Source organism: Dreissena polymorpha, chromosome 2, assembly GCF_020536995.1.
Source record: "Dreissena polymorpha isolate Duluth1 chromosome 2, UMN_Dpol_1.0, whole genome shotgun sequence".
Lineage (NCBI taxonomy): Eukaryota > Metazoa > Mollusca > Bivalvia > Myida > Dreissenidae > Dreissena > Dreissena polymorpha.
The window spans coordinates 65,312,959-65,457,137 of NC_068356.1; the positions used below are offsets into that span (position 1 = coordinate 65,312,959).

Sequence of the window (144,179 nt, forward strand, 5' to 3'; positions counted from 1 at the left end):
GGTGCCCTGCAAACACACACACATTTTTTTTCATGACGGTGAAGCGTAAAATCTGCAAGACCCGTAAAAAACACAAGTTCCGGTCTTGTAAATTTTATGCTACGCTCCGTAAAAAATTCATGCCGTCAAAATTGCAAGTCTTATTTTTTATTTTATTTTATATTGATTTAAGTTAATAATGCGGAGAAAATATACAAATAAGGATTTTGAATGGGCTGGTATTCGTATCTTCATTATTGGGAAACAAAACTCCTGTATAGAACTGAAAATTCGGCGGCGACTAATTTTCGGGCATAATTTTTAGGTCGTACCGTTTGAATTGCATATTGGTCCATAGATATTTATTTTAGGAGGTATAAAGGTTTTGTCAAACTGCAGTTTCGTCACACTTAAGTTTCTGTGTAAATTGGGTTGTGGTTTCACAGTAGTAATTTAAAGTGTTCACTGTTTATGTGTGCTATGTTCTTCTTAAAATTGGGATTTTATGCCATGAAATATGCAAATCGAGCTTCTTATGTGCTTTATACTTTCAATATTAATCTTATTTATCAAAGAAAAGCTTAATAACAATGTAATTGGTCACACTCAGGTTGAAAAGGCATACAGTTTATTCTGCATACCGTGGGGTAGAAAATGTTCCATATGGAAGTCAAATCTTTCAATAAGGCCGTTAAAAATGGAAGTAAAGTTTATAATGCACTACATGTTCCCAACGTGTCATATTTTTCAACATATACAACTTGGCTTTTGTGTGATTAGCAAAACAGATCAATACTGTGATTATTCTGCACTTGACTTTGGTGCAAGATTTTTTTTCATTAAAATCTTGCTTTTTTGCTGTAAAATATGAAAGTCAAAATTGTATGTGACAAATGTTTCCTACTGTGCATCCAATCGACAAGATATAATAAATAAAAATAAAGTTATTTTATAAGTAGGCACTGTAATGCAAAAAAAACAACAACAACAAACTCTTTCTTGTATAGTTTTGGTATAAAAATAGTGATTTGCTTGTTCAGATTTGGATACACTGTATAGGTGAAAAATATGCAAGTCAATATTCTAAATTGTTCTTAATTTTCTTACTGTTCATCTTAATTAACAAGTATAGCTTATCCACAACGTTATTGTCTATAAACAGACAATAAAATGCTACAAGCGATAATCTTTGCATACTCTGGCACTGAAAAATAAACTGATTTTCTTATCAACATGTGTTGCTGTTTTTACGCCTTAACTATGCAAATCAATTTTTGTAATGTGCTAAACTTTCCAATTGTGCATAGTGTAAAAAAGACATAGCATCCTTATAATGTCATTGATGACAAAAAGACATTCACAGACTAAAAGCAATTGTTCTTGCCTTTTTTGGATTATACAGCAGTTTTTGGGATATTTTGTGAATTTTTCGCCGTGAAATTTGCAAGTCAGAATTCGTATGTGCTTAATTTTCTAACTGGTCACGCTATTCAACAAATTTAGCTTTCTTGTTATATAATTATTTAGAAACAGGCAATACATGCTAAAAGCATTTTTCTTGCATACTTATGGTTAGAAACTAGTGATTGTTTCGTTCAAATGGGGATTTAAGGCTGTAAAAAAAATATAAGTCAATTGTCTTATGTGCTTTTTTTTATATCTGTTCATCTTATTAAACAAATATAGCTTACTAATAATATAATTGTTAAGAGGCAGTCCTTAAAATGCTTCCCGCTATGTTTTTTGCAGATTTTAGTTCAGAAAATATTATTTGTTTTTGTTAAAATTAACATTTTGTTCTCGTAAAGTATTCTTATGTGCTAAATGTTCCAACTATCCATCTTATTCAACAAACATAGCTCGCTTATTAAATTATTGCTAACGAACTGGAACGCACAGTCTAAAAGCAACGTTTCTCGCATACTTTGAGGTAGAAAGCAGTTATATTTTGTTAATACCTCGTGAGTATTTATGTGTATTTATTATTGCTAAATTGTTATTTTGACGATGAGCTGTATATGCTTTAGTCGTAAATAAACTATCTGTTCTGTTCTGTTTTATATAAAATAAATAATGATTTAAACTGGATCACATTCTTTCTACAGTCGATGCAAGACTTTGAGGATTTACACTGGTTGATAAGTAGCCTAAACTCGATATTTGCTATTAAGGAGTCACATAACACTAAAGTTGTTGTAAGCAATAATCTAATAGCAAAGTAATTCAAACAAAAACGCAATGAAAAAGAAAAAAAAATCAATTTGATTGAAATTAAATTATCAAATTTTTAGAAACGCCATTCTGCGGAATTACACGTTTTGACACAAGATGAAATGACATAAGTAGAAGTATCAAGCAAATCTTTTATTGTTAACAAGAATTCGGAACCTAGAATCTTTAAGCTTTAAGTTAAAATCATAGGCATCTATCTAAGTTACAATACTAATACAGGATGTCAATTGCAAAATTAAGGAGCTTGGCTTGCATAATTCTGATTTTTTTACAATTACAAAAACATCAAGCGTGTATTTTATTTAAACTTAAATAAGATTTTATTGAAAACCAGTAGAAAATTTAAAACGTTAGGTACATATTCGTAGTATAATACGCTCTTGTTATAAAAAATACTGTGAAAGAATCTCTTCTATATCTGCATTGCACGTGCAGCCAGCGCATTGTGGGAATAAATAAATGGGAACAGTCAAACGCCAGAAACATTATGACGTACGGAATACCGTTAGTTCCATCGTGGTTACACATGCAAATCCAGAGGGCGACAATGCGATAGTGCGATGGCGACAATGCGATAGTACGATGGCGACAATGCGATAGTGCGATAACGACAATGCAATAGTGCGACAATACGATGGCGACAGTGCGATATTACGATGGCGACAATGCGATAGTCATATCGTTCATCGTGCATCCCTCCATGGTTAGAACGTAATGCCTTTTCTAAAGAGTTTCTTTACACTTCTTTTACAAAAGCCTTTAGCGGTCGCATATTTGCCTTTTGTTCGTATTTCCTGTATTATTTGTGTTTCTGTAATACTTGTGAGCATTTCAATGCTTTACGAGAATATTTGGGTGCATTTCTGGGGTGACTTGGCCTTTGTCAAAATTTTACAGAAGAAAGCTAGTTATCAGAAGGTGTCTTCATTCCGACATATTCCTTTTTTTAAATAACAAAAGAAATATTTTTCTTCCAGTTTTTGGAAAATAACACATAAATCTTAAAGATGATACCAGACTTGAAAAAAACGGAGAGTCAAGAACAATGCCTTGAAATTGGCACAGTTATAATGAGACCCAAAGGAATTTTAATTACGTTTAATATATCCTAGTAAAGCAAGTTTTATCCACTTACGATTAAGATAATTTGAGTCGTGTTCTGAGAAAACTGGGCAAAATGCATGTGCGTAAAGTGTCGCCTAAATTGGATTTTTGCTAAGAAGAGACATCATTTTAACGAAAAGTGTCATAAAAGCGGAAAGTGTCGTCCCAGATTAGCCTGTGCGGACTCCAGAGGCTAATCTAGGACGACACTTTACGCACATGCATTTAGCCCATTTATCTCAGAATGCGATTCATTTATTCGCATTAGGCTTTAAACGCTAACGAGCTATTTTTTCAATTTATATAAATGATTTCGGGTGATTTTGTATAACGCATATTTAAAGCAGTAATGTTACGTTTCTCGACCATTGCATAATCATCCAGTTGTATTTTCGTTTAAGGCATACATAGAGAGAAATCGGGAAGTAAAGCTTAAGACTAATTATACAAGCTATATTCACGGACTGTTTTATCAGTAAGAAATGCCTTAAGGCAAACGCTATGTAGATTTTGCAGCTTTATGTTAAGGCAATATGTGTTCACATCGCATCATTGATTAAGGAAGTTTATTTTACGATTTTCAGTTAGTTACATTTATTCATAACCTATCCTTGCGCATTGTATTCAAAACAACCGTATTAGGAAAACATATTATCGGGACTAAAAACAAAACGAACCGTAAGTGCTGTAATTATTTTGGGACACATTAAATAATTACTTGACGATGTAGTATTGCAAGTCATATAAAGTCAATTTAAGAACAACAACAAAGCGCTACAGCTTCATCACATGAGAGTATCAAATACTTAACGATCCATTTATTATATCTGCATTTATGTTTTTGACATGCTTTTTAAATAAATTAAATAACAAAATGCTTGTAATTTTCATTCCGTTGATTTTGTAATTTTTATTCGTTGTTTTGCTTAACGAACACTTTTTACAAATCCTACTTCTGATTGTGGCTTATGTAAATTCCGTTTATGGTTTGCTCCTGTCTTTTTCTGTAATTATATTTTTTAGATTTAAAATTCACAATTTGTGATGATTTCGGAAAATGGTCGTTATAATAAAAGTTTTTAATTGGTTGAAATGCAACCAAGTTGACATGCTTTTATTCACCAATATAGACCAATTATTTGCAGATTAAATCTGATATAGTTCATCTGACTGAACAATGAAAATGGCGGACAACAGAGGTAACTAAAACTGATTAGAGTTGACACAGTTGTTATTCATTTATCCCAGAAGTTTCATTACAATTAAAAGCATTATATACAATAATGTTGCTTTTAGTACCATCACACAATATTAAGTTAATGTTTTGGGAGTAAATTATGCAAATCTCAGGTTTGGAGAGCAAGCGCGAGATCGGCTTCGGGCAGTGTCAAAAGCACGACGTAGCTTCCCGAAGCCAATCTCGCGTTCGCTCGTAAATGTTCGGATATCGTCGCGGGAAATTAACATAAAATATATTATCACACATAAAAAGAAAAACGAGCATTTTGTATCTCGTTAAATCTATGTTACCAGAACACATCTAGCGTTGAAATATTGCTATAAGGTACACTGATTCTTTATGGTATATATTTATTTAACAAAATATTTTACGAAATATTCATTGGTTTTGAGCATGTATATGGCTTTAAATTTATTTTCCAGCCATGTAAATTTAATAAATATGTTTATAATTATGATGAGCTTGCAATAGGTATGTTCAATAACTATTATGATTCCATTCTGTTACACAATATTGTATCTGACTGGAAATTTGCATAGCAAAGTTCTATATGTAATTGGTTGTGTTCTTCATAAAGCATACCAATCACATACGGATATATCAAAATATTATGTTGACAATGGAATAGATTATTTGTATCCTACCAGGATATGGAACTATGCCGCCCGGAGCCCCTGGTCCACACCAACCATCCCCAGGGCCATACCCTCCGATCGGGCAGTATATGCCTGTAACACCTAATTGTATGGCATGTCGGGTAGGTACATTGTTATTCATACCCAGCAAAATATTGAAGCGTATTACGGTATAAATACAATATTTATGAGGTTCAATTGTTCCATCATAATGTATAATTGAGTAATTTAACATAATTCGCTTACTTTAAGTATTTTCGGGATACGGCCTTTGCCAAGCGAAGTATAATCGTATAATGATAAAAGTCAATTGATGTCATGTGATGTTAAGCGTTTGTTTTTTACGAAAAAAAAAACACAAATAAAAAAGTGAAATACGATTCTTATCATTGAGTCAGTGTTACTCCAGCTTCCATTGGTTTTATTTTACATATTGTGCTGCATATCATGTATTTAACAGGCAACTGGCCACTCGCTTTAAATAATTTAACCTTGCATATGGTGTTAAAAACACTCTCATAATACTGTAACTTGACTTTCATTGTTCTTATTTTAGAGTAAGAATGGCAAGTGTTGTTCTCATGATATTGTTTTAGTTTCTTGCTATCTTGTTTGTATCTCATAATTGGCTCTTGTAGGTTGGCTTCATGCAAGAGGGGTACTCCATTGTTGGTATTATACTTGCCATCGTCTTTTTCCCTATCGGCATCCTTTGCTGTCTGATGATGAAAGAGAAGAAGTGTTCAAACTGTGGGTCTACCGTTTCCATGTAAAGCCGCAATATCTACGAACTTATAATGAAGAAAGATTGGTGTTGAGGTGCACATATCTTACAATGTGCCTGCATTATTTCTACATGGATCCATAACCCTACTTACATAGCATTATTGGAGACTCTAACCCTAATATAAAAAGGTGCCAAAAAACGTTATTTTGTGTTTTTGAAGGTATAAATACATGTATATTATTTTAATGCTTGTTTGATTTTCATGGAGATGTTTTGTCATTTCCTAGTTTGTTATACTATAAGATGTAAGGGAAATTCTAATTTCATACCTAGTATGAATTGTTATGAACAATGCTTTTCCTAATCTCTCTACATAATAACTTGTAAATTTTAATTCACTTTCTAAGTTTTCTAAATCTTGTTCTATCTCGCTGAATTTATTAAACATATTGTCCATTTATACACAAGATCATTTGCACTTTAAGAAAACCCGTGTCAGGGAAAAATAATCTTGTAACTGAAACCGCACTCAGCGGGATTTGAGTCATATCGACGTTTTTCATTTAAAACTTCCTGTTCAAATAACATCCATATCTATAGAACACGCTTCCGGTTGTGATGTGCCACGTTATGGTGGTATAGATGCTCTGTGGTGTACCGCATTTGCTCTTTAAAACTTAAGTGTATGTTGCAAGTGTGCAACGTAACTCGTACTGTTTTTCGACCAATTGTGTTGACAATAATACAAACAAATTCGTTGCAGTGGTAATTATTATGTTACTATTTTCCGCTATATTAAAACGATATTGTTGATGATGATAATGATAGATATTACTATTATTATTATATAATTAAGAATGAAAAATTGACCGGAAAAGATTTTGAATGGCATAAGTTAAAAAGGCTTCATGTCAACAAACGATTTCAGAAACAAACTACAGCAAACTGTGGACTCTCATAGTTTTTGCTCTATTTATTCGCAGTAAGAAGAAATGATTTGAATCTAAGACATGACTTAGTTGGGACTCTCATAGTTTTTGCTCTATTTATTCGCAGTAAGAAGAAATGATTTGAATCTAAGACATGACTTAGTTGGTCATATGAGTATTCAAAGCGTAAATTGCGTTTCAAATGTAACATTTACAGACGAATTGCACTCAAAGACTATGAGATACATATTACTGTAAAAGCATGTGGATAAAAAATAATGATTACGTCTGTACACAACAACGTCGTTTACTGAACATATACAAACTCAAATTTTAATTTTATCGAGTAAGGTTTCAATGTGTTAGATGTGGAACATGTTTGAAACAAATGCGTTTGATATAGGGTATAGCATACACCAAATGAGCTCTTAAATATTAGACAACGATATAAGACACACAATTTTATGTTGTCATTTTAATCAGCCTTAACATACGACAGTTAATACACAAAATGTTGAAATGAACGCGGTCTCTTTAACAATTATAACGGAAAGACCCAGTATATTAATTTTCTTAAAGATCATAAAATGCTCAAAATTAACGAAAATTTCGTAGCATAAATATATCTCATAAAAAATTACTGTTCCTTAAGGCAATATCCAAAATTTCATCGCTAGATTTGGTCTGGTAATATTGATTTCACGAGATACAACACGCTCGTTTTTATTCTTTTGTAAAACAGTATATTCCCTTTGAATTACCGCCGACGTTATCCGAACATTAACGAGCGAACACGAGAATGGGCTCGGGCAGCGTCGGAAGCAAAACATAGTCCTCGTGATTTATTTATAATTTGTTTTACATTTCAAAGGTAATTCTTTTATAGTTACAATTTGTAGATTATCTTCATAAGTGTGTTAGTTCAAATAGCGTTTACTTTATTGCTTTGTATATTCAATTGAAATGGTGTATATCTGACGCTATAGAATTCTTATAAAACCGTGATAATACTTTCTGGAATAGCTTGCATAAAGAATATGAAAATGAACGCAAACCGAAGTAATCCGATCCTGCCTCGAGATTATCCTCAAAACGAGCAAGATGACATCGTGAAACGATTTTAAGATGCTAACAAGTTGAAGAGTGTTTGTATTTTAACTATTTTATACCAATGTTACGGTCTTCCTATTGTTATTAACCTTCGCTTGGCACTTTTTTGTTGTTGGCAGTTTGTATTAAGCATAATAGTATTGGACAGTGTTTACGGATCTTTAAACGACGAGCTTTTTATTCTTACACAATTTTCAATTTTGACTGATTCAAAGCGATTTCGTTAGAAGAAACACATGAACATCATACATGTTTTTGTATTGTGTGACTGTTCTGTACATTCGGGTCGGAAATGACACATACTATTTATTTTAATTTAATTTGCACCAATAGTGAGTGGGTTTTATGTATAATTCATACTGAATATACTGTGATTCGAACAAATTACAATTTTGATGATTTTTGTGTTTATGCATGTCGACTTTTTGCCGATTTTATTTATATTTCAAATCATAACCTTGTAATAAATAAAGGGATAAAGGCAGAGATGAGTTAATGTTAGCATTTTTATTTTCATAGAAAATTCGTTTTTACTTATGTAATCAAATACATGATGAAGTATATAGAATATTATGGCCATGAAGCATGGACTTTATGTTTGTTATTGGTGTATTAATTGTGTGCATTGCCTGGTAATTGTTTATGTATGTAGAACATTTTGCTGATACCAGAAATGATTTTACAAAACGGATACGTTACTTAACTGCTTGTCTATATATCAAAATAAATATACAACTTCCTTGGTGTGTATTGTATATAAAACCACTTTAAGATTATATGTATAATATTATTTAAATCACCATTCTAACTTGAACGTGGAAGTGATCGTGCTGCTCGTTCTGTCATACCTACTCCAACACATTATGTTTCCGAAGGGACAGTAGGTTAACCTTTTGTCTGGCCGTCCGGCCGTATGTCTGTCCTTTGGCCCAAGGGCCGTTTTACGGCTAGGGCCGCTTATTGACGCCCGACCCAACTCCGCCATATGTGATCGTTTATATTACAAACCACATTTTTTCACTCACTTATATGAATTACCCAACCAGTTGTCCATACTTTCATTCAACTATATTTCCCAATATATGACGTATCTCTTGTCACGTATTTTCTTTGACGAAGCACACAAATTAAATCTATAATTTCTGGATTTTAAGATATAAAATTCGAACATGATTGTTTTTCTTAAGGTAAAATATTTCCTTAAATCATCAGACGGATCCAAAAGATATTTCGGAGTGTGGGTTTGTCTTAAAACTGGAAACTTCAAAACGAATAAAAATGAATAGCTGCGGCCAATCATTCCGTTTCGTACGTCGTGTTCTTGTTCGAATGGTTAGATCTCTAATTTATATACAAACGTTTCCAAAACTAATTGTGGTTTGAATGAATACGATATCTAAGCAGATGATGAAAGGAACGCTCCACGGCAGTCTGGGGGACATACAACAAACTGCTACCTTTAAGCAGAGAGCCTTTGTGTCCATCTGAGTGAACGACATGAAAAAGAACAAATGAGTTCAAATTATTGAAATAATGAACATAAAATGAAAGAGCACATCGTTGTAATATTACTATTATAAGAATTGCAATTAGTTTTTTACTGAGAAAATCGGTTGTTTACTAAATTTTGTTTGAAAAAGTAGCATCCTTACTCTATTCATATGGCTCCTCTTCAGAAAGTGTTGAGTATAGAATGTTTGTAAATTGTAATTACATTTATAAACATTATTAAAGTTTCAGCATTAAATAAATGTTTAGCTTGTTAAAAAGTTTTTGTACAAAGGAAGAGTGTTTTAACAATAAGTTAATAAAGAGTGTTACGAACGTTTCAGTTAAGGTCGATATATTCATCAACCGAAAGTTGTAAACTAGAAAAAAATAAACAAAATAGGTGACCGAAAGTTCGACAAAGAACAATATTTTACTTCATTATTTGTGTTTTTCATGGGTTCGGTTTTGTTTTTTGTTTCTTTTGTTTCGGTTAAAATAAGTGTATTGTAATTTATTTACAAACTTAACTTGAAGATTGTTTTGTTTGACAATTGTATCATATTTGACAATTAAATTGCCTAGATATGCATGGACCGGGCGCGAAACATTAACGACGGAGGGACTACATGCTGATGACGAATGTCGATTCTCAACACAAAACCGCCATATAACTTGAGTCTACAAGAGATTGAAGGGTGGATGTGCGATTATATTAAACTAACATTGTACCATACATAAAGTATATTTTAATTCATCGAATAAGAAATTCTGTCGGAGTTTGATTGTGAGCGGTTTAAGTTAAGGCGTATTTTCTGTACAGTTGTTAGAGTATGTAACTTTATTTTGCTTTGCTTAGTTTGAAGATTGATTTGTCAGTGCGCGAGATGCACGTGCATTTTATGATGGCGGACTATCACTTCACTTCACGCGGTCTGAATCACGTTTCTTTTCAACATACAGTAGGATTCAGTGGATACAATAAAGTTTTGTGTAAATATAACTTGTATACATGTTTAAAGCAATGATAAAGGCCTATTTATTTCTTACTTAAAGTCAATGTTGCACGTGAAATTATTACTTTTCAATCAGAGTACTCAACAACAATGTATCTGCCACCGTGGCCTAATGGATAAGGCACCGGCCTTCTAAGCCGGGGATTGCGGGTTCGATCCCCGCCGGTGGTAACTTTTATTTTCAGCATTGCGAAAAATCGGCTCGGGACTGGCACTGTTCTTTCTATGTATTAAACACACATAACGTCATTAGCAACAACTCTGTTGTGTGATTTGTATGGAAGGGAATTTCCGCCAGTGCATGCATGATGTTAAATAACATTCTTATTTAACAACTGTCATGTGAATTCTGTAACATGGTAGTTGCATTTCGCCTAGTTACATTAGCTGTACAAGCACTTCATATACTTGTGTCATATTGATAAGTTTATATTTACTTCATTTATATCTTTTCTGCGCGTGTGTTATTGACAACTGCAGTTAACCTTTTGGACTTTTTATGAATGCTTATTTTAACGACGTTCTTTGTTTTACTATGTGCATTTGGCTATGTTGCTACTGAATTTAACAAGCTGTTAATATCTTTGTGGATCTATATTTCTTCTTAAGTCGATTGCTAGTGCGTCTCTGATTTAGGATTAGTTTTCGGTTTTGCATACACCCCCATTATAAATAGTTTACGTTGCGTAAAGGAGAACCATAATTCCAGCGCAAATTGCGCGTAAATTACTATTGCCTGGAGATCACTCTAAACATCAAAATCAAAATCTCCGGTATCAATCGTGATATATCGACTATCCCTGGAATACTCCGTAAAAATGCATCATTTAAATACAATGAATATGCATTATGTCGAAATACCGTCTTCCAATAGCCTCATTTACTAAAACGCGGTGAGCGGGTAAAAACATAGCCGTCTGCAACATGCCGATTGCGGCGACACGAATTACCATTAGCAAATTAATGTTGATGTTTTTACTTTCATGACGCATATCGACTGTTTTGTTGAGAATCTCGAACATGTTTAGAGAAAATGATAAGGAAAGATAAGGCATTTTTCGTCGAAAAAAATATAAGACGATGCCTCACCCTCTAATATCATTTTTCTTACTGCGGAATGAAGGGTTGAAGGCGATTTCTTTGTGTAAAAATGACACTTAATTGTTTCGTGTCATCGATCTTTAGTAATATTTTTTCCGGATAAGTTTTGTTCTCGTTCACTAACTACCTCTAATTGTGTATTCATGTTACATGTCTGCTATTTACACTATAACTACCTACTGCCTAACTCACATATACCGATGTACTAATTTAGTAGTTTTAAAGACCTATTCGCTAATAAATAAATAACATCGGAACCACGAGGCTCGACATGACTTTGTGATACAAATGACTTGAGACGTTGATTGTTTTGTATTACTTTGTTACTACGTTAGCCCCGTCACACCGGACTGGCGTTCTTACGGCGACCTAAGATTGTGTTTCTGGAAATTTCTGATTGTCGTAGTAAGGACGCCAATTACTTTTTCGGTAAAAATGCTGTTTTTCGCCTTCCCGTCACACCAGCGTCCTAGTTTATGGCGTTCTGCCCATATCTTTCCCATCACAAGCAACATTCGTATTTGTATATGAGCTTCCGTCTGGGAAAACGTGGCTTAATGCTTGTGCGTAGAGTGTCGTCCTAGATTAGCATGTGCAGTCCGCACTGGCTAATTAGGGACGACCTTTTCCGCCTAGACTTTATTTTCGATTAGAAAAAAAACTAAATGAAATTCGATAGGTACTTTAAACGATACTTAATACATGCATTAATTACATTTGTAATGCACAATAATATCATATATATTATTAAAGTAATAAACATAAATTCCAATAATTACTTAAAAATTGAAAAGGCAACTTTTCATTTATATGACCCAGTGTATTAAAACTATCTCCGAAAGTGGTTACAGCAGGCATTACAAGTATAGTCAATAATAAGCCTATACATGAGTGTCAAGCTGAATAAGTTATATGGCCAATAAAGAGATACTAAATACACATGTTAATATCAACTATAACTGGTTTATCTTTGGTTCAACTCTACTTTGTTAGTTTAATAGTGTATTGGCAGGTTTAACGCATGGAAATTTATGTGCGAAAATATTTTTTTAGGATGCGGTTTCAAAATCATGCTACTTGACCGCATTTAAAATATTTACGGTTTTCCAGGAAAGATTTTCGAATCCGAAAAAAAACGAAACTCGTTATTTGATTGTATCTATTCTTTTTATATTAAATGCTAGGAAAATCTATCGACACGCCCCATTTCTCACAAGCGTTAAAGTGAGCCATATTGTGGAGAAAACTGGGCCGAATTCAAGTTCTTAAAGTGTCATCAGAGACTATGCTCTGAAGTGCGCATAGGCTAATCCGGCACAACACATTCCGCCTTTATGAAAGTGTCATCAGAGACTATGCTCTGAAGTGCGCATAGGCTAATCCGGCACAACACTTTCCGCCTTTATGATATTTTTCCTTTAAAGTAAGTATTTTCAAATCCAAATCCCGTAATGATTCGGCCCCTATAAGCCTGTGCGGAATGCGCCGGCTAGTCTGGGTTGACACTCTATGACATGCACAAGCTAGTCCGGCGCAACATTTTCCGCTTTTATGGCACTGTTCCTTTAAAGGAAGCGAACATCCAGTTTAGGCGTAAAGTTTCGTCCTCTGATTAACCTGTGTTGCCTGAGTCGGCTAGTCTTGAATAATACTCTAGGCATATGCGCTTTTGGAAAACGGGGTTTAATGAATGTGCGTAAGGTGTCGTCCCATATAAGTCTGTGCAGTCCGCATATTCATATGTCCATCCGTACCTTCGGTCGTTCCTTCGTTTGTCCGTGCGCCCGTTCGTCCCTTATTTAGTCCGTCCGTTCGTCCGTCCGTCAATTCGTTCGTCCGTCCGTCAATTCGTTCGTCTTGAACACTATTTAAACTTGCTTTTGGTTGTTTGTTCTGCAGTCGGACGTTTCTGCCGACCGGGTTTCTTGACTGTATTGTGCCGTGGAGTTCATATTGCCTTCGTTCATACGTGCGTCCGTTCGTTGTCTCTTCTTTCGTCCGTCCGTTCGTTCGTCCCTTCTTCCGTTTGTCCGTTTGTTCGTTCGTTCGTTCGTTCGTCCGTCTACAGTTTCCGCTAGCGGACTGACAGTTTGTTCATTTAAAACAGGTTATTGTACTGTTTTCGGCTACTTTTTTGGCTACAGTTTCCGCTAGCGACTGAAAATTTGTCAAATTAATGGAAATAGTTCACCGTGTTCTGTTTCTGGCTACCTTTTGTCTATAGTAGCCGCTTGCGGCTCTGGTAGCCAGTACCGTCTTTAGGTTTTGGATATTCAGCCGCAACCTAGCCGCCACTGGCTGACTTACGCTACCTCCAGGATACCCATTTCGGCTGCCTAGCGGCTAGTTAGCCGCTACCTTTTCATTTCTGTAAGGGTGTCTTTAATGTATCTTATTTATATGTGACAACGTGCTTATTTGTTTCGTTTTAAATGTATCTAATGATTTTACCTGTATTATTTAGCATAGAACGCGTATATTAAATAATATATGGTAATAAAACGGATTAAAAGGTTAATCAGTTCGTATTATTGTATTCAACGGGTTTTTAAGGCAGTAGCCAGGTGCCTGTGTATTGAGATGATAAGATTGGAATCACAACAGCAGGTTGCTTATACACAGTGTAGACTTCACCTATTTTGTGTAGATTTGGAAATATCATTATGTAAGTGGTGTGTAACCTATATTTGTTAACGTAATTTTGTGAGAAAAATTACATATTGTCTCGAGTAAAGATGAAGCATAACACAAAACATTAGTTCCCATCACACAAACATGACCCAAAATAATATTTTTTACAAAGATTTATGAAGATTTGGGTAAGATTTGGGTAGATTTGGGTAGATTTGGGAAGATTTCGGTAATTCGTGTCGCCCCGGAAAACACTACCTCCGGAGAATACTCGCTCAACACGACGTTTGGAACGTAAATGAAAACAAGTTTATAATCAGGGGATCACGCCAATTTACTTCAAACGGGCATTGCTCGAAAGCCAAATGAAAGCCTAGCGCTCGAAATGGAGAATAAAATAGTATGCAATTTACGTAATAAACAATAACACTTGACCTTTTAGAATAGATAAGTGACCACACGTTTAAAATGGCGCGATGGAGAAATGTGTAAGGGTATATATGTAACAACACCGTGCATTAAAATTAACATTTTTACGAACACTACCGATAACTACGGAAAATTAATAGAAAACTCTGGTTCCCCGTCTCTTATATGAATTCAGTAATTACTAATGCGTTCGTCTTTATGCAGTCGGCATTCGGCTTACTTCTTGTGAGCTGCTGCCTTGTGATTAGTCATTTCGCTTAGTAAAACTTACAATAAATATGCATTTTCACGCATAACTTAGTATTAAAATGATGATAGTTCAGCAACAAGAAGATAGGCACATGAACTTTTTAACAGAAATGATTCATTTGTCATTTTTTTGCAAGAATACATGATTTGCATACATCGAGTAAACATTAAAACGAAGTATGCAAGTAATGTAACACTAACTGATACAAAAAAGCTTAAACACGTAAGGAAGACGCAGTTATTTTAAAACAAATAAAGCAAAGCAAAATGCAATTGTCATTTAGCAACATGCATGTAATCGCGGGTATTATCAATTGTAATATATCAACATGGTGTTGTCATGAAGTAAACTACAATAGTCAGTAAGCACAATGAAATTGTAATTTAGCAGCATGCATGCACTGGCGGATATTCCCTTCCATAGATTTGCGACCGACGCATAAATTGTGGCCACATGTGCACAGAGTTTCAAGACAGCCTTGTGTTTCATAAAGCAAGTATACCAATGCAAAATATCTAAAATTTACTAACAAGTATAATTTATGCGCATGTTTGCATTATGTGCATACATGCGTGCTCAGGTTAAATGTACACATTAAATTTTTCGTTAATTTTTTACTGTTTCAAGCAAAAAAATGACGGCTTAAACCGCATTATGATGTGTTCTGAAATAAAAATGAATTTGAATTTGACGTTGTCAAGTAAAAGACCTCGCTAGAACTGATTTCAAACGCTATTTATGTCTATAAAGAGCCATACACAAAAAAAAGTGCAAAACCGGTGTATTTCCTCATGTCCGTCGGGACAAAAGTACTCCGCTATGCGATGTAACGTGGAGTACTAATAAGTCCTAACTATGTTTCTGTTTTATGAGACTTTATTATTATCTTACACAACTTGATTATTAGCGATCAAGTACAGATGATGCGACTAAAAGATAATGAAGAACACAATTATATTGCGATCATGGTCACAATTATTCATCTATTTGCACAAAACAAGCAAACGTTTTGGTTGACGAGATATAATGCCCAACAAAACACATTTGAGTATAAACATACAAAGCAAGTTAGGGAGTTACAATCCTGTGTGACAAAACAAAAGTGCAATAAGGGCTTCTTGCATATAAATCGCCCAATATTTACCAAAATATGACCTGGGATCTGTAATTTTTTCCATGCGCCATTGTCCCACCCATTGATAACTATACTCAACATTAGCATGTAACACTGCTGTAAGGACTTTCGGCTTATGCATGTGTAACTTCTAAGAAAAAGCATCTTCCGTGATGCAGGCATCGACCGAAGCATGAGCTGTGGTAGACCAATTTAGACTAAAACTCAGTAAACGAATTAAACTCGTCCTGCAAGTTCACCATTCAGTCTAATCGTCAATGATAGGCACGCAGCTGTTATAGCCACACACAGAATATAAAAAAACGTTTATGTTATTAGAAAATAGTTTTGATAAAAAACGAAAAGAGGTACTATATAAAAAAGGCACTCCGTACGCAAAAAGGAAGAGCAATTCTTTAGAAATGCACTACGAAAAGATTAGTAGTGGTACATAAACTTGAGATCTCATACACAAGGAGCAGGTCAACAGATAATGGTATACCGGTAACACATTTTAGACAAATACACATAAACACGTTGAGCGAAGATAACATTTTTAATTATTTATAATTTCCTACAGCATGAAATGTTGATGGGTTAAATAATTCGTGCGCCCAAAGTGCGCTCGGACTCGCCCCCCCCCCCCCCCCCCCCTCAAAAAAGGATGGATAAGCGGCTCTTGCATTACCAACATTAAATAAAGCATTTACGCAGCGTTCATGATGCTTCATTCATGGAGCTTATATCGCATTTATTGTTAATGTATTGTTAATGTACCGTATGATACGGTGTGTCAATGTACGTTTGGTGTACATATACCTTTTATGCACTTTAGTCATATTGATTTCTTACTTTAAACAGCATGTATACGCCACCGTGGCCTAATGGATAAGGCACCGGCCTTCTAAGCCGGGGATTGCGGGTTCGATCCCCGCCGGTGGTAAGTTTTACCTCATTTAATTATCAGCATTGCGATCTCAGCATTAAAGCGTTGGAATGGGAATATTATTATATTACTCAGATTGAATATAAACGAATATTTACAAATGATTCGACTTTATAAAGACTTATATTAAGAACACAATTTTGTTTTGATCATGGATTTGCGTCAAATTTAAAGTAGGAAAGAGTGGATCGAAGTAAGTCTGGTTTAAAAATGATTTATTGAATTCTGACTTCAAAGCAATTTAATTTTTTCAGCTATGACTAATAAATCAGTAAAATGTACACTTAAGTACGCCTCCGTGGCCTAATGGATAAGGCAACGGCCTCCTAAGCCGGGGATTGCGGGTTCGAGTCCCGCCGGATGTTGGAATAATTTTATATTCAGTACTGACATCTAGACAGTAAGCGTAAATAATTGAAATATTCATTTATAACACAGCTTGAATATAAACGAATAATTTCCGATTATGCGACTATAAAGCAAGTATATCATAGAATAACACCAACAATTGTGTTGTTGTTGGTACAGGGGTGGGGAAGGGGTGTCTAGCGGTAAGATGCTGGTCTAGGGATCGGAAGGTCCCTGGTTCGAATCCCGCCCGGGGCACAGGATTTTTCTGAGCAAAAAATTAATCCCGCGCTTGCTCCTCTTACAAGCCATGGTAATAGTCAAGTTAGATGCAAATTAGCCTCAATCCGCAACAAATTACAACAGAAGCGAAACTTACTTTTTTGTTATCTATAATGATTGTTTGTACACAGAAAAAACTCAACAATCCAATGAAGGGAAAGTTGCGCATAATTATGTTACATCCCAAAATAATATCTTAAACAATAATTACCACTGGTAATGTATTCATTTGTACAATTAATGTTAATAATTCAACTTATTATGCAATAATATACATGCTGTGTACCTATAATAATTAGTGCAAAAATAAGTGACATTATCAGTGTATGATAATAAAACATCATAATCGATCCGTTAATACTTATAGAAACTGTCAAAAAACGAAATTTAATACAGTATTGAAACAGAAACTAATTGCACTTTATTAATTAATTAATTGCAATTGCAATAAGTGTAATAATAGCACAAACTTAAACGATGCAAAGTTTTGTATTACTGTATGCAGTTACATGAAACATATTATTCCTGCATTGTGTCATCAGATAGTTCATCCCTGTTGCTGCAGCTTAAACCATGGCATTGCCCACATGCTGTTGTACAATGTAGTCCGTATTTTTTGCATGTACATCTACTGGAGTCACAATTTTGCTTACAGCAGCAACGAATAATTTTCAGTAGTCTATCAGGAGCTGCTGGTAAAGCCATTCTTTCTGGAATGAGTTTATTATTGACTTCAATCCAGCCCCATTCAACTGGGGAAAGGTTTCTTCCCAGCCACGCCTGCACTTGAAGATATACTCTATAACTATGATATTTAGCACCACAAGATGTTGGTGGAAGAGACTCTACCAATACAGCAGTCTTCCTAGTTTGGACTTTTTCAAAAACTTCAAGTATCTTAATAATGATCCAAACCTTGATCTGGCATTCCACCATACACACTTGCGATTAACGCTTCACGAGCATGTGCAACATTCTCGTGTAAGGAATCCATCAGAAACACACTACATTGATGTCTGAAAGTTGCATCTATCATGACTTTCTTCAATACACTTCCCCTTTCCAATTCCACGCATTCTAGAAGTGGTATCACAGCCGGTAAATGCGTGCACAAATATTATTAGCTTGCAAACATCACTTCCTATTACTTTCATGGTTTTTATGTCCCATATCTTCATATCTTTCTGTGAAGCTTTAGTATCATAGGTGAAGTAGATGTTGTTTGCATCAATGTTTGCATGCGCACAAAGCAACACTAGCAGATCAGTGTCTTCACCTATGACAACAACATCGGATTCCTCTGCTTCGATGATAGCTATTTTTACAATTTGAACATTTGCGTCCGCCTCAGCATGTGTTATTGTGCAACCAGATGATGAAACCATATCAAGCCAGCAAGTTAATTAAGTTCCGTTTGTTTTTCAGCATTAGAAAGGAACTTTTCTTTGTTTGTTTTGAAAACCGTGCTTTGGTCAAACAATACCTTTGTGCCTTTTATACCTTTTGACCGCCTCTCATGTATTTGATCCTTTGTCGTTGGCGTTGAACTGTACCCATCAAATACTATTTTAGCGCATTTATACTGATTGCGAACCAATTTTCAGTAGCGATCACAAATATTGTGAAATTTGTCTCAGTGTTGCCATGGCAGTCTGTGAATCAAAGACCCCCCTCCCCATCCAAGACGCACGAAATTATGTCCGAAGAAAACTCTCCTCCACAGGGTCCAGATTCCCATATAGAGTTAGCTAGGGAAGGTTTCTGATGCTTCGCGCATTAATCCCGACGAATCAAACAAAGAAGCTGAATGGCTACACAGTTCATATTTGAAAACTTCAGAGGAATTTTCCAATGACATATCTGACACTATCAAGAGCCTTTGAAAAAGAAGCTGTGGATCAACTTGTATTTCGTCTTCACCTATTTTTACCGAATTCTTTGTTCCTAGGGTAACAGATTCGTTTGACTTCTTGAATGAATAGTTTGAAACACTTTTGCTTTTCATTTCTTCAATAACTATCAAACCCAACTCCTTTGCCCTATCAACATTGACACGTTCATCTGCTATAACACCAGTTTCAATATATCTTAGATCAGGCTCAGTTTGTGAAAGGATTTCTATATCGCAAGAAAGAAACAAAGGTATCAACATCTTTGATGTCACGTTCAATCCTTGCATTGTGGGTGTCTTTATGCTGCTCATTGGTCTCGTATGTCTGACCTGTAAATTCTTGCATGGCAGCGTTTATGTCAGTGCATACAGGCATTGAAAGAATCCATTGAGCCCGTTGTGTTTCTGTCATGCCTCGTCCTCTAGTCAGCCCACCCGTGCTTTTAACACTTCGCATGAGTGCCTGTTCTATAACTAAATCGGTTGAAAGTCCACCCCAGAAACGATCAATCCTCCTCACTACATGATAACCACTCTTGAACGAATTGTATACTTCTGGATGTGCGATTGGAAGTGAAACAATATCCTGAAGATAAACATAAGCTTATTTCAGATAAAGATGATGACCAGCAGCTGCGAAATATGGAAGCATTTCTTTCATTGTCTTCAGATGAAGGTCCCAATCGCCCGTTCTCTCAGCTTTAATGAAGGCTTTTAAAATGTCCTATCATGTTCATATACCGAATCCAAAGTTTTGCTGTTCGGTAACATTCGAGAGTAGATTTTAACTATGTACGTCTACTTAGTACTTCATTCAATGCTCCATTTTCATTTACTAATGGCGATTCCATATCATTGGAATGAACACCGTCAAACAAGGCCTTCAATTCTTTCACAATCTTAGTTCGTCTCTGTCTTTAGATGAAATTTCGGTTGAAACAATGTCTTTCGGTTGAAACGCAGCTGGCAGTATTTTTTCTATAATAAGCGTATTGAGTGCATCATCAACCAGAATGTGTGATCTGACTGCCCTGGAAACTTCTTTGCCACTTCACATATGAAGGATGTAAGGGTTTCTCTTCTGGTCCGTTTCTGGAGTTTCATTATTTCTATATCAAAAGCATGATTTAGTTTCATGTATTTTAATACCTCGTTTTATGCTAGCTCTCTTCTGTCCATCGCACCATTTCTGGTTGGTATTTAGCCAGCTGTCTATTTTTGTTGGAGCTCTAACAAATAACACACACATCTTGGCCATCTTCAATGCTGTAACAAATAAATCCATTGTGAAACTTTCCTTAAAGGGACTGTCCAACAGAATCAAACGTCGTTCGACGCGAATCGATATTTTGGGAAACTACGAGGATTGCTTATATAGCTAAAAAATACCTACACATTTAACGTGAGCGTGGATGGTCGAGTGGTAAGTCGGGAGACATTTAACTCCAAGCTTCCAATGACTCTACGGGTCTGTGGTTCGAGCCGTGTGGAGGTTAACGTTTTTTCTCCTTTTTTTAAATTGTATTCTTATTTTTTACTGGAGATTTTTAGTTCAAATGTTTAAATTTATCAATATAAAGATTTTAGAGCAGTTAATGACAAGCTTTAATACATGCCAAAATCTGTTGGACGGCCCCTTTAATAAACTAAATGATAAATAATAATGTTCTTCAGTCATTGTTGCAGTTCTTTAATGATTGACAGATATATTTACATTTGCACACACAGGCAATACTATTGCCAAAAGAATGCAGTCTAATTGCATTTGTTTAAGGACGTGAACTGTTCTACATAGCATAAACATATTAACAAGAAGGAAGAAACGGCCTACCATACTTTTAAAAACTGACAAAAATCTGTTAAGCATGTATATACATTCTCATTATTAAGGCACTGCAAAAATGTTAAAACCAATGCTCTTCATGATAATCGTGATTTCCGTCATTTTATTACCATTGCCCGGTAATATATCCCTCAAAATGTAAGACGTGAATATCGTGAACATGTGTGACTATTTTATAGCATTATGAAAATAATGGCAATTATGATCAAATTAAATACCATTTACGACTAAATACAAGAAAAACACCGTAAAATGTCTTACCTGACAGCAGCAGAACTCGCATCCATGTTTATAGAACAATAATGTTATGTTTTAACCCATTAATGACCAGCGTCCTATATTTGGGACACCTAGGAAATCTGGTCAGTGTTAATAAGTTTAGTGATAAATATACAGTTATATATGTTGTGTGGCTGTGCTATCTGTCCTTTGTATCAGGTAACACCAATTTAAGATGAAACAGAAAGAGATTGCATGCATTCATGAGGCTGCATTTAATACACGTCATCAGCATTCAAGATGTATGGCGTGCTAAGTGGGCACTGCCGATTCAGAATATATGTGGAATTTTAAAAACAATTAAATGAATAAAACATTTTCGAGGCCTTATTTTCCGTAATACAGTATGACTTTATTATAAGGTTTATGTAAAAAAAAAAAAACGTTTCTGTTGTAATTAGTTGTACCTTCAAATTCTATTTTTACTGGCCTAATATTCAGCTCTTAGTTTATCGCAGCATGTATACGCCACCGTATTCGTATTCGTATTCCTTGTCTTAACATCCCTTATGGGCCAACCGTGACAAGCACGTCAAAGTGTTAGTGTAAAAGTTGTGACACCGTTGAGACCTTCCTACTTATATTAGACTTATAAGAAGTGCACCGCGGATGTAGCCTTGTTTTTAATGACGTTTATTATTTGTAAGTGTCTAAATCTTTCAGTATGTAGAGTAAATAAAAGTCTTCTACAATGGAACTCAACACTCTGAAGCCTCAGTATCTCTGTTTTTGTTAATTTACCCCTGTGTCTTAAACCAGAACAGTCTATAATTGTGTGTACTTTCTCGTCTGTGTTGAATGAGTCCCATGTATTTGGCATCAGTCTCTCGATTTCAAAGCGGATGTCGGCTATAATGGGTTTTCGTATTTCTGACATCAATGAACAGTTCAGAATAAAATGGCTTAGCGTTTCTGGAGCTTCGTTACACAGAGGACAGGTTGGATCGACGCTATTTTGGTTGAACGACGCTCGATTACTTTGGAGTATGTAGGTGCCACTCATGAATTTCAGCTTCACTAATAGTCTGTTTGCATCGTAAGATGAACTTGAGGGTAGTTGAAGTAGTGGGTGTGGTTTTCCTGGAGTTACTGCTTTAAAAATTAGGTTTTTAAGACTTTTCATGTGTTGTGCTTGATCTAGAAAGTTGTTATACCACCATAAACTTACCGATTTACTAACTGTTCTTTTCCATTGTTCTTTCTTTACAGGTTTTTTCAGTAGGTCTTCAGCTTCACCAAGTTCATACCACCAAAATAGACGCCTCAATTCAATGAACCAGCTATTACTTTTTCCTGTCTTAATTGTCAATTGTCTCTCTGCCAACCTTCGTTATACAGCATTTTTATTTTGGTGACATACATTATTAAAGAGTACTAATGCTTTTTTATGGATTTGCGCTTCTACGGGTAATAGTCCACTTAACACGTATACAGCAATATCAGAGGTATTTGTAGGTAACATAAATAGTTGTTTCAAGAGTCTCTTTTGAAAAAGTTCAAGTCTGTCCAATAAAGTTTTACGCGGCAGAATAATCTCCAAACCATAGTCCAACACTGGTGATACAAAGGTTTTAAAAACATGTAAAGTAGTAGGAATGTCGAGTACCCCTGCACCGTGCAGTCCAGCTGACATAAAGCTATATGCTGTGCGCCTTGCTTTCTGGATATTATGGTCAACATTGGTTTCCGCTGTTGAGTTCACGGTTTCAGATCTTTTAAGGCCTAGATGAGTGCTGGTTTCTGAGTTTGTGATCTGTTTACCATAGATTTCAAAATATTCATATGTTTTTGATTTACAGTTATTTGGATATACTTTTAAGGCTTCTGTTTTATTTGGTTGAAGTAGGTATCTCTCACAATTGGCGAAATCTTCTGCCATACTTATCAGAGTTGCTGTTTCGTTACTTTTCGTAGAGTTTATAGTCACATCGTCCGCGCAAGCACTTGCATTACAGCGTATATCACCAATACAACAACCGCTGTCTGTGAGTTCCATACGTTTCAGCAAAGGATTGATATACACTTTATACATATCTGTGCTGAGAATACCTCCTTGGCGCACTCCTTGTAGAACACAAAATGGATCAGAGCGTATCCCTGCACACTTCACAACGCTAGTCGCTTCTGAGTGAATACTCTCTATAATTGACCAGATTTTATCTTTTACTCCTGAGTGGTATATTCGACGAAGTAGGTGGTGGTGATCAACTACATCGAAAGCAGCCTTTGCATCTAAAAATATAAGATCTACTGATTCTCCGCTATCCTTGAAGTTTCTCATTATTTCTTCCACGATAAGTGCTGCGTGAAGTGGGGAAGTGTTCGCTGTAAACCCTCTTTGGTAAACGCTTTGATGTTTCTCCAACACTGATACAATTCTGAACTTAATTACGGTTTCTACTAGTTTCTCTATCACTGGTAAGACTGTGATTCCTCTATAGTTTGTTGCTTCTGAGCTGCAACCTTTGTTTTTGAACACCGGCGTTAAAAGTCCAACTTTCAAACATTTGGGTACTTCAGCAATTTTCAGTATAGCATTTAATATTTGAAGATACTTTCAATAGTGAGACCATATATATCGGCTGATTTACCCTTATTCATGTTGTTGACTGCTTTTTCTAATTCTTCAGATGTAATCGGTTCGACATCTTTTTCACGCACTATGTCACTAATATGTTTAAATTCAGTTTCATTATTTTGGTTATGGCCAATATCAAAGTTAATGTTAATCGAGTGTTCCGCAAGTTTCTGGAAATAGGCTTTGAAGCCATTCACTACCTCCTCCTCACCTGAATATTTCTGTCCATCAAAGCACAGATCGTCAACCATAAGAGACTTATTCTTTCTTTGTTTGTTAATTAATTTGTGAAAAAGTTTTGTATCACTGATTCTAGAATTCAATAAATTTTCCCTGTCTTGGGTCAATCTTCTCGCTTGCTCACAACGATAAGAACTGCGAAATGACTTTTTTGCTTGTCTAAGAGACATCAAAAATATATTATAAACTTCTCTGGGCTTCCCCTGTGATGACCACAGCTTAAACGCTGCTCTCATGTTCTTAAGTTCATTGCCAATTTTTTCGGTCCAAACTTTCAATTTAGGTTTAGAGTTCATAGGTTTCACTTTTATTGCCTGGTCTTCCATAGATTGCTTTATTATCGACATTATTTTTAAAGAATAGTTTTCAAACTGTTCCACAGTGTCTAACTCAGTAGGAGCGAGTGATAAAATACGACGTCTAAGTGTTTCAGAGTAGAGATCTGTATCAACCTTGTTCCAATTTGTCTTCAGTATATTTGTTGTAAGATCTTTAATTTGTCGCTTTCGCCTAAGTTGTGTCGCCACAGAAATCTGCACCGGGTGGTGGTCCGAGATGTTAACGTCTATGTTATTTAACACTACTTATTTAGTGTATTTGTCCTTTTCATGGGTTTTTATAAAAAAAATAATCAATCTCCGTACACTCAACATTTTGCGAGTTTGTGAATGTTTTCCCAGAAATGTCATAATGTAGGTCAAAATCAAAGATCAGTTCGTTTAAGTATGCTGTTCTCCCTAACATCGGCGCTTGTGTTGATAAATCTGTATTCATGTCTCCTCCTATGATGATTTCATGCGATACGCTGTATTTAACTATAATTTCTCTAAGCTGGTCCGTACATTCTTGGAATTCTATTTCTGATTGATGAGTGTTTCTTGAGGGCATATATACTGATACTACTAGGAATCTATTATCTTCTGTAGCTATTTCGACACATTGTATTCTCTGGTTACCCTCGTCCAGTTTGGTGACAAGATGATCCATGTCCTTTTTCCACAGGATGGCGACACCTCCATAACCTCTGGGTACTTGTACTGGAGAGATGGGGTTGTATAGATCCACTCCCTTAGCCGCAAAACATAAATTTTGACCTATTTCGCTTAATTTATATGTATTACATTCAAAAAGCCACGTCTCCTGAAGTAGTAAAAAATGTGCATTTTCCAACAGTTTATTTACAGCAAGGACACTAGTTGTTACGTCTTTACAATTAAAAGATACAAAGCTCAGTTTATCAATTTCTTCGTGTTGTTGTACAACTTTGGCTATGTGAGATCTATGCAGCTGGCGCTTCTGTACAAAAAAGAATTTTGCTTGTTCTGGTTGTTACTTGTAGTTGTTTTCATCTTCTCGTCCAATGAAGGTTTTATATTATTTATGAAGCTGTCACTTCTATACATGGTTAGATTCTGATTGATTTGTTGGCAATTAACTATTTGTACTCTGTTTGATTCATAGTCTTTCTTTGTGGAGAGATCCAGTGGTTCACAACTGTTTTCATGTCTATCATTCACAGTGTCCTTAGTGGAATTCTTGTTTCAGGTGCATTTGAGTTATTAAAGTTTTCCTGAGTTGTAATGTCGGGTGCCTTAAGGGTTGCCTTAACACTAGTCTTACTTGACTCCCTTTGCGTCTGTGTCTTACATATGGGTCGACCCTGGGTTGTAGCATACACCTGGTCCCTGGGGACTGCCACGTAACCTTCTGGGAGTATGATGTCGCCATGTAGCCTGTTCTCACTATTCCTTTGATGTTGTGCTCTGTGGTGTCCCTTTTCAGCACGATATACAATACTGTTATTAACATTGTGTGCATATCTACTTCTAATGTTATTAATTTTAAAGATGCGCTCGGAAGAATCTCTATCTTTAAGTGGTTCATTATTCTGTACATGTGATGTTCTTGTTTCGTTATCAGAAGTTACTGTGGGGGACACACCCTTATTCAAATCGAGATTTTCGAATTGCTTATCAATCTGTTTTAGAATAAAGTTGGTGACTTTACTATGAACAGAGTCCATGAGCTTTTCGTTCTCTGTCAAAACTGGGTTAGAACACTTATTTGTACTTGATGATACGGTTGGTGCTGTCTTTTTAAGAGTTTCAATTTGGTTCTCTAAGAATTCAATTGTATCAAGTAATGTTCTGTTAAGTCTATCGAGTTCTTCAGTTCTGGCCTCAAGTTTCTTAATATGATTTTCTAATTTTGGTCTATGCTTTGCTGCTTCGCTTATTTGTTTCTCCCTTATCTTTAAATCGGTTTCTATTTTTTTCAACTTTTGTTCTTTTTGTTTCAAACCTTGAGCTGCCTTCAGTTGATCGCCCTGATTAGCATCTGGAGCTGTTGCCGTTACAGATTGGGTTCTACCATCGTTAACTTGTTCTGCCATATCCTCTTGGGACGCTGCCTCTAGCTGTTCAGTTGTTCCTATACATGTGATACAGGTGACTTTAATATTTAACGAGTCATAATTAACACATTCAAGGTGACATATTGCTTTACATATGTCACAACATGTTTCTTTCGAAAGAATTGTTTTGCTGCATACATAACAGGTTTCAGTTATTTCTGGGGTTTCATTTCGATTTTATTCTTCCAGCACTAGTGCTTTCACACTATCCTCTAATGCAAACCTTTTTCTTGAAGGGATTACTAACAATTGCTGGTATGTTATTGGGTTTGTATCATTACTTGTTTTCTGGGTACCATTAGTATTTGTCTTTGTATTGCTTGTGGAATTAACAGAATTCTCAATGTTTACCTGTGACTCCATATGTTTAATACACACCACACAAGTAAAGGCAGTCTCTTGGGACTGGTTCATAAGGTTTTTCAATTCTTCTTCACTCACACCACCACGTTTCAAACAGTTATAATGAATCCAATGACTTTTCCCTGTATGGTTCTTAGAGCATTCAACACCATTTTTTACATTTATTTTACATTTAATACACGGCCATTTTTCTTTAACTTTGTCTGTTGATACAGTGTTATCTGCACTTTTTTGAATGGATAATCTAGTCTTACTTGTAGTGTTCTGGTTGACACAACCTGCTGGTTTATTGACTCTCATCGCGCTCTCAATGCTTTCCGCCAACTGCTTGTTGATACTGGCAACGTCCACTGGCCTGCCATCTACTCGAACCTGCTGAACCAACCGCTGAATCTGTTTCAAATGATCGTCTATAAACAAAGGTACATTCTGTCCATTTATCAGAAATCTACTACGTGTGTTATAGATGTTCAGAGTATAACTAGTATGCCTTATGTCGTACATGACAATGTTCTTTCCAGATTTATCATATGTTGTATCAATGGTAGTTTCATTTTTGACCCCTGGTTCGTTTCCATAGAAGTATAATGAGACAGTTTTCAAGAGCTCAAAAGTAGTTAAATCGGCTGTTATGACAAAGCCTCCTCCAGTTACTTCACATTCAATACATTGAGTGCGATTCGCAGCCTCTAACTTTTTTGCTAAGTTACCGTTCACCGTGAGGTTGTATTCAGTGGACCTCTGCATGTTGCCCGGTGTCTGACCTCCAGGGGAGTTGCTGGGAGACTGCAGCCTCTTACCAATCGCAGACCTTGAGCCAGTTGTCCTTTTCCTTTGGGCTATATTCACAGTCTGCGCCATGCTTGCCATATCAGCAGGCGAGAACTCCACCACAGAATTATGCACACAATAAGCTAAGAAGAAGCTTAGACAGAGATATAGATAAAAATACGTCATTGAGTGTTGAGCATAAAATTATAAAATACAAGCCTGCCTATCATTAAGTGACTTTCAGGTTTAAAACCCAATAAAACTTTTCTAAAATAACTATTTACAGTAAAAGCTGTTAAGATGACAGCTGTAAAAGTGCACGTACTCCTTTGTTTGCTATGCAAAGTTCTATAAAGTCTAGACAATGTAACAGTTTATGTCCAAGGTTAAAAGTTAAAAATTTCGTAAAAACCGCTAGATTTTTCTTAAAAGTATTGGAATGTTTCTACTTCCCTATAATCAGTCGTTCATTTCAAGGCTACATCCACTTTGCTATTCTCAATGTCTATTTTTGTTTGAAAATTTTCCAGTTTTTCAAGATGGCTGCCAGGCCTCGCCGCCCGCGACAGACCAAGAAAGTCTTATTTCACTCTTTATCACCACATTACCACTCGTTGTTTAATAAGAACACTGAATTAAAAAGTAAAAAAGTTATAAATGATGTTGGCGGCAATAAAAATGGCCTAAAAGTCAATAAAACTTGTTAAAAATTCAATAAAATTTTCTCCTAAATTTTCCACGTCCACTCTCGTCCGTGGCGTCAATTTACTGGCCTAATGGATAAGGCACCGGCCTTCTAAGCCGGGGATTGCGGGTTCGATCCCCGCCGGTGGTAAGTCTGATTTTATTTCATGATTAGTATATCATCAGTTAGAGTTGAAGTGTGATTATTATCTTACAAAGCGTAAAGAATAACGATCGATGATGCGACAAAAAAAGACTGTTCAAAGACACAATTGTGTGGCGATTATGGCCATAATTAGTCATCTATTTGTACCAAACATGCAGAATTCCAGGTAGGGCCGACGAGCATTAATGCCACAAAAACACATTTGAGTATAGAACATGGCAAGGGAGATCGATTGCGTCTTCATCGCTGAAATTCGCACGTACATGATGTAAAACATTAAGGTTTACAATATATTGAGACTTGCTGAAAATAAATGTCAAATATTGTGAGGCTTCAATCTATCGCGACAAAGAACTGGAAAGAAAGGTGTTTGTTGTCTTATTGCTTACATATAAATCGTCCAAATCATACCAAAACATTTGCAGTGAAACTGCATTTGTAAAAATCGTTGGTCCATGCTCCCAACTTTCAGCATGTAACGCTGCTGTCAGGACTTTCCGGTTCACGCATGTGTAATCTTTAAGAAAAATCATCTTCCATGATGGCTGGAAATGGTAGGAAAATCGGTTTCGGCAGCGCAATTTCCACAAAATACACCGGTAAACTCATACTGAACTTTCAACTCGCCAAAGAAATTAACCGAACTATTGGAGACATACATAACACAAAGATAACGTTATTATATGTCTGTGTTATTATAAAATAGTTTTCATATAATGTCTCTGTGCTTGAGCGAGATGTCTGCCTGAATGACAGTCTCTGTATCCGACTATTTCCTGCTGATGTGGGTAACAATGCCTGCTTCTAGAATCTGCTCATCTGAGGGGTATTTAAGTGTGAGTACAAGACAAGCTGTCTTGAATTCTTCCACCAGGGAGGACAGTGGAAGTTGTAGCATGTTGCTATATTCGTACAGTCCAGCCCAGGAGATACTGAGAGGGGTATTCCTAGCCACTTTCTTATGTGACGGCTGGGGATCCTCTCTAAGTCTTCTATTACTAAGCTCGACACCTCATACAGCACCATGGGCAAGATTAATATGTGTTTATTTTTCCTCTTCTTGAAATTTTGATTGTTCAGTACAAAAGCTGTGCCAACAACAACATAATAGTTTGTGTTCTTTTATGACACAATAGCTTTATGGTGGCATAATCTGAGATATTTCTAATATTTAAGCTGTGTAAGTGAATAAATAATATTCCAATCGTTAACTCTTACATGTTGTCGGGATAGCCATACTGAATATAAGAGATTCTAACCTCCGGCGGGACTCGAACCCGCAATCCCCGGCTAAGGAGGCCGGTGCCTTATCCATTAGGCCACGGAGGCGTCATTTAGTGTGCATCTTATTGATTGATGGGTCATAGTTTAAAATATAAATTGCCTTTAAATCAGAATTTAACAAGTTATTTCAACCCCAAATTACTTCAATCCACTGTATCCTTCTATCCGTTTGGAGCAATAATTAAATAATTATGCACATGATCGCATTACAATTGTGTTTTCCACATGACTATTTTTTAAGTTGCCTCATCTGTACATATTCGTTAATATTCAAGTTTTTTAATATCAGTATATTCCCATTCCAACGCTTACTGATGATTTCGCAATGCTGAAAATAAAATAAAACTTACTACCGGCGGGGATCGAACCAGCAATGCCCGGCTTAGAAGGTCGGTGCCTTATCCATTAGGCCACGGTGGCAGTATTGCGTTTAAAAGTGTATACAATGTATATGTACACCAAACGTATCAACTGTATCCTACGGTATATTAACAATAAACGCGATATAGTCTGAGTGAAGGAATCATCATAAACGCTGCGTATAGGCTTAATTTGATGTGGTAAATGTACGAGACTTTTGATCTCGGAGTCTTGGCTTCGTGTCCACGTTTGGCGCATGCATTCTTTTAACCCATAAACATTTTATGTTTTGCGAAGTTATAAATCAGTAAAAAATATATCTTTGCCCAACGTGTTCATGTGTTTTTGTCTTTTAAGTGTTACTAGTATATTATTTTCGGATGTACCTGCTTTTGTTTTAGAGATTTCAAGGTTATGTACTACTAATTCATTGTTTATCTTTTCGTGGTCCATTTCTTAAGGTATGCTATTCTCATTTCGCGCTATAAATGCTTTTTATAGACAGACAGACAGACAGACAGACAGACAGACAGACAGACAGACAGACAGACAGACAGACAGACAGACATTTTATTTGACTTGCACAATGTACATCGTAAACATCACATGCGGTTGGTATGTATATATGTCAACATGTATATGCGCAGAACACAAACGTCTACAAACATGAATATATCAAACAAACGTAATACATATTGAAATACAGTGGATGAACAATTGGTTAATTAAGTTATACGATTTAAAGTACCCGTTCGCGGAGATAAATATTGGCAGAATCGTAAGAAAGCGTGTTTCTATTGAGGATATCACTAAAATCCGGTTGAAAGCGGTTGAAAAGAAACAATATAACGATTTTTTTTTTTGGGGGGGGTCGAGTACGGTAAAGTACGAAAACGACCTAATTAATATTCATGATTCGACACGTTAATTCAAACCTAAACAAACAAAATTGCGGATACGGGCGAATTATGCGGAGAGAAGGTAAGAACAAATGCAATTACATCTGTTTCAGACGAAAACTGAGTTGCAACGCTACGTTTTTGCTAAATCTATGTTTATATCTTCCATAAGCTAATAATTTTTAGCGAAAGCTAAATATAGATATAATTTGCATACCTCGCGATGCTGCAATGATTTTCGCCTATTGCATGTATTTATGATCATTTATATATTATTTTATCGATTCAAAACCAATTTTGACTAGGATTTCGATGTCAACCTCGATAAAAAAAATATTTCAATGAATTGATGTAAAGTGTATTTTTCGCTATACGATGTATATGCAAAACAACGATCTATTCCGCGAACGGGGACTTAAACACAACGATTCCTTGACAAATAAACACAGTTTTATCAGTTCCAGCCTATTTGTTGATTGCACCAATTTGTAATACTTAAAAACGTATGGATGATTTTAGTGATATTGTTGTATGTATTTCTTCCTTATATCAACAAATGTTGAACAAATACATACAAAATGAAATTCGTCCTTTATATTGTACCTGTTCTTGTTTTTGTTATTAAAACTATTTGCAAATGTTCTTTTGTATTATGGGTGTCTCCATCAGTTCGTTGCATATCATTGACGATTAGATTGGATGATGAATGTTCAGAATGAGTTGATTGGTTAACTGAGCTTTAGTGGAAAATGCTCTACCGAAACACATTTTCCTTCCGAAGCCTGCTATCATGGAAGATGCTTTTTCCTAGATGTTACACATGCGCAAACCGGAAGACATAACAGCAGTGTTACATTCTAAAAGCTGATAATTGTGATCGATTGCTTTCAGCATAGGGCATCGAATTTAAGAAAGTACATGTACATATTCCAGGATAGGTTTTGGTATAAATTGGACGATTTACATGTAAGAAATAGGACAATAAGCCTTTTTTCAACTTTTAGTGATATTGGATTGTAGTCTTACATCTTGCTTACCATGTTAATTCCCCAATGTGTTTAGTAGGGCATTATTGCTCGTCAACCTAAACGTTTACTTGTTTTGTGAGAATAGATTTATAATTATGCCCATGATCAAAACATAGTTGTGCTCTTCACTATTTCAGTCGCATAATCTGTATGGTATCGCTAATGATCAAGTTGTAAAAGCTTTTATTAAAGTCTCATAATAAAGAAACATAGTTGGGTCTTATTAGTACGCCGCGTTACATCGTATAGCGGAGTACTTTTGTCCTGACTGACATGAGAAAACAACCTGGTTTTGTAAGTTTGATTATGTATGGCTATTTATATAAATTAAAAGCGTTCGAAATCAGTTCAAGCTAGGTCGTCAACGTGGCAACGTCAAACCAAATTCTTTTTTTATATGAGAACAATATTATATGTATATTGTATACATATGCTGGTTTATTTCACGAACATGCTCGGATAAAGGCCGTAATTCATATATTCTTAAAAATGGATAAAGTCTATTGCTACTGTCACACGTTTCATCCATGGTCGCTTACTCACATCAGAGAAAAAAGGGAGTTGTTCGTATAAGATTTTGTATAAGTGTACTTGCGTTATGAAATGCAAGTTTGTCTTGAAACACTGTGCACATGTGGCCACACAAATCAAATCGCAAATGACACAACACAGTTGTTGCTTATGTGTGTTTTTAACATAATAAGAACAGACCCGCGCTGACTTTCTCCATGCTGAAAATAAAACTTACCATCAGAGGGGATCGAACCCGCAATCCCCGGTTTAGAAGAACGGTGCCTTATCCATTAGGCCACGGTGGCTGATACATCGTTCTTGAGTACACTGGTTGAAAAGGAATAATTTAATGTTTAGCATTGCTTTTAAGTAGGAATCAATAGGCCTATAGCATATCCTTTAAACGTGCATACAAGTTGTATTTACACAAAACTTACTTTATCCACTGAATCCTACTGTTTTGTGAAAATTAACGTGATTCAGAATGCGTGACGGAATCATCGTAAAATGCACGTTCATCTCGCGCACTAACAAATCAATCTACAAACTAGGCAAAGCAAAATAAAATACCACATACTCTTACAACTGTTGTGAAAATACGTCTTAACTTTTACCGTTCACAATCAAACTCCGACAAATTTTCTTATAAGTTGAATTAAAAAATACTTTACTTATGATACCATGTTAGTTGAATACTATCGCACATACACTATAAATCTCCTGTAGAGTCAAGTGCTATGGTGTTTGTGGATTGCGGATCGACATTCATCATCAGCATAGAGTCCCTCCGCCGTCACTGTTTTGCGCCTAATCCATGTACATCTAGGGAGGGTGGGCCACCACAGCTACGGTTTGAATGTCGAAAGCTCTACTTCTTCCAGCTCGTGTATTCTCGCCTGTGTCACAACCTGCTGGACGACCGCTATGGAACTTTGCTCGGTTTCCGGATAATCTGCCGTCTATTCCTGCCAGTACACTCGACTGCTAACATCAGTCGACACACAGATTGTGCACTTAACCTTCTAGCGCCTACTTCTATGGGGAACAACCAGGTGCGCCAATCTCTTTGGTTGCAATCTTCTGGCAGTTCTGTGTACGTGGCCGTTATCCCTCGCATAGGCCTCCTCGCGCCTGGTTTCCCAAGGTTAACTTGATCACGATGAATCATTTCCCCGCCTCTTACCACAGCATGATGTCGAGCCTGAGGTTTTCTGGACGATACTTTGGAAGAACAGCTTCTTGCCAAGGTCAACCTTTGCTTCATTCGGTTTCGCATTCGAGAATTGAGATTTTCTGCGTCGGCTGTCCCTGTGCAGTTCCATCCGGCTTGACGAGGGTTTTTTTCGCGGATAACTACTGCGTACGTGTTTCCATTTTTGTTCAAGCGAGTAAACCAGCTCTTTGAGGACGTTGTCGCATCGACATATGTATATTCATTGTGAGAGCGCTGTAGGACAGCAAGAAAGAACATCTTCTAGAGTGCCGAACGATCACAAAGCTTGCATTTAGGATCTGGTATGAGTCCCTAACGACAGAGGTTGTCGGGGAATGGTAGGAGGTCATGGGATGACCTAAGGAGGAAGAAAAGTCTAAAGGAGTCATACTTCCAGATGTCGTCACAGGTCAATATCCTGTCTTGTGTCTTGTATGTTGCCCATGCTCCCTGTGTTACCACTTAATTCATGCGCAATAAAATTGGTTCTTCGCAGATCTCAATTACCCGCCTTGTAAATACAGAACATCATAATATAACATAACAGTGTTGCTCTAAGCATTGGCTACGACATAGTTTTCATTGTTTGCATATTCATGCGAGAATAAGTTCCTCACTTGACGGTCTAGGCCGAAAAGATGTGTTTACGGAAACAGTAAGGTGTTTTTTCTGAGACCTTTTTTGAAGACATAATATTTGGTATTTATAAACATATTTTAAAATATTGTTATTTTATTTTGTGTTAACAAGACATTCCAAAAAAAGAAAATGAAAATAAACAACAAATATTTACGATCATTCTCGGAAATAAACGAATTAACCGGATATGATATTTCACTGCGCAGATCGAGTGCGCAAATCGAGCAAATCGAGCGCGAAAAGTTCTATGTTTTACAATTTACACAATCTGTACACCGTTTTTTATCAGAGTAAGTGGATTTTCTTTTGTATACACATTACATAGGAAGTATGAGTGTTTTTCGTGATCTGTTAATTATGTAATAAAACGCTCTTTTAGGCTATTGAAAGTGATTTATTTGACGCCAACAAAAACAGTTTTTTGCGGCCATGTTGTTGTTGTTGTATATCTTCACCGCCTATGTAGACGAACCTCTACTTGATCTTTAGAGTTGAACAAAAGGTTATCGTTCCCACCACCAGTATCGTGTAGTCCTCCACCGTCTTTGTACACTGTAATATATACAAAAATATTGTCTTTTCTTACAGTCTCTGAGCTTCTGCACTCAATCGCTAGGGTCAACAATCCGTATACATTCGGACAAAGGGAAAAAATCGGACTATACTTCTTCCCAAGCACACTAAATCTAGCCCGAGGCCTTCAGCGCCTACAGCACTTTGATTTCATAGATGTTATAAATGCGCAAACCGGAAGTCTTGACAGCAGTGTTACATGCTAGATAATAGTCATCAATGGATTTCAGCATAGGGAATCGAATTTTAAAAAGTACAGATTTCAGGATATGTTTTGGTATACATTGGACGATTTATATGTAAGAAATAGGACAATAAGCCTTTTTTAACTGTTTGTGACATTGGATTGTAGTCTCACATCTTGCTTGCCACGTTAATTCCCAAATGTATTTTGTTGGGCATTATTGCTCGTCAACCTAAACTTGTGCTTGTTTTGTGAGAGTAGATTAATAATTATGCCTATGATAACAACATAATTGTGCTCTTCACTATTTTTAGTCGCGTCATCTGTATGGTATATCTAATAATCAAGTTGTGTGATATTTTATTAAAGTCTCAAAATAAAGAAACATATTTAGGACTTATTAGTTCTCAGCATTACATCGTATTGCGGAGTACCTTTGTCCTGACGGGCAAGAGAAAACAATTACACAAGAAAACAATTCGATTACTGAGCTCGATACCTCATGCAGAATCATTGGCTAGATTTTTCTTTGTAGTAAGGCTCGATTGGTCATTGTCGGCTCGGGTAGTACTTAAATGTACCCCTGGTACTTTAAAATATAATTAAATGTACCCCGGGAACGGAACATATACCAACACGTACTCGGCGAATTTCGACTGTACCTGATTTTTTTCCCGCAAAAATTCCGATTATTCCTGCTGGTGTGGGTAACAGTGCCTGTTTCTCGGATCTGCATATCTGCGGAATCTCTTAGTGTGAGTACACGTCTCGTTTTAGATGTCTTGAATTCTTACATCAGTGAGGACGGTAGAAGCTGCAGCCTGTTTCTCTTTCCGTACAGTCCTTCGCTGGAGAAACTGTAGGGTATTCCTAGCCACTTTCTTATGTAAAGGCTGGTGACCTGTTCTCGTTGTTTTATCAAAGCAATTTAATAATGTTCTTTTATATGCTGTGTGTCTCCATCAGTTCGGTGCATATCATTGACGATTTGGTTGGATGATGAATGTTCAGGATGAGTTGATGGGTTTACTGAGTTTCAGTCGAAAATGTTCTACCGAAACACATGTTCCTACCGATGCCTGCAATCATGGCATATGCTTTTTCCTAGGTGTTACACATGCGCACACCGGAAGTCCTGACAGCAGTTTTATATGCTACAAGTTGAGTATAGTCATCAATTCATTTGAGCATTGAGCATCAAATGTTAAATAGTACAGATTCCAGGATATGTTTTGGTATGAATTGGACGATATATATGTAAGAAATATGAGGACAAGTCCTTTTTTCATCTTTTTGTCACATTGAATTGTAGTCTCACATCTTGCTTGCCATGTTTATACTCGAATGTGTTTTGTTGGACATTATCGCTCTTCAACCTAACTTTTTGCTTGTTTTGTGCAAATAGATGAATAATTGTGCCCATGACCGCAACATAATTGTGCTTTCACTATTTTTAGTCGCATCATCTGTATGGTATCGCTAATAATCAAGTTGTGTAAAATTTTACATAAAAAAAGAAACACAGTTAGGACTTATTAGTGCTACGCCTTACATCGGATAGCGGAGTACTTTGGTCCTGACGGACATGAGAAAACAACCCAGTTTTTAAAGTTTGTGTATGGCTATTTATAGAAATAAAAAGCGTTCGCATTTAGTTCTAGCGAGGTCGCCAACGTGGCTACGTCAAATTCAAAAGCCGGAAATTGGGGGTTCGATATCCGCCGATGGTAAACTTATATATTAACGAATATTTACAGATGATGCATCTTAAAAAATAGTTATATTTAAAAACACAATCATGATCATGATAAATAATTATTCAATTATTGGCGCCACAAGGATAGTAGGATGCAGTGGATTAAAGTAATGTTTGGTTTAAATGACTTAAACTCTAACTTAAAAGCAATTTTATATTTAAAACTATGGCCAATCAATCAGTAAGATGAACACTAAAGTACGCATCCGTGCCCTAATGGATAATGTACCGGCCTCCTAAGCCGGGGCTTGCGGGTTCGAGTCCCGCCGGAGGTTAGTATAATTTTATCTCTAAGATAAAAGATAAGACGTATTTTCTCAACAGGTGTAAGAGTATGTGATAAGCATTGCTTTAAAGGTGTATACAAGTTATATTTACACAAAACTTACTTTTATCCACTGAATTCTACTGTATGTTGAAAATTAACGTGATTCAGACTGCGTGAAGGAATCGTCATAAAATGTACGTGTATCTCGCGCACTGATAAATCAATCTACAAACTAAGCAAAGCAAAATAAATTATCACGTACTCGTACAACTGTTGAGAAATACGTCTTAACTTTTACCGTCTACACTCACCTTGAATCGCCTGAAGACTCAACTGCATCATTAGCATGGAGTCCCTCCGTGATGAATGTTTGGCGCCTGATTCATGTACATCTCTGAAGGGTGGGGACACCTTTGCAACAGTGTGAATGTCGATAGCTCTAGTATTCCCATTTCAACGCTTTGTGCTGACATCGCAATTCTGAAAATGATACAAAACTTACCACCGGCGGGGATCGAACCCGCAATCCCCGGCTTAGAAGGCCGGTGCCTTATCCATTAGGCCACGGTGGCAGATAAGGGATGCTTTAAAGTAAAAAAATCAATATGCCAATAGTATTGCTTTTAAAAGTGTAAACATGGTATATGTACACCAAACGTATCCACTGAATCCTATGGTACATTAACAATAAACGCGGAATAGACTCAGTGAAGGAATCATCATAAACGCTGTGTATAGGTTTAATTTGATGTGGCAAATGCACGAGACTTTTATGCACGGTGTCGTGTGTTCGAGCCCACGTTAGGCGCGTACATTATTTGAATCCATAAAGATTTAATGTTTACGAATTATTAAATATTTTAAAAACAAACTACCTTCGCTCAACGTGTTCTGTGTATTTGTCATTAAAGTGTTACTACTATATTATTATCGGGTGACCTGCTTTTTGTGTTTGAGTTTTTAATATTAGGTTCTTCCAATGTCTCTGTGCTTAAGCGAGTTCCCTGCTCGACTGACAGTCTCCGTTGCCAATTAGTTCCTGGTGGTGTAGGTAACAGTGCCTGCTTGGTGGATCTGCTCATCTGTGGAGACTCTTTATGTGAGTACAAGTCTCGTTTTAGTTGTCTTGAATTGCTCCACCAGTGAGGACAGTGCGGGTTGCAGCTTGTTGCTCTTTTAGTAAAGTCCTTCGCTGGAGAAACTTGGGGTATTCCTAGCCACTTGCTTATGTGAAGTCTGGTGATTAACTCTAAGGCTTCTATTTCTGAGCCCAATACCGTATGCAGCATCATTGGCCAGATTACTATGTGTATATTTCTCCTCTTCCTGAAATATTTATTGTTTAGTCTTAAAGCTGTACCAACAACAGCATAACGGTTTATATTCTTCTAGGAAACACTATCTTTATTGTGGCATAATCTGAATATTTTTTTAATATTCAAGCTGTGTAAGGAAATTAATAATATTCCAGCTGTTTACGAATACAAGTAATGTCGGGATCGTCATACTGGAGATAAAATGATACATTATCGATACAATGTACTAACCTCCGGCGGGACTCGAACCCGCAATCTCCGGCTTAGGAGGCCGGTGCCTTATCCATTAGGCCACGGATGCGTAATTAAGTGTTTATTAAACTGATCGATTGATCATAGTTTAAAATTTTAAATTGCTTTAAAGTATCCTACTTTCCGTTCAGCGCAAATAATTGAACAACTTTGTCATTAATCGCAAAACAATTGTGTTTTTCAAAATTACTATATTTTTTAAGTTGCATCATATGTTAATGTTCCTTAATATTCAATCTGCGTAATATAATAACATTCCCAATTCAACGCTTACTGCCGAAAATGAAATAAAACTTACCACCGGCGGGGATCGAACCCGCAATCCCCGGCTTAGAAGGCCGGTGCCTTATCCATTAGGCCACGGTGGCAGATAAATGCTGTTAAAAGGAAAGAAATCAATATTTTAATAGTATTGCTTTTAAACGTGTAAACAAGGTATTTTTATACCAAACGTATCCACTCTATCCTACGGTACATAAGTAGGATACACTGATACACTAGCTTTATAGTGGCATAATCTTCAAGCTGTATAAAGATAAAAAATAATATTCCAATTGACTTGAATCAGACTGCGTGGAGGACCCATCATAAAATGCAAGTACATATCGCACACCGACAAATCATACTAAACACTAAGCAAAGCAAATTAAATAATCACTTACGCTTACAAAATTTGAGAAAATACGCCTTAACTCATATCGATCACAATCAAACTCCGACAAACTTTCTAATTCGATGAATTAAACATATTTTATGTATAGAACAATGTTCGTTTAATACAATGGCACACCCACACTTCAAGCTTTTGTAGACTCAAGTTATATGGTGGTTTTGTATTGAGGATCGGCATTCATCATCAGCATATATACCCTCCGTCGTACATGTTTCGCGCCTGGTGAACGGGAATCTCGGGAGGGTGGTGCCACCGTGCATACGATGTGAATATCGATAGCTGTACTTCCTCCAGATTGTATCTTCTGGCCTCTGTCACAACCTGCTGGGTGACCGCTCTGATGCTTTGCTCTTTTTCCAGATAGTCCGCCTTCTATTCCTGCCAGTAAACCCGACTGCTAACAGTCGGCACACAGATCGTGCACTAATCCCTCTAACGCCTACTTCTTAGGACAACAACCATGTAAGCCAGTCTCCTTGGATGCAATATTCTGGCAGCTCTATGTACGTGGCCCTTACGCTCTCGTAAGCCTCCTCGCATCTGGTTTTCCATGGTACGGTTTACTCGATCACGTTGAGTCGTTTCCCCGCATCTGACTACAGCACGACGTCGAGTCTGAGGTTTGTCTGGGCTATACTTTGGAAGAACAGCTTCTTGTCAAGGTCACCCTTTGCGTCATCCAGTTACGCCTTCGAAATTAAAGATTTTCTACGTCGACTATCCCTGTGCAGTTTCACCCTACTTGACGAGTTTTTTTTCACGGAGTACTACTACATCCCTTTTTCCATTCTTGTTCAAACCAGTTAGCCGGCTCTTTTATGACGTTGTCGTGACGTGTAGCTTCCTTGTGACAGCGATGTAGGGCAGCAATAAAAACATGGTATAGAGTGCTGAACGATCACACAGTTTGCATTTAGGATATGGTATGAGTCACAACGGGAGAGGATGTCTGGGGATAGTAAGATGTCATGGACGTACCTAAGGGGGAAGAAAGGCCTAATGGAGTCATACGTCCAGATGGCAATATCCTCTCGTGTGTATTTCATGTTGCTCATGCCCCCATGTGTTTTCATTTCTACCGCTATAGCGTGTCCACGGGAGGGTACGGGCCACAGTACCTACGATGTTAATATCGATAGCTCTTCTTCCTCCAGTTTGTATCTTCTGGCTTCTGCCACAACCTGCTGGACGACCGCTCTGGAGCTTTGCTCATTTTCCGGATAGTCCGCCTTCTATTCCTGCCAGTAAACCCGACTGCTGACATCAGTCGGCACACATATCATGCACTATTCCCTCTACTTCTATGGGCAAAAACCAAGTAGGCCACCCTTCTTGGTTGCAATCTTCTGGCAGCTCTGTGTACATGACCATTTCCCTCGTGTAAGCCTCCTCGAATCTGGTTTCCAAAGGTATGGTCACCTCGATCACGTATAGTCGTTTCCCCGCCTCTGACTACAGCACGACGTCGAGTATGAGGTTTGTCTGGGCGATACTTTGGAAGAACAGCTTCTTGTCAGTTTGCTTCATCCAGTTGCGCCTTCGACAACGAAACATTTCTATGTCGGCTATCCCTGTGCAGTTTCGACCGATTTGGCGAGTTTTTTTTTTTCGCGGAGTACTACTACATCCCTTTTCCCTTTCTTGTTCAAACCAGTTAGCCTGCTCTTTTATGACGTTGTCGTGACGTGTAGCTTCCTTGTGACAGCGATGTAGGGCAGCAGTAAAAACATTTTCTAGAGTGCCAAACGATCACAAAAATTGCATTTAGGATCTAGTATGAGTCTCAACGGCAGAGGTTGTCGGGGGATGGTAGGATATCATGGACTGACCTTAGGAGGAAAGAAAGTATAATGGTGTCATACGTCCAGATTTCGTCCCAGGTCAATATCCTCTCGTGTGTACTGCATGCTACCCATGCCCCCCATGTGTTCTCATTTCTACCGCTTCAGCGTGCCTTGTTGTAATATGTCCGCCTTACTTCTGTCTGGATCATGGCGCGTCTCTCTCGCTCTCTCGCCTCTCTGCTCGGCTCCACATAAGTGTTTGACCGCGGTCAATTTAACAATAACTGTGTGCTTTAGCGAGTTCTCTGCCTGACTGACAGTCTCTATAGCCGACTATTTGCTGCTGGTGTGGGAAACAATGCCTGCTTCTCGGATCTGCTCATCTGCGGAGTATTTAAGTGTGAGTACAAGTCTGGTTTTAGCTGTCTTGAATTCCCCCACCAGTGTGGGAAGTGGGAGTTGCAGCTTGTTGCTCTTTCCGTACAACCCAAGGCTGAGAAACTGGGGAGATTCATAGCCACTTCCTTATGTGACGGCTGGTGATCCTCTCTAAGGCTTCTATTACTGAGCTCAATACCCCAGACAACATCATTGGCCATATAAGTATGTGTACAGTTTTCCTCTTCTTGAAATTTTGACAGTTTAGTACAAATCTGAACCAACAACACTATAATATTGTGTGTTCTATGATGGACTACACTGAGTAAAGGAACAATCATAAACATAGAAGGCCGGTGCCTTATCCATTAGGCCACGGTGGCAGGTAACAGCTTTTTAAAGTAAGAAAACAATATCCAAATAGTAATGCTTTTAAAAGTGTATAAAAATGTATATGTAAACCAAAAGTATGCACTGTATCCTACGGTACATTACCAATAAACGCGGTATAGACTGAGTAAAGGAATCATCATAAACGCTGTGGATAGGCTTAATTTGATGTGGCAAATGCACGAGACATTTATGCACGGGATCGTGTGTTCGATCCCACTTGGGCGCATGCATTATTTGAACCCATAAAGATTTAATGGTTTACTTATTATTTAATAATTAAAAAAAACACCTTCGCTCAAAGTGTTTAAGTGTATTTATCTTTAAAGTGTTACTAGTATATTAGTATCGGGTGACCTGCTTTTGCTGTTAGAGTCTTTAATGTAAGGTTCCTACAATGTCTCTGTGCTTAAGCGAGTTCCCTGCTCGATTGATAGTCTCCGTGGCCAACTATTTCCTGGTGGTGTGGGTAACAGTGCCTGCTTCGTGGATCTGCTCATCTGCGGAGACTCTTTCTGTGAGTACAAGTCTCATTTTAGCTGTCTTTAATTACTCCACCAGTGAGGTCAGTGCGGGTTGCAGCGGGTTGCTCTTTCCGTACAGTCCTACGCTAAAGACACTTGGGGTATTCCTAGCCACTTCCTTATGTGAAGTCTGGTTATCCTCTCTAAGGCTTCTTTTACTGAGCTCAATAACGTATGCAGCATCATTGGCCAGATTAGTATGACTGTGTATATTTCTCCTCCTCCTGAAATACTTAATGTTTAGTCTTAAAGCTGTACCAACAACAACATAATGGTTTTTGTTCTTCTATGATACACTAGCTTTATAGTGGCATAATCTGAATCTTTTTTTATATATTCAAGCTGTGAAAGGAAATAAATAATATTCCAGTTGTGAACAATGACATGTAACGATGTAATGGCGGGATCGCCATACTGAAAATAAAATGATACTTACCTACGGCGGGACTCGAACCCGCAATCTCCGTCTTAGGAGGCTGATGCCTTATCCATTAGGCCACGGAGGCGTAATTTAGTGTTTATCTCACTGATCGATTGATCATAGATTCTTTACAAAATTAGTATTTTTGTTTAAGTTGCATCATATTGTTCCTTAATATTCAATCTGTGATATATAATACTATTCCCAATTCAACGCTTACTGCTGAAAATGAAATATTACAACCGGCGGGGATCGAACCCGTAATCCCCGGGTTAGAAGGCCGGTGCCTTATCCATTAGGCCACGGTTGCAGTTGATAATTGCGTTAAAGTAAGAAATCGATATCCCAATAGCACTGCTTTTAAGTGCGAATGTCAGAGTTTATTTACAGGTCATTGCTGTGTCTTCACGACTACCTTATGTGCTGCTTTTAAACGTGTATACCATGTAAATGTACACCAAACGTATCCACTGTATCCTACGGTACATTAACAATAAACGCGATATAAACTGATTGAATGAATCATCATAAGCGCTGTGTATAGGCTAAATTTGATGTGGGAAATGCACGAGACCTTAATTCCCGGGGTCGTTGGTTCGAGCCCACGATAGGCGCATGCATTATTTGAACCCATAAAGATTTAATGTTTTACAAATTATTAAATAATTTAAAAACAAAATACCTTCGCTCAAAGTGTTTATGTGTATTTGTCTTTAAAGTGTTACTAGTATATTATCATCGGGTGACCTGCTTTTTGTGTAAGAGTTTGTAATGCTAAGTTCCTACAATATCTCTGTGCTTAAGCGAGTTCCCTGCTCGACTGAGAGTCTCCGTGGCAAATTATTTCCTGTTGGTTTTGTAACAGTGGCTGCTTCGTGGATCTGCTCATCTGCGGAGACTCTCTCTTTGAGTACAAGTCTCGTTTTAGCTGTCTTGAATTGCTCCACCAGTGAGGACAGTACGGGTTGCAACTTGTTGCTTTTTCCGTACAGTCCTACGCTGCAGAAACTTGGGGTATTCCTAGCCGCTTGCTTATGTGACGGCTGGTTATCCACTCAAAGGCTTCTATTACTGAGCTCGATAACTCATACAGCATCATTGGTCAGATAAGTATGTGTATATTTCTCCTCTTTCCGAAATATGTTTGTTTAGTATTTAAGCTGTACCAACAATAACATAATGGTTTGTGTTCTTCTATGATGCACTAGCTTTATAGTGGCATAATCTGAATATTTGCTTAATATTTAAGCTGTGGAAGGATATAAATAATAGTCCAGCTGTTAACAATTACATGTTATGTCGGTTTCGCCATACAGAAAATAAAATAATACTAATCTCCGGCGGGAGTCGAACCCGCAATCCCCAGCTTAGGAGGCCGGTGCCTTATCCATGAGGCCACGGAGGCGTTATTTAGTGTTTATCTAACTGATTGATTGCTCATAGTAAAATTTAAGAATTTAATAAGTTATTAAAACCAATCTTATTTCAATCCACAGTATCCTACTTTCCGTTCAGAGCAAATAATTGAACAATTATGCCCATAATCGCAAAACAATTGTGTTTTTCAAAATTACTTTTTTTTTAAGTTGCATCATATGTTAATGTTCCTTACTAATCAATCTGTGTAATAAAATAATATTCCCAATTCCAACGCTTACTGCTGAAAATGAAATAAGACTTACAACCGGCGGGGATCGAACCCGCAATCCCCGGCTTAGAAGGCCGGTGCCTTATCCATTAGGCCACGGTGGCAGATAAATGATGTCGTCATGTAAGAAATCAATATTTTAATAGTATTGCTTTTAAAAGTGTATGCAAGGTATATTTACACCAAATGTATCCTACGGTACATAAGTAGGATACAGTGATACACCAGCTTTATAGTGGCATACACATGTTATTTTCAAGCTGTATAAGGATAAAAAAAATAATATTCCAATTGACGTGATTCAGAAGGCGTGGAGGACCTATCATAATATGAACGTGCTTCTCGCGCACTGACAAATCAATCTACAAACTAAGCAAAGCAAAATAAAGTTACATACTCTAACAACTGTTGAGAAAATACGTCTTAACTTTAACCGCGCACAATGAAACTCCGACAGAATTTTCTTATTCGATTAATTAAAAAATATTTTATTAAGGGTACCATGTTAGTTGAATGCAATCGCACATACACCTTGAATCTCCTGTAGAGTCAAGTGCTATGGTGTTTGTGGATTGCGGATCGACATTTATAATCAGTATGGAGTCCCTCGCCGTCAATGTTTTGCGTCTGTTCCATGTACATCTAGGGAGGGTGGGCCACCACAGCTAGGGTGTGAATGTCGTTAATTCTTCTTCTTCCAGCTCGTGTATTCTCGCCTGTGTTACAACCTGCTGAACGACCGCTATGGAGCTTTGCTCGGTTTCCGGATAGTCTGTCGTCTATTCCTGTCAGTACACTCGACTGCTAACATCAGTAAACACACAGATTGTGCACTTAACCTTCTAGCGCCTACTTCTATGTGGAACAACCAAGTGCGCCAGTCTCTTTGGTTGCAATTTTCTGGCACTTCTGTGTAAGTGGCCGTTATCCCTCGCATAGGCCTCCTTGCGTCTGGTTTCCCAAGGTTAACTTGATCACGATGAGTCGTTTCCCCGCCTCTTACCACAGCATGATGTCGAGCCTGAGGTTTTCCGGACGATACTTGGGAAGAACAGCTTCTTGTCAAGGTCAACCTTTGTTTCATTCGGTTTCGCATTCGAGAATTGAGATTTTCTGCTTCGGCTGTCCCTGTGCAGTTTCATCCGGCTTGACGAGGGTTTTTTCGCGGAGAACTACTGCGTACGTGTTTCCATTTTTGTTCAAGCGAGTCAACCAGCTGTTTGAGGACGTTGTCGCGACGACATATGTTTATTCCTTGTGACAGCGCTGTAGGACAGCAAGAAAGAACATCTTCTAGAGTGCCGAACGATCACAAAGTTTGCATTTAGGATCTCGTATGAGTCCCTAACGACAGATGTTGTCGGTGGGTGGTAGGAGGTCATGGACTGACCTAAGGTGGAAGAGAAGTCTAATGGAGTCATACTTCCAGATTTCGTCACAGGTCAATATCATGCCTTGTGTATTGTATGTTGTCCATGCTCCCTGTGTTAAACTTTCTACCGCTCGAGCGTGTCTTGGTGTATTATGTCCGCCTAACTTCTGTCTGGATCATGGCGCACCTCTCTTTCTTGTCTGCTCGGCTCCACGGAAGTGTTTGTGTTGCTCCAATCCGTTGACGTTCAAAAACCGTCAATTTCACAATGTCTGTTTGCTTGAGCAAGTTCTCTGCTTGACTGACATTCTCTGTAGCCGATTATATCCTGCTGGTGGGTGTAACAATGCCTGCTACTCGGATCTGCTTAGTATTTAAGTGTGAGTATAAGTCTCGTGTTAGCTGTCTTGAATTCCTCTGCCAGTGAGTTGCAGCTTGTTGCTCTATCCGTACAGTCCAACGCTGGAGAAACTGGGGGGGGGGGGGCGTATTCATAGCCACTTTCCAATGTGACGGCTGGTGATCCTCTCTAATGCTTCTATTTCTGAGCTCGACATGTCATACAGCATCACTGGCTAGATGAATGTGTGTCTATTTTTCCTCTTCTTAAAATTTTGATTGTTTAGTACAAAAGCTGTACCAACAACAACATAGTAATTTGTCTTCTTCTATGATACACTAACTTTATGGTGGCATAATCTGAAATATTTTTAATATTCATGCTGTGTAAGGAAACAAATAACATTTCAGTTGTTAACACTTAATTTCGGGATCATTATATAACGTGATATATAAAATGATACTAACCTCCGGCGGGACTCGAACCCGCAATACCCGGCTTAGGAGGCCGGTGCCTTATCCATTAGGCCACGGAGGCGTAATTTAGTGTTTATCTTACTGATTGATAGTTCATAGTCTAAAATATAAAATTGCTTTTAAGTCAGACGTTAATAAGTAATTTAAACCATCCTTACTTCACGGCCGTTAACCACGCGCGCCACCACTTTTTTGCGATGCATTAATAAATGAGCCAATGCAACTTCCGAGGTGGCGCTCAGGCCCGGATGTTTTGAAATTGTATAGACAATTTTACAGGGTGATTAGGTTTTATATAAGGAACATATACATAATTCGCATTATTTTTTTTTTTAATCGGGCAATGTAGTGCGATTCAGCGAAGACTGATTCGTCCAAAAATGTACAGACATGTACATTCTAAACCCATTTAAAAACGCGAGAACCTTTATAAGTTGTGGCTTGGTGGATTTTAAAAAGCATTTCGATGAGTTTTTCCTGTGTGGCGAGAACATGTCCACCCAATTAAATCGCTAACGGCATCAAACGATTGCGTACAACATAGATTAGATGCTGCATACACATAAATATTGGCTTCTTGCCGACGTAGTAGATAATTTTGCAAGAGATGGAGCCAATGCTTAGGAGGTGGCGCTAATGATAGGAGGTGGCGCAAATGCAGGATGTATCAATAAACAGTCGTATCGCAATGACATTATCACGTGACGTAGATTTGATAGATAATGTTATTTCTATATTAAATTTATTTTTCAACGTACATACGAAGGCCCAAACCTTTACAGAACATAAACACAATCTATAATAAATAAGATGTAGTTTTTTTAAATAAATAAGTGACAACTAATTTAAGATGTCACCAACATGAATAAAACATATTGTACGATGTATACCAAAAATTTGTAATACTCAATCAAACCAATAACTTAATGTTCAACATTACCAAAATAATTCATCGACATCAATATGTGTATACAGTATGATAATTCACGAAATAAGTATAAGATAACACTTCTACTTGTAACTATGATTTGTGGCCGTTAATCCAAATGCTTAATTTACAAATACTTAATTAAGCTCATTTATGTTGTTTTTCCCACCATCAACTCCCAAAAGATAGCTCGGTCTTTTTCCGTTAACATTTTTGTATAATACATGTTAAATGTTGTTATATTACAAAGACGAACGTTTAAATCCATCAATACATTATAGAAAACTACTTTTTCTATTAAATACGCAAGCGACTCAAAATTGCTGAAGTAGTCAACTTACAAAAAATAATGTAAGACCGAAAATAAAATAGAAACCATAACATAAAATATTTCACTGTAAAATAGCTATAAATGTGCATTGGCGCCAAATCCTAATCTTAACGCCACCTCCTTGGCATTGGCTCCATCTCTTTTTGAAAAATGCAAATTTATCTATTAGATGGGCTAGAAGCCGATGTTTTTATTCACGCATTAACTTGTGCAGGTTCAAAGCAATCGTTTTATGTAATTAGCGTTTTATTTGGCGGGGAATTTGCTCGTCACACAGGCAAAATACATCGATTTACGAATTATACCATGCCACAACTTATAAAGGTCCCCACGTTTCCAAATGGGTTGTGATTGTATGTTTATGTACATTTTTAGATGTATTTATAATCCATGAATCGCACTACATTGGCCAATTTTTTTTTAATATTGCGAAATGTGTTGAAAAACATATAACACCTAATCACATTGTAAAATTATCCGTTAAATTTCAAAACATCCGGGCTTGAGCGCAACCTCAGAAGTTCCAATGGCTCATGTATTAATGCATCTCAAAAAAGAGGTGGCGCGCGTGATTAACGGCCGTGTACTTCAATCCACTGTATCCTTCTTTCCGTTTAGCGCAAATAATTGAATCAGTATGCCTATGATTCAAACACAAACGCAAACACACTTGTGTTTTTCAATATTACTATAAGTTGCATCATCTGTAAATATTCGATAATATTCAAGTTTTGTATTATAATATTATTCCCATTCCAACGCTTACTGATCGCCATGCTGGAAATGAAATAAAACAAACCACAGGCGGGGATCGAACCCGCAATCCCCGGCTTAGAAGACCGATGCCTTATCTATTAGGCCACGGTGGCAGATAAAAGCTGTCTTAAAGTAAGAAATGAATATGCCAATAGTATTGCTTTTAAAACACTACCGAAACCCATTATCCTACAGATGCCTTCAATCATAGAAGATGATCCGAATTGGCTGGCTGCCAAATCCAAATTCCCAAAAGTCTGATATACCACTTAATTCATGCGCAATAAAATTGGTTCTTAGCAGATCTCAATAACCCGCTTTGTAAATACAGAACATCACTATATAACATAACAGTGTTGCTCTAAGCATTGGCTACGACATAGTTTTCATTGTTTGCATATTCATGCGAGAATAAGTTCCTCATTTGACGGTCTAGGCCGAAAAGATGTGTTTACGGAAACAGTAAGATTTTTTATTCTGAGACCTTTTTGAAGACATAATATTTGGTATTTATAAACATATTTTAAAATATTGTTATTTTATTTTGTGTTAACAAGACATTCCAGAAAAAAAAAAGAAAATGAAAATAAACAACAAATATTTACGAGCATTCTCGGAAATAGACGAATTAACCGGATATGATATTTCACTGCGCAGATCGAGCGCGTAAATCGAGCAAATCGAGCGCGAAAAGTTCTATGTTTTACAATTTACACAATCTGTACACCGTTTTTTATCAGAGTAAGTGGATTTACTTTTGTATACACATTACATAGCAAGTATGAGTGTTTCTCATGATCTGTTAATGATGTAATAAAACGCTCTTTTAGGCTATTGAAAGTGATTTATTTGACGCCAACAATAACAGTTCTTTGCGGCCATGTTGTTGTTGTTGTATATCTTCACCGCCTATGTAGACGAACCTCTACTTGAGTTGAACAAAAGGTTATCGTTCCCACCACCAGTATCGTGTAGTCCTCCACCGTCTTTGTACACTGTAATATATACAAAAATATTGTCTTTTCTTACTCTCTCTGAGCTTCTGCACTCAACCGCGAGGGTCAACAATCCGTATACATTCGGACAAATAAAAAATTCGGACTATACTTCTTCCCAAGCACACTAAATCTAGCCACAGGCCTTCAGCGCCTACAGCACTTTGATTTCATAGATGTTATAAGTGCGCAAACCGGAAGTCTTGACAGCAGAGTTACCTGCTAAAAGTAGGAAATAGTCATCAATGGATTTCAGCATGGGGCATCGAATTTTAAAAAGTACAGATTTCAGAATATGTTTTGGTATACATTGGACGATTTATATAAAAGAAATAGGACAATAAGCCTTTTTTAACTGTTTGTGACATTGGATTGTTGTCTCACAACTTGCTTGCCACGTTAATTTCCAAATGTATTTTGTTGGGCAATCGTCACATTTTGCTTGTCATGTTTATACTCAAATGTGTTTTGTTGGACATTATTGCTCGTCAACCTAACCTTTTGCTTGTTTTGTGCAAAAAGATGAATAATTGTGCCCATGACCGCAACATAATTGTGCTTTCACTATTTTAGTCGCATCATCTGTATGGTATCGCTAATAATCAAGTAGTGTAAAATTTTACATAATAAAGAAACACAGTTAGGACTTATTAGTGCTACGCCTTACATCGGATAGCGGAGTACTTTTGTCATGACGGACATGAGAAAACAAACCGGTTTTCTAAGTTTGTGAATGGCTATTTATAGAAATAAAGGGGTTCGCAATTAGTTCTACCAAGGTCGCCAACGTGGCAACGTCAAATTCAAAAGCCGGAAATTGGGGGTTCGATACCCGCCGATATTAAACTTGAATATTAACGAATATTTACAGATGATGCATCTTAAAAAATAGTAATATTTAAATACACAATCATGATCATGATAAATAATTATTCAATTATTAGCGCCAAAAGGATAGTAGGATGCAGTGGATTATAGTAATGTTTGGTTTAAATGACTTAAACTCTAACTTAAAAGCAATTTTATATTTAAAACTATGGCCAATCAATCAGTAAGATGAACACTAAAGTACGCATCCGTGGCCTAATGGATAAGGCACCGGCCTCCTAAGCCGGGGATTGCGGGTTCGAGTCCCGCCGGAGGTTAGTATCATTTTATCTCTCAGATAAAAGATAAGACGTATTTTCTCAACAGGTTTAAGAGTATGTGATAAGCATTGCTTTAAAGGTGTATACAAGTTATATTTACACAAAACTTACTTTTATCCACTAAATTCTACTGTATGTTGAAAATTAACATGATTCAGACTGCGTGAAGGAATCATCATAAAATGTACGTCAATCTCGCGCACTGATAAATCAATCTACAAACTAAGCAAAACAAAACAAATTATCACTCGTACAACTGTTGAGAAATTTGTCTTAACTTTTACCGTCTACACTCATCTTGAATCTCCTGAAGACTCAACTGCATCATTAGCATGGAGTCCCTCCGTGATGAATGTTTGGCGCCTGATTCATGTACATCTCTGTAGGGTGGGGACACCTTAGCAACAGTGTGAATGTCGATAGCTCTAGTATTCCCATTTCAACGCTTACTGCTGACATTGCAATTCTGAAAATGAAATAAAACATACCACCGGCGGGGATCGAACCCGCAATCCCCGGCTTAGAAGAACGTTGCCTTATCCATTAGGCCACGGTGGCAGATAAGGGCTGCTTTTAAGTAAAAAATTAATATGCCAATATTATTGCTTTTAAAAGTGTATACATGGTATATGTTCACCAAACGTATCCACTGTATCCTACGGTACATTGACAATAAACGCGGTATAGACTCAGTGAAGGAATCATCATAAACGCTGTGTATAGGCACAATTTGATGTGGCAAATGCACGAGACTTTTATGCACGATGTCGTGTATTCGAGCCCACGTTAGGCGCGTGCATTATTTGAATCCATAAAGATTTAATGTTTTACGAATTATTAAATATTTTAAAAACAAACTACCTTCGCTCAACGTATTTATGTGTATTTGTCATTAAAGTGTTACTACTATATAATTATCGGGTGACCTGCTTTTTGTGTTAGAGTTTTAAATATTAGGTTCCTCCAATGTCTCTGTGCTTAAGCGAGTTCCCTGCTCGACTGACAGTCTCCGTTGCCAATTATTTCCTGGTGGTGTAGGTAACAGTGCCTGCTTGGTGGATCTGCTCATCTGTGGAGACTCTTTATGTGAGTACAAGTCTCGTTTTAGCTGTTTTGAATTGCTCCATCAGTGAGGACATTGCGGGTTGCAGCTTGTTGCTCTTTTAGTAAAGTCCTTCGCTGGAGAAACTTGGGGTATTCCTAGCCACTTGCCTATGTGAAGTCTGGTGATTAGCTCTAAGGCTTCTATTTCTGAGCCCAATACCTTATGCAGCATCATTGGCCAGATTAGTATGTGTATATTTCTCCTCTTCCTGAAATATTTAATGTTTAGTCTTAAAGCTGTACCAACTACAGCATAACGGTTTATATTCTTCTAGAAAACACTATCTTTATTGTGGCATAATCTGAATATTTTTTTAATATTCAAGCTGTGTAAGGAAATTAATATCATTCCAGCTGTTTACGAATACAAGTAATGTCGGGATCGTCATACTGGAGATAAAATGCTACATTATCGATACAATGTACTAACCTCCGGCGGGACTCGAACCCGCAATCTCCGGCTTAGGAGGCCGGTGCCTTATCCATTAGGCCACGGATGCGTAATTAAGTGTTTATTAAACTGATCGATTGATCATAGTTTAAATTTTAAAATTGCTTTAAAGTATCCTACTTTCCGTTCAGCGCAAATAATTGAACAACTTGGCATTGATCGCAAAACAATTGTGTTTTTCAAAATTACTATATTTTTTAAGTTAAATAATATGTTAATGTTCCTTAATATTCAATCTGCGTAATATAATGACATTCCCAAGTCAACGCTTACTGCCGAAAATGAAATAAAACTTACCACCGGCGGGGATCGAACCCGCAATCCCCGGCTTAGAAGGCCGGTGCCTTATCCATTAGGCCACGGTGGCAGATAAATGCTGTTATAAGGAAAGAAATCAATATTTTAATAGTATTGCTTTTAAACGTGTAAACAAGGTATATTTATACCAAACGTATCCACTCTATCCTACGGTACATAAGTAGGATACACTGATACACTAGCTTTATAGTGGCACAATCTTCAAGCTGTATAAAGATAAAAAATAATATTCCAATTTACTTGAATCAGACTGCGTGGAGGACCCATCATAAAATGCACGTACATATTGCACACCGACAAATCAATCTAAAAACTAAGCAAAGCAAATTAAATAATCACTTACGCTTACAAAATTTGAAAACAAATACGCCTCATATCGATCACAATCAAACTCCGACAAACTTTCTAATTCAATGAATTAAACATATTTTATGTATAGTACAATGTTCGTTTAATACAATCGCACAGCCACACTTCAAGCTTTTGTAGACTCAAGTTATATGGTGGTTTTGTATTGAGGATCGGCATTCATCATCAGCATATATACCCTCCGTCGTACATGTTTCGCGCCTGGTCAACGGGAATCTCGGGAGGGTGGTGCCACCGTGCATACGATGTGAATATCGATAGCTCTACTACCTCCAGATTGTATCTTCTGGCCTCTGTCACAACCTGCTGGGCGACCGCTCTGATGCTTTGCTCATTTTCCAGATAGTCCGCCTTCTATTCCTGCCAGTAAACCCGACTGCTAACAGTCGGCACACAGATCGTGCACTAATCCCTCTAACGCCTACTTCTATGGGCAACAACCAAGTAAGCCAGTCTCCTTGGTTGCAATATTCTGGCAGCTCTATGTACGTGGCCCTTTCGCTCTCGTAAGCCTCCTCGCATCTGGTTTTCAATGGTACGGTTAACTCGATCACGTTGAGTCGTTTCCCCGCATCTGACTACAGCACGACGTCGAGTCTGAGGTTTGTCTGGGCTATACTTTGGAAGAACAGCTTCTTGTCAAGGTCACCCTTTGCTTCATCCAGTTGCGCCTTCGAAATTAAAGATTTTCTACGTCGACTATCCTTGTGCAGTTTCACCCGACTTGACGAGTGTTTTTTTTCACGGAGTACTACTACATCCCCTTTTCCTTTCTTGTTCAAACCAGTTAGCCGGCTCTTTTATGACGTTGTCGTGACGTGTAGCTTCCTTGTGACAGCGATGTAGGGCAGCAATAAAAAACATGGTATAGAGTGCTAAACGATCACACAGTTTGCATTTAGGATATGGTATGAGTCACAACGGGAGAGGATGTCTGTGGATAGTAAGATGTCATGGACTTACCTAAGGAGGAAGGAAAGCCTAATGGAGTCATACGTCCAGATGGCAATATCCTCTCGTGTGTATTGCATGTTGCTCATGCCCCCATGTGTTCTCATTTCTACCGCTATAGCGTGTCCACGGGATGGTAAGGGCCACCGTACCTACGATGTTAATATCGATAGCTCTACTTCTTCCAGTTTGTATCTTCTGGCTTCTGCCACAACCTGCTGGACGACCGCTCTGGAGCTTTACTCATTTTCCGGATAGTCCGCCTTCTATTCCTGCCAGTAAACCCGACTGCTGACATCAGTCGGCACAGATATCGTGCACTATTCCCTCTAACGCCTACTTCTATGGGCAAAAACCAAGTAGGCCACCCTTCTTGGTTGCAATCTTCTGGCAGCTCTGTGTACATGACCATTTCCCTCGTGTAAGCCTCCTCGAATCTGGTTTCCAAAGGTATGGTCGCCTCGATCACGTTTAGTCGTTTCCCCGCCTCTGACTACAGCACGACGTCTAGTATGAGGTTTGTCTGGGCGATACTTTGGAAGAACAGCTTCTTGTCAGTTTGCTTCATCCAGTTGCGCCTTCGACAACGAAACATTTCTATGTCGGCTATCCCTGTGCAGTTTCACCCGACTTGACGAGTTTTTTTCGCGGAGTACTACTACATCCCTTTTCCCTTTCTTGTTCAAACCAGTTAGCCTGCTCTTTTATGACGAGCGTGACGTGTAGCTTCCTTGTGACAGCGCTGTAGGGCAGCAATAAAAACATTTTCTAGAGTGCCAAACGATCACAAAAATTGCATTTAGGATCTAGTATGAGTCTCAACGGCAGAGGTTGTCGGGGGATGGTAGGATATCATGGACTGACCTTAGGAGGAAAGAAAGTATAATGGTGTCATACATCCAGATTTCGTCCCAGGTCAATATCCTCTCGTGTGTACTGCACGCTGCCCATGCTCCAATGTGTTCTCATTTCTACCGCTACAGCGTGCCTTGTTGTAATATGTCCGCCTGACTTCTGTCTGGATCATGGCGCGTCTCTCTCGCTTCTCTGTTCGGCTCCACATAAGTGTTTGACCGCGGTCAATTTAACAATAACTGTGTGCTTTAGAGAGTTCTCTGCCTGACTGACAGTCTCTATAGCCGACTATTTGCTGCTGGTGAGGGAAACAATGCCTGCTTCTCGGATCTGCTAATCTGCGGAGTATTTAAGTGTGAGTACAAGTCTGGTTTTAGCTGTCTTGAATTCCTCCACCAGTGTGGAAAGTGGGAGTTGCAGCTTGTTGCTCTTTCCGTACAACCCAAGGCTGGGAAACTGGGGGGGGTATTCATAGCCACTTCCTTATGTGACGGCTGGTGATCCTCTCTAAGGCTTCTTTTACTGAGCTCAATACCTCAGACAACATCATTGGCCATATTAGTATGTGTACAGTTTTCCTCTTCTTGAAAGTTTGAAAGTTTAGTACAAATCTGTACCAACAACACTATAATATTGTGTGTTCTATAATGGACTACACTGAGTAAAGGAACCATCATAAACATAGAAGACCGGTGCCTCATCCATTAGGCCACGGTGGCAGGTAACAGCTTTTTAAAGTAAGAAAACAATATCCAAATAGTATTGCTTTTAAAAGTGTATACAATGTATATGTACACCAAACGTATGCACTGTATCCTACGGTACATTACCTATAAACGCGGTATAGACTGAGTAAAGGAATCATCATAAACGCTGTGGATAGGCTTAATTTGATGTGGCAAATGCACGAGACATTTATGCACGGGTTTGTGTGTTCGAGCCCACGTTGGGCGCATGCATTATTTGAACCCATAAAGATTTAATGTTTTACTTATTATTTAATAATTAAAAAAAAACAAAATACCTTCGCTCAAAGTGTTTATGTGTATTTATCTTTAAAGTGTTACTAGTATATTATTATCGGGTGACCTGCTTTTTGTGTTTAATTGAGTCTTTAATGTAAGGTTCCTACAATGTCTCTGTGCTTAAGCGAGTTCCCTGCTCGACTGATTGTCTCCGTGGCCAATTATTTCCTGTTGATTGGGTAACAGTGCCTGCTTCGTGGATCTGCTCATCTGCGGAGACTCTCTCTGTGAGTACAAGTCTCGTTTTAGCTGTCTTGAATTGCTCCACCAGTGAGGACAGTACGGGTTGCAGCTTGTTCCTTTTTCCGTACAATCCTACGCTGCAGAAACTTGGGGTATTCCTAGCCGCTTGCTTATGTGACAGCTGGATATCCACTCTAAGGCTTCTATTACTGAGCTCGATACCTCATACAGCATCATTGGTCAGATTAGTGTGCGTATATTTCTCCTCTTTCCGAAATATGTATTGTTTATTATTTAAGCTGTACCAACAATAACATAATGGTTTGTGTTCTTCTATGATGCACTAGCTTTATAGTGGCATAATCTGAATATTTGCTTAATATTAAAGCTGTGGAAGGATATAAATAATATTCCAGCTGTTAACAATTACATGTTATGTCGGTATCGCCATACAGATAATAAAATAATACTAACCTCCGGCGGGACTCGAACCCGCAATACCCGGCTTAGGAGGCCGGTGCCTTATCCATTAGGCCACGGAGGCGTAATTTAGTATTTATCTAACTGATTGATTGGTCATAGTTTAAAATTTAAGAATTTAATAATTTATTTAAACCAATCTTATTTCAATCCACAGTAGCCTACTTTCCGTTCAGAGCAAATAAATAAACAATTACGGCTGAAAATGAAAGAAAACTTACCACCGGTGGGGATCGAACCCGCAATCCCCGTTTTAGAAGGCCGGTGCCTTATCCATTAGGCCACGGTGGCAGATAAATGATGCCGTCAGGTAAAAGTGTATGCAAGGTATATTTACACCAAGCGTATCCTACGTTACATAAGTAGGATACAGTGATACACTAGCTTTATAGTGGCATATACATGTTATGTTCAAGCTGTATAAGGATAAAAAATATTATTCCAATTGACGTGATTCAGACGGCGTGAAGGACCTATCATAATATGAACGTGCTTCTCGCGCACTGGCAAATCAATCTACAAACTAAGCAAAGCAAAATAAATTTACATACTCTAACAACTGTTGAGAAAATACGTCTTAACTTTAACCGCTCACAATGAAACTCCGACAGAATTTTCTTATTCGATAAATTAAAAAATATTTTATTTAGGGTACCATGTTAGTTGAACTCAATCTCACATACACCTTAAATCTCCTGTAGAGTCAAATGCTATGGTGTTTGTGGATTGCGGATCGACATTCATCATCAGTATGGAGTCCCTCCGTCAATGTTTTGCGCCTGTTCCATGTACATTTGGGAGGGTGGGCCACCACAGCTAGGGTGTGAATGACGTTAATTCTTTTTCTTATTCTCGCCTGTGTTACAACCTGCTGAACGACCGCTATGAAGCTTTGCTCGGTTTCCGGATAGTCTGTCGTCTATTCCTGTCAGTACACTCGACTGCTAACATCAGTAAACACACAGATTGTGCACTTAACCTTCTAGCGCCTACTTCTATGTGGAACAACCAATTGCGCCAGCCTCTTTGGTTGCAATTTTCTGGCAGTTCTGTGTACGTGGCCGTTATCCCTCGCATAGGCCTCCTTGCGTCTGGTTTCCCAAGGTTAACTTGATCACGATGAGTCGTTTCCCCGCCTCTTACCACAGCATGATGTCGAGCCTGAGGTTTTCCGGACGATACTTGGGAAGAACAGCTTCTTGTCAAGGTCAACCTTTGCTTCATTCGGTTTCGCATTCGAGAATTGAGATTTTCTGCTGCGGCTGTCCCTGTGCAGTTTCATCCGGTTTGACGAGGGTTTTTTCGCGGATAACTACTGCGTACGTGTTTCCTTTTTTGTTAAAGCGAGTCAACCAGCTGTTTGAGGAAGTTGTTGCGACGACATATGTTTATTCCTTGTGACAGCGCTGTAGGACAGCAAGAAAGAACATCTTCTAGAATGCCGAACGATCACAAAGTTTGCATTTAGGATCTGGTATGAGTCCCTAACGACAGATGTTGTCGGGGGATGGTAGGAGGTCATGGACTGACCTAAGGTGGCAGAGAAGTCTGATGGAGTCATACTTCCAGATGTCGTCACAGGTCAATATCATGTCTTTCGATTGAATGTTGTCCATGCTCCTTGTGTTAAACTTTCTACCGCTCGAGCGTGTCTTGGTGTATTATGTCCGCCTAACTTCTGTCTGGATCATTGCGCACCTCTTTTTCTTGTCTGCTCGGCTCCACAGAAGTGTTTGTGTTGCTCCAATCCGCTGACGTTCGACAACCGTCAATTTCACAATGTCTCTTTGCTTGAACGAGTTCTCTGCTTGACTGACATTCTCTGTAGCCGATTATATCCTGCTGGTGGGGGTAAAAATGCCTGCTACTCGGATCTGCTTATCTGTGGAGTATTTAAGTTTGAGTACAAGTCTCATGTTAGCTGTCTTGAATTCCTCTGCCAGTGAGTTGCAGTTGTTGCTCTATCCGTACAGTCCAACGCTGGAGAAACGGGGGGGGGGGGGGGGGGGGGTATTCATAGCCACTTTCCAATGTGACGGCTGGTGATCCTCTCTAATGCTACTATTACTGAGCTCGACATGTCATACAGCATCACTGGCCAGATTAATGTGTGTATATTTTTCCTCTTCTTAAAATTTTGATTGTTTAGTTCAAAAGCTGTACCAACAACAACATAGTAATTTGTCTTCTTCTATGATACACTAACTTTATGGTGGCATAATCTGAAATATTTTCAATATTTAAGATGTGTAAGGAAACAAATAACATTTCAGTTGTTAACACTTAATTTCGGGATCACCATATAACGTGATATATAAAATGATACTAACCTCCGGCGGGACTCGAACCCGCAATACCCGGCTTAGGAGGCCGGTGCCATATCCATTAGGCCACGGAGGCGTAATTTAGTGTTTATCTTACTGATTAATCATAGTCTAAAATATAACATTGCTTTTAAGTCAGAAGTTAATAAGTAATTTAATCCATCCTTACTTCACGGCCGTTAATTACGCGCGCCACCTCTTTTTTGCGATGCATTAATAAAATGAGCCAATGCAACTTCCGAGATGGCGCTCAGGCTCGGATGTTTTCAAATTGTATGGACAATTTTACAGGGTGATTAGGTTTTATAAAATTTTTTAAACATAATTCGCATTATTTTTTTAATCGTGCAATGTAGTGCGATGCAGCGAAGACTGATTCGTCCAAAAATTTACAGACATGTACATTCTAAACCCATTTATAAACGTGAGAACCTTTATAAGGTGTGGCTTGGTGGATTTTAAAAAGAATTCCGATAAGTTTTTCCTGTGTGACGAGAACATGTCCACCCAATTAAATCGCTAACGGCATCAAACGATTGCGTACAACATACATTAGATGCTGCATACACATAAATATTGTCTTCTTGCCGACGTAGTAGATCATTTTGCAAGAGATGGGGCCAATGCTAATGAGGTGGCGCTAATGATAGGAGGTGGCGCCAATGCAGGATGTATCAATAAACAGTCGTATCGCAATGACATTATCACATGACGTAGATTTGATAGAAAATGTTATTTCTATATTAAATTTATTTTTCAACGTACAAACAAAGGCCCAAACCTTTACAGAACATAAACACAATCTATAATAAATAAGATGTAATTTTTTTTAATAAATAAGTGATCAACTAAATTAAGATGTCACCAACATTAATAAAACATATTGTACTATGTATATCAAAAATTTGTAATACTCAATCAAACCAATAACTTAATGTTCAACATTACCAAAATAATTCATCGACATCAATATGTGTATACAGTATGATAATTCACGAAATAAGTATAAGATAACACTTCTACATGTAACTATGATTTGTGGCCGTTAATCCAAATGCTTAATTTACAAATACTTAATTAAGCGCTCATTTATGTTGTTTTTCCCACCATCAACTCCCAAAAGATAGTTCGGTCTTTTTCCATTAACATTTTTGTATAATACATGTTAAATGTTGTTATATTACAAAAACGAACGTTTAAATCCATCAATACATTATAGAAAACTACTTTTTCTACTAAATACGCAAGCGACTCGAAATTGCTGAAGTAGTCAACTTAAAAAAATAATGTAAGACCGAAACTAAAATAGAAACCATAACATAAAATATTCTACTGTAAAATAGCTATAAATGTGCATTTGCGCCACTTCCTATTCTGAACGCCACCTCCTTGGCATTGGCTCCATCTCTTTTTGAAAAATGCAAATTTATCTATTAGATGGGCTAGAAGCCGATGTTTTTATTCACGCATTAACTTGTGCAGGTTCAAAGCAATCGTTTTATGTAATAAGCGTTTTAATTGGCAGAGAATTTGCTCGTCACACAGGCAAAATACATCGATGTACGAATTATACCATGCCACAACTTATAAAGGTCCCCACGTTTCCAAATGGGTTGTGATTGTATGTTTATGTGCATTTTCAGATGTATTTATAATCCATGGATTGCACTACAGTGGCCAATTATTTATTTTTTTAATATTGCGAAATGTGTTGAAAAACATATAACACCTAATCAAATTGTAAAATTATCCGTTAAATTTCAAAACATCCGGGCCTGAGCGCCACATCAGAAGTTTCAATGGCTCATGTATAAATGCATCTCAAAAAAGAGGTGGCGCGCGTGATTAACGGCCGTGTACTTCAATCCACTGTATCCTAATTTCCGTTTAGCGCAAATAATTGAATCAGTATACCCATGATTCAAACACATGCGCAAACACATTTGTATTTTTCAATATTACTATAAGTTGCATCATCTGTAAATATTCGATAATATTCAAGTTTTGTAATATAATAATATTTCCATTCTAACGCTTACTGATCGCCATGCTGGAAATGAAATAAAACTTACCACAGGCGGGGATCGAACCCGCAATCCCCGGCTTAGAAGGCCGGTGCCTTATCCATTAGGCCACGGTGGCAGATAAAAGCCGTCTTAAAGTAAGAAATAAATATGCCAATAGAATTGCTTATGAAAACACTACCGAAACCCATTATCCTACCGATGCCTGCAATCATAGAAGATAATTTTTCCTAAATGTTACAAATGCGCAAACCGGAAGTCTTGACGGCAGTGTTACATGCTAAAAGTAGATAATTGTCAACAATGACTTTGAGCATGGGGCATCGAATTTTAAAAAGTACAGATTCCAGGATATGTTTTGGTATAAATTGGACGATATATATGTAAGAAATAGGACAATAAGCCTTTTTTTAACTGTTTGTGACATTAGATTGTAGTCTCACAACTTGCTTGCCACGTTAATTCTCAAATGTATTTTGTTGGGCATTTTTGCTCGTCAACCTAAAGTTGTGCCAGGAATTGCGGGTTCGAGCTAAGAACTGCGCAGAAAAAAAGCATTTTTGATCTCATAGATACAACTTTTAATCGTTCATCAACATCGACCACAATCAACACCGTCTCATACATATGTGTGCATATCATTAACGATTAGGTTGAATGATAAACTTTCAGGATGCGTTTATTTCTTTATCGAGTTAAACTCGAAAAACTTTACCGAAACCCATTTTCTTACCGATGCCTGCAATCATGTAAGATTCTTTCTTAAATGTTACACATGCGCAAACCTGAGGTCCTTACAGCAGAGTTACATGCTACAAGTTGTTGTTTAGTCATCAATGGTTGGGAGAACAAAAAAGTACAGATACCAGGATATGCTTTCGTATAAATTGGAGAATATATATGCAAGAAGCTCTTTTTGCACTTTTTTGTTACACTGGATTGTAGCCTCACTTACTTTTAAACACTCTATCCTACTGCATGTTGAACATTTCCGAGATATATACTGCGTAAAGGAATCATGCATCTTCATCACGCGCACTGACAAGACAATCTACAAACAAAGCAAAGCAAGATAAGTATATGTTATCACATACTCTAACAAATTTTGATAAAATACGTTTACCGATCACAATCCAACTGCGACAGAATTTCTTACTCGATGAATTTAAAAATATTGTATAGATCTATATGGTACAGTCTTAGTTGAATACAATCGCTCACCCACGCGTGAATCTCTTGTATACTCAAGTTCTATGGGAATTGTGTATTGAGAATCGACATTCATCATCAGTATATAGTCCCTCCGTCGTCAATGTTTCGCGCCTGGTCCATTGACATCTCGAGAGGGTGGGACCACCGTATCTACGGCGTGAATGTCGTTAGCTCTACTTCTTCCAGATTGTGACTGTCAAAACCTGCTGGACGACCGCTCTCCCAGCAAACACAATAACGTTGTAAAAACGTTATAATACATACCTTACTATTTATAGTAACAAATGTGTACAGTTGTTTTCTGCCATAATCACCAATGCGGGGTCATTATAAATATTCGGCCCTAGGGCCGAGTATTTATTTTCGGCCCTCAGAATGTGTGCGCGTGTAGTTCAACTGGAAAAAAATGGCGTCCACATCCAGTCTTAGCCATAAAAAAAGTAAAACATCTGGGTTATTGTTTTACTCACCGAAGTTGTGTTTCAACCATGTTTATTTGCGCAAAGTTTAATTTGCTTCCATGACGCGTTAAAATTTTGGACACATTTCTTTATCGCCATCCACCTTTTCCTTTTTTAAATACTGGATGTAAGCAGGCAATTGTTTGTGACATTCTTTGATCGTCTGACAAAGGAACGACTTATTCATCAAAGAAATTACCCTTTTAATTCAGCATCGATTTCCTTCGAACAATTAAAGAACAATTCACTTACACTTTTCTTAAATTCATCCATCAATTATTCAACAAAACATCGCGTTATTCGACATTTTGACGAAATCGAAAATGCAGTCTCACCAGTTTCATTCCAGTTTTTTATCCCAACACTGTTATTCATATTCATAATAATATAATAATCCATCGTAAACACACACACTAATCGTTCAATGCTTAACAAATATTTAACTGTTGAATAAAAACACTCAAAGTCCGATTTGTTGTTGTCCTTAATTAAATCCAAAGCGTCTAGCTAGTTTCGTCATTTAAATTACGTCACATGAGATACGTCATAAATTGCGTAATCAATTCAATGAAAAAATAAGTACGGAAAGCTGGTTCTTCATAAATTTAAGTGAAGGACCAAAATAGTATGATTTTATGACTCAAAACATGTGCCCATCTATAATTTAGTACAAAAGTAAGATATATATTATAGACGTTAATACAAAAGCTCTCGGGCCGTTATGCTCCCTGCGGGCCGATTATCACTGCCCGGCCCGGCTCAGCCGTATATTACCCTCTAAATAATAACGTTATACATAACGTTGGTAAAACGTTATTTTACAACGTCCATACGACGTGATTTTGTGAACTCCATATAACGTTGTTAAAACGTTTTAAAATAACGTTATAAAGTAACCAAAATGCAACGTTTATATGACCTTACTGTATCATTGACACACTACACAACACACCATATTTTAATTATTTTATAACAAAATAATAAAACAATCAAACAATGTTAACCTGAAGAATTTTACTTCAATAATGAATGAATGTAATGTATTCAGTTGTAAACAATTGTTAAACAGAAGTACATTAACAAACTAAAAAAGGATCGAATATTTACAATCTACAAGAATCATTTAAAACACATATACTCTATAAGTTGGCTAAAACAATTAACTTCCCGTAACCATATCTATTCAGAGCATTTGTGAAAGTTTACCCAGTTTAAATCACAAAACTTTCTAAATTGAATCCATGGAAGTGTCACAACTTAATATATGTAATGCATAGAAAAGAAGATATGCATATTTTACCTTTTCAAATGTAATCACAGGTTGTCGTTTTTTAAAAATAAGGTTGAAGTTTAATAAGAACATTTTTTTCCTAACCTCATAACTTCCTTTTTTTAAATCAAAACCTCCAAACTAAGAAAACAGGAAGTTCATACTTCATTTATGAAGACCCTGTCTATTATTACAATAACAGAGCAAATTGTTTACAACTGCAATAAATTAAACGTCGATATTAGACAAAAAAAATGTTTGTTGCCACTAACATATCGCCAAAAAATAGCGTAGGTAGGTCGCCGCAACATTTGCCATCTAATGTTTTACCTTAACACGTCATTATCCACTAAAAAACGTAATTTCAATGACAAACGTTTTCCAATTATATGTGCAACATCATTTATATGTAATTCTGTGATGGCAAAATCATAATTTGATATAATGATCCAGTTTAACAAATTCAATAAAAAACTTGACTTCAAAAGGCCAAAAAATGTAAAGGGTCCGCAAAAAAATAGGGTCAGTCAATGGAAACATACAATGTTTTGTAGGCCTTACAGACAAAGCAATAAATGTTTCTAACACAATGATTGAGTTTTGGTCTCTTATTAATCACACATTTTTTTTAAATCAAGTCGCTTTTGCATTACTTCTACAAAAATTAAGAACATTCCTATAGCTTTCTTTTCATACATAGAAAATTTGTTCTCAACACACGGACACAAGTAAAAATTTACATTTATGAAAGTATATAAACTTTGCAAATTTTCCAGGTCACAAAATGTGTCGCGTTCTGACAAAACTGGGCATAATACATGTGCGTTAAGTGTCGTCCCAGATTAGCCGGTGCAGTCCGCACAGGATTTTTGCTAAGAAGATACTTCATTTTAACGAAAAATGTTATAAAAGCGGAAAGTGTCGTCCCTGATTAGCCTGTGCGGACTGCACATGCTAATCTGGGACGACACTTTACGCACATGCACTATGTCCAGTTTTCTCAGAACACTACTCAAATTATAAATAGTTTAACATACACAGAAAATACTAAATATTAAAGACAATATCAGGGGTTTTCAGCCTTATATAACAGGGGCCTATTAAAGGCCCCTTCCCAATTGAAAATTTCTTTAAAATCATGCAGTCTTCCCAAAAATCCTAACTTACACCAGCTTTTTCATTTCCCAAAGCAGTAATTTTAGCGAGAATTTTCCCCAAAATGAGCAATGTCTTCCCAAAATCCATAGACTAGGGCCTTTTCCCAATGAAGCGAGAAAGGCACCTGATAATATCAGTTCGTTACATGCCCATAACGTTTCATAGAAAACATTTTCTCAGACCAACCGGTGATTCCATGAAGCAGACTCCTACAAACTTAACGTCATGGGTATTTAAAGTGATACAAAGGTTAAAAAAAATACCATAACAAGGAAAAAACCTATTTCAACCATTAGGTAACATAATTTTAGCCACAATTGTGTGGCTTTCACGGAAACAATGTGTGCTTGCTATATTTAAATATGAGAAGGATTTCTTCAAAATGTTTAAAGTATGAACAGCTACATACCCGTAGCCAGGGGAGTGCGTTGGGTGCGTTCGCACCCAAACTCTTTTGACAAGTAACAAAAATGTGTACTATAAGTTTCACCCAACTTTATTCGACGCAAAAACGGTTATTTATATTTTCCCTGAATCCAGTGAGTCTTCGTATCTTAGCGTTACAATAGTGTTAAATTCAATAGGCTACCGACAGGTCACCATGTAATTAAATTTCTCTATGGAGTCATTTCCAAGATAAACCGTGATTTTTATTGACAATTTTTAACCGCAGAATTGCTGAAATCAATAGAAGTTTTGACAGCAAAATGCGAGAAGATATATGCTCTTATAATGAATTTAAACCGTTATAACATTTGATCAGGTGGACGGTAAAGTTTAATGTTCATTAATTGTGACGGATCTTGAGCATAAAGGGCAAATACGTCCTTTTTTTCAATGTTCTGGTATGCATACATTGTTAAGGACTTTCAGACCTAAGGGCCAGTAGTTTGTGGTAATAGGGTTTTTATGAAGCATTAACTTGTATATGTTTATGAAATTCGTTTAGAAAACAGGTTTTTTTTAATAGTTGACAAAAGTAAAAGTAACCAGTTATACCATATTGTTTCTGTATAGTATTCAGGGTGCATAATAAGCCTGGTTTTCAGGTATTTACACACGGGCTGGACAGAATGTAAACACACCGTTCAGAACTTTATTTTTACAAATATGTCACGTTATTGAAATACATTTGCAAAAATCTTAAGTGCATAAAAGACAGTTTTTCTTGCAGGTTATGCCGATCCTTGAGAATACGTCTGAAATCGGTGACAAAAAATCAATTTGCGTGAAGTATATTTGTGCAGTATAAATGAAATTTTTTTAAAAAAAGAACACGCCCTTATTATATAAAGTAATTATGATGTATTTCACATTGACATACGCAGTTTAAAATCTACATTTTATGCACTGGTTGAAATTCTTAAGAAAAATTGTTTTACAAAGTTATTTGGAAAAAAGCAGCACTTACCGGTGTATTGACTTCCATTAACAAAGTCACTTGATCCTGCACCCTGGTATTGATGCAAATTAGAAATGACCCAGTTTTGTTAAACAATGTTTGTTGTATAATACACTATTAGCACGTTAAGAGCAATGGTAGGCCTCTTGTACTATCCATAGTAGCAGACACAAAATTGTTTTGAAAAAAGTCAAATATTTCCTCTTAATTTGATTGACTTATGAATGGTAAAATTTTGCAATGGTAAAATACACTAATTTTATCAAGATTCCAATAAATAATTATATTTTATATCGTTCTTATTGCTGATTTTACTTTCTATAAATGTGTTGTTGAATATGTAAACAAAGTGTGTGCGCGCATACTAGTGTATGGTTAAACGCCGTATAATATAATGTATTTCCGTGACTGGTCGATAAAGGTAGTAAATGAAAAACGGTAATGGGAAATACATGTATGTTAAATCAAATACATGTCGCTCAGTCACTGAGTATGGTCAATGAATGGGAAATTTCATATAAAAATGCTCTATAACTTCAGTCTCTAAATGCAGATAAAAAGTCACCAGAATGCAGTGTTTTACGTTTCATTTTCAAAATGTTTCTAGAGGGAGGACCTTCAAACCCCCGATTGCAGGAGGGGAACACCCCCTACCGCACCTACCCCCTTCGCCACTTCGTTGCTCAATAACATTCGTTGATGGGAAAATTCGCACCTCCCTTTTCAAAACCCTGACTACGGGCCTGAGCTAGAACTTTACGGTATTTGCGAGACAGAAGAACACAGAATCATGACATTTTATCAAACTATAAATGAATATGTCTAGTCCATAATATTACTTTATAACTAGTTGCTGTCTGAATCTTGCACAACAGCCTCGGGGAGCGTTTCATTCTGGCCTGTAGTCTGGTCGGACATTTTTTTCTGTAAAAGAAACACAAGCACTACAGTTTAATAAATAACTGAATAAATTTATCAATCTGCTAGTCCGTTATTTTAATGAAGTGCAAAAACACATGTTATTCTGCACACAAGTTAGATTAAATGAACGATTTTGATAGATATTTAATTTTAATTATTTTATATTAGAAAAGATTGTGTATAGCTGTTTTAAAAATAGCTTTTGATGTATTATTTTACCACACACCTTATACTGTAATCCGCCATGCTGATACGGTGCGTGTTTTAAGAAATCTATAACGGTGACTTCTACCTCGGATCTTGTCATGTTCGATACCTTACGTATTCCATCTACAAAGATATCAAAATACAGGTCAAAACTCAAATGTTTGTAACAACTATTTAAGTAAACAAAGATGAAACTTCAGCAGCACAGCATTCCCATCACCAACCGTGTTAGGCCAGGTAAATGACGGTATTTCTGGAAGTTTTAAGACTCCCATTGATGCAATTTTTGCGACAATAACTGGGGGTAAATTAATTTACTACCAAACTTCCTTTAAAGAAATGCCTGGAGATGCATCAATATTAAAGATGCATAAAATTAATATTCTATTATTCTATTATTATTATTATTATTATTATTATTATTATTATTATTATTATTATTATTATTATTTTCATAATTCTGAATTGTATTTTCACTTCCCATTATACGTTTACAGAGTGAATTGACCGGTGCGAACGAGTATTAGGGGCGAACGGAGTCGTAATCCTGACCTTAGCCGCTTATCTTAAGAGTTCAGGTTAACTAAATCATGCCAACCGCGATCATATATGCAAATTAATTAAATACATTTAAGAAAACACAGCTCGTTTACCTGTATATGTAGATATTTATCAAACACGTTTCCTGGAATTAGTTAATTTTCGTATTTTTTCACACCGCTTCTCTGTTTCTTTGTTCCTTTGTTGCGCCAAAGAGGAAGCGAAAAACCGCGGTTTCGTATTCAGAATATTCAAATTTGTTGAGTTGCAAATGTATATTTTAGCGACAAACCTATATATGTGTATCTTGTATGCAATGTTTTTGTGAATGAATATTTAGTATAATTTATTGTTTACAAGTTTATTTTATACCCCCAACGCAAAAAAAATCGCAACTAAAACTGACGCTTTTCTCAGTTTCTGGAGAGTCCGCCGTCTATCCCTGCCAGTAGATCCGACTGCTGACATCAGTAGGCTCACAGATTGAGCACAAAACCCTCTAGCGCCTAGTTCTATAGGGACCATCCATGAACGTCAGCCTCTTTCGTTGCAATCTTCTAGCAGCTTTGTGTAATTGGTCTTTCATCTCGTATGCCTCCTAGTATGGTTTCCCAATGTACGGTTTACTCGATCACAATGTGTCGTTTTCCCGCCTCTGATCACAGCACTATGTCGGGCATGGACGATTCTTGGTTTTCCTTTCTAAGGCTTCTATTACTGAGCTCGATACCTCATACAGCATCGTTGGTATAGTAAAGCTCTGAACTTCCAAGTGCTTATAAGTGCATTTTAACTGCATTTTAAAATTTATATTAAATTTTGCTAATGAAATATGTTACTGTATAATGAACTCAGTAAATCAATAATTGAGTTTATTTGAAAAGTTGGGTTTTTATTTTCATTTTTTATTGTATTTTTATATTTTATTTTAATTTTATATTTTATTTTAATTTTATATTTTATTTTGGGGGCGGGAACTTAGGTTAGATTTTGGGTGAAAATGTTTCCTTTATTTAATTAAATTATTTGTTATTTATTTATTTTATTTTATTTTTAATAATTTTATTTATTTTTTTTTGGGTGGGGGGACAAAAAGCTAGTGTATACTTAAAACTTTCCGAGAAGAAGCTACATGTCAACAACAAAAATAAAGTGTTGAAGTACATAGCGACAAAGTACCCAGAGTTGATAACGTCGAAATTCTTCGAGACCAAATAACATCGACAGTTCCACGAACAAAAATAAGGAAAGCAACTGTTTTGGATAGTTTTTGTTGACCATGTGTGATCATCTATGAAATAAACGGTAAGTTTAAATTTAAACACTTAAGTGTATTCAGTTAAATGCTCATTTTACTTAACATCCAGGTAAAGTTTGGATGTGTCAAATCCGGACAGAAACTATTCGGATACGGGTTTAACGTTACATTTACATAATGAGACATATGTGCTAAAGGGGTATGCTCTGGTTATTAACAACATAGAAATAACTATTTTCAGGAACCGAATTTAACCTATTAAGGCACTTGCATTTTTTTGCAAGTTTATTTTTGTTTCACTGGTAAAATGAAAAACTTACTCGCAATTGGGGATTTTTATATTTTTCATTTAAAACAATACATTTCTTTTACCAAATTGTTTAAAATTGAACATAATGAGTATCAGTTGGCTCCTTATAAAAGCATAATGTTTGTCGCTGTCAACAACATAATCTCATACATGCCATACGTCCCGATCTCGGCGGGACAGTCCCGCTTTTGGGCCCTTTGTCCCGCCGTCCCGATATGAGACGATTTGTCCCGACATTCGTAAAAAACGATGTAAGGTCTATAGGTTCCCAATAAAATTCACTATTCAAGCTCTGTTTCGCTAACACTTACCCCCGCTAATCCCTTTATTGCCCCCAATTAACAATCCGATTCTACTTATCGTGTGTACCAGTGTTGTTTATGACACCTTATCAGCGATTTATCGGCTTATTATTGATTTCATCAGGCATTCACACCATGGTGATCTTCAAGATAGTGGTCGCTTATTGCTATCGATAGTTGTATTATAATGAAATAAATGTTGAAAATGTGTTTATTTTTGTATTTGTTTGAAACGGTTTACAAAACAATTGTTTTGTAAAATTAACTCTACGTCATTAATGAGTCTTTTACATTCAATGTTTAGTTCATAAATAGCGGGATAATCAGAATGTGCAATATACCAAAATCGCAAAAACAGTCCAATAAGTGATACCCATCCTGTCTAGTGTAATTGGGTGTAATTGTTATAAAAACAACGAGGTGCTATGCATGACAGTTTGACCCTACTCCAATTAAGCTAAAAACAACGAGGTGCTATGCATGACAGTTTGACCCTAATCCAATTAAGCTGCGACAATTGACAAGTAACAAACTGCGCATGGATACATGCTTAAAAAAACATCGCAACAAACAGTAAAAGTGGTACCCATCTTGTCTTGTGTTATTGTAATAAAAACAACGTGTTGGTATTCATGACAGTTTGACACTACCCCAATACAGCGCCTGACAATTCACAATTCAGTTTAATCTGTGTATATAAGAAGAAATCAAAATATGATTCTTAACATCAGAGAAAAATAATTCGAGTAAAGCATCCATAGACTTCTTTTTTATGAAAAAGAAAAAAATCCATAGACTTCTTTTGTCCTTTTGTTTTTGTTGGTGTAAAAACGGTTGAGGCGTTGTTGAGAGTTAAAATGAACACAAAGACGGTTTGCTTCCACCAAAAACCTACCTCGGAAATGTGTTCGGCCGCGTATTCCGTGTGTAACTGATGTAACTGTTCGGTAGATAGTTTACTGTAACCGTACTTTCAGTGTACTGGATAGCCTCCCCTGCGTTATTGTTTGCCATTGAAATTAATATAATGAGTATTGTTGTCGTAACGTTCTAGATTTTGTACTCTAAAAAGATGAATATTATCCTCGTTGTTTGCTATTGTATTATTTTATAAAACTGCTATTGTTATGTTTTACATTCCATGCTTCATATCAGATGTTTTATGTCTTGAATAAAAGTATCAAGAGTATTTGTTAGTACTATACTTTTTTCAGTAAAGGTGAAATGATAGATCGTTTTAGGTGTCCCGCTTTTTGGTCAAATGTCCCGACAATTTTTTATGTAATGTCCCGCTTTGGACCTAAAAAATTATGGCATGTATGTAGATTGATATTAAATTCACTCATCCATTTTTTTACTTTTGAGAGCTGCTGTCGGCATTGCTTTCTCCGTAGTTTTTGGAGCTATAAATTTCTTTGCTGTCTCAGCGTCATGGGATGCCGGCCTCTTAAAAAATTTGTCCATGATTGATGAACGCTTTAGATCCTGCAGACGGAAAGATTTTTATAAAGTGACAGTCGCAATCAACGAGACGCTTATTCGCTGCAAGCACCTAGCTAACCATAACTCATATCAAAGTAGCTTCCCTTGATCTTACAACGACAACAATGGTGGCCATTGTGTTTATGCATTTCTTTACCACTTTCATAGTTACTTTAAGTAATATTTTTATCAAGAAAATGGGAGTTGTGATTATAGAAAGTAATTATCTCTCAATACTTCAAGGATTAATGGAAAAACAGGTTTGAGAAATCTGAAATTTCTACTTGCAGAAAATTGCAAGCTGTATATTTTTCAACTCGCTATCCATAAATCTTGCTCGCATTTTGCTAGTATGCGAGCTAAGTTTTGGTCCCTGATTTTATGTCAAATGATCTTAATCGCATTTGAAGATTAAAGAAAAAAATAGTTCTCTTGTTTGTATGCTTTAATGTGTAGAACGTAAGAAGGATCCACAGGTGGGTAGCGTGTGGCTATGATATTAATTAGTGAAAACATCCTTTTGAATGATAAATAATCATATTATAACGAAAAATTAACTTTTCTGAAAAAAAATATTTCACTATCAAATATATATATAACAAGGTATGCAACTCAAAATCAGCCCAAAACGGGATGCATCGCTTTGAACAGCCATATCTTAATCAATTGTGCAGCGATTTTCACGATCTCGGTCTTATTCAACGCAAAAATGAATTTCCTTTCTGGAAATGTATATGTCTTGCAATATTTTTACAAATGCTGGGTCAACTTTTAAGAAATAACACGATACACAACTCGCATGACCCAGTTGACAGTGATCATGCTGTCTTTTAGACTGAAATCTTCACGGAGTAAAGGGCAACTTCCCTACAAAGTTCATGCAGTTCGATACCATAATTCAATAAAACGTATGAAAAAACATTATTACCGTTCTTGTCGTTACATTCTGCATCAAGACTAACTGTCAAGCGCCGTTTGAAACCTTTGTTTACATACATATCAACTAACTGACATTTTAAACATACGAGTGATTTCATTGGTCCAATGCGGAGGTGTGTCTTTACAACTGGAGATTTCATTCATAAAGACAGCATGATCACTGACAACTGGGTCATGCGTGTTGTGTATCGTGTTATTTCTTAAAAGTTGACCCAGCATTTGTAAAAATATTGCAAGACATATACATTTCCAGAAAGGAAATTCATTTCTGCGTTGAATAAGACCGAGATCGTGAAAATCGCTGCACAATTGATGAAGATATGGCTGTTCAAAGCGATGCACCCCGTTTTGGGCTGATTTTGAGTTGCATACCTTGTTATATATATATTTGATAGTGAAATAATTTTTTTTCAGAAAAGTTAATTTTTCGTTATAATATGATTATTTATCATTCAAAATGATGTTTTCACTAATTAATATCATAGCCACACGCTAACCACCTGTGGAAGGATCCAGTTTTCTAATGAAAAAAAAAACCTAGAGCTTTTGCACTTTCGTTGTGATGTATTTTAAAGTATGATACATAACTAGATTTGCATTTTAATATTTTATACATTTATTCAGTGGGTAAACATAAAATGTTCAAACTTGACAACAGTTTTGATATAATATATGGAAATAAACTTATTTCTATATTCCAGTGCTGCATCTGCTATCAGGAGTCTGTAAGACCTGGGGACTGCCTGGTCATTCCGCCATTCAGGATTTGGCTAAATGACTTGTTGGCCATGTGTCAAGCAATGGCTCTCTTACAACAAACCAATTTCAAGATCAATTGAAATCTAAATATCAGGCTAGAGTCGCTTTAATTGAGCAGGCGTTATAGTATGTACAACCAAAAGAAGGGGACAAACCACAGTCTGCACATCAAGCGCTAAAGATGAAATGCACAATTGACCCAGGTGTTCAATGAACAGAGTGGTATGTATATGTTTTTAAAAATATCCATGCCTAGTTTATTTAAGAATTAAAATATAGCAAAGTATTGATTTAAATTAATGTAGTACAAGAAATGAAATGTTTGCACAGATTATTGTGTTATTGAAAGTCGAACCCATTCCCAATGCCAAATATGCATACATGTATTTTTTCCCAATTCAAAAAAAATCCCAATTTCCGACTGAAATGACAGAAGCAGAAAAATGTGAATCCCGGTTGGTACTGTGTTGTAAATAACCGTGTGTGGTGTTTAAGCGTGCCAATTTGAATACCCTGTAAAAGGTCATCTTATTGAGTGTTCCATAATGCAATTTTTGCGACCTTGACAGACTTAGGCGGCCAGTTGAGTTTATGCAATTTTTAAGACACATTTTCGGTCAGAATTTGCTTTATATATTGAAGTGCTTGATTTTTCAGAATTATTGGGTAATGTACCCGGTATACAACAAGTGATACATGTGTACATATTAATTATTGTAAATTGGTTCAGAATCAGTATCGATGGTCTGAGGTAGAGAAATGTGGACTGGTTTCACTTTCCACGTCACTGTGTTTAAAAAAATGGATGCCTTCAGACATTTGGCAATTTGAATTTTGAATATCAATATGTTGAACGCAGGTCCTTCGACTGTGAATATTCTTTAAAAAAAATCCTAAATGACATATCGAGCTATGTATTTTATTTGAACTTCAAGCATAACATTTACAAAGTCTTTATTTTTATCATACACATACTTACGCTAGCAGTGGACAATGACTGTTGCATGGAAAAAAAAAACATTTTAATACTTTTCTTAGCATTTTAGGGCAATACCTATGTATGAAAACATTAGATTTAATAAGAAAAAATAAGAAAAATAATTTTCCAAATAATGATTTTGTTGATGAAAATTCTTCCAGATTTGAAAGATTTCGCGACTCGAAAAATCCCAATTTTGCTAGGTACTTTTTTCCAAAATAGATGGAAAAAGGCCTGTTATAATACTTTTCATGCTGAAAAAAATATATTCATGTTATGTTTTTTTGCAGCAGTTGAACTGTTCACGTGCTCCTGATTCAGTCCCAGCTGCAAAATGGGACCCCAATCGTTATGTTGAGGAAGTGGAACAGCAACTTTTTCCATGTACATGTATCCAGACAACAGGGTTGTTGACACGCAGACTGTTAATTGGATGTCCCTCATAAACGAATATATAACTAAATCCATGGCACAATTCACAGCAATGCCAGGGTGCTAAGAGAGACAAAATATCCAGCTGCTCTTCTCAACCAGCATAACGTACAAGCCTGGTAAGGAAAAAAATATGTAAAATATAATTATATAAAATATATTATATAAAAAAACTCTCAAATTCACTGTGAAACGATATATTTTTAATTATAGAATTTTCTTTTTAAACATTTTTAATGTTATTGTAATTTGTAAGATACATGTATGTGTTAACCACAATAGTTTGTTGTTTACATTCCTGTCCTATTTGTTTCAAACCAAATGAATAAAAATCTTAATATTGGCTTACTTTTATTTTGTGTTCCAGCATAATGATGTCACATGAAAAGGGAAATACGAATATGCTTGCTCAAGGGTTGGAAGAGGGCATGCCACTGCTTTCCCCTGTCAAACTATTGTCTACTCTTCAAGTGGTTGTTATCAACCGGCCCCTACTATATTCCAAACCTACCAACAACTTCTGATAGTGTTCAGCCTAGGGAAAGGGGGTTAAAACTGGTAAATCAGTGCCAGCACCAATTTTGCCAGCTCTGATCAACCTAGCTCCCTTTTTCACCCCATTGGCTTGAACATAATTTCTTTGTCGGTACAGCCTGCTATTCACTACCAAATAATGACAAATTAAAACTAAGGAAGAGGCTGAGGGAAAAGTGTGAAGTTCTTGCAACAAATATTAAGTGGTCGGGAACTGAAAAATTGTGGGAGATCATCTCCATTCACTCATATTTGAATCTTTGAGGCTCACTTTATTGTCCCAGAGCTGCACGGGAAACCTTGAAAAATTATAAGGGAGACACTATGCAGAATGGTTTCCTGATAGGCAAAAGTGATGTAAAAACAGTAAAAAATATTTTGTTGGTGTTTTTTTGTTGAACATGCAACATTTGATCTTCTGATAATGACAGTAATTTTTTGTTCACATTTTCTTCACTGATAGTGGCACTCATTTTTGTATGTCTTCAACACTGAAAGTGACAGTGACTGGTGTAGCTTTGACACTGAAAGTGACAGTGACTGGTGTAGCTTTGACACTGAAAGTGACAGTGACTGGTGTAGCTTTGACACTGAAAGTGACAGTGACTGGTGTAGCTTTGACACTGATATAGTGACAGTGACTGGTGTAGCTTTGACACTGAAAGTGACAGTGACTGGTGTAGCTTTGACACTGAAAGTGACAGTGACTGGTGTAGCTTTGACACTGATATAGTGACAGTAAATTGTTAATGTTGTTATACCCCCATTACTGGTAATGGGGGCTATATAAGAGTCACTTTGTTGGTCTGTCGGTCTGTCTGTCCCGAAAATTTAATTCGATCTTCACCAAACTTGGTCAGAAGTTGTATCTAGTTTAAAGTTACAGTCACTTTTATGTGTTTACAATTTACCATTTTTTGAAGTAAATATTATTTTGTGTCAACTTAAAAAATGATACATGCGATGGCTAAGAATAACACATGAATTCAACTAAGGGGAATAATTAATAAGATTAAACTGACTTTTTGTTTTCCCAATTAGTATTTGATTGTTCATCTGAACTGACCTTTAAAAAAGTAGACTTTAACTGAACCGTCCATTTTTTATATGTTTAATTCTTTTAAAATAATGTACTGTCAACTGTTTAAATGTTGCATTCTTGTACAAAAATGTAATGCCAATTTTAGCTTGGCTGTTTTCAGAGAAATCCCGAGGTATTGTCATAGCCAGCTCGGTGTCCGGCGTCCGCTGTCCTCATTGTGCTAAAACCTTAACATTGGCTCTGAAATCAAAGTGCTTCCATCTACAACTTTGAAACTTCATATGTAGCTGCACCTTGATGAGTTCTACACGCCACACCCATTTTTGGATCACTAGGTCAAAGGTCAAGGTCACTGTGATGTCTTATATAACACTTTAACATAGGCTCTAAAATCAAAGTGCTTCAACCTACAACTTTAAAACTTCATATGTGGCTGCACCTTGATGAGTCTTGTGATGTTTGTCATCCGTCATGTGTCGTCAACACTCTAGATGCCAAATGTATTGTCTAATTTTCATGAAATTTGGTCAGAATATTTTTTCTAATGATATCTTGGCTGATTTCAAAAATTGTTCTGGTCTGTTAAAAAACATAGCCGGCAGAGAGCGGGGGAGTTTCCCTTATATAGCCATAGTAACTATTTTCTCCATTGGGTCATTCAGCGAATGGTCCAAAACAACATAGATTAGTTTGGGCAAAGTGTCAGCTGTAATTTTGCTGCAGCTAGTCCATGTTGAAATTGTGAACAAGGATTAAATCCAAGCCAAATCAAATCTATTCTACTAAATTTATTTAATGATCACTCTTAACACACTTATTCAAAAAATACATTAAGAAACACACTTTTCTTATTAGTAATAAAAAGTATCTTTAAAATTTAAACATTTTAGTGTTGAATATCAAGGCATAGGTTTTCAATAGCATGTATTCAAAGCATCCATCTGTTTTCCCTGTTCTCCCTTTTTCTTCCCAAAACCCCCTTAATATGCTATTTCAATAAGCCAATATGTTAATTTCTGACATTATGAATCACTGTATGCAAATTTATGGAAAATTTCAGAAGTGACCATGATTTATGGCAATTTGAAGAAATGAAGAGGAATAGGAATCACCGCTCATAAAGAGACCTTTCTTATTCTTGGTATTTTCAGAAGTGTGTGAGATCAGCAATTACACTAGCTAAATGACTTATTTCAACTTACATAACTTCTAGCAATTTATCGATTTCAAAATGTTTCCGTTCCTTTAAAAGGCCTCACTGCGGGGCAGGGCAGTTTTCCTTACATGGCTTAAGTAACACATTTTTCACACTCTATATGTCACATTAACAGTCCAATATTCACGCAACTTGGTCAGATCATTTGTTCTCATTATATCTTGGCTATGAATTAAAAATGGTTCCAGTGCCTTGAAAAACATAAACACCAAGCAGTTTTCATAATATGGTTATAGTGAAACCATGTTAACGCTCTTATCACCACATTTATGGGCCAATCTTAATGGAACCTGGTCAGAACATTTGTACCTATGAAATGTTTGCTGAGTTTAAAGCTGGGTCATGAGAACTAAAAAAATGGTCATTAGGTGAAATGTAAAAAGGTTTAAGTATATACTCTAGAATACACTTTCTTTTCCCAATCTTCATGAACCTCAATCAGAACATTTGTTCTAAAGATATCCAGCAGAGTTAACATGTTTACATTTGTTCACATGTCTAATTATTTTACACTAATCTACTGCCAAGTTATGTAAACTTTAAAATTGAAGAAGGTCCCAATCCATTGAGTGGTCACAAACTTAGATTTGTTATATTTTATTTTAAAAATTGTTTTAACACTTTGATTGACATTGTCGTTATCTATGTTATAAATGATCCAGTTTTTATTGTTTAATGATCATGTTCTAATTGATGTCCACATTGTGCATTGAACATTCAGAGGTACAATTTATACAAGTCAATTAAAAATGACAATCCATGTACTAATAATATATCATATATGTGACCACAGAAAAGCGGAGGGGTAAATTTTGGTTAAATTGAAAATGTAGGTGCAATATCTATTTAATAAAATATTTGAAAATTCACTCTGTGTTGTGTGATTGTGTTAAAAAATCTCATCAAATTAATGATTGAGTGAGAGGATTCAATTCTAAGCCTTAACAATTAAAGAAAAGAATTACAAAAATACATTTAGCAATATACAAAGTATCTATTACAGATGTCATAACAGACGAATTGATCAAAAGAGTGACATAATTATTTGAAAAGCTTTCTTAAATTTGAAAAAAATATATATATGCCGACATCATGCTTCAAATCCGTGCAATCGGTTCCCGCCAATTTTCGATGCCGATTTGAAATCTCGTGAGTAGTAGCCTTAAGTAATTCGGTTGAGCACAAGACTTTTTATCTCGGGGTCGTGGGTCCGAGCCCAACGTTTGGCGTAAGCATTCTTTTAATCCTTAAACATTTATGCATAAATAATTTATAAAGCATTTGAATTGTTACCATCTGTAAATGTGTTATTTATTTGTACTATGCGTATGTATGCAAATAAACAACAAACACTTTCTATCTACGTCTATGTCACAGTACTAAAAACGCAAGCGACATTCCTTGCCATTTGCCATACTCAAATGTACTTTGTGGGGCATTATTACTCGTCGGATCGACATGAAATTGTGCACTTTTGTTACAAATAGTTAAACATAAACGAGGTATAGACTGCGTGAATGACTGAACAAACACGTTGCTGAGAGTTTTAATTTGTTATGTGAAATGCACATGCATATCGCAAACGGACTAACTACTTGAACAATCAATATAAAAAATCACGTACTCGCACAACGCAGGATAAAAAACGCCATACTGTGGCCGAAAACAATCGAACTCTGACTTAATTTTATATTCGATGATTTGAGCCGCGTTCTGAGAAAACTGGGCTTAATGCATGTGCGCACAGGCTAATCAGGGACGACACTTTCCGCTTTTATGGTATTTTTAGTTTCAAGGAAGTCCCTCCTTACCGAAAATCAAGTTTAGGCGGAAAGTGTCGTCCCTGATTAGCCGGTGCGGATTGCACAGGCTAATCTGGGATGACACTTTACGCACATGCATTAAGCCCAGTTTTCTCAGAACGCGACTCAAATGATAAACTAATTGAGTATGCCTACATTTTCCGAAAATTTATGACATCGTGCAGTCTCGTGCAGTCTTAGTTTGTTTATGATTATTAGAGATCAGCTATAATTTGATAAGCGTTATAACTTGGATGTCTAATTTTAATTAATGGGAAAATGTTTTAGCTTCCACTTTCTGATAGTTTTCTGTGAAGTTTGTCCTTAAAAATTTAGAAAACACTATAAGACTTTGCCGATTCGTTCGAACGGCGTAAACACAATTTAGGGTCTGAAACATATCCGCGAAAACATCACTATCGGCGTTAATATTTTCGTTATTAAAGAATTAAACACGATTTTATTTGTTGTACATGTTAAGAATGTCAATCAATACAATCTTGATATTCAAATCGTATATACTCGCTTTAAGGATTGATTTTACGATTGTAACTGTTATGTTATGGTCATTAAACATAATGTCATGCATGTTAAGCAATCAATCATACAAACTTATCCACGTTAGATATAAAACTAACCTAAATAATAAAGCCGTCATTAGCAATTTTGATCGTTGATACAAATAGCTATGTGCGGAAATTATCTATGTGCGGAAATCTTCATTTCCTCAATTTTGATAGTTATGACATATATTACTATTAAATCGTAAATATTCAAGTTGTGTAACAGAATATTCCGATTCCATCGCTGACGAGAAAAATGCAGACAAAAAATTTTACCAACGGCGGGGATCGAACCCGCAATCCCCGGCTTAGAAGGCCGGTGCCTTATCCATTAGGCCACGCTGGCTTATGAACAATGGGAATGTAAAAATGTCTATAACTATAGCATTGCTTGTGTGTGTGTGTGTTATATCGGTGTTTACTGTGGTTATCGCTGAGTCGTGACGACTACCATTTGTTTACCTGTCAGTAAACATGTTTTTAGAAAATAAACGTCACTGAGATCAATGATCCAAACATACAAAATTTGAATGTTTATTCATAAACAAAATAACATATTTTTGCAGTACACATGTATACACGTTATATTTAAAGATCTATCAAGGGACCTTTGTATTTATAAATCTTTGTTAAACTGTAGTGTAGTCCATATTATCACGTTTACTTCCAACTTACAGTTAGTGTTGGATACAGTGGATATATATTATAAATATACTTTTATCCGTTGTCTCCTTCTGTAAGTTTAAAGTAAACGTGATACAGACCACGTAAAGGTATCGTCATAAACGTTGTGTAAATTTTTAATTAGTTGTGAGAAACGCACATCCATATCACACATTTGAAAAACTACTTCAACAAATCATGCAGCCTGTATGTGTTACTTAATGTTGAGTCTTACTAATTAACTTTAATTTGAAAGACAATGACTTATTTACATTTATGTTTACATTTTAATAATTTAGATTTGCTAGTAGTAGGAGGAGGAGGAGGGGTAGGGTTAGGAGGAGGAGGAAAAAGTGGGACGCGGAGAATAGGAGCAAACTGGTGGGAAAGTATGTTTATTAGATGTTTATAAATGTCGATATTTGGCTTAAACATCCACCCAAAATGCCCCACACCACTTCAGCACAAGCAAAACAATACATGAGTATAAATCACGTTGTCTATCAATTAGTCTAAGCGAGCTTTCGATCTCGATTTCTTAATCATAAAGTATTAGTTTATTAAAGTCTAATCGGCATATATACAATCACAACATACAATAAAACATAAGCATAATAATAACACAATGCTGCCACTCGGAAGTATCGAGTTAAGAGACTAGAGTATCATAAAAGAGCAAGAAACATTATACAATTATGGTGAAGTGAAAGGGAGCTAACCTCTGGATTCAAAATCCAGAAACTGTAACATGAACTACAGAGTTACCTCTCTTCCAAGTACCATAAAATTATATAGTCTCTACTAAAATCTGGACATCAGTTATAACAGCTTTGTACAATCTTAGAGTTATGAGACTAAGTCACATATGGCACTGTCGGACCGTATTTGGTACAAAAACGAATATGGTACATTTGTACCATATTCGGCCGAATATGGTACAAATGTACCATACTCGGACCGAAGATGGTACAATTTTCGACCGAATATGGTACAAACATTGTACCATATTCGGTTGGAATAAGTTTTTCTATGCTCGCCAAAACGTATTTGGTACATACCAAAAAAAACTCATAAAAATGAAAATGGCCTACGTATATGGTACATAAATTATGTATTTCTTAATAAATGAAATAGTCTGCCGATGTGTAAACTTTTTTTCAAACTCAAATACATTGTATTAACCTAATATTGGAAGTGACAAAAGTATCATCATCATCATCATCATCATCGTCGTCGTCGTCGTCGTCGTAACTAGCAGTAACAGAAACAGCTAACCTAACCACACTTTACATGGATTTTGCTGGTTGTGTAACAGTTTCGCCGGCTAGCTCAGTCGGTTGCGCGTCAGATTGGCACGCAGGCGGCCTGGGTTCGATTCCCGGGCGGGCCAGATACTTTCGTGGAGATCATTAATAGCAATTTTCAAATTTTTAAAACTTTTTTTTTCGAAAGTGTATTTTCACCAAAATCCGATTTAAGAGATTTTGAGCTCTTTTAAATGAATATATCTCTCCAAAAATAAGGATGTTTGACTGGCTGCTTTAGACAGGTGTGACTGTATTCCTAAACATTACTTTGTAAAGTTGATTTGTCGTTCCGACGTCATATTGCTGAGAAGCCGACAAAGCTTTGAAGTTTCCGATTTTTTCTTTGATAACGTGCCGCTTTAAAAAGGCGGGAATTTTGCACACGAGTCTTACTCAGAAGTCAGTAACCATATTTGACTTGGCGGTCGGCAAGAAAAGTTGTGATTTTCGACTAGAAAGAATTGAAATCCAAACTTTCTTCAAACTTCAAAAGAATTCTTGACAGTAAGTACTGTACATAATTTTAATTTTCAGTTGTCTTAATATGCATTGATGTTTTAACATGCATTGATTTTTATGTTTTATGCCCCCCCCCCCCCTCAGAGTGCATTTGCAGTTGTCCGTCCGTCTATCCAATTGTCCGTGGCATTCCTTCCGGGTGCGTAACTCCTAAACTGCTAAAATATTTAAGCTACAGTCATTTTTTCGAAAGTGTATTTTCCACCAAAATCAGATCGAGCTCCTGTAATCTGTAGATTTGAACATTTTAAATTTTATGGAGTTTATAGGTCTTTGACCTTCGAACCCTGCCTAGTCGTGACTTCTGGTGAGCGACCTAGGCCCCCAGGGCCCCTTCTTTATATCCCTTCCATCCACGTAGCATTGGTTTCTACAGACCGTTTGTCCGTTGACCGCCATAAGTTTGCCCGCTATTTTTCCCCTGAATTTGAATTCGGTTGGATTTCAATGAAACTTTACATGAAGTACTTGCTACTTTCATTGCGCATATTGCCCGGAAGTTCGGATTGTAAATTTTAGCGGAGCTATCAGACGAGTGATTTTAGCTCAGCTCATGTCGTGAGACATTCGTTTTCGACACGCGGTGTTCAATACAAGCTCTATTAACTAATGAAGTATAAATGTATAATAACTTATTATATTATTTCAGATGAAGGAAGCAATTAGGAGAAAAAGGAAGCAATTAGGGTGCTTGCCCAGGTCGAAGTACGACATTATTGTCAGATGTTTAAACGGATCGTTCGATGTCCCTGTGAAGAAACGGACACCTGAAGAGAATAATTGTTTGGCCATGATTAGAAAACGTAAGGACTTCGAGCTTGGTGACCGGGGTTCTTTATTGTGTGGCGGAAAGCAAGTCCTTGTGAAAGAAGATCTTCCTAGATTTGTTGAGAAGATGTTCATGGAAAACAAAGGATGTGGAGCAAGGGTTATTTACAACAAACTGAAAGTAAATTACACGGGGTTCTCGGAACAAGCTATCCTTGAAATACTGTACAATAGCAAGTATTACCATGAGAAGTATCCGAGATTTACAAACAAGCCAAAGCCAAAGACAATTACAGAAGAGGAACCAGGCAAAAGATGGCAGATTGACATAATTAACATGAAAAATCAAAGTGTTAGCTACAAGGGGTCCACATACAGTTATATTCTACAAGTCGTGGACGTTTATTCTAGGTACGTTATGCCAAAACCCCTGAAAACGAAGAGTTCGCGTGAAGTTGCAAAGGCATTAGAGGACGTGTTGATGGTTAACCTTGCCCCTGACATCATCCAATGTGACAACGGACTGGAATTTAAAGGCCCTAGTATGAAACTTTTGTTGAACAAGTACAACATCAAAATGATCAATAGTAGGCCGTATCATCCTCAATCACAGGGCAAGTGTGAAAGGTCAAACAGTGTTATAAAGGCCAAGATTCTATTTGCAACAAAAAGTAAACGTGGATTTAACTGGGTCGAAAGGCTTCAAGATTTAGCCTATGCCATAAACACAAGTTTCAAACGAGTTCTTGGGGGTCTCACGCCCTTTGAAGCCTACTACGGAAGAAGTCATGTTTTTACCAAAGAACGTCATAGTTCTCGTGAAATAAAGAAAACCATACGGCGAGCAAATAAAAAGGCTTACAGGTCGCTGTTGAAAAACGCAACTTCCCCAAGCAAGTACAAAGTAGGAGAGACAGTATTAATTCGCTATCCCTTTCGAAAATCCAGGGTGCCAACCAAAAGATATGTTATCGAAGGCAAGGTAGAAAAAGTAAAACGAAATGGTGTTTATATCGTGTCATTTCAAGTACCGAACAAACCCGAACTTGGATTCGTAAGCAAATCGGTTGGGGTCGAAAACATGACTAGCCTAACTGTTGCGTTAGAGAAACAACGAAAAATTAAAAAAAACATTCATTAAAACAGAACCGCTCAGAGAAACAAAATCACAGAACTAAGTACTATCATGTTTTAACACACCATGAAAATCTGCAGTTGTTGGATGGGGTGAATATTGCCATGGACCCAAATCCGGATGGAAATTGTCAATTTGCTGCTATATCGCATCAACTTGGTAAAATTGGTATATACAAAGACGTAGATGCTTTACGTAAGGAAGCAGTCCATCACATTGTAGAAAACAGATATTTCTATGAAACTTTTGTCTATGATGAAACATTTGATGAATACGTTAAGAATATGTCTAAGAATGGGACATACGGCGACAACCTCACGCTCATTGCACTTATGAGAGAATATAATTTGCAGTGCCTGGTAGTTTCTACCCGAGGACTAGAACACTCATCAATTGTGTCAGCAGATGGAAAGTTCGATGGTGATGTTGGAACAATTGCATTGGGGTATTTCCCAGAAGGATTTGGCATGCATTACGTTAGTATCCGTATCAATCAACGCGTGTACAAGGACATAATATCACGCTTAGAACAGTCGTATGACAACGGTGACTCTGGCGACAGCGCTGCGTCTGGCGACAACGCTGCGTCAGGCGACAACGCTGCGTCTGGCGACAACGGTGACTCTGGCGACAACGGTGACTCCGGCGACACCGCTGCGTCTGGCGACAACACTGCATCTGGCGACAACGCTGCGTCTGGCGACAACGGTGACTCTTGCGACAACGGTGACTCCGGCGACAACGGTGACTCCAGCGACAACGGTGACTCTGGCGACAACGGTGACTCCGGCGACACCGCTGCGTCTGGCGACAACACTGCATCTGGCGACAACGCTGCGTCTGGCGACAACGGTGACTCTTGCGACAACGGTGACTCCGGCGACAACGGTGACTCCAGCGACAACGGTGACTCCGGCGACAACGCTGCGTCTGGCGACAACGGTGACTCCGGCGACAACGCTGCGTCTGGCGACAACACTGCATCTGGCGACAACGCTGCGTCTGGCGACAACGGTGACTCTTGCGACAACGGTGACTCCGGCGACAACGGTGACTCCAGCGACAACGGTGACTCTGGCGACAACGGTGACTCCGACGACACCGCTGCGTCTGGCGACAACACTGCATCTGGCGACAACGCTGCGTCTGGCGACAACGGTGACTCTTGCGACAACGGTGACTCCGGCGACAACGGTGACTCCAGCGACAACGGTGACTCCGGCGACAACGGTGACTCCGGCGACAACGCTGCGTCTGGCGACAACGGTGACTCCGGCGACAACGCTGCGTCTGGCGACAACACTGCATCTGGCGACAACGCTGCGTCTGGCGACAACGGTGACTCTTGCGACAACGGTGACTCCGGCGACAACGGTGACTCCAGCGACAACGGTGACTCCGGCGACAACGGTGACTCCGGCGACAACGCTGCGTCTGGCGACAACGGTGACTCCGGCGACAACGGTGACTCCAGCGACAACGGTGACTCCGGCGACAACGGTGACTCCGGCGACAACGCTGCGTCTGGCGACAACGGTGACTCCGGCGACAACGCTGCGTCTGGCGACAACACTGCATCTGGCGACAACGCTGCGTCTGGCGACAACGGTGACTCTTGCGACAACGGTGACTCCGGCGACAACGGTGACTCCAGCGACAACGGTGACTCCGGCGACAACGGTGACTCCGGCGACAACGCTGCGTCTGGCGACAACGGTGACTCCGGCGACAACGGTGACTCTGGCGACAACGGTGACGTCTCTGTGTGTTCAGCCCTGAAAGAGCTTCAAGATATGATAAACAATAGGAGGGCACAGAAGCGAACGACTTTTCCATTTCTGATGTTACCACTTCACATTCAAGTTGAAATTTTTAAGTTCTGCATACAATCAAACCCGTCAATCCAGTTTGTGTTGGCGAAGGTCGGCAAACCCTTTAGAGATTTAATAAGGTCAATGAGTTTGCAAACACCTAGAATTTACATTCGGCCGGATATTGGACTAGATACTAGTAACAGAAATCCTGTTAGCGTTCGTTTCCTATTAACAAGAGCGGGCAGAAACAGCGGTCTTATTTCGGCAATAAAAGAAATCATCAAGGGGCCAAAATGGGCAAACGCATGGCTGCGTTTGCGTGTTAGTGGAATCGGTTGGTATGATATCATAGATGTCATGTACAGACATTACAGGTGAAATATACATGTATATCGGTGTTTGGAAACCTGTTATGTTATTTTTGTGATTGATGATTATGTTCTTCTACCGGAAATTTGTTGTCATTTGCTCATTTACTGGTAACTTTTTACGAAGCACATTTGGGATATTTTGGCTGCTACTAAAATGAATGTATATATGTATATTATGTCTTGTCAAAATGCTACAGTTGGATTAAAATTTAAATGCTGTTCTATGTTCTTCAATATTACTTTGAAAAATCCTGTCAGTATACCAATAAATGAAAAAAGTACAAGTTTGTTGAATCTCTTAAATGAAACAAATTATAAAATACAAAATGTAAAATGAATATGTGATGATGATGATGACAAAACATTTGTGATGATGATGATGGTAAAAAAATTGTGATGATGATGGTGGTGGTGATGATGATGACAGTGGTTATGATGATTGGGGTTTGATGATTGTGGTGATGATGATGATGATGATGATAATGATGATGATGATGATGATAACAAACGTTTTGGGATGATGATGACAGCGATGTTTATCGGACGATGATGATGGTTATAATGATGATGATAAGTTTTTAGATGATGATGACGGCGATGTTTATCGGCCGACGATGATGATAATGATGATGATGATAACAAAATATTTGTGATGATGATGATGGCGATGTTTATTGGCCGATGATGATGATGATATTCTCATCGTCGTCATCATCATCACAACATCCTCATTATCGACCGAAAACATCGCTGTCATTATCATCACAAAAAAAACTTTTGTGATCACCATTACGATCATGATAATGGATATGATGATGTTGGTTTTGATGGTGATGATGATGGTGGTGTTGGTAAAGATAACAACGATGATGATCATTGGGGTGTTGATAATTGATGTGATGATGATGATGATGATGATGATGATGATGATGATGATGATGATGAGATAACGATGATGATGATGATGATGATGATGATGAGATAACGATGATGATGATGATGATGATTACGATGATGAGTGTGTATCATATTCGGAACGAATGTGGTACATTTTTCATCCGAATATGGTACAAGTTTGTACCATATTCGGTCAGGCATTTTACCCCAAAACTGCAGATACGTATATGGTACAATTAGACAGTTGTACCATATTCGGCCGAATATGGTACAAACTTGTTCATATTCGTTTTTGTACCAAATACGGTCCGACATGGCACAGTACAGTTAAAAACTATATTACATAATAACATTTTCATTGCCCCCACTGACCTCACTTTAAAATTTGCCATAAGAAATTAACCGTAAAATACTGAAAGCGAAAATAAAGCACTATGTCTTACAAAGTCTTATATCGCCTATGGTCAGACCATCTACGAACTGGTCAGTGGGGACACTCAAACACAGGGATAAAACGTTAATTATCAAACTAAAAAGGTAATGTTAAGTCATTTATACAATAAAATTCTTAAGTGTTAAAACAGTTTTCATTCTAGGTAGGAAATGACAAACACACCATTTTCTCAATGATGGTTCAGTACATAAGTATAATATATGTAATATAATCATTGAAGTGATAACAAACAGTAACAAACAGTAACGTGTATGCTGAATGGTACGGACATTTACAAATGTTTACATGTACTTCGGTTGCAGATAAGATGTGCAGGATCACCAAGTCGGTATTTACGTGTGCGTGCGCCGGTTGGCTAAGTTAGGCTCTATTGGTCATTGTCGGCTCGGGTACTACTTAAATGTACCCCGGGTACGGAAAATATACTGAAACGTACCCGGGTTTCTATCGCTAAATTGGTCTTTGTCGGCTTTTCAAATTAATTATGTTCGTATGTATGTCAATATTCTGTAAAATGGCCTCTATATTATCGAAACAACTGCTGAAAAAAGCATTTTGAGGATTTTTTTTCAAAGAGATTTTTTTCTTATTCTGTAGCGCGTTTTACAACATAGGATTATACGCGGGAATAAAACTCGGGTACAGTCTAAATTGGCCGGGTAGTTGTACGTATATTTTCCGTACCCGGGGTTCATTTAGGTATTGTTAAAGGGAGTCAGTGTTAAATGTACCTTCTCCGACGCAAGGGCGTTCGTGTACAAATTGGTGGTTGAAGGTTCGAGTGTGACAAGGGGAACGTTTATACATGGCCGCTTTCCTACGCGCAGATAGATTAATAAATGGTTACCTATTGATATTTTGCTACGAGCCCGGAATTTTATATTTTAATCGGAAGTAGATATCATCCGTTGGGACTATATCGAAAAGGCTGATAATTTAATGAATCTACACAAAACTTCTCTACATGTATTACATTTAAAATTATTCATCGCTGTTAAATTTATCAATCGATATCAACACTTATCTAATCATAAAAGATAGCAACTGTTGACGTAATTTAATGACACGAATAATTAAATCCCTCATTTACAATCGGACTTTTCGATAACAAACATGAAAACATCAATAGGAGTGTATATTTTACAAGTAAGTGAAATTGTATAAAATGTGTATATCATTACAAAATCGTATTCTGACATATTTTAAATACACCATTAATGCTAAATGCAGTTTGATATTTTTTGTTCTATTTTTTGTTTCTATTCAACTGAAATTTGCGCACATTTTCGCATATTCGTTTTGCAATTGTTATGATCTACGTTTCGATTACAATTGAGTTTTGCTATTTTAATTAATATATAAATGATTCGTCAATGCGCGATAGATTTCTTTAATTTTATTTACACGTATTGCGATTTAGAAATACTGAACCGAATAATAATAAAACATATGTTTTGTTTCAGTTTAGTTTATGCCGAGTATATGTATACTCTAAATACGTTCGATGCATGCTTATTTTCAGTACAGTAGGTATGTGTTGGAGTTAACCCATTTAAGCCTAGTGGATTCTCCCATCCTTCAAAATTGGATCAATTAATTTCCAAAATTAGGGATGTCTAGTATATTTATTTCTATATTTAGAATATTTCTTACAGAAATGCCTTTAAGCAAACAGCGAATACCCTGATGAGACGCCGCATCATGCGGCGTCTCATCTGGGTCTACGCTGTTTGCCAAGGCATTTTTTTCTAGCCGCTAGGCATACATGGGTTTAATACTCGTCAATATTTTTAACAATAATGAATTTATCAACTTTATCAAGCCAGACAGCGTTTATTAAATACTAAGTATAACTGACTTTTATTGTCAAACGATACGCTATTGGGATTGTTTCCCTGTTATGTTGGGTCCGTGTTATTCATGGTGTTTTCACGGTTCAAGTCCCAATATTGGAGCATACAGTAAAATGGAAGTTTTACCGGTTTTGGATGGAAACAATTGTTTGGAATACAAAGAAAACAAATAGCTCCAATATAATTCTTCAATGTCTTGTCTTTTTACGGAGAATGATCACAAATCTACAACGTCAATTCAGGTTGAAATTACAGTAAGATCATGTACATAACACTTACAGGTTCTTCTTTTGGCTTTAAATGCCGGTGCGCAAACCCAAATCGCACCTGATGGTATTTATTATGACTACGAAGAAAGACAAAGTTCATCAGGTCCAACAGGAAACGCAATCGAAGCCATTAATGATGCCACAACAGTTGAGCCCAAGCTCAGTGCTGTAGACTTCGGTGTGAACACAGAAGCAACAAAACTGAAAGACAATAACAGCTTCGAAGTACAAGATAAAACAACAGCCAAGGACGACATTGTAGCAGCCTCACTATCCCTAACAACCGTAACTGATGTCCCTCCTGACATGATGGGCATTAACGACACGGAACTGTTAAGTGGTGATAATGAGACATCTCAACAACCCAATCGCACAGATGCTCCGCATAGCGGCATTAGTGACAAAAGTACGTCCATTTTTTACTATTGAAGATATGTACAGTTCTTTTTAAAACATTAATTGTATGTGAACATTAATATGCTTCGTTCTTTTTGTCATCTAACATTAATAGAGATTCGATACATTATGATAATAATTCGATACATTAATGCTAGTAACGTAGAATGCCTAGGCCCCATGTCTTTCAAGCATAATTAAGTACACGTCCAATTAGAAATTAAATAGTGAAGGCAATACCACACCATTTGTGGTAATCTAAACTTTTTTTAATTCATTACTCACATAGTATGTGTAGGAACAAAAACTGTTCAAGTTAAAGAACACAGAGCCCTCTATGCGCCTTAAATATTAAGATATTCATAACATAACATCGTATCGTACAAAATTAAAAAAAAATATCTTGAAGATATTATGGCTTGGTATCGTGTTTAGATCAAGTTTTATACTGTCAGGTGATTTTGTTAAAACCTCTGGAGTACATAGAGTAAGCACACTACATTTCTACCAATAATATGAGAAAGTATACTCCGTTCGCACCAAGTTCATTCGAACGTAAACAAAAAACTGAGGCATATCTTACTTTACGTTCGAACAAGTGTTCAATGTTATTAACGTGACAATCTTTCATCAAAAATAATTTATTTTTAAAATTAATTCACTTTTTCTTGTTGGACTGGAGATTCAATTTCATAAAAGCTATGAAGTTAAAAACAGTGGACCGATCATTCAAAATCCTGTAAAAGATATATGTACGATGATTCATATGCATGTCACATGTGAACCACGCTAAAATCGATGATATATTTATTCGTGTTGTTATTTGATCGGATAGTCTCTTACTTGTATAAAATAATATTTCACAGAAGTCTGATTTCATACCATTTATGTTTATTCGCACATCACTCTATACCAGAATGTGTTTGTTCAGTTATGATAGTGTTATTATTTCCTATTTAATCATGTCTATTGTAAGTTCAATCTAAGTCTTTGCTGTACTTGTCTTTCAAAAATGCACCAGAGCCGGTATTTGCAACGCTCCTACGGAAAATCGTCGATTCATTTCTTAAGTCAAGTGAACATTTAAATTAAACATTCCCTATGGAGTAAATCGAGTAAGTACAATACATTCTTACCAATACATGTAATTGTTTCCAACAATAAAAAACCAACACAATAATCATTTTAAGGAATATTTACTTCTTTAAGACAGTTTGATGTAAAGATGTATATTAACAAAAGAACACGAGACAGACGAAATGGTATAAGAGACTTATACTCAAAAGGTCCAAGTGGCGTAGTGGATATGGTGTTCGCCTAGCGACCGAGAGGTCACGAGTTCGATCCCAGCAATGGGAGCATTCTATAGATCTTCCCCAAAGACACCAAGTACTCGTTCTAGTCCCAGGAAACGGACTCGTTGGCGTTTCAAATAAACCTTATGATTTCGATGCATTCGAGCTTATATAAATAAGTTAAAAGTAAGAGACTTAGAGAAGTTTATGATTCCGAGGAAAGTTCACCGCATTCGTTTTAGGGCTCAGGAAAATGCAACAGTTTGCTGAAAGCATTTAACTGTTTGCACATGACTGATTGCCACCATCCCTTACCTAACAACATTAAACGCAGACACGACTTCAAATTAAGCGTTTGTTACAGAACCGATAGATGAGACGTTCGTGAATCACCTCTTCTTGGAAGGTCACGTGTTTGGACGTGGGGCGGTTCTGCAGAATGCCCTTCATTTGTCGTTGTTAACTGATGAATACTTCTCGCAGCAGTGGTATCTTTCCGTGCGCGCTGTGTCCATGTCATACATGCGTACGGGGGACGGGTAGGTCGCTAACATTTCAGTTTTGTCTTTTTTGCTATTTTACTTCATGATACTAGCAAACGTATGTTTTAGTTGATTAAACCAATTAAAAAGACTTTTCAATTGTCGTCTGTATAAATCTATTAAATTAATATGTTTTGGCGAGATTGGGAAGGGGGAATAAGGGGGGGGGGATGAGGGGCACAAGCATGAGCGAGAGAAAGACGTAGCATGTGTGTGAGAGAAATCTATTGCGTAAGTGAGAGAGTGAAAGAAAAAGAATATGGCGATAAAGTGAACAAATGGCCATATTATGCTCAAGGTAAGTTGCGAATGGATTAATTGGTTATCTAGGTAGGTCGTGGCGAGTCAGTGAGCGAATATGTCAGAGAGTAAAGGGCGTAACGACTAAGTGAGCGGATGGGTTGATGAGGGACGATGCACGCCGTGGCGTAGCGGATATAAAGTCCGCCTAGCGACCGGGTGCGTTCTTTGAATCGCCCCCAAAAGACACACAGTGCGACTTTATGTATAGCTCCGTTATGGACGGAGAGTATTGTGTATGATTTAAGATGGGACATGTGAATACTCATAATTAATAATTGAGTAAGATAATTAATGTTTGAGTGAGTGAGTGTTAATGCAAACGAAGTGGTTAGTTATGGACGCTACACAGGTGTAAGTGGGGAAGGGCGTGGCGTTTACGAAAAAAAATCATGAGTGGAGGGGGCGTAGAGAGTGAGTGAGAATACAGTATTGTGTGAGTGCATAGGCATGACCGAAGCAAGTAAGTGAGCGCCATGAGTGTTTGTGTGTGAAGAGATCGGGGAAGGGTTGGAATTCACCGCAGACCGACCGAACGAACGAGTAGCGTTATAAAACGCGTTTTCACAACAGACTTGCAATCACCGATGTCCAGTACGTGGTCACGTACGGCCATTACGTCATCGAGAGGTTTCATGTGCAGAGGATCCTCAGCAAACCGGAAGTGCACAGGCATCTACACCATCACTTGGAGACGAACAGCCTTAAGGAGTACAGTGGAGCCGCTATAGAGCGGACGGTATGAACCTTCAACAGACTAGCACTATCTTTTTTGTCGTCATTTCTCAATTATGCAATTGTTAATCTTTTATTTTAAGCAACCCCGCATGGTAAAATCAATTGTGTTGTGATCTATCATAGAAAGAGAGAGAGAGAGATGATTTCGTTTTGTTTTTATCCCGTGTATAGCACGTGTGGGAGCCCAAGTACACTGTGGCATTGGCGGTTGGCGGTGTGGTGATCGCCGTCATGATACTGATGTTTGTGGCTGCTATAGTAACCAAGAGGAAGTAAGCGCTACTTTCAGAAGAGGGAAGGGGAGTGGGGGGGGGGGCAAACGTATACGTTGGCTGACATATACACATGTGATTAATCGTAAACATGCACTTTTATACAAAACGAACTACAATGCAAGTATAAAGATACACAAGATCGATATGTACAGAGAAATGTAATTTCTTGTTGTGTTATTTAACCATACTACGTCAGTCAATAAATGCAATGTCTTTAATTTCAGGCCAAAATTGGCAGGACGTAAGAAGTCGCCCGTCGGCAAAGGACCCTGTGTGATCCCTCGTGTCGTCACCGACAAGCGGAAGTTGTTTTCAGTTGACGACGGTGGTTACAACAACCCTGCGTACAACTTCAATTCGCGTTCCGTCATGGACGGAGAGTTTTGTGCATGATTAAAAATGGGACACGTGAACACTCGCATTTCAATTAAAACGACCTAATATCAAAACGGAAATTGATTAAAGATTGATTTAAAAAAGGAATGGCCTATGTTAATGATTTAAAAATACGGTAACATTAGGATAATTTGCTATAAGTGTATAATAAAAAAATAAATTCTTGAGAAATAAACATAACTTGAACCACTCTCTAATGTTTTATAAACGAAAAGTGTTTTTATAAAGGGTCTATTAAGTTGTGTGTGCGGAAATAATGATTTACTAAAACTGGAGCAGATGTCAGGAGCACATACATATCAAATTAGCCAATCACAGATGGTCAACAGAATACCCCTTTTTATAAAGGAGCTATTTTAGTGTGTGTCCCACAATTATGATGTATTTACGGGCAACCTTGTTCAATGGACTGTCTGTTAAAATCGCATGAAACAGTTTTATTAATCAAAGTACTGACAGTACTGGTGTGACGATGCGTTTGAAGAGGATGGATATACAAGCATCAATTTAAGTAGATCTACATCATCACAGTTGTGTATGTGGGTACGAAAAAAAAATGGAACGAAAATTGTGGGTACGAAAAAATTATGCAAAAAAAAAATTCGGTTACCAAAAAAATTAAAGTACGAAAAAAATTGGGTACGAAAACAAAAATTGGGTATGAAAAAAATTGGGTACGAAAAAATTTTGTTACGGAAAAAATTGGGGGTACGGGGACGTAGTACCCCTGGGGAACTTGACCCACAATCGCACATTCTTGACCCTTTCCGTCAAACATCGGATAAGTACCTTGAAGGCTATAGTATGAATACACATTTATGGCGTACCATTTTGGTCGAAAGTCAACAAGACCAAGTAGCTAAAAAGAGAACTGTACTTTTACGTACAATATGTATGTCGAAGTACATTTTTTGTATTTCGACGTACAAAATTGTAATTCGACGTTCAGTTTTTACTGACCCTTGAGTGTAAGCCAATCAGAGGACGCCTTACATCTGTTGTTTTTAGAGATATTTGACAATGAACATTATTATTATTATTATTATGCCCCCCTTCGAAAGAGAGGGGTTAGATTTTTTGCACATGTCGATCGGTCCGTCAGTTTGTCGGTTGGTCGGTCGGTCAGTCCACCAGAGGGTTTTCGGATGATAAATCAAGAACGCTTACGCTTAGGATCATGAAACTTCATAGGCACATTGATCATCACTTGCAGATGACCCCTATTGATTTTCAGGTCACTAGGTCTAAGGTTAAGGTCACAGTGACTCGAAATAGTAAAATGGTTTCCGGATGCTAACTCAAGAATGCTGAGGCCAAGGATCATGAAACTTCATAGGTACATTAATCGTGACTGGCAGATGACCCCTATTGATTTTCAGGTCACTAGATCAAAGGTCAAGGTCACAGTGACTCGATATAGTAAAGTGGTTTCCGGATGATAACTCAAGAATGCTTACACCTAGGATCATGAAACTTCATAGGTACATTGATCATGACTGGCAGATGACCCCTATTGATTTTCAGGTCACTAGATCAAAGGTCAAGGTCACAGTGACCCGAAACAGTAAAATGGTTTCCGGATGATAACTCAAGAATGCTTACGCCTAGGAATGGTTTCCGGATGATAACTCAATAATACTTACACCTAGGATCATGAAACGTCATAGATACATTGATAATGACTGGCAGATGACCCCTATTGATTTTCATGACACTAGGTCCAAGGTCAAGGTCACAGTGACTCGAAATACTAAAATGGTTTCTGGATGATAACTCAAGAATGCTTACGCCTAGGATCATGAAACTTCATAGGTACATTGATCATGACTGGCAGATGACCCCTATTAATTTTCAGGTCACTAGGTCAAAGGTCAAGGTCACATTGACAAACAAGAAATGTGTTTGTCAGAAACACTATGTCCCGTTCTGCGCCGCTTTGATTTAGTTTTTTGAAAGTTGACCTTGAAGGATGACCTTGACCTTTAACCACTCAAAATGTGCAGCTCCATGAGATACACATGCATGCCAAATATGAAGTTGCTATCTTCAATATGGCAAAAGTTATTGCAAAATTTTAAAGTTGGCACAAACAGACCAACGGACAGACAGACAGGGCAAAAGCAATATGTCCCCCACTATAGTGGTGGGGGACATAGAAACGTATTCACACAATGGCTGCAACTACAAATGACAGCCCATATGGGGAGGGGCATGCATGTTTAACAAACTTCCCTTGTTATTTATACCAAATTATGCGACTATCGACCGCTAACTAATAGATATTGAGCGTATTTATTGAACATTATTATAATTATTTATACCAAATTATGCGACTATCGACCGTTAACTCATAGATAGTGTGTGTTTTTATTGATCTGGCGTGGCGGAATTAACCTCTGACTTATGCAAATAATGGTTAGCACAAAATACAACCAAACCAGGGAGTTTATTATACATTTTTAAAGCCGTAATCGTTTGGTTACCGTTGGAAATTTCCTACACAGTAATGCGCTGGACCGTGTTATTCCGCCCCGCATGGTCAATAAATACTCACAATATGCTTTATAATTTTAATTTTAAAAAGGTTACCTTGAACATTCTTCAAATGGGTTTTTAATCTATTTCAATCCTTTAAATACTTGAAACTTCTTTGTAAAATGGTGTTTTTTTTCAATTTTGATATTTATATTTATTTTGTCCTCAATTAAAAAAGAGATTTTAAACATTTATTATGAAATCTGAAGAAAAAGCGGCCCTTGAGACAAGTGTTTTGATCGGCTGTTAAGAAAATTTGTAAAGCCCGCTAGCGGCTCATAGTAGCCAGATGCTGACCAGAACATATATTTATATTAAAAAAGTGCAATTATGAGCAAGATGGTAGCCACAACCAATACTTTAATATTAATCTTGAAAACACAAAAGTCTTATAGTAGCCACTAGTGGCTCTTAGTAGCCAGAAGGTAGGCACAATTGTAGAATGACATCATATTTTGTATGATGTCATGACATCACTGATGATGACATCAGACAAAAATCAAAATAGCTGAAGAATCTGAAAAACAAAAAGAAGTTACTGGGAAAGAGTTAAAGTCATTGTAAGTAAGCTGTGGTGGTTAATATAGTTTCAATTGGTGTATATTAATGAAAAAGCATGGATTTGGAAATAAAAACCTGAACTATTGAAATATTAAATATGATTATTCATACCCAAAAAATGGATGTCAAGTTTTTACACTGACATTTTTCTTTAACATTTGATTATGCTAAATCAAAAGTTTTGAATAAAAATCATGTTTTAATTCGTGTGTTGAAGGTTTGTATTTATACTTATTTATTATAAGATAATTTATTTTTACATTTCAATTGTTGTTGCTTTTAAACAAAAGCAGTAAAATTACATGTATCAGAGCAAGATTAATTTTATCTCTGGATTATTTCAAAAGGTTGTCATTATGTGTTAATTCTAGCTGTTGGGCTGGCCATTTGTCAAGTCAACATAAAAGACAAAAGCAATCCATATATATTATTTCTAAGAGGGTTTCTGATATAAAAAAATAATAATGTTGCAGTTTTTCAGATTGGCCCCACTTTCCTCAGGACAGGTGTCCTAAATGGTCAATTTTTTTCTGAACATTTGTCCTAAATCATGAAAAAACTTTCAGACAGCATGTTATTGTAAAGTTAATAAACTAGTCATAACTAAATCCAATTACATTTTACTTCAAATAATTAACACTTTATAACTATAGACTTTTAGGAAGTTTTTAGTAGAAAATGCATTGGTTTGCAATGTATAATATGGTATTGTAGGTTCATATATGTTCATGGCTGTCAAGGATTGCAATCATTACACTCTGGAACAGCAGACGATTTATTTCATAAATCTTGCGGCTAGAGCAGAGTCAAAACAAGCAGCGGCAACCGAGCCGCAACTAGTAGCAAGAAAGCTCATTTGCATACGAAAAACAACATTGCGGCTACAAAGCGGCAACTAGTAGCGGCAACCGAGCCGCAATTAGTAGCCAGAGCAGAGCAAGAACTAGCACTCGCAACATAGCCAGAACTAGTAGCGGCAACCGAGCCGCAACTAGTAGCCAGAAAGCTCATTTCATACGAAAAACGAACATGCGGCTACAAAGCCGCAACTAGTAGCGGCTACTGAGCCGCAACATTGCGGCAACTGAGCCGCTAATAGTTGCCGCAGGGCCTAAAGTTTCGTAAGGGTTAACATTAAATGTTACCAGTCTTCTGAAATTAATTTTTATTGAACTATGTAATGAAATCTAAATCGGGCACTGATTTATCTTGTTTTAAAACAGTCATAATTCAGTTACAAGTGTGGACTATCGGTAATGACCCATTTTTGCTTACTTCTCACAACCTTAAAACTTTCCACACTTCTATAATAGGCTTAGCAAATCTGGATTTAGGGGATCTTCAATGGTACATTTACACTTTAGCTCTGTCACAAGATTGCTGGTAAAGTCAAGTCACATATTTCAATCTATGCCATGTCAAACTCAAAGTGTCAAAGACAAATGAAAGATGCGTTCATTAATTATTGTCCCATTGTTTACTACTGCTGTGAGTTTTTATATAATATAACTGATGACCATCATGTCATTGTGAGAGAAAATTCACATTATCTTAGTATATCAGGTTTAGCAGCCTTTTAGATAACAAAGTTGGCTTGTTTTCAATGTCACTTCTGGGGATCAAACCGCAGCTCAACCTTCTGCAATCAAAGACGACACTCTACCACAAGGCTTTTAGGAAGATATGTGAAACTTTTCGATCTCTCGTCAGAGCAACTAAACCGAAAATTTAATCAATTATTGCAGACTCGGTATTATTGAGTCAGTTCATGAGAGATAATGGAAGATGCAACATCTCTCACGCCCACGGGCATCGCCTTAAGCAGTATTCACTTCTCAGCACGAAAGTGCTGGAGTCATTGATCCCGAGGGACCAGGAAAAAAACACTTGATTAATGTTCGAAATAAAATCATTTGATTAATGACAACACTATTATTTGAGCCAGGTCACAGGGAAATGACAGTCTAATCAGTATCCAATTAAACTATTTGTTATTGTCAGAAAACCGCTTTTAAGCAAACAACTTTCAAGCGACTGCAGGCTGATCTAGATCCAAGCTGGCCACAATCACCTTAATGTCTCTTTTACTGTGACACAGTTCATTTGACTTTAAAATGATATCAAATACTAAAATAGAAAGAAGAAATAATACAAACCAGTAATTTGAACAAAGTAAATACTTTGTAATCAATGTTTTCAGGACAGCTTGGTGTCGAAGTTGGTGATATGCAAATCCCATGTGATATGTTGATATCGGATATCATAGTCATTCAATAAGTCGCAAAATGCTCGAATACAATTTCCAAAGCAAAATGTGACTTAAATTGATAACTAAAAATACCAATTTTGCTTTGTCCAGCTGTCAAGTCTTCGGATCCAAAATTTACTGTGAAATGACGTCATTTTTGCGACAAAATGACGTTATAATTCCAGCGAAATTATCCAGTTGAACTCATTTACAATGTAAATAAACGGTGAAAAAAGCATACAATAAAAAGAAAATGTGTTGGATTCGATGGAATATCGATTTTATTTCACTCGTGATCATAGAAAAAATTTATTTTCTCTCGTGGCTGCGCCACTCATGAAAATACTGTTTTCTATGATCACTCGTGAAATAAAATCGATATTCCACCGAAACCAACAAATATCCTCTATAACTATTTTCTATTTATTTAGCAACGCTTTATCTATTTTTGAAAAAATAATTTGATCGCAAATAGCCATTTTTAGTATTATTGTTCATTATAATTTACCAAAAAATGTATTACTATCGTTAATTTGGTGCTTTAGTTTAGTCTTATGGTGTGAGGCGGAAATAAATGGCAAAGACAAGTTTGATTGAAATCAGTTTTATTTCCCAAAATGGTTCTGTTAAGCGAGGTAGACAACTGCGGTGAATGTACATCTCGCAGAAGTAACTTCCCTTCTGTCGAAACTCTCATATTGAACCATCTTAAAAATCTTGGCCAAATGGACTTACAAAAAAGCGCGAGTATTTATTTATTTTTTTTATCGACGCCGCCTATCCGAGGCTTTAACATTTGTCAACATCCAATGGAACCTTGGTGGACCCTAATGAATGTAATGTTTACATACGATTGGTTAAAATGCGAAAAATCTCAACACTGACTTCCTTTCTTTTTACGAGGTTGGAAAGAACGGCTGCAAATTCCGATACGAGTTCGTTAAAATGAACAGTTGTCTTTCTGACATGTTGCAGAGTACAATTTCCATTCACCCCGTAAATAAAGCGAAACACGGGCTAATCAGGGGCGACACTTTACCAAAATTGCCACAATACCATTTGTATTTACTATTTATTCATCAGTGTCATAAAATTAAACAATAAATAATTAACAAATATATGTCATGCAAATAATATATGTCTATACCTGGGCGTATAATCATCGGGATTAATACAGTATCCCGTGATCCTGTGCCCTGTATTCTGCGTCTAAACAAGTCCATATTAGCCACATTCGAAATCGCAGATGGAACCACATTCAACGGAAAGTTTTCATTATAAACGTGCTTATAGCAACTAATTATCACATTTAACATAAATTTTGTCATGTCGGTACGATTTACAGTTATAATTGACTTCTCCGCCTGTGTCAGAAAGGTTCTTGCTTTGAGATCCAGCGATTATTGGGGCTCGCAAATAAAAGTCTGAAATATAAAAAGACATGTTTACATGAAGCACAAATTGCAATTATAACAAAGTCAACGCGCGTCTTAGTCAGCATCGCGGTCATTGTGTTTGTTTAGGAATTTAAAGCTATAATTGCTGTTTCATATGTGGCGTTAAACTCATCATTCAAAGACCGAGTCGATCCTAAATCGGGTGTAAACGATCTCAAGTCTCTTTTTTTTCAAAATAGTAGATACATGTTGATGAATAATAAACTATTAATCAACTTAAGAAGAAGTACTATCAGAATGTAAACTAATTTTTTATTCAATTGTGAATACTTTTCCTCTCCACAGCAGAAAACTTATTTATTTACACAAAATATGTTCTTGTTTGGGAAATCCCCATTGTAATATGAAGATTCGTTCATATGACACAATTATGGTTCTACAACGATTACGATTAAATGTTTCCGTAAAGGTTATAACTTGCTCGCTTTACCCTCCACTGAGTAAACAGAATTTGTTTGATGATACCACATTAAGATTTCCATTAATTTTATTAAACATTCAGCATGTTTAAATAAATGTATTGTATATTTTACAGACATTTAAATTTCAATCTGAAGCCAAAATCTGTACGATTCCGAAATAGCATTTGTAATATATACCAGAAGAGAAAATAAACTCTTTAGAAATGAGCACTTCTATCGAATGAACAACGGAGGGATACACAATAAATTAGTGGAATGTAACCTATTATCACACGCATTTTACCTGAAAAGTATTGCAGCTAGGAGTGCTCCGGTGAGGGGTCCTAACCAATAGATGTAGTGATATGTCCACGCATGCTCCACAACAGCGCTAGCAACCACGGCTGGGCCAAACGCACGAGCTGGGTTCATCGAAGCACCGGTTAAAGGACCGCTTAAACAATATCACATTTTTTATAAATTTTATCATGACAGATTTTGGCTTCAGTTTGATATAAACATGTCTGTAAAAAAGACAATACCTTTATTTAGATTCTTTTAAAACTACATATTGAGAAGAAAATGATACATTAAAAAAACGTATTTCTGTATGATGGGCAAACGAAAAAATGAAATGCAAACGGAAAGTGTCGTCCCTGATTTGTATGTGCAGTCCAAAAGGCGAATCAGCCACGACACTTTACACACATGCAAAAAGCCCTGTTTTCCCAGAGCGATACTCCATTGCCGTCCCATTACAAACCCCCAGGCATACCCGGCCATGATGTCCACACTGACTGCGAAGCCGATGGCCAGGGGAGCCAGCTTTGACTTTGTCTGCCTATTCACTGCCGCCATCAGAACCGTTAGTACAAGCACCGTGGTCAGGACGACCTCGATCAAGAAGCCCCATCCTGCAGTGACTTCTTTCCCGAGCTGATGAGTCCCGCCGCTGATGCTCGCGTACACGCTAGACGGCAGTGTGCCCTTGAATTTAAATAAAGTTATTTAGTGTACAGATTCGTGGTCCATACTTTGATTTGTGGTGCCATTAAACCTATTATTCATAGTTTTATTTGAATATACACGTTTAAATCAATATGTTTGTTAAAACTTAAAGCAATAAATATCTTTTTAAAAGATATTCGGTGTATATCCTGACTATGAAATCAAGTTACGCAATTAGAGTTTTTAAATGAATGCATTGAAAACAAAGGTTTTATTGTTGTTCATCCGCCGAATGAAATATGCGTTATTAAGTGCACGTATATTCAAACCTTACAATAGTTTTCGTAGACAAAAATTACACTACATGAAATCACATATTTTTCCTCAAACGGGTTATAATCAGTTTATGTATTCACCATTGAAATATATGGTATGTTAATATTTTATAAACAACAAGTGTTTTTGTTTGCGAAACATTTAAATCACACTTTCAAAGTCGCGTCTGGCGAAAATGTGTCTTACGGCGTTTCGGCCAGCGTAGCTCAAACCCAGCCTGAGAAATAACGCAGTCTGGTCAGGAGCTACGTTGTCCGCTGTAAAATCACAAAAGGCTTCATGGTCTCATAAGGGATCTCCTGGCCAGACTGCGAGGTGCGCAAGCTGTGTCATAGCAACGCTGGCCGCACATGAAATAAGACACATTTTCGCATTGCGTCGTGTAAATTAAACATCTAAGCACAATACTTTTCAATGGAAAATTGAAGTCAAATTGAAATATGTAAAGCTAAATTGGCAAATTTCGACAGCCTTTTCAGGCTTTCATGAACGGGATGACTGAGCACGACAAATAGTTTGGTTAGATAGGTAAACGATTTTCCTGGTATCACGACACTATACTATTTTGATAGTGTTCTTTTTATCGTCGTGAAAGCAAAACTGTGTTATCAACGTTTATCGATAGTCCAATATGTCTTATCCTGACAATTTAGTCACCAAGTACTGACCCACTGTGGATCAGAAGACGATGTATAGCATAAACCTATCTTGCGGATAGTCGATGTATCACGATTGATAACTGACCCTGAAATTCTGTGAGACGGGTTTAAACGCGTAATTAAAACTCTGAAAAAAATGTGTGTCTATGTGTCGAATGAACATTGGGGTAGTAGTGCAGAATTCCTAACATTTAATAGTGTTACATCCTATTCGATTTAGACCGACGCAGTGATGTAGCCACAGTTCTTGGGGATTTCTCTCAAATCAGCCAATGAAATATTCAAACGCATTCATTCGGGTCTGCTAGCGGTATGTTAAGATCATTTAAGTTGAAAAGATGGATTCATCAGCTACGCCGAAAAATAATGGGTTGACATAAAAATCGTTAAAATACACTTTTAATTTTCGACAAGTGTGTAATGCGAACAATACTCAAATTGTGTTAGTAACTAGAGCTGTTTCGTGAACTTATTAACGCATCACACCATCTGGCGACGTTTGTTAATCGAAAATGCTGATTACGTAACGCGATAAAAGGCCGCGCTCAATAGGACAGTCTCGTGATTTATTAATATTTCCAAACGGTATTGATATGATAATAAATGCATGTATACTAATATGATTAAATTTAACCTTGAACCTCGCTCTGTGCGCAAGATGTCCGCACAGGCTAATCAAAACTAAACTTTAAGCTTGAATGGATATTTTCGTTTGAAGGAAGCGTCTTCTCAACAAAAATCCAGTTAAGCTCTTTGCATGCTGGGAAATTTGTCGTCTGCTAAAATGTCGTCTGCTGAATTTGTAAAATAAGCATTTTCTTCAATTTTTTTTCAAAGAATACTATCAGAATAGCAAACAGTTTGGATCCAGATGAGACGCCACGTTCTGTGGCGTCTCATCTGGATCCAAACTGTTTGCAAGGCCTTTAAAATTCGGTTCCCGCACTGAAAGGGTTAAACGGTGTCGCCTCTGATAAGCCTGTGTGGAATAAACACGCTAGTCTGGGACGACACTTCGCGCACTTGCGTTAAGTCCGGTATTCCGAGAATGAGGCCCATGTCGTTTAATTGTAAATGTTTGGAAAGATTGTGAGTAAAGATCAAGATGTCTCCATTTATAAATCCTGCAAGGAAACTATGTTGAAAATGGTATTGCGTTTCGTTGTTCTCTTGAAATGCAAATTGAGTATGAACATTGATTTAAACGGTATAATACCGATATACCGGCAATGTATCTTGTATTTTTAGAAGTTCTAAATCACATTTGATTGGAACCGATTCGTTCAATTATTGTACCGTGTACTAAAGTTTTACGATTCAAACAACTAATCTCTGCAACGCATTCAATTTATGTCACTGAGAATAATCATTATACAACTTAAAACACACAGTACATACAATTTAAACATATGAGTGTTACATGCTTCGATTCAAACAGCATATATTAGCAATCTTATTGGATATAATGTTCATTTTCAATAACTGATGGTATTGGCTGAAGTGCAAGTAAAGTTATCGATAGTGAAAATGTCGACCGAACAGATCCGTCTATAACCAGTGTTATTTGGAGAAGGTGGGTCTTTTCAGTGAAAACCTTAACCCATTGATGCCTAGTGGACTCTCCCATCCTTCTGAATTGGATCAATTTATTTCCAAAATTAGGGATGTCTAGTATATTTATTTCTATATTTAGAATATTTTTTAAATAAATTCCTTTCAGCAAACAGCGCAGACCCTGATGAGACGCCGCATCATGCGGCGTCTCATCTGGGTCTACGCTGTTTGCCAAGGCCTTTTTTCTAGACGCTAGGCATAAATGGGTTAACAAGGAATTTTCCGGAACTTTGAATGGTCATTTTACATTTTATGTAATCAGCATATGTTATAAAACATGAATACATGTCGATAGTTTAAGATAAGTCAAAGTTAAAGGGACTTGTTCATCGTTTGGTGAAATTATGATTGCCACAATAATTGTCATCTATTATAATCAAAAAAGAATGTTTGAATTATATTAAAACAAGACAAACAAGCCTTAGAATAAGGAAAATGTTTTGAATATTGGTTAATTAGCGGATAATCATCATTCGAAATTGGTGAAATAATAAAGCTTTTGTAAAACTTTTCATCGTTTATTGTTATACGGCATTATCAAGTATAGCGGTTTTGTTTCGCTGCTCATTACGAGCATTATCAAGTATAGCGGTTTTGTTTCGCTGCTCATTACGAGCATTATCAAGTATAGCGGTTTTGTTTCGCTGCTCATTACGAAAGGCTGCGTGGCGCAGTTGTAGCAACTTTACTTTTGCTTTCAGAGGAACCGGGGACGGCAGTATGTGTAATAAAACTCTTTTAATTTCTTTCCATTACAATAACCCAAGACCTTTTAATATAGTATAGATTTGTAACATATTTTATGACATTTTCCAAAAAGTACGAAATTATGTGAACAAGTCCTTTTAATTAATGAAACAAGGTTTATTGAAACAATTGCCTGTTTCTGTCTGCCAATCGGGTAATTTTTTATATATAAATACATTTTACGTGGTGAAAGTAATGTTATATTTCTGGAGACATATAATTTTATCACTGGGATGATAGCGCCATAAAACGTCATACGTCATAAAAACCCTGCAGTAATTGCACTGCGTTTAAACCGTTGCCTGGGCGAAAGAATCTCATAATTTCAAGTTGCATTATCAAACACTTGTTTATCAATAAGATAATTATTGTGTATATATTAAGCGCATGGTCAACTTGAGTCACTTTCTGAGAAAACTGGGCATAATGCGTGTGCGCAAAGCGTCATCCCAGATTAGCCTGTGCAGTCCGCATAGGCTAATCAGGGACGACACTTTCCGCTTTTATGACATTTTTCGTTTAAATGAAGTCTCTTCTTAGCAGAAATCCAATTTAGGCGGAAAGTATCGTCCGCACAGGCTAATCTTGGATAACACTTAACACACATACATTATGCCCAGTTTTCTCAGAACGCGACTCATGTTAACATTAGACTTCTGTTTAAACAGATCTGTTATAGGCTTAAACATCCATTCAGCGGACGCCATTTTAAATATAAAACAGTTTTATAACTAAAATGGCTATACACTGAAAATATATTTTTTTGCGATTTATATAAAAACGAAAGTAATGTACCCTGACAATGGCGGCCCCTAGAATGCCTCCGCCTAGCTGAGCTATCCAGTAACCCGGCAGCAGGGAAACCGGAAGTCCCCCTCCCAAGGTCACACCAAGGGTCACAGCCGGATTAAAATGTGCACCACTGAAAACACACAAATATGGAGACCCGGGATACAAAGAATGGGTATCTATTTTCTCAAAAAACGAGTGTAAGTTATATCGTCTTGCACCGATATTGTTAATGCTTTCAATCACAAAATGTTATAGCACGTCGGAAATAAAGTTTAAAAAAAAAGAAATGTCCATGTAAGTTGATCGATGCGTAGAAAAGACTTCCTTTAAATTTCCTAAAGTTGATAGTTTCGTCGCTGAATAGCACAGGCTTATCTGGGATGGCACTTTACGAACACGCATTTACGCCAGTTTCCTCAGGAATAGGCTCTGTCTGTATATTGCAATTGGACTCTCTAATTTATACCTCAATAATGTCGTTCAGGCATATTAATTTAAAAAAAAAACATTTTTAAAGAGGCCTTTTCACAGATTTTGGCATATTTTGAAGTTTGTCATTAAATGCTTTATATTGATAAATGTAAACATTGGATCTTAAAAGCTCCAGTAAAAAATCAAGAATAGAATTAAAAAAAGGAAATAAAAGTAGCCGGTACCAGGGCTCGAACCAGTGACCCCCGGAGTCCTGGAGTTAGTCTGAAGTAAAAACGCATTATCCCTCTCGGCTATTCCGCCGGATATACACATTTAGTATTGTATACCTTATATAAGCAATCTTCGTAGTTTCGTAAATTTAAACGACAACAACAGAACTCTCCAAATTATTTAATCGTTTCGCGTTGCAACGCTTTATAATTTTTAGGTTTTCAAATCGTCAAAAGATACATATAATGGCTATATTGGACTATGGTAAATTTTCAGTAATACTGTTTCCTCACAAATATCATAACTAAAACGAAAATTTGCGAATCTGAAACAACTTTTTTCAATTTTGTCAATTTACCAAACCGTGAAAAGATCCCTTTAAGTAGCATGAATGCAATTACCACTTGAGCAGATTCTTCAGGATAACATGTAAGACAACAAGCAAATTCAATAACGCATCTGAAATGTGACTTTTTTTTTATTTAAGCCGCTTTCTGAGAAAACTGGGCTTAATGCTCGTGCGTAAAGTCTTGTCCCAGATTAGACTTTGCAGTCCGCCTAACCTGGATTTTTGTTTAGTTTTGTTTTGTTTACTTGACAGGAAAAATTCCACAAATGCGGACAGTGTCGTTTCTGAGTAGCCTGTGCGGATGTAGTATGGTGACGTATAAGGGACACTTTTACTGCCTTGCTATGAGAGCTAGCTTTTTATAGCGACGCGGTAGAGTGTCTGCCTGATTTGGAACCGGGAGGTCCCGGGTTCGATCCCCATGGTGGTCGGGGATTTTTCTGGCTGGGTAACATTGGCGCCCAACGTAAATAATCCATAGTTGTCTGTACGACGTCCCAAAGATGTCAAAACAGAAGGAAATTCGTGGAAGAATTTCAAATATGGAGGGAGAATATGTAGTATGGTGACGTATAAGGGACACTTTTACTGCCTTGCTATGAGAGCTAGCTTTTTATAGCGACGCGGTAGAGTGTCTGCCTGATTTGGAACCGGGAGGTCACGGGTTCGATCCCCATGGTGGTCGGGGATTTTTCTGGCTGGGTAACATTGGCGCCCAACGTAAATAATCCATAGTTGTCTGTACGACGTCCCAAAGATGTCAAAACAGAAGGAAATTCGTGGAAGAATTTCAAATATGGAGGGAGAATATGTAGTATGGTGACCTATAAGGGACCCTTATACTGCCTTGCTATGAGAGCTAGCTTTTATAGCGACGCGGTAGAGTGTCTGCCTGATTTGGAACCGGGAGGTCCCGGGTTCGATCCCCAGTATGGTCGGAGATTTTTCGGGCTGGGTTACACGGACATGAGACAACACTTTACGCACATGCATAAAGTCCAGTTTTCCCAGAACGAAGCTCATATGAGTTAATTGTTCTGCGCCTGGCGCGACAGCTATGTCCCTGAAGTATTTTTTTCAAAGGAATTCTAAGCGACAATCAAGTTCACTGATTAGACTATGCAGACTTCACATGCTAATCTGGGACGACATTTAACGCACATGCATCAAGCCCAGTTTTGCCAGAACGAGGCTCATAAGAAATACGAACCTTATAGCACCGAATCCGACAACGAGCAGCGCGATTGTTAGCCCGTGCCCTAAAGCCGCTGCAACCAAGTCGCCGCTGTTCAACGAGCAACACGCAACAAACACAAATAGCGCCACTCCAACAAACTCCGCTGCCATCGGTCTAATAACTCTGTCGAAGGTTCCGTGTTCTTGTGGTGTGTAACCACTTATACTCATTGACGCATCCTTGTTAATTAACCTTTCCTTATCCGACATTTTAGCTGTAATTTTATTTTGAATTTAATATAACAAAGTGTCAAAATGATATGTACCGAAGCGTATGTATGTTAACATTCAGCGACAAAGAAAACTTTAGCAAGGGCCTAGATGGAAGAACGTCCCATATGTGTAAGATTGATATATTCCCATGACTTATTCAGTACATGCGATGGTATCGCAATCTTTTGCTAGTGCAAAGCGCGTGGTATTATCAATATACATACATAAAGCGAGCTCCACAAAACTTCAGAAACGCGTTTATCAGCACACATGATAAACGTAACACATGTCGTGTTCGACCTAACGGTGTGTCAGTAAACACTGACCTGAAATGACTACACGTTTAAATCCGAGTCAGTGATACAAAATAAAAATAAAGCTTGCACAATTATATAAAATTACACGCACAAATCACATTTGACTTTACTCGTCAGCGTTGAAAGGAAATCAGTTTTAATTATTAATACAACATACGCGAATCGTATGGCAGAACATGTAGAAGTACGAGTTGGCTATTCGCTTGTTATGAAACCACGGTTGAATAAGCACTCATTTACGGCGTTGACCTTGTCATTGAAATTTGACACTTAATTAACTCGCAAAACAATTACAAGAACGATATTTCCACACAATAAAGAAGAAATCAAGCCACAGTATAAGTCACCTAACGAAATGCTAGAATATATTTCTTAAATGTTAAAACAAAAGAGTGACATTCATTAATTAAATAATTGATACCAGTTCTCAATGTAGACCGATACAAAGGGACATAAATCTATGTATAAAATATTTAAATTTATATAAGAAAGATGTACTAATTATGGGTCTATGTACGATAGTTGATTGCTTTTAATTACTCTACTGTAACAAAGAAAACGTGTAATTGCAATATTTTCTGCTTTTTATATTAGAGTTATTTTAATAAAAAATGGACGTATGTCCAACACATTTGTCTATGTAAGTTAAGTTTAATCAAATGAGTTTATTTGTGATTTGCATGGCGGATTGGAAAGAAACTACAGATAGGTACACTTTTTGCAAAATAACTTAAGTATAGATTCGTTGAAGTTATAACAACATGTATAGTTGTATTATCACATTGAATTTTTATCCGTGCGAATAAATTTTCATATGACATATGTTGTGCAGGTCAAAGAATTATCTCACTTTTCATATAATACAAATTAACTTGTGTGGGGGAATTCCATCCTTTTTTCAGTGTGCGTTCACTCATGAAGGCTGAAGTAAACGCTGTTTTGTCCAGTCATAATAACAGGGTGCAGGATCAACGGCGCAGTTTTCCGGCGTTTACACACGGGCTGCAAATAATGTAAAACCAGGGCCCTCAATCCATTTTAGGGGAAGCGGGTCGCTACCCATTTCCCTTTTTGGGGATTTTTTACTTACTCTCTAATTATTACATTTGTACATGTTTGCACTATATTCATTGCTTATTTCATAATTTAGTATGTTTGTAAAGATTAAATTAAAATAGAATTGAGATATAATAATCATGAGACATCTATCTATAATTTTTTTTTTTTTTTTTTTTTTTTTTTAGGGGGAATTTTTCCCCCAAAAAGGGGAAAAAGTATACTTTTCAGGGGGGGGGGGGGAATGCGGCCGAATTTCGGCCGTGGATTTGACAGATTGAGGGCCCTGTAAACATACCGTTAAGAACTTTATTTTTGCAAATATCTCAAGTAATTGAAAACATTTGCATATCTTTAGTGCATAAAAGACAGTGTTTTTTGCAGTTTGTGCCGATTATCTTAAGATTTTAAAGAATAAATCCGTCTGAAAAATTCACGTTGCGTGCTGCATAACCGTGTACATAAATGTTGTACACATTAAATTTTCGGTCATGAACACAGGCTTATGAAAAAGGGTAATTCTGATGTATTTCACATTTCCATAAGCAGAATAAAAACTGTCTTTAATGCACTAGTTGAAATTCTAAAAAAAAAAATTTAGAAAGTTATTTGAAAAAGCACCACTTACCGGTGTTACATCCATTACAGTTCAATTGTAAATCCCAAATAGTCACGTGATCCTGCACCCTGATCAAGGATTGTTAAGACCCGGAGGGTCAATAGCTGGGAGTTGGATTATTGCAACTAATTGGTCATTGGATAGAACTGTTTTATTTCATTATGAATTAAGCCACATCACTAGGTAAACGCAAGGCCTACACGTGCGCCCTTTTATTTTTCGATTTTAAGTATTTTATATTTAAAGACATATTGTTTACAATTGTTTTCTGATAAGTGTGTTAAATAAACGTGATATTCATTCCATTTCGTTAGTTTGTTCTGTTTGTAAAGTGGTTGTTTTTTATGTAGAGATCTTTCCTTTTATTGACTATACCTCTGTGAACGTGAATAAATGTACAAAGCAGAACCAGGCGCTTTGTATGGCATGTTTCCCCACACCACACCCACTTAACATACGTGTCGATATTGCCTGGAATCATTGAACATGCCTGTCCTATTTCAAACTTGTGCCCACCCGGTACTAAAACCGTTCTAATTTGATTGTTTAATTTAAGGCTCATCAAATATATGTTGTACATTAAATTATACAGCTGAGGTACTAAATTACTTTCCATTGATCTTTTTTCCCCGTAAATAATACGGCTTTGTAGCGATTGTAATGTAAGAACTTCTAAATAATGTTATTAATTGATCTTTATTACTTATTTCGATTGATATGCATGATATACAATGTATGTCGATTTCTGAGCAATGATTCTTTGATACTTAGTGTTTTTATGAGTTTTCAATATCTGTCAGTGACTTGAATTAACTTAAAGGTCGAAAAGGAACTCATATGTGTTCTTAATAATATGTTTGCCATGATATAAACACATGAAGATGAACTATTTGCATCGGTTAATTATTTGAATGTACAAGCAATACTTCGGTCGTATTTTTCCGTCAGGTCGAAGGTCTCCGAGTATATGCGTGAAACGCACGCGCTTCTCACCCGTGTTCGAGCCACCGTGTGTGAGTTTGGTAGGTGGTCACCATACCGGATAGGTTGATGTGCTCCGGGCTGCCCCCCCCCCCCACGGGAAATTGCAGCTATAACTCAAAACTTCGTCCCAACTTTCGTGAATCCAGTAAATTATGTAAGAGTGCCGAGACACACTCCGGATCATCACATAATGCGGAATAAGACCCAGAAGTACATTTTAAGCTTCGAAATACACCCAAATAAATCGATCTCTAGTACGTTGACCGACATTTTCACTTTCACATAATGCCTATGATAGATAACTAAGGATAGTTTGTTTTGCATGAATTTCAATATCGTGTCTACCTTAATGGATATACAAATAGACACCATAAGTTAACGTCAAACTAGACGAGGAGAATGCTCTAAGATATTGTCCATTGCTTGTTTCACTAATGAGTCATGTATTGGGTAAGCTTGCAGCCATTTAATTGTTGTATTATCTATTTTAATGACAGGCTAACGTCAATTTACCTCCGTTGCAGACGTCATATAACGTTGTTACGTTTGAACACGTTCCCGTCGGAAATTGCACACGTCACCATTGTGTGTTTGAATGTATATTATTAATATATTCACCTCAGAAGATAAAGTCAGTATGCGTTAGACAACCGAGTAAATAGGTCACAATTACTTGTTTGTCGAGGTGACGATAGGCCGCCACCCTTATCTTGTTATTTCGAATATTTTACGAACATTGAAAAACGTTGCGTTAGAGTTTAATCAACACAACTAAATCGCAATTAAACTGTATTGGCCTTGTCTGCGTTATTGTGTTCCACCGACTATGCGACCCGACTACTTCCAAAATAATCACGCATATGTGTCAGGCATTCATTATCACATGTGTAGAACAATTACGTCCTTATAGTTACTAAATTAGCAGAAATGATAAAGTAATCACCTGCCTTTCAGTTTCAGTTTCAGCCGACATTTTTTTCTTCAGTTTGAATTATCCAACTCAGTTTTGATTATCGACGCACAGGGGTTGCATATGGGCATTCACAATCAAGTTGGCAAATGAGAGAGAAAATGTTAAAATCATTAGCTAGTGTGATAAATACATCGAAATAAGATGTTATTTACGCAAAGCAGAGCACTTTAAACAATGTTGTACCGTTAGACAATGGACTAGCGTTATTTTCAACTTTGTTCGAAGTGATAGAGCTGGAAGTGGTATTGTTTGTACAAATGAAATGTAGACATATCTGAACCTTCATCATCATGTTGAAATATCATCAGCATCATTTCTGTTGAACACTGCAACTCATAATAATAATTTGAGTTTTACTGCCATTTTTTCTAGATTTGTTTTTACATGTTATATTATGATGTATTGATCTTGTTTCTGAATTCATGCAGCGGTCGTGTGAAAATTTGGAATTAAGACATATAATATGAAAAATATTTACCACAAATTGAAAATGAATAATTAAAAATATCAACCACAAATTAAATAAATTAAGTTGATTACTGAATGCAATTAGAATTGCTGAAGAACAATTCAGTTCTGGTCAATGTAGGATCAAAGTTCAGTTCAAGTCACATATAAACACATGAGCCGTGTTCTGAGAAAACTGGGCTTAATGCATGTGCGTAAAGTGTCATCAAAGTGTTGTAAAAGATAATCAGGGACGACACTTTCCGCCTTAACTTGATTTTCGGTAAGGAGGGACTTCATTGAAACTAAAAATACCATAAAAGCGGAAAGTGTCGTCCCTGATTAGCCTGTGCGGACTGCACAGGCTAATCTGGGACGACACTTTACGCACATGCATTATGCCCAGTTTTATCAGAACGCGACTCATATTACTGTGTTGTCCCGTACTGATGGATAACTAGATGGGATTACAAAGGCGCATGGTGCAGCAATCTACTATTTTGCTAATTGTTATATTTGTTTCAAAAGTATGCCTTAAACAATTTAGTCGCTTTGGTAACATGTTACAATATAACGACTTTATACAATTGTGGTTAAATTATTTTTATTATTTAATTTTGATTTTAACGGGCATCATGTAAAACATATTTTATTTAATAAAGCATCATTTATGACCCAGACAGTATTTATGTACACGTGACACGTAAACAATAAAGCATGACACTTTCGTTTAGTACCCATCCACTGTTTGAGTTTCTCCGCGCATACTTGCCCTGTATACACATAAAGTTTTCTAGTATATTGCCTACCGCAATGTCAGATTTGCAAACGTTATTAAAGTACCAACCATTTCATTCCATGGACCCTTTTTCTGAAAACCCTTTTGAACTCTTTCAACTCGATTAATTTAAATGTTGAATACCGTAAACAATCATCCACGACATATGTTGGTTGTGGTCTCTAAAGCTTGGCGAAAAACTGGAAATTGTACTTTCATCATATATTAACTCTTTCAGTGCTGGAACCAAATTTTGAAGGCCTTTGCAAACAGTTTGGATCCAGATGAGACGCCACAGAACGTGGCGTCTCATCAGGATCCAAACTGTTTGCTATTCTGATAGTATTATTTGAAAAAAATCGAAGAAAATGCTAATTTTATAAATTCAGCAGACAACATTTTAGCAGACGACAAATTTCCCAGCATGCAAAGGGTTAATAACATCATGTTGCTGCAACCAGTCTTGAATTCATTCTTGGTACTCATATGTAACCGCAACAAAACATATACACACACTTTTTTGTTGTGGTGACATATAAAATCATGAGTACCAAGAATGCTGCAGCGACATTATGTAATATATGCCGCGGGTATGCTAAGGGAAAATTTACTTTTAATTTTAAAACATATACTGCACGACGTGTTATTAAGCGAAACATGCCACTTTTTCAAAGAATGAACACTCGACACACTATTTGAAGACAAATAGCAGAGGCCGACATTTAAATAAAACATACGTTGTATTCAATATTTTCCAGGTATAAACTGTTAAAGTTATATGGTATCAGATCATTGGCATCGAGGTGGATTTTCTTTTGGCGATAATGAAATGATCGTGTATATAAAAGAGAATGAACTCAAAAGATCTTTGACATTTAGCATGTATTATTTATCGACGCACACCATTAACACAATACGGGAAAATAATATACAAACACGACACGATCCATGGCAAATAATACATTCCTCCAGAAAAGGCCATTACTCTTGTTATATATTCTACTTTTCAGTAATACAATAGTACGAGATACATGTGCGCAAAGGTTTACGGTAACGATCAAGCCTTAAATATTAATAATCAAGTATCTAATCATCAGCGCTGTGACATATTGTGCATATTTTGGAAGACTTAACCCATTTATGCCTAGTGGACTCTCTCATCCTTCTAAATTGGATCAATTCATTTCCAAAATTAGGGATGTCTAGTATATTTATTTATATATTTAGAATATTTCTCACAGAAATTCCTTTAAGCAAACAGCGCAGACCCAGATGAGACGCCGCATTATGCGGCGTCTCATTTGGGTCTACGCTGTTTGCAATGTCCTTTTTTCAGGACGCTAGGCATAAATGGGTTAATATATTTAAAATAAACAAAATAAAAGAACTGCGTAAAATTCCGACATGATTTCCTCTAAGTTTGTTGTCAATACAGTTAATGATAAAGTACGTTTAAAACGTTACCTATCTCTCTTCTTTATTCATCGCACACTACGTTGTCCAAATCTACAGATAATTTTCCTGACGTCATCTCTAAAGGTACTGCCTGATAATACATATGCGTAGAAGTTAATAGTGTGACTCGAAAGCCTAATTATGTTTGAACAAAAGTGTAACACAACTTTCGTATCTGAGGGCAGGATTACCAACACAAACGATTCTTCTAAGATCACCCAGAGTGTGCGCGGGAACTGTGTAATAAAGTATGCCACGTTGACTGCCAGAAGATTCCTTGTAACAGAATGTATTCGCTGTTCGTTTCTGCTAATGGATCTGCGATTTTTTACTCCGATTAGTATGCTACATACACTTATCACAACAAACGGTGTTAACATGTTAAACACCTCTGAGGCTCTTGAAGGCAAGAATCCTATAGTTTGATTACTATCCGCAGGTTCGTTCATAATGTAGAAGCTAATTATACCGGTGTAGAACTCTAAAATAATTATGACACAAGCCATGACGATTTCGGCTATTATTACTGTCTTCAAAGTTACTAAAGTCTTTACTTTTAACGGAATCAACACACTCGTAAGTCGTTCTATTGATACGAGAACCAAAGTCCAAGCGCTAAGATTTTGGCATGTTAGACCAAAAAATTGAATCAACGCCACAACAAAGTACACCGTTTAGTTGGAGATGTTTATAAACAACATAACAAATGGGATGCATACAGCTAGTAAGTCAAAAATTGACAGAGTTCCAAAAAGGAAATACGTTTTTAAAATTCCACTTTTCCTTTTGGACATAACGATGGTAAATATGAGACCATTTCCAATAATTGATGCCAATGTCATTAGTGATAACAATCCAATATTAATGTTATGAAGAAAAGTATCCTCCAGATACCAGTTTGTCTCATTGACAGTGAAATTATCCATTGTATCGTTGTGCAAACATATTTTTAACACTTCGAACAAATTTATAACGCTCGCTGAGGTTTTTTTTCAAACCAGTACAATACAGAGAATATAATTTATGTTTCCAATCACTTCGAACAACTTTCAACACAATATTTCTTAATGACTTAACGAGATAATCACTGTTTGATGACTGTCCGATTCAATGTTGATACAGAATCTTACGTGAGTTGAAAGGGTTTCCCTATGAAAACACAAACGCTCTTGGTTGACTGCTCGTTTGTTTTATAAAAAACGTAACTGAACTTGAAATATTTTGCATTAAACTATCAATGTATCTGAAGTTTTCACTAACAATTGCATGCCATTTATTATTTGACAGATTAACATGAAACTTACGTTTCATCAGAGAAATGTATTAATCTGTTAAAAGTTGGAAGCTTGACAGGCTTTTATAGTAAGTTCTTATCACGATTCTCACTGTCAAAGACCAAATGAATTAAATTATCAGACGAATGCCCATCAGGCAATATTAAAAGTGAGAAGTTCGTGCTGCACTTTATGAAACTTGTTTTATCCTCGATGTTTATTTAGTAATTGTCTGTGATCGTTTTGTTATTTGAAGATCAAAAACATTGTTCGCTCCGAATGTACATAAAGAGATTCTATCAATAACAGAGCCGATGCGTCCACAATTTACTAAAACACGTGGTTGATATTCAGGAAGTATCTTAGGGAATTCGAAAATTTTACTTAGCGAACGTTCGAGGCGAGGCGTAGCCGAGGTCAATTTGTTGTTGTGTTTTCGGAGAATTTCAGAGCATATCATGTGGTTTTTAGTCAATCATTGTATAACCTTCTAAAAAAACTTTATCCTTAACTGAAGTTTAACGTGCATTTTTCGCTTAAACATGCGTCGTGTTATTTGTAAATGACGTCATTAACGTGACGTCAGTGGATGCGTTGTGGATGCGTTCGCACAGACGTTATTTCGAGCGCCTGAAAACGGCCATCAACGCAAATTATGTTAAGATAACAAAGTATAGATCAGCTCCTATAAAAAATTGATCTAATCCGATTGACTTAGAGCGGTCACGTACAGGGTGTTTATTTTCCTTACAGCCCTTATTGAATTTCAATACAACGTAAAAAATGGCGTTTGTATGATAAACTGCTAGAGTCTTGTTATTATATGATTTTTTTTGCATATGTACGGGGAACCAACCATAAACGGGTCATTTACAGACATATTAACATTATTTGAATGTTTATGTGAAACTCGGTGCTTAGTTTATCGGAAGTTAACAACATGGCTGAGCGCTTCGTTTCTACTACAGCAGACGATGTAGAAAACAACCGTATACGTAACTCTGATAAAACTTTGAAAAGTTATAAGAAATCTGCACATATACTTCGTAGTTTTCTTGGTGAATCAATATGAAGAACGGCTACGAACATCTTGATGTTACAGAGTTGTCGTCTGTGATGGAACAATTCTTACAGGACATTAGAAAAATTGACGGAAAATTTTACAAGGCAACCTCGTTAGATTCTTTGCGACATAGTCTTAACAGACAACTTAGATCACCGCCATTCTATCGTCGGATAGACATAGTGAAATTTAAGGCAGGGTTCTCATAAGCAAACTTGAATTTGAAGGCTACAATAGCTGAAATCAAAAGGGCAGGACTTGAAAACGTCATCTCTGACCAAGAACTACAGGCTTGCTATTCCTCTGTGTACATTTCACCAAAGACACCGACAGCTACCGTAGCTTATGATTTATACTTCATTTACAACAAACCATTTGTAAAACATTTTTAATTAGACATCATTTTATCCAATTATCCACATTAAGAGTCTTTAAAAAAATACATTTAAAACAACAAATAGCACCGGTACAAGTTAAAACACATTATTAGTCCGCTCTTGAATGCCACATGGATTGAATAAATAGTACAGTTGTACAAGTTATTATTCTTTTTTTTACAAATGATTATTCAATGATCTAATTCATTCAATATTGAACATAATCTGCACCAAGAAAAAGTTGTGAAAACAAAGCAAAGTTCTGCAAATGGCCAGAATAGTTCAGTTTTAATACTTAAAATTAAGGATTGTTCGTTTTAATGGAAACAGCCGGCAACAACCTGCTTTTTACATGAATAATCAATCGCTTATATTGGTGATGAAACATCATTTGTTATGTGTATTCTTTCTAAAAGCTACTATTGTTTCATGAGATTGCATAAGAAGGTACAGATCGATGTCGGGCTGTTTTTCTGCCGGAGAGGTGTAGAGAATATGCATAGTATGGCCAAAATCACATTTGCCATATCAAAAGATGCACAAACTGGTTTTCGGTATGTGTTCAAAGCAACTGATAAAATGACAAAGAATAAACGCAAAGCAGACAGGGAAGAAGTATCTTGATTTATGAAAGAATAACCTGTTTTCGTGTACGATGGGAGAGCAAATAATGTGTTGAAGCAACTTGAGTTTTAATAGATATATTCTTAATACTGTTTTTTTTTAAATTAATGCCGAGATTTTTATAGACATTATCAAGATCAGTACGAAAGTACGCTTTGATCTTTTCATGTTCATTATTAACATCTTACCACGTGATGTCGTTAAATAAGTGCATCATTCGACTAAAGGGTGTTACAACAATAACTTACTGCCCCGCCCCCCTCCCTCTCCTCCCTCAAGCAAATTTGACAGATGGATTATTAAGAGTTTGTTTTTCGGTCGATTGGTTTGCACCTCTGCATGGAATGATTTGCACCTGAAATATAACTTAAATAATGAATGACTTGGTTTCGATTGGCTTACACGTCTGCATAGAAAGTTACAAGTTTTTGGAGCGAACTAAATCCTCATATTTGTTCAAGTGTTAACATAGCTTTTTATATCATAAACAGAAAAAGTACTTTGTCAAGTGAATTTATCGAAACTTAACTTTACTCAACGCCAGAAATTGCAATATGCGGGAAATGATTATTTTTGAGTAATGTGCCCTTGAAATTAGTCATTTGTCAGAATAATAAACTGTACATGTGGCCGACTTTCTACCACATTTTTCAAACGGTTCATTGAAGAAAATGAAGGTTACATATGCAAGACACAAGTTTAACGTGAAGTGGTCAGCTAAATCCTTAGTTATGTACTGTGATTCTTTGTCATAGGCATAGCTTGTGATGACTGAAACCAATCGTTGAGGTGGTGTTAATCATGTTGTTTTCGTTGTTGTTTTATTTGGAAGTGATAGTTTTGTGTATGAAAAGTAAAGCATGTATCTTGTTTGAACAAAATTTTATCACAATACAAACTAACTATGCAGAATAAGTACGGTTTACATATTTTCAACTTATCATCACAACCAGACAATACGTATTACGCTGAATAAAGAAGCAACCCAGAAAATGAAGTCATCGAATTCCCGTGCGAAATGGCTGACTGCGGAAAAGTCCCCTCGCGAATGTAGGCAATATCACCGGCATTCATCTGTAATACGGCTTGGTTTGAAGCCATCGCACCATCGTTATGGTCATAGGCATCAGACCACGCTTGCCCTGCAACATTGGCGTTGTGAACTAGCTCAGATGGAAAGTGTGTACGGTCGCGATTGAACGTTGACCAGAAGATGACGTATGTTCCACTCACTGGTGCCGTGAACATGCCTGAGAACTTGTTGTAGGCGTTCCCGATGTTGGTAACCACGTTGTCAAACACGACGGTCTGGTGTAAGCCCATGGGGCCCGGGTCTTGAGTTAGCTGAGCATAAAAAGCAACTTGGGGTTCCGATTGCCGTGCACGCTTTTCCGGGTTGTCTGAAAATAGGGCATTTGTTTATATTAGAGCCAAATGCATTATGTTTGTACTTATTTCAAGTCTTGTTACGACACATATATTGAAGTGTATCACACATTCTTTCTTTAATAATGTATTTGTTCAACATTGAGAAGCGCCAGTAGCTTTGTTTTATCGTCAACATTTTTAAAGAGTCAACGCAATGAGCAATTATATTGCATAAAATGATTTAAAGATACCACACTATATAAGATATTTGATAACAAATACTACAAGTATGCTAAATGTAATCAAATTTCCAACTATACCAAGATCTTTGAGATTAATGATCAGACCAAGTCGCGTGAAGATTGTATAGATTTATTGAGACATCTGCGGATATGGGCACATTTTCCCCAACGCTTAGAAATGATGCTGTTGTCGTTTTTAATTGTAGTGGAGAAATCTTTTTCACAAAATGTTTTGCCAAATTATGTGTTCGTTGTGCTATCTGTTGATTATCACGCCTATAGTTATGCAACTTCAAAACAACCTAGAAGCTGTCCAAGTGACCCAATTTTAAATGCAGTCGATTTATTATAGACTTAGATATTATGACAGTAAGTTTGGACAATAAATTAAAGGGAGATTATACGATTTTGTCAAATATTTATGAATTTATATGAATGTGTAAAAAAAACTTATTATACATATATTTCAATATAAATTAAAATAAAAGTTAAGAAGAACATGTGTCGTAAAATGCGAAATAAGCCAGATATTTAATTCTGAAATCGAAAATGTCTGTATAGTCGAATTCATGTACGATGTGAATCGAAATTTAGTTTTACGAATCATTTCAATTTCTTGCAATGATATCTATTTATACGACACACGAACACCAACTCTGATCCTAATAAAAAGACGAATGCTTCGGTTTACGTTATTTTAGGAAAATATGTACGAAGTATCTTCGTCACAATCGGCTCGGGGCGCTTATTTGTCTTTGCTGCATTTTATATGAAATTCGTCATCAATGTATAATTTTTCTTGCCTATGTCGTGATATTGTAACATTTTTTTTTATCAATATATTACAATTTAACACATATAAAAATCGTATAATCTCTCTTTAAACTCGAATCTTGACAGATCATCTAAATATAGCAATTCCTCAAGAGGTAGTGTTTTTCAACTGAGTCAAGCCGATCATGGTCGGTATAGCAGTGATACTGTAAATTCTACAGAAAATTGATGTAAGATGTGAGAAAGATTGCAAATATTCTACAACTACATAACAAAATGCAGATCTTCAGCTAACAGCCTTTGAAGACTGAACTATCAAAACAGTGTTATAACAAAGTTATTCTCGGGGAAGCGTTAGATTCCATTTACACAGCACAAACAAAACTGCTGTAATATTGTACCTAGCATACATTTCAGGAACTCCATCTGGAAAAGATGTATGTTCTTATCCACTACTTTAAGAACACAACCTATAAACGAAATATGATTGAAATCATAAATCAGATATTAACAAAAGACAAAACAACCTACTTTGATGGATTGCAAGAACCTTCTGCAAACTGGACTCCAATTCGTCAATTTTGGATGGCATCTCGATAAGTTTCTCATCAAACTTATTATATTGCGTTTTAGCTTTTAAATCGCCTGCAAAATACCGAAAGAAAATTGCAAAATAAAAGTATTTTTTAACACAAAGCATATCAGAGTTTTAAACTTTTACATGTATTACTTGTTCATTTTTTCACGTTGTTTATACATTCTGTTCACACAACTTACCGTTGGACAATATCCCTCTCAACGATCCAAAGCGTCTCTTGGTCGAAGGTTCGACTCTCTTATTAAGCGAGTGCTGATCAAAATGTTGTCTTAGATCCGCGATAAGGCTGTGTAGAAGGTCAATCTCATGACTAGACAGTTCCCGATGTACCACTGTGGACGCCTCATTTGAAGCCCTATGTTTGGTGTTGCTTTTTGTCTTATCATGCTTCAAACTCTGTACGGTGGTAGCTAGTCCGATTACCAACAAAACAGTTATTCCATTTCTTGTTTGATCGATCATGGTAGTCACTTATTTGAAATTGTAACTATAAAATTAAAATGGAAATGACGTTAAAGTCGTAAGATGTGAAGAAAATCTAATTACCGATAACCTACGTTCCATAAATTTACTATACGTCTATGAAAGTGTTAATTTTGAATATGTACGCAAATATACGTCTTTCTTACATCGTTTGACGTACATACTAGTCCCTTAAGAAGCATCGTCTTATCTTGAACATGCCTCGAGTAATAGGTGATAACACGGAATGACCTCAGTATACGACTTTTAGAGTGATAAACCAAAATGGCTTTTCTGTATAGCTAGAGATGCAAACCAAACAACTGTTTTAAGTAAATAATTTTTGAGGGGGGGGGGGGGGGATAGCTTTTTCCGTCGGTCCTAATTCTTATTTGGTTTGAATTGAGCTTGCGATGGTCTGAAACGAACTTCTCCGAAATGAAATATCCGGATTTTATAAACTTAACGTCCAGCATCAGGACATCTCCATATTAACAGATGTTTCTGTTTTAAAAATGTATAAGGAGTTATTGCCTCTTGATAAATTAAAATGCCATGTTCCAATGGATTGTTCGTGTGCACGCGAATTATTGGAACAAATGATCCGTATTTAGTGAAAATGTGTATTAATTAACTTTCCTGTAAGTGTGTGAATGTAATCAGGTCAGTCCGCTTCGTTGACATTCAGAGAGTTATCGGCCATTGAAAAAATATTTATGTGTGCGATTGATTTCAGACACAAATGATCGGCATTGTATTAAACTTTATATTCCAATGAGCGTTAATGACGTGAAAGAGTTTTTGTTCGTTAAATCGAGTAATAACATTGCTGAAAACACTGTATTTAAATTGTGCTGTCAATTCATTGATTTTAAGATTGGTACTATCAGCATGTTATTCATGATTAAAATGATATTATATTATTTATGAACGATTTAGACCTACATGTAGGCTTGAACGTGAGTCTGTTAATTACACACTGCTAAAAACAACTAAGTACGATGGTGCATTAGGAAAACAAACAACAAAATATACATGTAAAACGTGACCGCTTATACTTAACATTTTTTTGACATATCTAAAGACCTAAAGACTAAAGATAAAACCCTATGCAACACGAAATTGTTGGCCACGTTCCATCTATTTTTGCGAAGATATTAGCATAAATTCAAGGCCTAAGTAATACTTCTGCAAATGCTATATCACACGTATATTAATACCTCTAGAAACAGTACTTAACTGTCCCTTATACCCACGCAAAATAAATACGTTTTTCTCAGCCAAAAATACTTTTTTGACGCAATTGTGTTTACTTGACCGAGAGGCAATGGGTACCTTCTATTTTAAGACGATGTTCGGTAGGCAATCTGCCATACCAAAACAAAGCATGTGGGGGACTTTAATCTAGTGCTACTCAGGAAAATGCCTTAACCGCGGTGGTACAGGTACAGGTGAAAATTATTACAAATTCAATAAATTAAATTTAGATTTTCAGTCGCCCCCATCAGTTAAAGATGAAATCAGTGAATAACCCAAACAAGAGCAATGAAGTTGCTTTATGTTAAAGCCTCATTTGTTTGTGCAAGGCTCTTGTTGAAGTCTCTGAAATGCATGATGTGATAATAATAATTAAAAATTATAATTTTCTAATAAGATTAATTTAGTGCCACAAAGTGAGTTTAATAATCAATAAACAATCCATCTAAGTAAATTATTATGCCAATGAAGCTAAAACGCTAGATGTATGCCAATTTTTTATCCGAACTACAATAATCAAGAAGGTAAATATTACAAATAAAGAACACCTTGTTTTATTCATATCCCGTTCCAAGATAGTATTTCATTGTGATCTACCAACGCTCGCAAAGTTCATTTTTGTTGAAATTAATAATGATCAGCTGATCTTATGAAAACAAATAAAATGACTCACAAAAATATTGACGCTGTTGTTTAGTTTACTATAATATGGGATTGCCTACGCTGTAGGTGTTGGACTAATTCAAATCACAATATTGCAACATTGCATTGGCGAAATTGAGAGATATCCCATCAAACATTGGCTACCTATCCATTTTTCGAGATGAATGGACACCCATTTGTAAGTGAGACATATCTCTTTTTTTATTTTGTTGGCTGTGTTTACCATGAAAGGCACATTTTTCATTCCATGAAGTCATTTACATCTCGTCTTTAATAGGCATTGCTAAATCACTCTATCCATGTGGAATAATATAAGAAGTGATGTAAATGCACACGTTTAAAATAAAGCAAAAACATAAATAGAACTGTTGACGAATCTCAACGTTTATAATATTGATGCATATAAGTTTTTAATAATTAAATTATTGTATTGAAAATAAATGAACCTACTCGGCGACACCATAGGGGTCAGACTATATTAAGTAAAGAATGCTTTTAATTAGAATACGTTTAAAACGCATATATTCACTATCTGATGTAAACTATTAACCGGCATGCACTGATATCTCTTGAGCGTTGAAGTGCCGATCATATGTAATTCTTTTGAAGTATAGTAGTTAAAGTGCTTGAAAAAAAAAACACATTTAATACACCAGATTTCGGTGCATTATTATTTCACATACGCCCAACATCTTAAAAGAAAAGATTTCTCGTTTTGTTTACAACTGGCAGGGGATAAACAATATTAACAACACGTGAAAATTTTTCCCGTGGGCATGTTTTTACCTTGTTTTTCTCGCACATTCTGTGTGTGATAATAAGTATTCACTGTTTATCTAGAAGTGAGTCACGTTTTCAGTAAACATTGAATTCTACATCACGCCATTCTTGTCGGCGATCGTATTGTTTATGCAACTCTACTTCGGTTGTGAGAAAGAAACATAAGTCAATCCAGGTTCGACCTTTTACTAATGCCCTTATATCCTTAAACTTTGCAAATATTATATCGTACAACCTCTTACGACAATAATAAATACTTCAATTTCAACTGGAATCTTTCCAGACTTACTTAAATTAGCAAGTGTCGTACCTCTCCATAAAGGAGGAGATAAATATGATCCAAATAATTTTAGACCTATCTCTTTATTACCTACAATTTCTAAAATAATTGAAAGACATGAAGCCATTCAATTAAATAAATATTTACAAAATCCTGTAAACTAAATGAACACCAATCGGGTTTTAGACAAAACCACTCATGCCAAACTGCTTTAATCAGACTCGTTGATTCATGGTTAAATTGTATGGACGATGGTTATATGATAGGAACTGTTTTTGTAGATTTCAAAAAAGCATTTGACTTAGTAGACCACACCATTTTTCTGCACAAGTTGAAACAATATCATTTTTCGGATTCGTCTTTGAAGTTTTTTAAATCATATCTACAAAACCGTTTGCAACTAATTCGGGCAGACGGAGTATCATCAGACACCTGCATGATAAGTTCCGGTGTACCACAAGGCTCCATTTTAGGACCTTTGTTATTTTTACTTTACGTGAATGATCTACCCTTAAAACTAACATCAGAATCTGACATGTATGCTGATGATGTAACAATCCACTGTAAAGGGAATAATGTAACTATGATAAATTGCACTCTTCAAGACGACTTACTAAGGTCACAAAATTGGTGTATGATAAATAATATGGCAGTCAACCCAGATAAAACTACTTGCATGACTATAGGATCACTCCAAAAACTTAAACATTGAGAAGATCGAAATTTGTTTGTAAATAACTCAAAAATAAAACATGTTGCAACCCAAAAACTTCTAGGAATCCATATTGATAAACATTAAAATTGGAAGGCCCATGTTGATATAACTTGTTCAAAACTTGTTTCGAAATTATCACTGTTCAGGCGTATACAATATTTTCTAACACCTGAGATGAAAATTATTTTCTATAATGCGTATGTAACACCAATTATTGATTATGGATGTGTCACATGGCAAAATGCAAATACTAGAGACATAAACAGAATATCAAAACTGCAAAGAAGGTTTTTAAGAGCAATATTACGTAATGACTTAAATATAAATGATCATGATTTATGACAAAAATACAATGGCTTTCTTTTGAAAACAGATGTAAATATTTCACATGTATAATTATTTACAAATCTCTTCATAATTTAACGCCCACGTATATGGACGACTTAATAAAACTTGTGAAAAACAATAATTACAATTTAAGATCGATATCAAACAATGATTTGACGCATAAAACACCTCACTCAAACCTTTTAAAAAAGTCGTTCAGTTACTCTGGTATGGAAATATGGAACCACATACCGGTTAGTATTCGCCAATCTCTCACTCTCACCACTTTCAAACATAGGCTTAAGAAATATTTCCTCTTTGAGGCGCAAAATGAGTCTCACGCGTAGTAACATTTTTCTGTTTTCCTCTTATTCAAAAGTCAAATACTGCTCCATAAGTGTCGTAATGATTACTGTAGATTTAATTTCTGCAAACAAATATACATATTGCTTTTTCAAACTATTTATATAGCAAGGAGGTGCAGGCTATTCTTCATAACAGTTGTGTTATTTCATATCCTATTGTGAACAACTATGGTCATGAACATTGTTTTCTGTAATTATAATATTTGTGTATATCAACCACTTCTATCAATCGTAAACTATTTCAAGAATAATGTATTCCACGTTTTTAAACTCTGACTTTGTACAATAATGTACGCGGCTGTTTTTGTTAACTTTTTGTTATTGTTATTGGTCGTGTTAACTAAGATATGGTAATTGTATAAGTGTGTGTGTGTGTGTGTGTGTGTGTGTGTGTGTGTGTATAGGTGTGTGCGTGCGCGCGTGTGTGTGTGTGCGTGCGTGCGTTAGAGTGTGTGCATATGGGAAAATGTAATCAACAATACATTCATATTCTTAAATACTTTCTGTTAATAAATATTTGTTCCTTGGGACCATTTCAATATTGGAAGAGAACTTAATAATATATGAGAAGTCATATAATATACTTGCTTTTTATGACACTTCTATTACACTGTTACAGTACTCTTATGTCCGTCAAAGTCTACATGTTTGCATTATAATGTAGAAATGCATTATACATACCATAGTATGATAGTTGTTTGAAGGCCTCATTGAAAATAAGATTGCCATTGTTAAACTGTTTGCATGACTTTGTATCAATGTGTTGTCTTAATAAGTTACCTTCGGAAAATAAAGAGATTATTATTATTTTATTTTATACTTTCCGGTGGTTTATAGAGAAATATCAGTGAATTAAAACTGATAATTTCACTGTTTCAAACAATGAAAATTATCAGTGAGAATTATCGATAATTTTCACTGTTTATGTTAAATGACGTCATTTTTTGGACGAAATGACGTCATTTTCCCAACGTAATTCTTTAGTTAAGCTCTCTAACAATGTATATTAACTGTGAAAAAAAGCATAAAATAAAAAGAAAATTTGTTGGGTTCGGTGGATTATCGATTTTAATTCACTCGTGATCATATAAAATGTATATTTTCACTCGTGGCTGCGCCACTCGTGAAAATATTATTTTCAATGATCACTCGTGAATTAAAATCGATAATCCACCGAATCCAACAAATATCCTCTATATTATATTATTATTTACTACCGTTTTAAATACTCAACTGACAATTATAAATAACAATAATGATGACGTCTTAAGACGTGAATGTTCGCGCCGTCGACGACGTCGCGCCAAAATCACAACATTCTCCCGTTCGCGAAAAATAGAAAACACATATTTAGTAATATTAACATAACATAAACACTAGTTTTTAAGACAAGTCAATGTTGGTTAGATATCACACCACAATATCCAATGTCTATCGTATCACACTATTATCACTGAGTATTGTTTGTCAACTCGCTCACTTCAAGTGGATAAAGTTTTGTTATAGGTCTATTTGTGCACAGACCATTGCTTGTGCGCCAACGTGCAGCGCGAATTGGTCCATCATTTCCGAATGATCACCTCCGGAGCAATGCTGTAGTCTCTAGCGTCAATCGTCTGTGGCATTTCGGTTGCGAGCAATGGCGGCGGTTCGTCTTTCACGACTTCCGGGACCAGAATGAGTTCACTCTCGGTTTCGTCTGTTATATCCCCGTCGACGCAAGTGCTGCTCCGTAAGCTATCTGTTGAGTCCGCCTCGTATTCATAACCGTATTTCGATGTCGTCTGCTTCTGCAAATTCTTATTCGGCTCACATTTGGTTTTAACTTTTTCTCTCACGCACTCTTCGAGTTTCTTCTTATTCGGTCGGTCGCCATGGTTTGGTTCCACTTCTAATCGCGTATAGTCGAACACGGCTCCGTCGGGAATGAGGTGATGCGGAACTTCCGATTTTGACCCATCCACTTCCGGTAATGAATCAAGCCGTTGCGGATCGGGAAAACTCTTTCCGCGTACGCAACCGTAGTCGTCGGCGATTATTAGTGTTCTCCATCTCGTTGACGTCAGCCGGCGGTAACCTGTGTTTGGTGAAGCAACTGCTGTCAATAGTGGAGTCATCTGCAATTTGGACCGGAAGTGAAGTCAGAGGATCCGTCTGCGGTCAGAGTCGGTTGGCTTAACGATTGGGGTGCCTTTGTTTTGGTTATCTTCATCACCGCTGCTGTTTCGGTCGCTCTCGTTACCGGACGATATCCCATTACCGATCACCGTGACAGTACAGGATGTCCCCATATGAACAGGACCCGACAGTAGGTAGCCTAGTTATGACTTCACAGCTGTAGGACCGTTCCCGCGAATAACAGTGTCTTCAACCAAGTCCCAGTAGTGGTCTGCGCCAATCAGAACGGCAATGTCTAGGCTCTAGCATTGAATTGACTGAGACTGGTTGGGCAAACTTCAACCGTCGGAGATAGGGAAATGTGGCTGCAACTGACATGAGGCTTGTGTCGATGGGTTTCGCTATTGTTGGAACAGCCAGGACGCTCAGTGGGATCATTTCGTTGTCGTCTGTTTTCACGTAGATTGTACTGCGATCAACGTGTCGGACTCTCGTTGTGTTTCCACCTAATGACGCAATGTTCAACATTTCCGTACCATCAACCGGAAGGTGAAGTTGGTCTGCCAGCTGCTGCGTAATAAAAGACTTCTGAGAGCCCTCGTCGAAGAGGATAGCTGCATTGACCGCCGCCGTCTCCTTGATACATACAGTAGCAATTGCTGTCTTAAGAAGAACACCTGAGTGTGTGTATTTCATAGAAGAGTGGAAAACGGCAGCGGATGAGGCGCTTGGTGTGTGAACCGGAAGTTCGGATCGCGGTATCGTCACGACACTTGAAGATTGGAGGCCGCCCTCTTTCTCACTCCGTACCGTGTGCAACGTACGAAGTTTGATGTCGATTTCCAACATGTACGCGTCGGTGGCCAATATTTCGTCTAAAATGCCTTCTGTGTCAACTTTTGATAATATGTCCTCGTTGAGCAACGAAACTTGCGTGACTTTCTTCTCCAGAGCGTCGAGTGTGGCAATGAATTCCGTGAGCGATAGTGTATAGGCGTCTGCCAGAGTCTCCAAATATCGCTGAATAACCCGTGTATTGCCATCTCGGAGCGTTTGTAGTTTTTGCAAATTCATTCTCGTATTCTTTTTCTCACGGCACCAATGTCGGCGATCGAAATCACAACAATTCTTAAACAACATTCACGTGAATGAAGCCTTTTTCTGCAAGAACTTGTAAATGTTTCTATGCACATTAATGGTTTTACAAGATCTTGTATTATGGTTGCAGAGCAACATACACAGAATACTACAGTAACCGGAGTATCCCTATGAAATATTATTATCCCCACGCTTTTTGAAAAAAAGGTGGGGATATTGTGGTGATCTCCGCCGTCCGTCCGTCCGTCTGTCCGTCCGTCTGTCCGTCCGTCCTGGCCACTATCTCCTCCTACACTAAAAGCACTAGAACCTTGAAATTTACACACATGGTAGCTATGAGCATATGTGCGACCCTGCACTATTTGGAATTTTGATCTGACCCCTGGGTCAAAAGTTATAGGGGTTGGGGTGGGGCCGCGTCAGAAATTATCACTCATTTTTTTAGGTTATTTTACATTTACTTCTTTATTTCTACACCGATTCACTTCAAATTGATACTGGACCTCACCTATGACAATACGGTCAATCTCAACCATGCATGGCCCCATTCCCAACCCTGGGGCGCCCCGCCCACATAGGCCACACCCACCAAAAATTTCCATTTACTATAATTTTTTCATTTCTACACGGATTCACTTCAAATTGATACTGAACTTTTGTTATGACATTAGGGTCAATCTCAACTATGCATGGCCCCAATCCCAACCCTGGGGCGCCCGCCCACATAGGCCACACCCACCAAAAAATTCCATTTACTATATTTTTTTCATTTCTACACGGATTCACTTCAAATTGATACTGAACTTCTCTTATGACATTAGGGTCAATCTCAACTATGCATGTTCCCATAACCAACCCTGGGGCCCCGCCCACATAGACCACACCCACCCAAAATTGCCTTTACTATAATTTCTTCATTTCTACACCGATTCACTTCAAATTGATATTGAACTTCTCTTATGACAATACAGTCAATCTCAACTATGCATGGCCCCATTACCAACCCTGGGGCGCCCCGCCCACATAGACCACACCCACCCAAAATTGCCTTTTACTATAATTTCTTCATTTCTACACCGATTCACTTCAAATTGATACTGAACCTCTCTTATGACAATACGGTCAATCTCAACTATGCATGGCCCCATTACCAACCCTGGGGCGCCCTGCCCACATATGTCACACCCACCCAAAATTGCCTTTTACTATAACTTCTTCATTTCTACACCAATTCACTTCTAATTGATGATGAACTTCTCTTATGACAATACGGTCAATCTCAGCTATGCATGGCCCCATTACCAACCCTGGGGCACACCTAGGTCAAACATTCGGCGTGGGGATACGCGTCGGCCTCTGCCGCGCCATTTCTAGTTAGAACCCTAACTGGGAAGCTATAACATGGATGTAGAAATTGACAATATTGATGCTATAATTTGATATTAAACGTACGAGATTGGTGCTTGCAGTCCACACACATTCTTATAACTTTAACATTTAGACTACGTTATATTATTCTATAGACGTGAACCATCAGACTAAAAATAAGTATTAACAATATATTTTGAAATCCTCCAGAAAATATGGTCAGATGTGCCGGATTAAACAACGAGGGCGATAGCCGGTGACGAGGGCGACAGCCGGTGTGGTTTGTTTACAAGCATTACGAGCATTGAAACGACAAACCGTTGGTTTTACCGCAATAGCTGATACGAAAATCAGAGGGGGTAATCACGTGAAAGTCACGATGGCGACGTTCATGTTTAGACAGGTAGTTGTCGCTGTTATATACCCTTTACTACTTTTTAAATGCCGCTCTCTTTCCAGTCATATCAGCAAGAAAGTTATTAGCGTTTATTTCGTATAAATATGTGCTTTACATCGACTTTATTCTCTACATTTTTTTACCTCCCGATAGACCTATTACTTTGCTCAATACAATCTATAATTTAGCATATGGAACCATAGCAAATAGACTTAAAAAGCAATTACCAAATTTCGTTTCGTTTCAAAAGACCAAACTGGTTTTGTTTCAGGACGATACATCGGGGAGAATACTAGACTACTCTATGATATAATGAATCATGCAGAACATAACAAAATACCTGGTCTTATTATGCTGATTGGTTTTGAAAAAGCCTTTGACACGCTGTCTTTCAACTGCATTGAACAAACATTAAACTTTGTTAATTTTGAAACTAGCTTCAAACGTTGGATATCAATTTCCCTAAAAATACGCAAACAATTGTCCAATAAAAATTATTTTTATCCGACAGCTTCCCAATAGGCCGCAGCTGTAGACAAGGTGATCCTATTTCACCGTATATTTTATATTATGTCTAGAATTACTAGCAATTAAAATCAAACAATGTTCTGATATAAAAGGCATTACTAAAAACGGTAAAGAATAAAAAAAAATCGCATTTTGCTGACGATACGTCTTTATTACTGGATGGTTCTGATACCTCATTGAACTGTGAATTGAATATGCTCCATGATTTTTCTTTATTCTCTGGACTTAAAGTTAATTTGATAAAACTAATGTTATATTGATAGGAGCCCTAAAGTATAGCTCAAAATCAATAAAAACTAAATATAAATTAGCATGGGGAGTTACCAGATTTACGTTATTATGAATACTATGTCGACTTACAAAATATGGTTGATCTCAATCTAATAAATCAATGGAAAAAAGACTACTTACACCTTTAGGTAGAATAACTGTGTATTAAATACTTCCATTATTTACTCACTGTTTTTATGCCATATCAACCCCTAAGAAGGAAATCCTTGATAAAATCAATACACTGTTTGAACATGTGGGATGGCAAACCATATAAAATAAAAAGCTCCACTCTTGTACAAAAGTATGAAAATGATGGATTAAAATAGTTGACATATATGCTAATTGTAAAAAAAATAAAACTTGCATGGATAAGCAAACTGTACTCATGTTGTGAAATTAAATGTGCCATTTTTATTAAATCGTTAATATAGGAACACTTTTTAACACAGAAAACATAACGCTGCTGTTGTAAAAATACAAAAAAAAAATTCTGGTTTGAAGTGTTTACATGTTATGAACAGTTTATTGAATTGTCAGATTCTTCAGATGTTAACAGTGTCTTAAATATGCCTTTGTATTACAATCATAACTTTTAACATCGGTAATGAACACTTTTATTAAAGCAATTTATGACAGAGGAATAAGATTTATTCGTGATATAGTTATTGATTAAAAAGCAAAACACAAATTGAACTAGTAAAAAAAATATTATTCATTATGACGGTCTTATTCACCCAGTGAATACATTTATTAGATCCTTAAATCTAGAATTAAACAACAGAGACGTGAGTGTTCAAATGCCTTCCCTGTCATGATATGCTAACTTTTTTATCAATTATAAAAGTTTATCTAGTGTCATATATAAATGTTTTGTTTAAAAGAATGTAAAACCTATTTGCATCAAAAAATGGGAAATATAAAAATAACGAGGAAAATATACGGAAATAAAAAAAAATCATTTCTACATAACGAGAGATACTTACTCACAGTGGTCCAGTATAGAAGTATCCACTAAATAATATGAACTAACTCTTTATTTTATAAAATGAATTTAATTAACAAAAGAAATTGTTCTTTTTAAAAGCAAGAAGCAGAAACCGTTACCCATCTATTTTGGGAATGTGACACAGTCAAAATACTGATCAATTATATAAAGACATACTTAGTGCACAGATTAGATATACCTGATACAATGCACTGTAAGTCATTTATTCTTTGAAGTACTGGATTTGCAAAAGAAAAAATGAACATATTAAATCTTGAAGTTAAAAAATATATTTTTGCCTGTAGAAGAAAGAACACTTTACCAAATTAAAATGGATTACTTAAAAGTTTATCGGGGGCTTACTCCATATATACAGTAATATAAAACTAACTGAAACGGAAAAAAGAACGATGGTCAGAAATTAAAGATATTGTTAGCATACAAAACTAATGACTTCATACTTAAACTACATATTTTTTACTGAAAACAAATATTAGGATAATACATCGAAATTGTTTTGCTTCTTTGTCCAGGTTTTTGTCTGTGTGTAACTTTTCTTCCTTTCTTTTTTTCCTGCTTTTCTCTCTTTTTTGTCAAGAAATGAATAAGAGGCATACACAATTATACCCATTACTTTGTTCATGACACACTTTATACAATCGTGGTATATATTGTATTGGTACTTTTATGATATCTTTATTAATAGTTTGCACTCGTGTATGTTTATATGCATTTCTTATTAAAAGCTTAAAAAATAAAATAATACGAAATAAACGCTGAACACTGTTCTAAACTGATATAGCTGTAAATTGAGCAGCATTTAAAAAATAACTAAATTAATAAAGGGTGTACCACGGCAAAAAGTAACTGTCTTGGCAATGACGTACCCATCCTGAATATCGCATGATTACTACCCTCTGTAAATAACCATCAGTCATTTCGAGAATTTTAGACAGAGAAAGGAAAAAAAAAGTTCTTTCGCAGTGGGGCTAGCAATAGTATCATATAAATTAAGAGTTAAACGCCTCTACTACTCGAGCCCGAAATGAAACTTATTTTTACCTTCATGTAAGTAATCCACGTGTTATAATAAAATCGAACGAAAAAAACACACAGAATCCAAATTATTCAATTGTTGAGGATTTTTACTCTTGATAATTTATATATGTATAATGGTGATGATTTAAAATCGATGCTTTAATCGATATCGTTCCTTCAATCTTTTCGTCAGAAGTGGTATTTCACTCCCTTTGGTATAGTGTTCATTTATGATTTCAATCAGTGAAAAAATAGAAAATTGTCATTACGACAAAGGTAAACAAGTCGATTAAATATGTATACGACGCGACCTCCCAAATTTGCAATTGACATGATGACTTTAATGTAATTGAATATACACATATTCATTATAAAAAAAATCTTTAGATTTCGCAAGAAAACTTTGTGTATATAAGTCCAGACTTAATAATACGTATTTAAAATATTTAATCATAAGAAAACTACATGACGATGCTTCAAGTGTCATGATTTATTATTTATTCATAGTAATGTTTATCAAATAGTGCATGTCACAAATACATATTCACACAGCAAAAGTTAATCTGAATAAGACTATCTGAACTCATTCGAAAGCGTGTTTGAAAATCATCAAATATACTTGCACTCCGTGTTTTGACAAACTACAGCTGCAAGAACGGTAAAACCATTACAAAGCATACTGTATGTTTGATAATTTAATATAACTTGTAACAACAGAAAATTACATATACAATTATGCTCGCATGTGTGCCTTGTATACTTGAGCTACTAATTGTTGTGAAAATAAGAGAAATCGATAAACAATCAATTCACAAAAAGAAATCGATAAACAATCAATTCACAAAGAGAAATCGATAAACAAGAGATTCACAAAGAGAAATCGATAAACAAGAGATTCACAAAGATCAATCGATAAACAAGAGATTCACAAAGAGAAATAGATAAAAAATCGATTCACAAAGAGAAATCGATAAACAATCGATTCACAAAAAGAAATCGATAAATAATCGATTCACAAAAAGAAATCGATAAACAATCAATTCACAAATAGAAATCGATAAACAATCGATTCACAAAGAGAAATCGATAAACAATAGATTCACAAAGAGAAATCGATAAACAATAAACGCAGTGATCAATTCAAAACATTGACTTTGTTGAATTGTTTAAGACGAAAACCAGGTAAAGATTTATGTTTCATCCGAGTGCTATATGTCACACTACTTGGACGCTTAGAAGCAATAGCAGAAACGCTATAACTTCGGGGATAGGGTGGTTGTTCTCGTATTGGAGGCAAGCTAGCAGTTTGGGTGAATTTGCTATGATCACGATCTGTTAAGAATGAAGGGCAATTCATCGAGACAGAGGGTCGGGCTGAAGATGCTGTGTTTCCAGATGTAACGTTTGAGCATGCGCACAATTTTACGAAGGAGTTCAAAAGGAAATTGATGTATAATTGTCTGTAGCGTTCACAATAGATGATGTAGAAAACGATGTTCATGAGTACGGAAAGCTGGGAATTAAGAAGCAAGTATTTCATTGTTAAAAGGTGATGTTTGTTAAAGCCTACACTTGAAATGCAGAGTGTCATGGCACAGAGAGGTAACCATGTGACCAAAATGATCAGGACCGATATTATACATTTCAGTAATATTCTACACTCTCGTAGCTTTTCACTCTGTTCGGACAATCTCTGTCTTGTCGATAAGATAGTTGAAGATGATGGTGTCTCAATTTGAAATACGTTCAGCTTTCTTCCATGGTGAACATTTTGCAAGACAATGCTCGCTGTTTTAGTACGCTGCATCACTGCTCGGTTGTTATTACGCATGCACCTAGCTTTTTGCACATGATGGAAAATCAGGATGTAGCATGAGAACATGAGAATAACGGGAACAATAATAACAGCAATACAAAGTATCAATGCTATGTCTAGACTCGAGTATAGGAGAGAGTTGTCCGTAAAACAAATAGAGTATGCCCGATTGTTTGTGATATTGCTGCTTGCATATGTTAGATACACTTTTTTTCCCAAAGGGTATACAACTGTTGACATGCTGAAAAGCCATATGCGGGTCAGGATTGCTATGTTCTTCTTCACCGTTGTGACAGAAGTCGCCATTCGCAACATAGTTCTGCATCTGCAAATACAAACGACAGAAGGGTTCATACAAAAATTCCCTCACAAAGTTCTAGCGCTTTTATAACGTAAAGTATGATTTTCAAGCCCCTTTTCAATGTATGTGCGAACCATGGAAATAATCGTATGTTAATATATGTTACCAACTACAAGATACGACAATGCGTCAGTTGAAAACGTGTGGCGTATAAAATATTGGTATTATTATATGCATGCTTCTTTGAATTTTAATATTCATACTTTTGTGTCTAACAAATTCATACCTGGTATAAAAGTACATGATTTTCATTCACAATTGATTTAATTAATGAAAATCATTATGATAAATAACTTATTAGAGATTTACATTAGCGGTAAATAACAGCGCTTGGTTGAATAATACAATTGGTAATATGTAATTGTTGAACATATGATCAAACTGTAAAGTAAAACAAATTCTGTCATCCCATACAAAACTAGACAAACAATATATATAGGATCTGGCACGAGTTGTCAGATATTTTTTATTACATGCTTTTAAATGAGCAAATTAAATAATTCATCACATGCCATACCCTGTTGCCCATGTAATATAACCATTAGGAATATTTTCATCTTACACATGTGTAATATACTTTTAAAGCGTTTTCATTGGCTTATTTTCGTTCGATTGACCAATCGCATTTTGTTATTTTGCTGAAATGACGTTGCACCGTCAAATGACGTCACGAAATGTAAACAACATTCGGGATTTATCATTATGTGTGCGTAAATATTTACTTAATTTGCTCATTTAAAAGCATGTGATAAAAAAGATCTGACACTCGTTGTCATTTCATATCATATTTTATTAATCTCGTCCAGGAAATTCGTTAGTAAGCTCGCCAAAGGCTCGCTTACTAACAAAATTCCTGAACTCGTTTAATAAAATATGGTTTGATATGACAACTCGTGCCAGATCCTATATATATGTATAACAAGACCCCCGTGGTGCAGCTTTTAATGAAACAATATAAAGTTAATGATTGAATAAACGAGTTAAAATGCTTCCGTTACCTCTCAATGGCCACACCAGTCGCAGAGAATATTCCAGCTGCGCCAGAGACGATGAACACGACACTGAACGCCTCGCACCCGCCACGCCAGGGCACAAGGAGCATCCAGTTAGAGGACAGAAACACGGCACCGCTGACCAGGATGTTAATGTGGAACACGTGATCCAACTTGTGCAAGCGTCTGTGCCGCGCGAGCAGCACGGCAGACGACAGTATCAGAATAAAGCCGACCACTTGGATCAGAATGGCGACGATAACCTCTGGTCCAAGTGAGGATATGGTGATCAACTTTTCATGGCTGGTATTAGACGTCATGTTTATGTTTTTCATGACTGGTTTCAAAGTTAAATAAATGTCATCATACCAAATGTTCCGTGTATTTGGTGTGTTTTTAAAGTTAAATAAATGTAATCAAACCATATGTTTCATGTATTTGGTCCAGTAATTGTGATTGTTAATCTTTTAATCTTTTAAGATCTACAATTTAATGAGTTTCAATTTTGTTATGAACGTTTTCAAAAATAACCGTTTGTTCAACACCAGATATATAAAGTCTCAATGTAGTGTTATAAAATAAAGCTAAAAAGCAATCAAAAGAAACACCGAGTTGTTTATGTCAGAAGTGCTCCACGTTCACGATAAAAATGAAGGCATGCCCGGAATGCTTCTATCAAATAACTAGACGGACGCAACAAATTGTATTTAAATGCAAAACCACGTGACTTCTATGCAAAAAATGATCCAATGAATCAAACCACGGCGTACAGCGAAAAGTGCTAAGTAGAAGGAATATCCAGGTGCCGCACGAAGTCACGTTCTTAGGACATCAGAACAGCAAGCACGTGATGTCCAAGCCTTTGGAACAAACGTAAGGCACATTATCACATGTGTTATTACATAAACATATTTTGTTTACTCATTAGTGTACACGTGTGATGAAAATCATTTATCTAGATAAAACCCAGTGTTAGCTTGAAATAAGATATTAGTACGGGAATACATTACCTTAAATGTTTATTTATTAATTTTGACAAATTTTAAGTAAATAAGACACCTGTGTATATAATTGCATCATTTCAATATATTTTACCACAAAACTGTATGCTAAATGTTTGGATAGAAAACCATCCCTCAAAAATGCAATTGTGTCGATGTGTATATGACCATATTTAAAATTGAAATGAACAGGTATGTGTACAAAAATGGTGTACATTCCAAGTTTGAGGTCTTATTCACATAATATTGTTTTAACTACATAATTCTCATCTGAAGTGAGTTCATTTCTTTATAAATATGACCAACACTAAAGCAACGCTAAATTGTTAAAAAATACTGGATTCTGATGACAGCAAATAGTCCATGTCATTTTGTAATGAATCGGAAACTCAAGTGCTTAAGTGGCATAATTTAAGTAATATATTTCACCTCATTTTTGTTATGACTTGGAAGCCCTAGGGCTTTAGTGACAATTTTAGTAAAAAAATCCATGTAATTTTGTAATAATTTGAAAACTCTATTGCCTTAGTGACATAATTTCGGTGCAATAGTCCATGACAGTGTTCCATAAACCTCTAATACCATTGTTAAGTAATTATTGAAAAGTCGAATTACCTATTCCTATACAAGGAAAATTGTGTATGTGAATCTTCAGTACCTTTTACTTCTGTCTTAACACTTTGCCAATCAGAAGCCAAGTGTAAATGGCTATGTGCAAACAGCATAAAACCAGAACAGCCTGCAAGTGACTCACAGTCTGTTCAGGTATTATGCTGCCTGCAAGTGACTCACAGTCTGTTCAGGTATTATGCTGCCTGCAAGTGACTCACAGTCTGTTCAGGTATTATGCTGCCTGCAAGTGACTCACAGTCTGTTCAGGTATTATGCTGCCTGCAAGTGACTCACAGTCTGTTCAGGTATTATGCTGCCTGCAAGTGACTCACAGTCTGTTCAGGTATTATGCTGCCTGCAAGTGACTCACAGTCTGTTCAGGTATTATGCTGCCTGCAAGTGACTCACAGTCTGTTCAGGTATTATGCTGCCTGCAAGTGACTCACAGTCTGTTCAGGTATTATGCTGCTGCTCATCAGTTTCTTGAAAATGAAGCCTTTAAAACTTGAATCTATTAAGAAAGGTCTTTAATTAAATTTAACTTTATGATGGACTACAAATGCAACAAATACACATCTAAGTGGAAAAGGGTTAATCAAGAAAGACAATAATAACCTCTCAAATTAATAGGTTATTTTGTGCAGCTAATACCTGCTAATTCAGCAATCATGATGTAAAACCTGTCAATCAACAACAAAGCTGTAAATATTTTCTAATTAGTTTATCACCATTTTAATTCACATATGACAGATTAGACATATATAAAGGAACAATAAATATGTCGAAAAAGTGTTACTTCTTAAATATGTTTCATGAAGACTACAACTACAATCAACTAAATCAATGTACATATTGCAAATACAAATGCTAGCAATCTTGATTTGTTAAATAATCTCATAATCAAACAAAAGAAGCAAATATAAGTCAATCTATTTATGATCTTCAGAAAATAAAACTCTATTATTCATGTCTGAAGCAGACAGTTAAACAAAAGTAAATGGATCAATTTTCCTAAGCCGGGTGTTTAAATTGTAAACAACATCAAAAGATCACAAACAAATCAAGGTATAACATAAGTAATACCAAAACTACAAAAAGGTTTTACATATGCAATTTTATCAAAGAGCTTCAGTAAATTATAAAATCTATGTTCACACTATGAGTGCATTTACATGCACAATATGCTAAACAGAAATAAAAACAATACAAAAGTCTACATGTTAAACACAGAATAGGAAAGTATAATAAAAAGATGTGTCAACCTAGTAACACATGTTTAGACACAGTCATAAGGTGTATAAACACATTTTGAATGTATATTTACCATGCTATACCATATACCATGTAATACATACCATGTACATTTCAGGAAGCATGATAATAAGCAGAACAGAAACAAAATTCAAAACTGTCAATAACGTTCTGGAAGTGTACCTTGATTCACATCCGTTATTGCAGAAAAACACATGAATTACACTTTCATAACAAAGGAAGCACGTGTTTTATCATGTAAAGGTTTACAACCTGTAGTTCCATTTGTAGAAGAAATGATGTTGTCAGTGCTAGCACTCACGTGCTTTTACACACCAGAACAATCCCGCATAACAGGATTATGAAAACAAGAGAAAATTTATGCAACTGAATAATTGAGATTCAGTTTTGTATATAATGGTACAAACAACAGAGAGTATAGAAAGCATTATAATATTAACAATCATTAATAACAACATACATTAATTTTTAAATTGTATCTGTAAAAAAGTAGCCCATATTGATATTTCCAAGTAAACGAGCACCAGCTTAAGAAGAAAGTACTTAAAGCATTTGATACCAACAGTAAATGCACAGAAAGGTTTGCATAATATAAAACAGCAGTAAAATTAGGCATGGACCAAGATAAAAGCTTTTATCCTTAAAAATAACTTGTTCACAGATTTTTGTATTTTGAAAATGTCATTAAAATGTTTACTGACAAATGTTCTAAATATTCTTAACTAACAACAATAGCAAGAAAAAACGTTGAACAAAAAGTAATTCCTTCCCCCAGATTTGAACCCTGGACCTCAGGAAACAAATGCTCATATGCTAACACTGCACGACGAAGGCTTCAATTTAAATTTGCAAAACTCTTCACTAGTACTTGATGTATTTTTCAAATTATCAAGGAAAAGCGTTCCAATTGCTTTATTGTTTTACAGATTTCAATTGATGCAAACTTGGCTGAGAAATTCGCGATATATCCATTAAAAGTATCACCAAGTATCATGATGATCCAATTTAAACTGTTTGTGATAGAGAGCAGACACATTTAATGTTGCCCTTTCTTTTAAATTCAAGAGCAATAATTCAAGAGCTCAAAAGTGATCTAGCTGGTTATCAAAATTATTAGAATTATTATGCCAACGAACATTATAAACACATTTCATGATCTGATTGAAACTGTTTGAGTTATTAAGCCGACATCATTCTCCTGGCCACTACCCTTCGCCAGCCAAAGGTGTTCTTATATGCCCCGCTTTTTTCAAACCAGAGTATATTGCTTATGCTTTAAATAATGCTGTCAATATATAAGAATATATTGTTACATCCAGCTCATAAACACATACACAACCAAACAAATTATCACCAAAGTTTTTTCTTTATACATAAACACTTTCATTGTCATCGTCATCCCTTTCCATGTTGCCTGTATCTCTTTTTACAAACTGTCCGCTTCCCCCAGCATTTGCGGTGCCATCTGCATCGTCATGGGACTCGACCTTTTGACCCTGTGTGACCTTTTCACCTAGCTTGACCTTTTGACCTTGCCTCCAATCTCCAGACACAACCAACCCTGAACCAGCCTCATCGTGAATAATAGACGAGGTCTCATCATGACTGATGTCGGATATTGAGTCCTCCTGCTCTGCCAGATGTGACACAACACTAACTGGGTCAAGGCCGTTCTCAGGTGAGCTAGGTTCGAGGTCACCTTCCACGGACACCGAGGTCGTGGGGTCGGCTATGCCTTTATAGGTCTTGATTCCCTTGATGATCAGGTTATACAGGGTCTCATCTCGGCTGCTGTCATATACCTCATTCTCCCTGTAACAGGCATATTTAAATGAGTCTCCTAATTGAAAACCTAAGTTGAATACATGTGCGTGAAGTACGTACAGTCCAAGATTATCCTGTGAAGTCGGCACTGGCTAATCACACTTTCCACTTTCACTGAATTTTTGGCTTAAATGAAGTTTCTTCTTTATGAAATTCAAGTTAAAGCAGGAAATGTCGTCCCAGTTGAGCCTTTGCAGAATGCACAGGCATATCTGGTATAACACTACTTACATGCATTTAGCCCTGTTTTCCCAGATTGAGGCTCATATATATGACCAAGCCAGTCAAAGTTGGTAACAAGGTGTTTTCGAAGACTTGATATGGTGACCTACTTTTTGGACGTATGTGACCCAGATTCAAACTCAGCCTAGATATTGTCAGTAAGACACATCATAAGTGAGATGCCCCATAATTAAAATAATATTGCTAGATAAGAAACTATTTATTATGTTTATTATTGTTTAAATTTCAGCCACGTGTTAGTGTTAGATACAATCAGAATATAAGACGCACATAAACTATAAAAACATATTCTTAAGAATGCATTCACACCTGTTCATCCTCTGGTAAACACATGGCAGCCTACACAAAAGGTCAATATACATGGCGTGTTTTCATGACACTTTAATTAGCACAAAGATTTCAGACCTTTGAACCAATAAAATGTTATAATATGCATCCAACAAATATTGTTCACAACATTTTAACTAATAACACAATTCCAATAATAGTATTTCACAAATCAGTTGTGAAACCTTTTATATTTTCATGCATTTTGATTTTTTCTAAATTTCCAATTTTCAGACCTACTGGTAAAATCAATTTTAGTCTACATTTTCATGCATTCATTGTACAGCATATTGATTAAAAGTAACCCTTCACCTCATTTTCTGATATGAAACATGATGTTATTTAATGCATTTGAAAAAAGGGCATATATTTTCAAACTGTTAATGTTGGATGATAGTAATTGCACAAGCCTTACTTCATATTATCAGAAACAATGCCTGCCAGTTGGAATCTTGCACATTGACTAGTATAAAAGAACGTCTGACATCTCAGTGTTAACAGACGGATGGAAGGACGTCGGATACAAACAGACAGACAAACAGACAGACATACTGAAAGACAGATCAACAAACAGACAGACAGACTGACCCACAGACAGACCAACAGATTGACAGACCCACCGCCGTGGCTATTCCAATAAACCTTCCTTTACTTCGCTACAAAATATATATGTTTATGGTTTATAATAATATAATAATAATTTATGAAAAAGCGGCACACCTTAGATGACATCAAATATATCACTCATTCCATAGAAAATAATTGTTTTCATGTGACGTGTTTGAACAGCGCTCTGTGAAAACGGGTTTAAGATGAACAAGAGATGTGTTTGTCAGGAACACAATGCCTCCTATTGTGCCGCTTTGATGCCATATATTTAACCTTTGACCTTGAAGGATGACCTTGACCTTTCACCACTCAAAATGTGCAGCTCCATGTGTTACACATGCATGCCAAGTATCAAGTTGCTATCTTCAATATTGCAAAAGTTATCCCAAAACTTTAACCAAGGTTTAAGTTTAAGGTTAAAGTTTTGATGACAGACAGACAGACAGACAGACAGACAGACAGACAGACAGACAGACAGACAGACAGACAGACAGACAGACAGACAGACAGACAGACAGACAGACAGACAGACAGACAGACAGACAGACAGACAGACAGACAGACAGACAGACAGACAGACAGACAGACAGACAGACAGACAGACAGACAGACAGACAGACAGACAGACAGACAGACAGACAGACAGACAGACAGACAGACAGACAGACAGACAGA

At 36.7% G+C, this 144,179-nt stretch overlaps 5 protein-coding genes, 2 long non-coding RNA genes and 16 other non-coding genes across 25 annotated transcripts in view; 7 read left to right on the forward strand and 16 right to left on the reverse strand.

Annotated features, from left to right (window-relative positions):
• The first annotated feature begins 3,792 nt into the window (after positions 1-3,792).
• On the forward strand, positions 3,793-8,695 carry LOC127867372 (uncharacterized). Its single transcript, XR_008043467.1, has 4 exons — positions 3,793-3,993; positions 4,461-4,514; positions 5,203-5,312; positions 5,829-8,695. It is a non-coding gene; the product is annotated as an uncharacterized LOC127867372 (long non-coding RNA).
• A 1,863-nt stretch (positions 8,696-10,558) lies between these two features.
• Trnar-ucu (transfer RNA arginine (anticodon UCU)) lies at positions 10,559-10,631 on the forward strand. Its single transcript has one exon. It is a non-coding gene; the product is annotated as a tRNA-Arg (tRNA).
• A 6,224-nt stretch (positions 10,632-16,855) lies between these two features.
• Positions 16,856-16,928, forward strand: Trnar-ucu (transfer RNA arginine (anticodon UCU)). Its single transcript has one exon. It is a non-coding gene; the product is annotated as a tRNA-Arg (tRNA).
• Positions 16,929-17,223: 295 nt separating this feature from the next.
• Trnar-ccu (transfer RNA arginine (anticodon CCU)) lies at positions 17,224-17,296 on the forward strand. The gene has a single exon. It is a non-coding gene; the product is annotated as a tRNA-Arg (tRNA).
• Positions 17,297-30,045: 12,749 nt separating this feature from the next.
• On the reverse strand, positions 30,046-30,118 carry Trnar-ccu (transfer RNA arginine (anticodon CCU)). The gene has a single exon. It is a non-coding gene; the product is annotated as a tRNA-Arg (tRNA).
• Positions 30,119-38,005: 7,887 nt separating this feature from the next.
• Trnar-ucu (transfer RNA arginine (anticodon UCU)) lies at positions 38,006-38,078 on the reverse strand. Its single transcript has one exon. It is a non-coding gene; the product is annotated as a tRNA-Arg (tRNA).
• Positions 38,079-39,050: 972 nt separating this feature from the next.
• Positions 39,051-39,123, reverse strand: Trnar-ccu (transfer RNA arginine (anticodon CCU)). The gene has a single exon. It is a non-coding gene; the product is annotated as a tRNA-Arg (tRNA).
• A 246-nt stretch (positions 39,124-39,369) lies between these two features.
• On the reverse strand, positions 39,370-39,442 carry Trnar-ucu (transfer RNA arginine (anticodon UCU)). Its single transcript has one exon. It is a non-coding gene; the product is annotated as a tRNA-Arg (tRNA).
• A 5,481-nt stretch (positions 39,443-44,923) lies between these two features.
• On the reverse strand, positions 44,924-44,996 carry Trnar-ucu (transfer RNA arginine (anticodon UCU)). Its single transcript has one exon. It is a non-coding gene; the product is annotated as a tRNA-Arg (tRNA).
• Positions 44,997-47,068: 2,072 nt separating this feature from the next.
• Trnar-ccu (transfer RNA arginine (anticodon CCU)) lies at positions 47,069-47,141 on the reverse strand. The gene has a single exon. It is a non-coding gene; the product is annotated as a tRNA-Arg (tRNA).
• Positions 47,142-51,162: 4,021 nt separating this feature from the next.
• On the forward strand, positions 51,163-51,235 carry Trnar-ccu (transfer RNA arginine (anticodon CCU)). Its single transcript has one exon. It is a non-coding gene; the product is annotated as a tRNA-Arg (tRNA).
• Positions 51,236-52,769: 1,534 nt separating this feature from the next.
• On the reverse strand, positions 52,770-52,842 carry Trnar-ccu (transfer RNA arginine (anticodon CCU)). The gene has a single exon. It is a non-coding gene; the product is annotated as a tRNA-Arg (tRNA).
• A 245-nt stretch (positions 52,843-53,087) lies between these two features.
• Positions 53,088-53,160, reverse strand: Trnar-ucu (transfer RNA arginine (anticodon UCU)). Its single transcript has one exon. It is a non-coding gene; the product is annotated as a tRNA-Arg (tRNA).
• A 3,805-nt stretch (positions 53,161-56,965) lies between these two features.
• Trnar-ccu (transfer RNA arginine (anticodon CCU)) lies at positions 56,966-57,038 on the reverse strand. The gene has a single exon. It is a non-coding gene; the product is annotated as a tRNA-Arg (tRNA).
• A 2,263-nt stretch (positions 57,039-59,301) lies between these two features.
• Trnar-ccu (transfer RNA arginine (anticodon CCU)) lies at positions 59,302-59,374 on the reverse strand. Its single transcript has one exon. It is a non-coding gene; the product is annotated as a tRNA-Arg (tRNA).
• A 1,993-nt stretch (positions 59,375-61,367) lies between these two features.
• Trnar-ucu (transfer RNA arginine (anticodon UCU)) lies at positions 61,368-61,440 on the reverse strand. Its single transcript has one exon. It is a non-coding gene; the product is annotated as a tRNA-Arg (tRNA).
• Positions 61,441-69,677: 8,237 nt separating this feature from the next.
• LOC127867373 (uncharacterized) lies at positions 69,678-78,615 on the forward strand. The gene is made up of 4 exons (XR_008043468.1): positions 69,678-69,798; positions 73,486-73,765; positions 74,813-75,073; positions 75,322-78,615. It is a non-coding gene; the product is annotated as an uncharacterized LOC127867373 (long non-coding RNA).
• Positions 78,616-80,384: 1,769 nt separating this feature from the next.
• On the reverse strand, positions 80,385-80,457 carry Trnar-ucu (transfer RNA arginine (anticodon UCU)). The gene has a single exon. It is a non-coding gene; the product is annotated as a tRNA-Arg (tRNA).
• An 8,536-nt stretch (positions 80,458-88,993) lies between these two features.
• On the forward strand, positions 88,994-94,289 carry LOC127867374 (uncharacterized). Its single transcript, XM_052408472.1, has 6 exons — positions 88,994-89,185; positions 90,174-90,567; positions 92,217-92,391; positions 93,268-93,433; positions 93,604-93,704; positions 93,932-94,289. Exons 1-6 carry the CDS (start codon positions 89,153-89,155, stop codon positions 94,098-94,100), a joined length of 1,038 nt encoding a protein of 345 aa, XP_052264432.1. The 5' UTR covers positions 88,994-89,152; the 3' UTR covers positions 94,101-94,289.
• A 6,216-nt stretch (positions 94,290-100,505) lies between these two features.
• Positions 100,506-109,541, reverse strand: LOC127867375 (aquaporin-8-like). Of its 2 annotated transcripts, XM_052408473.1 has the most exons (5): positions 108,606-109,517; positions 106,405-106,531; positions 102,081-102,292; positions 101,610-101,759; positions 100,506-100,871 (listed from the first exon to the last, which is right to left on the reverse strand). In XM_052408473.1, exons 1-5 carry the CDS (start codon positions 108,839-108,841, stop codon positions 100,817-100,819), a joined length of 780 nt encoding a protein of 259 aa, XP_052264433.1. In that variant the 5' UTR covers positions 108,842-109,517; the 3' UTR covers positions 100,506-100,816. The 2 variants fall into 2 exon arrangements, with proteins under 2 accessions (XP_052264433.1, XP_052264434.1); XM_052408474.1 differs by lacking the exon at positions 101,610-101,759 and having other exon boundaries at positions 108,606-109,541.
• A 10,135-nt stretch (positions 109,542-119,676) lies between these two features.
• On the reverse strand, positions 119,677-122,452 carry LOC127867376 (heavy metal-binding protein HIP-like). The gene is made up of 3 exons (XM_052408475.1): positions 121,973-122,452; positions 121,727-121,840; positions 119,677-120,211 (listed from the first exon to the last, which is right to left on the reverse strand). The coding sequence occupies exons 1-3, from the start codon at positions 122,253-122,255 to the stop codon at positions 119,775-119,777; spliced, it is 834 nt and encodes a 277-aa protein (XP_052264435.1). The 5' UTR covers positions 122,256-122,452; the 3' UTR covers positions 119,677-119,774.
• Positions 122,453-135,582: 13,130 nt separating this feature from the next.
• LOC127869780 (uncharacterized) lies at positions 135,583-137,936 on the reverse strand. The gene is made up of 2 exons (XM_052412441.1): positions 137,623-137,936; positions 135,583-136,588 (listed from the first exon to the last, which is right to left on the reverse strand). The coding sequence occupies exons 1-2, from the start codon at positions 137,934-137,936 to the stop codon at positions 135,583-135,585; spliced, it is 1,320 nt and encodes a 439-aa protein (XP_052268401.1).
• Positions 137,937-139,935: 1,999 nt separating this feature from the next.
• Positions 139,936-144,179, reverse strand: part of LOC127867377 (uncharacterized) — a 186,051-nt gene continuing 181,807 nt past the window's right edge. For both annotated transcript variants that reach the window (XM_052408477.1, XM_052408476.1), the window contains exon 33: positions 139,936-142,313. In XM_052408477.1, coding sequence (XP_052264437.1) covers positions 141,869-142,313 — 445 coding nt within the window. In that variant the 3' untranslated portion in view covers positions 139,936-141,868. The remainder of the gene's footprint in view (positions 142,314-144,179) is intronic.

What these genes read in the sequence shown, in the direction of transcription:
- LOC127867374 (XM_052408472.1), top strand. Translation starts at nt 89,153, where the DNA reads ATGAAAACATCAATAGGAGTGTATATTTTACAA. An exon ending in TAGGAGTGTATATTTTACAA is followed by an intron (nt 89,186 to 90,173) that starts GTAAGTGAAATT and finishes TAACACTTACAG; the next exon opens with GTTCTTCTTTTGGCTTTAAA. An exon ending in TAGCGGCATTAGTGACAAAA is followed by an intron (nt 90,568 to 92,216) that starts GTACGTCCATTT and finishes CGTTTGTTACAG; the next exon opens with AACCGATAGATGAGACGTTC.
- LOC127867375 (XM_052408473.1), bottom strand. Translation starts at nt 108,841, where the DNA reads ATGTCGGATAAGGAAAGGTTAATTAACAAGGATGCGTCAATGAGTATA. An exon ending in AGTGTGGACATCATGGCCGG is followed by an intron (nt 101,760 to 102,080) that starts GTATGCCTGGGG and finishes ATATTGTTTAAG; the next exon opens with CGGTCCTTTAACCGGTGCTT. An exon ending in CTAGCTGCAATACTTTTCAG is followed by an intron (nt 100,872 to 101,609) that starts GTAAAATGCGTG and finishes TTTATATTTCAG; the next exon opens with ACTTTTATTTGCGAGCCCCA.
- LOC127867376 (XM_052408475.1), bottom strand. Translation starts at nt 122,255, where the DNA reads ATGATCGATCAAACAAGAAATGGAATAACTGTTTTGTTGGTAATCGGA. An exon ending in GAGAGGGATATTGTCCAACG is followed by an intron (nt 121,841 to 121,972) that starts GTAAGTTGTGTG and finishes GGTATTTTGCAG; the next exon opens with GCGATTTAAAAGCTAAAACG. An exon ending in GGTTCTTGCAATCCATCAAA is followed by an intron (nt 120,212 to 121,726) that starts GTAGGTTGTTTT and finishes CCCTATTTTCAG; the next exon opens with ACAACCCGGAAAAGCGTGCA.
- LOC127869780 (XM_052412441.1), bottom strand. Translation starts at nt 137,936, where the DNA reads ATGACGTCTAATACCAGCCATGAAAAGTTGATCACCATATCCTCACTT. An exon ending in ACTGGTGTGGCCATTGAGAG is followed by an intron (nt 136,589 to 137,622) that starts GTAACGGAAGCA and finishes TTGTATTTGCAG; the next exon opens with ATGCAGAACTATGTTGCGAA.